General features: G+C 43.0%; 5 protein-coding genes across 5 annotated transcripts; 3 read left to right on the top strand and 2 right to left on the bottom strand.

Moving 5' to 3' along the window:
• Nucleotides 1-2768: 2768 nt before the first annotated feature.
• On the top strand, nt 2769-14329 carry ITFG2 (integrin alpha FG-GAP repeat containing 2; the record flags this gene model as incomplete). Its single annotated transcript, XM_082011013.1, has 12 exons — nt 2769-2911; nt 4466-4561; nt 5012-5053; nt 5911-6088; nt 6412-6551; nt 6970-7118; nt 8234-8328; nt 10842-10895; nt 12556-12647; nt 13154-13271; nt 13844-14017; nt 14181-14329. The coding sequence occupies exons 1-12, from the start codon at nt 2816-2818 to the stop codon at nt 14327-14329; spliced, it is 1383 nt and encodes a 460-aa protein (XP_081867139.1). The 5' UTR covers nt 2769-2815.
• A 9889-nt stretch (nt 14330-24218) lies between these two features.
• On the bottom strand, nt 24219-40468 carry NRIP2 (nuclear receptor interacting protein 2). The gene is made up of 6 exons (XM_082014080.1): nt 40042-40468; nt 34839-35015; nt 28693-28775; nt 28105-28232; nt 25211-25263; nt 24219-24376 (listed from the first exon to the last, which is right to left on the bottom strand). Exons 1-6 carry the CDS (start codon nt 40270-40272, stop codon nt 24284-24286), a joined length of 765 nt encoding a protein of 254 aa, XP_081870206.1. The 5' UTR covers nt 40273-40468; the 3' UTR covers nt 24219-24283.
• Nucleotides 40469-58489: 18021 nt separating this feature from the next.
• On the bottom strand, nt 58490-65729 carry FOXM1 (forkhead box M1; the record flags this gene model as incomplete). Its single annotated transcript, XM_082003479.1, has 8 exons — nt 58490-59533; nt 60642-60823; nt 61275-61353; nt 62308-62352; nt 62943-63071; nt 63497-63709; nt 63923-64071; nt 65183-65729. 8 exons carry the CDS (start codon nt 65727-65729, stop codon nt 58490-58492), a joined length of 2388 nt encoding a protein of 795 aa, XP_081859605.1.
• Nucleotides 65730-68963: 3234 nt separating this feature from the next.
• Nucleotides 68964-72005, top strand: RHNO1 (RAD9-HUS1-RAD1 interacting nuclear orphan 1; the record flags this gene model as incomplete). Its single annotated transcript, XM_081998239.1, has 2 exons — nt 68964-69131; nt 71346-72005. The coding sequence occupies 2 exons, from the start codon at nt 68964-68966 to the stop codon at nt 72003-72005; spliced, it is 828 nt and encodes a 275-aa protein (XP_081854365.1).
• Nucleotides 72006-72566: 561 nt separating this feature from the next.
• Nucleotides 72567-103754, top strand: TULP3 (TUB like protein 3; the record flags this gene model as incomplete). Its single annotated transcript, XM_082014155.1, has 11 exons — nt 72567-72607; nt 86166-86217; nt 91520-91682; nt 93647-93823; nt 95691-95821; nt 97589-97786; nt 98031-98143; nt 98544-98658; nt 100564-100662; nt 102843-103014; nt 103531-103754. The coding sequence occupies 11 exons, from the start codon at nt 72567-72569 to the stop codon at nt 103662-103664; spliced, it is 1395 nt and encodes a 464-aa protein (XP_081870281.1). The 3' UTR covers nt 103665-103754.
• Between the last annotated feature and the right edge of the window lie 39774 nt (nt 103755-143528).

Below are 143528 nucleotides of genomic sequence, written 5' to 3' on the forward strand. Positions count from 1 at the left end.
TTTATTGGAATTTGCACAGAATTAAGAGAAGTTACTGTCTTTTGGTCATTCAGTGTTTTCTCATCCACATAGCTGTACAGTAGCCACAGTATCTGATGATTTTTCTATGTTGTTCATTCATTGCCATAGAAAATTCCCACAATAATCAATACAGTATTTACCCATGTATTTGCAAAAGGAAAATATATGTTGCTGAAAATGGTAAAAACCCCAAGTCTGTAACCTATGCATACAGCTTATTTTCTGTTCATATTGCTACCTTCCTCTTCACCCTCCACATTGTAAAACTGGACCAGAAAAAAACCCCATTTATTTATGCCTGAGAGTGGCTGGCTTTGAAGAGAGAATAAGTGATAATGGTTCAACACATTACAAATACTTCTAAGCTTCTGAATGATTCTAATGTCTGCTTATCCCCGTCTCACAAGAAAGCTATTACTTGATACTGTGCTTTTTTCTGCAGTATGTTGCATGTCTTGTTTGGGGGTGGGTGTGCTTTTGGGTTTTGTGTGGGCTTTTTGTTGGGGTGTGTTTGTCTGCAGGCATGGAACACAGTACTCAGACTCACTTTCTTGGTTTATCCTGTTACATAGTGTTAAACTCAGCATTTCCACAGTCCTGTTCTGAGACCCTCTAGCAGCAGGGACACTTCTTTGCCTGCTCTACAGGAAGAAGGTAGATAATCCGTTCCTTTCAGACACAAAAATAGGGTTTTTTTTCAGTGAGAAAGATGTCTTTGCATGGGATGGGCTGGGATTATGTGTATATTGCAGAGGATTTCTGTGTTTTAACATGAATAACATCTGAAATCTTAATTTGAATTCCTGGTCTCCTTTGCTGAGACAGAAGTACTGTATAAGCACTTATTCATGAGGTTCTTATCATCTAGGAGGTTGCCAGTACCTGCCCCTGTAGGAGCACTGGCTTGGGCGTGGCAGCTGTAGAACCAAACTGTCAACCAAAGTGGTAATGCCTGCTTGACATGCTGTCCTGCTCCCAGGCCCAATACAAGAAGTTCACCTGCTGCTGGATTGGAGTGAGCCTGGGGAGCTGTGAGCTGCGTTGCTCCCTGCATGGTGTAGCTATGCGCTACACTTCAGTCGGGTTGGGGAAGGATAGGGGAAGAGTCAGGATAAAGTGCTCGATGTGATTTGCTTAGCAAAATCTTAGCATTACCAGGTAATGCAGGTGCTTTTCATGAGTTCTGACTCTGAATAGTGTCAGCCCTGCATATGTGAAAACTGTTTCACCTTGTACCAAAGCACGACTACCTCTAAGGTGAATGTTACAGACAGGTTACAACAAGGTGTGAAGAATGTCTGTCAACTGAAGTTACAAGAGGGAATTTCCAGACAAAGAACAGTAAGGGGAGCATGAATGCCAAGTTTTTTCTCCAGGAAGGAAATACCTTGATTTGTTGGTAATTATTACTGGAAATAATGAGCCCCTGTGGCTGAAACTGTTGGTGCCTGAAAAGTAAGCATAGGGCCAAGTCCTAATGATAAGTTTCTAATTCTTGAACAGCAATTTTCAAAAATCTCCCATGGGGATGACAGTTCTTCAACATGTTTTTTAAAGCAAAAAGTGAGATTATTTCTATAGCGCATCTAAAAAAATTCCTAGAGTCAATGGTGGACATATGAAGTGTGGGCAATCTTGGAAGTACCATTTTGCCTTCATTTTTACTACATAATGAACTATTAAATGTTTTAAGAATGTACATCTACTAAGGACACTAAACATGCCCTATTCAGGCACCTAAAAGGAGGTTCCATGCTGTTTTTAAGAAATGGGTCTAGTTGCCAGCAGAAGGCGGCATGCTGGTGTTTGTAAGTGAGGTCATGCATGCAAACCTCAAATACAAACTACTTGTTATGTCCTTAAAAGAAAAAAGCTTAAACAGTTAAAATACTGACTTTGTAAACCACACATATCTGTCTCTCAATTTACAAATCCTTCATCCCGTGTGGTGGTCTTCTAACAGTCATACAGTACCTCTGAAGTAGCAGAAGTGTCCTGGTTCAGTGTCGTCTGTGAAAGTGGGAACAATCTTTGCCCTACCTGCAGCAGAAACCGCTCAGAGCTGTGGGATGCACGGCTGTGCGCTTGGCTCTGACCAGGAGTTAAACAGCTCGTTGGCAGAAGGCGGTACGGAAGTGGTTTTGCTCTTAGGGACCAGCTGAATCACGTAAAACGGCAGCCAGGCTCCCGGCCGCGGGGCAGGCACGAAGCCTGCGGCCTGGCAGGCCACGGCTCTACCCTCTACTCCCGCTTGGCAAGCGGCGACCGGGGCGCCGAGACGGCGGCGCCACCTGGGCACGGGCGCTGCCGAGGGACGCGCGCCACGCCGCGGCGGGTGGGGGCAGGGCGGCCGCGGGCCCGGCTGCCCGGAGCGCAAAGGCATAAGGCGCGTTTCCAAGCCCGGGGCGTGGGGCTGAGCCGGCCCTTCCCCTCGCCCCTGCCTTCCCGGCTGCCCGAGGGCTCCGCGGGGCCGGGCTCCGGGACGCTTCAGCGCTGAATGCCCGCGTTTGCCGCTGGGCGGCGGGGCGGGGCGCCCCACGCCCGAGGAATGATCACGCTGAGGGGGCTTGACAGGCGCGCGGCGCCGCGAGACGGGCCTGCCGGGAGCCTCCTGCCCCACCCCGTCCTCACGTGATCCCGCCCTCACATGATCCCCTCCAGCGGTCTCGCGCGCGCGCTCTGCGCCTCGGTTGGATTTGTACCTGCAGAGCCGCCGTCGTCCCCCACTCCGCCAGTGGCGGCCTGCCCGGCGGCCTGCGGCGGGAGCTCCCCCTCTGCGGGTGGCGGCGGCGGGATGCGGTCCGTCAGCTATGTGCAGTGCGTGGCGCTCGACTTCGGCGGCAGCCTCTTCCCGCACGCCATCTGCCTGGGGGACGCCGACAACGACACGGTCCGGAGGCGGGGGGTGGTGGCTGTGGGCCTGCGCGGGCGGGGTCTGACCACGCGTGGCGGCGGCGACCCCTGCCCAGACCCGTGGCCGCAGGCCGCGGGAGGCGGCGCTGTCGCAGGCGCGGGGCGGGGCCTGCCGCGAGTGGCGAGCTGGTGCGACCTCAGCAGCGGGCCGTTACGCTGCCCGAGGGGCTGCGGTGCATGCGGGCGCGGGGGCGCCCCAGGGCTGCCCACAGCCGCCGCCCGGCCGCACTCGGATATGAGCAGCGGCAGGGCACGGGACAGCGGTCGCAGCTTGTAGCGAACGAAGCTCAAATGGGGCGGGAGGGAAGCACCGAGAGGATGGAGCAGTACCAGACCAGGTGCCTGGAGGAGGTGGTGGGGCTTCCACTCTTGGGAAGACTCGGAGCTTGACGGGCGCGTGAGCGATGTCAGAGGCGCAGGGGTTAGGTCGGATGGCCCCCACACGTCTCTTGCAAACAACGTTCCTGTGATTCTGGGCTGCCGGTGGTCAGTGCTGCCATCACTGTTGGACATGCTAGGCACCCTTGGCATCAGCCCTGGTTGATGTTTCCCCCACACCTCTACATCCCCACCTCTCCTGTAGCAGTACTGAGGACGTAGAGGTGTGGGGAAATGCCTTGCTGGGGCACGGTGGATCACAGACAGGGTAGAACCAAATTGCAATGTTGCTTGACCTGTACAATAGGTGGATGTGCATTGGGAATGTTTCCGTCAGCCTCACAAATGGTTGTTTCTGATGGGTCTGATTTGTCTGTAGCTAGGAAGGGGTTAGCTTAACCAGCTATATGTAAACTGTCCCTTCTCCTCAAATTTTCAGTCAAATTTATTACAGCCCTATCCTGCTATCTTGAAAAGTGTCATGGCTAGCCCTGCAGTAGATGATAAAAGAAATTTTCCCATAAGAAGTTGTGTTATGTGGGGTAATGTGTGCAGTGAATTATGAAATGTGCACTATCTAAATGCACAAAGGCATGATGCACAAGATGGGAGCAGGCATGGTTGGTGATTTTTCAGTCTTCTTTAAAGAAATAATCACCATTCTGAAAGACCTTTATGCCTTCTTCCATGAGATTGAACATCCAGTATAAATCTATTGTAAGTGTTCTTGCAGCCTGTTTCTAGATGATTATATTTTCCTCATTGCCATTGTCTTCCTCAGGTGATTCAAGAAAGATCAAGTCAATCTAGATTGAAGGATGGAAGATGGGGTAGTGATGATGATAATTAGCAGAGCAGGGTGTTAAAACAGTCCATGAGGCAACTCTGGAAGCAATGGCTAGAGAAGCAGGATAATGGGATGTTGCTCTAAGGAGCCGCTCTCCAGCTCTTATTGGAGAGAGTAAAATTAAGTAGAATTTTTTCCCAGCCCTTCTCTATTGATTCGAGGCTGTCCCTTTAACTCTTGTTTTGTTTCACTGCTTCTTCCCATAGAGTGATTTTTAGATAGATTTAGATTCTGTAATTATTGCTGTATGGTGTACTGTTACTGTAATTGTGAATTTTTTCTTGCTAACCCAACTCTCTTGTACAGCTGAATGAGCTAGTGGTGGGAGACACCAACGGGAAACTCTATGTTTACAAGAATGATGACAGCAAACCGTGGACTGTGCGATCTTGCCAAGGAATGGTCAGTTCTTGACAAAGTTTTTAAATGGTTGGGCCTTTTGGTGTATGTGCAGCCAGCTATCTTTGACCACTGCCTAGGAATATGTAGACCAGAGGGGAATGGCAGCCAGAACTGGCTCTGATGCCTTTCATGTAGTTATGCAAGACCCTGCTTTTGCCCACAGCTAGCCCCATGGGCTGGAAGTGATGAGCAAAGTGCTGAACAAACACAGGAACTGGGCTTCTGTCCCACCTTGACCCTGCTCCTGTGCACTGTGGATTTTGCCCCAGGGCTCTGTGCAGTTGTGTGTCAGATGTGTTTCTGTCCCTGACTCTGCTCTCTTTCACCTTGAAAAGGTTGTTTAGAGTTCAAGAGACGGTGTATGAGAGAGGAGGGGGTAGGGCAGAGGCTTATCCCAAAGTGCTGTTTTGGGTTACCTTCTCTCATGTATGGCCTTCTTTTCTCTTGCAGCTCACATGTGTTGGCGTGGGAGATGTATGCAATAAAGGAAAGGTGAGAGCGGTCAACCTCTTGCCAGCTGTGTCTGTAGGCCACACGGGAGGTGCTTAGGAGATTAGGGTCATGTCATATTCTGACTGTGGAGGAGGACAGGTTGCAGGTGCCTTCTCTCCACAATCTGTCCTTGCTCATAGAGTTTTAGCACTACTGTTTTAAAACTCTTCTTCTGTTTACGTATGAACTGTATCTTTCTGTGAGCCATTTGCAGGTTTTAGTGAGCAAAGAAATCCACCCTATCTTCATAAAGCACTGTTCATATCCATGTCCCCCTGTGTAAGTGCCACAAGGCTTTGGTGGTTGTGAGTGTGGCTCCTTTTCCTCGGTGGCTTTTGCCCTGCTCTGTGCTGGTCCCTGCTGTGGGCCATGGCCCATCTGCCACTTGGCTGTGTGCGTTTAAGGTCGTCTAAACAAGACTGAGCCACAGAATAGTCTAGACTCTCAAACAAATTCCACTGGGTCTAATATGACTCCTTTTGCTGGATTGCTATTTCAGGGGGTTAAGCCAGACCGCTGAGTCCCAAAGTCCCAGTTTAGGCACACTGCCTAAAATACTGTAGCCATATGTGCTCCAGTGCTGAAGTGAGCATTGAGAAAGCACACATTGTTAGGGGACACATTGTTAGGGGATTGCATGTACGTATCAGCTTGATATCCTAGTCTGACAAGGATGAACGAGAAGTTTGGACCCTGCAGTACCCAAGTAGTTTGTATGCTGGCCAAAAACCCTCTCCTGTTCCCTTTGTAGCAGTCATTGATCTTGATGGATCCACCCCCATATCTTCCCTTGCCCTGCTGTGGGACAGTTTCTGCAGTTTCTAAAAGAGGAAAAATCAAAATGTTTTTCCTCTTAGAATCTCGTGGTGGCGGTGAGTGCAGAAGGCTGGTTTCATCTTTTTGACCTGACTTCTCCAACTTCAAAACACCAAGATGCTTCAGGCCACCATGAGTTGGCAGCAGCAGAAGAGCAGAAGCCAGTGTTCAAGCAGCACATTCCTGCCAACACCAAGGTCATGCTGATCAGTGACATTGGTGAGCTGGGAAACTGGTGTAGGAGTGCAGGGTGAGGGAGTTTGTGGTTATGAGGTGGTGGGGGAGAGAGAGAGAAAGTGTGTGGGAGTCACAGAAGGAAATTACTATCTTGCTCAAACAGGTTCTCTAACAAACCACAGCCAGGTCATGGAGGAGAGAAGCAAGAACTTCAGGAATTTTCCTGAAGTGCAAGTTCTCATTACAGGATTGGGATCCTTAGGGATGCTACCTGATGGAAACCAGTGCAGTGGTTTCTGAATGTTGGGGCTCTTGGGGCTGTGGAAGCCTGAGAGAGCCCATCTATCTCCTTGTATTCCCTGCAGATGGAGATGGGAAGTGTGAGTTGGTGGTGGGTTACACTGACAGGGTGGTACGTGCCTTCCGCTGGGAGGACTTGTCGGAGAATTCAGACCACATCTCTGGGCAGCTGCTCCTGTTGAAGAAATGGCTGCTAGAAGGTCAGGTAAGGAAATGGAATGTTCAGAACAGAATTTGTCATACAGTCTTCAAAGAGGTGTCTCTCCCAAGGGAAGAAGCACAAAATGTCGTATTGATGGCTTGAAAGGAGATTTGCGCAGTGGTTGTCCTGTACGTGTGGAGCAGCTGGTGGACTGGGCTGCAAAACAGTCAGTTGCTCTCACCGAACTAGAGAGCATTAGTGGAAAATACTAGTGTTGTTCTTAAGTGGCGTTTGCTAGGAGAAACGTAACCTTTTACAGTAATTTGGACATTTTGCTTCTAGCTGAATTTGTTCAGCTCCTGCTCAGATCTGTCAAAGGATATGCAATATTCAAGTTTAGGTACAAGGAGCCAGTGAACCCTTCTGAGGTGTTTAAAGTTCTCGGTTCGACTCTGTCCATGTCTTTCCTCTGCCAGTATAGGTGGACAGCCTCTCTGTGAACCCAGGCCCTGATGGATCACCAGAGATGATGGTGTCTCAGCCAGGCTGCGGTTATGCCATTCTGCTGTGCACCTGGGACTCTCAGCAGCAAGCCACGACAGAGGGAAGAGACAACTCTCCCCCAAGCAGGTGAAGAGCATTACTGCATGGGTTAGATGAGGAGATTCTGCTGTAGATGCCCATCACAAGGGGGCACCACCACACCACCTTTCTAAGGGTGTGTGCTGTCATTTGTCCTTGTTTCAGTGACCTGCTGTACTGCTGGGAGTTCATGACTTAAGTTCACCTGCACCCATGAACACTCTTCGTGTCTCTATCACAAAGATGAATGCTACTGCTTTCCTTGTACCTCACTCACTTATCCTTGGGTTGAGCAAGGAGAGTGGCAAAACCAGCTCACTAAGGGGGACAGTACTGGGGGCTAAGGCAGGGAAATTAATGCCCTAGATCTCCAGAGACAAAGTGGTAGGCAATCTGGTGACCTATCTAATTGTGGTAAGGATAGCAACTGAAAGGCTGGACCTAGTCCAGTTAGTCTGAAGCCCAGGATGACACTTTGGGTTCAGTCAGTCATTTCTTCCAGGTGAGATAATGGGAGGTTTTCCCTGGCAGCTAGTGCTGTAAGTCACAACCAGAGCAATCGGGATGAGCAGTGAGGTTATTGTCCTTGGTGCTGGAGGGACCCTTGTAAGGTCCCTTGCAGGGAATTTAGGTGCTTCTGTGGTGTTCTGTGAGACTTTAAGGCAGAGCTGGAAAAGTGCAGCAGGATGGGAGCTAGGCAAGTCTCTTTGATGTTTTAAAGACCTTAGTGGAATGGTACCCTCATAGCCAGAAGCCAGGCACGGGCATGATCTCTGACCAACCTGTTAAACCCCAGGCTGACAATTCCTAAGTGAAAAGCAGCCAGGCTTACATGACAGTAATGATAAAAATTGTCCTTTTCAGCTTGATTGGAATACATGTTTTACTGGCTTTTTTCGTTTGCTGTTTTGAGCTCTTTCCAGTTTTCTTATGCATCAAATTATTCTATTTTTGTTTTTTAAACATCAGGAGGTTCCTTTTATACCTGGGGTGGCATGCATTCTTTTCCTTGGCCTTTACCATTAAAGGGCAAACCTATGCACAAACTCTATCAATCTCAGGATTTGTAGAGCTTTGGAGTACACTGCTCTTGAGATTGTTCTGGCACAGTCCCAGGCACGGTTCCCTAACCTTTCCCTGATGCCTGTCTCTCTTTTCCCTAGTGAGGCCCCTATTCGAGATGTTATTCTACACCAAACATCTGGACGGATTCACAACAAGAATGTTTCCACTCATCTAATTGGTAGCATTGGCCGAGGTGAGAGGTTAGGAGCTTGGGGTCTATAGCCCAACAGTTGCCCCGATCATTTTTCAATATGTCTGTCCAGCATGAAATCGGATTTCCCATGGTTGAAAATTAACAGTGGGAGACAGCTGCGAGAACAGAGAGAACTTGGCTTCTGTTAGTCAGCTCCCACAGATGGACAGTAGGATATTTGCATTTGAACTGTCCCTCCCCAGGTAGCTCTTACTCTTCACCTGGGACAGCAGTTTTGCTGCAGGCTCCAGTGGCCTGCCTTTAGCCATCCTGAATGGCTCCATGCCTTGCTCCTACAGATGTCCTTGATCTTTGCTTTTGCTTGGCTGCAGTTTATGCCCTCTTCTTATTCCCTAGATGCATCTCTTCCTTTCCACAGCCTCATCTTTATTCTTGCTTTTGTACTTTTCAGCATTTGATTACTGATATAGACTATCCTAATAGCTATATCCTGCTCTTCCTTCATCTATGCAGTCCTGACCCCTCCAGGGCTGCTTCCGTATTTCATTTGTATCACTGTTCTCTGTCTCCTTTGAATGTATTTTGTTCAGCTGTTGTATCTAAACTCTCTACAGCTGCTGGCGCCTCTCAGCCCTGACACGCTGCTGTTGTGTCCAGACTTTATACATACTGCCACTGCTTCTTTGTGTAGCTGCCTTGTGCTCTGACCTGTGCTTGGTGCACCTGATGAACCCTGTTTTGGTACCTGTGGAAGTACGCAGCTTTTGCGCCCCCTTGGAGAATGTGGGCATAATACAAGAAGGCAAAAAATTCCCAATGCAGATCACTTTCTCTTGTCTGCAGCTGATGCTGCATTTGCTCTGTCAAAGTATTACCCCCTGCAGTGCTGTCTGAGAATGATTTGGGCTGTCCAATGTAATTAGAGCTGGGGGAAAAGAGCAATCAAACTGCTCCTCTTCCCCATCCCCAGATTACCTTTCCTCCCCGGTGTACTCTTTCCTCCCCAGTTCCTAAACTTGTCATGTTTTCAGCATCTTGGATGCTGCGATGAGCAACATGGTCAAGAGAGCATGAAATCAATTATTTCACAGCATACGAAGCCTTGTATCTAATGAGAGGTGTCTGTCAAAAATGAAGGCACCCAGAATAAGGGATGAAGAGAAGGTTGTGAAAAGCCCACTTACATTGGCCCATCAGTAATGAAACAGTTGAAGAGTGCCATGCTGATCAGTTTTTAAGGGGGACACAGCAGACTTTTTGGATCAGAGCCTGTCTGGATGAATGTCAGCTAGGGGCAACAGAGCACTCAACCAGCTGACTGCTTTAAGCTGATCTGCAGAAATAGGGTAGTCTGTGTCCTGGGAGTGTGCAGGATGTTGTAGCTTGGAGCTGTCTATGGGCAGTGGATGTGTACTTGTAGTATTACATCATTCTGGGGAAGCTGCTTTCAGCTCTGCTGGCTTGTCCCTGACTGCCAGAATTCCTTGGTTCCTGCAGACCTCGGGGAGCCAGTGTGTCTCCTACATTGTCACTGAAAGGATTAAATGCAGCTTTAGTTGAATACAGCTCCAGTCCTCTCACACCAAGTGTGATTTCACTTTCAAAACCTGACCTTGCATGTTTTTTCTGACTGGTAGTTCAGTAGAGAGTGTACTGAATGGCTGAAGCAGCCCAGTGGTCAGGGGAGTCTCTTCAGATTTAACTAATTGCATTTGTCAGTGCTGTCCTGCACACAGCTGTGATATACAGGCTTTGGAGGGGATACTGTTGCAGGAAGTTCACAGCTGTATAAGCATAGCCCAGGAAAGCCAGGGCTGAGTGTGTAGATGAGCATGAAGGGACATGTCCAATCTGCTCATAAAGCAAGGGCTCTCTAGCATCTGAGCAGTGTTTGCTGGGAGAGGATCACAGCTTCTGTGCAGTTTTGCTGTAGCAAAAACAATAGAGTGGGTAGCATGATCTCCACAGACTCTTTCAGGAGTTGCCATAGAGGTGCTTTTGTGCTAATGTGACTGATGCTTTGTCTGGGACCTCTCTTTTTAATCCTGCACCTTCCTAGAATAGCTGAAGGCCATGTTCCTGTCCTTGAAAGAAACAGTGAGGGTACAGTTGTAATACTCTTGTTGGGTTTCAGCTGTTCTTTACGTTGTCCCTTGTGATGGTCCTGCCTGTGTTTGTGCATTTCTGGAGCCTGGAGAGAATGCGATGCAATCCGCTAAAATCGGAAATGCCATGGGCCTGCAAGTGTATATGTGGTACAGAAAAACTCCTAGGAGCAGCCAGCAGAGCCAGACATGCCTGTATCAGTGCAAACCAAAGGTTTTGGGTTTTGAGATGATGGTGCCCTACAAATAAAAGCCAGAACAAAGTACGTTTGGTTGCAAGAATCTATAGATACCTGCTAAACAAAGTGTCGAGGCTGGATAAAAAAGGAGGCAGGATGGATCAGCTTGTTTTAGATTTTTTTTTTTTTCTTTTTTTTTTCCAGGAGAGGGAGGGGACAATGCTCATAAAATGACATCAACTCCTGTAATTCTCTTCTACACTTACAGGCTGCTCCAGTGACAATCGTGGCTCAGGTCTCTTTGCGCTCTGTACTCTGGATGGTAAGTCCTACCACTCTCCTGGAAGAAAGGCCTGTGGGGTGGCCAAGGCCTGTGACTAATTCAAAGTAGGGAACGAGGGGCTCAGTGCTTTTGGTTTTGAAAGAACGGGGAGCTGGTCTTCAGAAACATTTCATGGGTCAGGTAAGAGAATTTGACTCAAAGACTCCTTCTGCTGACATACTTTATATGAAGGCATGAAAGCTAAGACAGGAGCCAAGGTAAGAGTTGTCACTGTGACCAAGTCCCCCATAAACCACATGTGATATAATGCCTGTATCTGAGGATATGACGAAACATATTAAAGCTGAGCCTGTCTTTCTGTTTCTTACCAAATTGGGTCTGATATTGCACAGGCTTGCTCTCTCCAGGAGACTGGTTGTGTTTTCTATCTGTTACTAATATCTGCCTTTCTCTCTCTCCTGGTACAGTCTATTCATTTGTGGATTTCAAAGCATTTTACAAACTAATTACTTGTATGGTCCTATGGCCTATGGGGGTAGCAGTATTAAAGCCATGCTGCAGCGAGCAGCCAGGAAAATGAAGAGACTAGGTCATTGGCCCAAAGGCACACTGAAAGCTTGAGATGAGAGTGAGGCTACAACTTTAATCTGCTGACTCCTAAGTTGCGTGCTTAACCAATGGTCAAACAACTGTTTGAGATGTCACTTCAACAGTGCCATTCATGTAGACAGGAGCCTCTTAACCACAGTAGAAATGTATGCTTGTACTTGAAGAGACTTGGGTTGTTTCCAAAAGCAGTAAAGGAAATGAGTGTTGGAACTCAAGTACTGGTAGAGAGGAGCTGGCCTGGCCTCACCTGGTCTGGAGCCAGGTTCTTCCACTGTACTCCTGACTGAGAATTGATTGGACAGGCTGCAACAGGACTGAATCTAATGACCTGAACACAGGGTTTCTGTCCAAAAACCAACAGTGTGGAGACAAGATGCTGTGCTTCTCTCTTCCCAGACAGGCAGCCTGGTCTGTTTGGGCCAGATGTCCACCTGCCCAATGGCATCTTGCTAGGGAATTTCTGATTATTCTTTGAGCCTGAACTTGAAGCTTCTGCACCCCATTCAGTCATGGGCTTTACCAAGGCTGGAGGGTACTGTGAGGATAGATTCATGTTCCACTCTCTCACGGCCACCCCTCAACCCCAAGACTATCACAGTATCTCTGGATGATAGAAAAATGGTGTGTGAGGTAAGTGTCCAGTGTGGTTTTAGCAGCCAAGAGGCGATGCCCATGCTATTAGCCAGGCAGCTCTTGGCTGATACCTGTCAACGTGTTGTCCTGAGATCACACCATCTGTGGGACATGGTGACAAGCTTCTCATTTATGCATTGTCTCATGAGATCTGTTGACGTACTATACTTCGGGAGCCTCTTTTGGGTTGTTTTCTTATCTTGGAGCACAATCCAGTGAGTAGGGCTGCTGCCATTTTTCCTCTATTTTCATTTACTGATGACAAGATAATGGACTGCTGTCCTTCCCAGAACTGAGGTTGTGTTATCTTATTATCAGCCTGTACCATGGGTCCAACCCTCTGCCTGCAGACCTGAAGTGTTGAAGGAGTGTGCAGGGCCCAGTGTTAGCAAGCATCTTGCTCCCTTTTAATATTTTCAAGACAATCTTTTTTTTTTTTCTTCTTTTTTTCCTTCAGGGACATTGAAACTCATGGAGGGAGCCGACAAGCTGCTCTGGTCTGTGCAGGTTGATCACCAGCTGTTTGCTCTGGAAAAGCTGGATGTTACTGTGAGTTTCTGTTAATAGGGCTGGGAGGGATAAAGACAAAAACTTGATATGGCTGTGTGTATATGAATTTAGGAAGGGCAGAGCTGGGATTATCTCAGGATGGCACACGGAGTGCACTAACTGCTGGTGCATTCTGCACTTCATCAGTTTTTCACCTGCAAGAGGCTGAGCTGTGTCTGCCTGTTTGACGTAGTAAGCCCAGCATCCTGCTATGAACTCTTTTATCCCCCAGCTGCTCTTTTATCTTATTGCAAGGTTGAATGGTTTTACACAGTGCTAATTCCCCAATTATCTACAAGCTCTTACGATATTACAACAGAGGAGAGAGAGAGATGGTCTCCAAGTGCAAAAAGACTGGACAAGTGCAAAATGTCTGGATAAGACGTCCAAAGGTGTCATCTTGTTCAGACATTAGTGTTCTGTTTCTGAACAAGCAGCAAAGATTCTTGATTGCCTCTGTGAATAGTTGATGTCCATGTTAATATGCGATCTTATGATCCCTACAGGGCAATGGGCATGAAGAGGTGATTGCCTGTGCATGGGATGGTCAGACATACATCATCGACCACAATCGGACTGTTGCCAGATTTCAAGCAGATGAGAATGTCAGTGCATTCTGTGCAGGTGGGGAGCCTGACTGCAAAGCCAGTCCTCACAGCATTTCTCCCTCAAAGCTACTACTCCCCTCTAGGAGACCTGAAATCCTTTGTCAGTCTGTGGTCAGGAATAATTTCCCTGTGTGTATACTGCAGAAGGCCCAGCTCGTCTTTCCTCTGGTGGCGTCTGGGAAAATTAGAGGTGAGAGGAGGTGATGCTGAGGTCTGTGATGGTTTTGGGTTTTTTTCCTGTCCTTTTTGGGAGTGCTACAGTGGTCTCTTGTCTTCCCCACTGCTTTTTTAATTTGCAGACTTCTAAGCTGTTCTCAAGTGGAGATAAGGAGCCCCGCAGAACAAGCCTGAGCCTTAGCTTTGCTCAGTCCCCTCTCTCAGACCTGCAAGAAGCAGCTTGCAAATCCCCAAGCTCCATGCATTAATAACAGTTTAAAGACACTTTCTTGGATTGTCTCAAAGGCACTTCATATACCCATATGGTTGCTGCTTTCTGCTAACAGCTTTGGTACCTCATCATGAGAAGTTACCTATTTGCTTTCTCTGTCTTTTTGGAAGTAGTCAGATCTCCACACTTGCTTTCTGCAGGACTCTATGCATGCAAAGGAGGAAGCAACAGCCCCTGCCTGGTTTATGTCAGCTTCAATCAGAAGATCTACATCTACTGGGATGTGCAGCTGGAGAGAATGGAGTCCACCAACCTGTTGAAAATCCTGGACTGTGACCCAGAGTTTGGAAGTCTCCTGCAGCAGCTGGGTGTGGGTGAGTGCAGAAAGGATCAAAGATATACAGGAAAAAAAAGAGAGGAAGGGCTGCTGGCAGGTGATGTGCTGGGAACTAGAGTTCCAGGTACTTCTTCAGGAAGAGGGGCTTTCATGCTGCCTGTGGAGAATCCCTAACAACTGTCTTTCTCTCTTTTCCATAGATAGAGATGATGTTTCTGCCGTCAAAGATCTGATTCACAAAACACTGTATTTTCCAGAGAAACAGGAGCAGAGCAGCCCCTCACAGTGTCAGGACCCTGCTGGGAGAGACTCCTCTGCCCATTATACTGTCATCCAGGATCCCTTATAACAAGTCATGGAGGTTGACATCTTTAATACCAGCACAAACTCTTCTCTGGCTGGAATCGAGCACCTAATGAAGATGTAACTGTTCTTTTCTCATCTCTATCAAAGCTTCCAGGCAGCAAAAGGGTGTACAGGCTGGGTTCTGTGGAGGGATGTGCTTGGCTGTAGGCTTGAGTGAAGGTGATGGGTTGATTTGCTTTTAGTTGAGGAAGCTACCAGAACTGCAAGAATCCAGAGTCCTGCTCATTGACTTTCCATTGCCAATTTCCATGTTCTCTGCTAGCTTAAGTGCTTTATGGGTGACTGTGAAGGAGCACTGAGCACATAGATAGAATAGCTGAGCTCAGTCTTGGTTTTGGCCTGTTCTTACAACTGCTTTAGTGATTACTTCTGAGTTCTTAGCAGGATCACAGTGCAGGAACTGCAGATGAAGGACTTGAGTTAGGGAGGAGGCGAGGGCCTTCTTTCGCATTTAGGTGTATTTTTAAAGTAGACCCAGGCATTGTTTGCCTTTGCTCTGCTGCTGCTCTTCTACCAAGCAGTTTCTCACAAACCACTTCCTGTTCTGAGGAAGAAGAACCAGAACTTGCACTAATAAGGTGTCAGGAGGTAATAGCTCCAGTGAACCCCAGCTGTACTTGAGAGGCATTGTTTGCCTTCATCTTGGGCAGACTGATCCCAGAGATGGCTATCACTTAGCAAAGCAGCTGTGAACTGGGCAATAAGAGGAATCTGTCTTAACCATGGATCTGTGGTGCTGTGAGAGCGTGGCCATTCCATAATAACCAGAGGAAATGCCACACTTCCCTCTTGTTGTGGAGAGTGCCATGCTATCCTGAGTCCTGCACAACTGAAAGTTGTGGACTGGAGATGACATTTCACTTGCTCAATATGCAGAATCTGGAAAAGGCCGTTGCTCACCCAGGCTGCCCATATGCAAAGGCCCAGGCAGGAACCTTTCCACATGCTGCTGGTGTTCTGCTTTTCCCAATCTCAGCTTGCCCCTTGCCTAACTCTGCTTACTAGGATAGGAGCAGCAGGCTCACCTGCTGTTTTGCATCTATTATCATCTCTCACTTGTGTGATGTTTTATTGGATATGCATAAAGGATAGAGCTGTCCTTTCACCGTTATGGCAGCCTGAGTCAGAGCAAATATAATTTTGTGATCTCTCTTTAGCAAATGGTAATATTTCAAGGTCCTGCAGGCTGTTGAAAACCTGCTGTTCTATACTCTGCAAAACAACCAAGGGCAGCCCTATCTGGGAGAATGATAGGAATAGGTACAGAGGAAAGGGGTGTCTTGCCCTTGGGTCAAAAGGACTGTTGTTGAAGTAGCCCTATGTGGTAGAAGGGCAGGATCTTTACATAATAAGCCCTAGCTTTTCTTTGCAATTTCCATCCATAGATTTATATCAGCTTTATAGAGGACAGCTTGTCCTCTGTGTTTGATAGTTGTGAAAGTTGAAGCATGGAGCAGTGAAATGGTATGACCTGCTCTGTACTTGCTAGCTTGCTTCTTGGACCACTTTATCTTCTGACTCTGTAACTACAGTGGAAGTTTCTCTCCATTTTAATGACCTCACTGAGAAGCAGTTCCCCTGTCATACTAAGTGCTTGTGTACAACTGGACCCTTCAGGCAGGAGCTCGCAAGTCATAATAGTGCTTTAGTAACAGTGGTGTTCAGAGCAGCAGAGCTTGAGTTTGTCAGCTATGGAGAACTGGTAGGGTAGGGACCACCTACTGATGGGCTAAAGCAAAGAGTTGTCCAGAAGCTTGTCAGCTCTGGACTCTAACCTCAGGAAATTGTCAGCTTCCATGATGCTGAGATGTACAGCCACCCATCCCAGTGGGAAAACACCGTTGCTTCTGGAAAATTAGTCAATGTGACCCCTTGAGCTCTCATCAGCCACATAGTTCTTTCCTAATGAGGATGAGTCTTGTTGGGGCTATTAACTAGATCACTATATATTTGTTCTTGCTACTTCCAGGTTTCTGTTTCCCAAAACCTAAAGCTGCTCTTTCTGATCACCAAAACAAGTAAAGATTCTCCCCTCAGGTGAATTAATAGCAGTTGCTACTCTTATCTCTTCCCTTTGGGGCCCAGCTCAGTTGGGAAGAAGCAGATGTCCCTGCAGGTGGGATGAACAGTTTGGTTTCACTGTATTCTGAGATACTGTCCACCTAGCCCTGTTGCTACCTGATTTTAATCTTGCACTTCAAAATTGGTGGAACTGGCACAAAGAGGGACCACCACGGAGCAGGACTTTGCAGAGCAGTTTCCAGAAGCATACAACAGAAACAACATTGTAGTAATGACCCTGGACAGGCCTGTGTCTTGGCATATGCTGTTCTTCCTCTACTTAAGGCTTTGTATTTTCTTGTCCTGCTGTCCTCTCGCCCTACCCCCTAATTCTGTGGTCTCTCTCCCCCCACCAGGGGCAGAAACAGGATGGTTACAAGTGACAGAAAATAGTAATACCTGAGTTTTCAGTCATGGCTTGCATGCTCGTATCGCATGTGTACTGCTGCACAGATGGTGAGCTCTTCTTCTGTGTGTGCTTTGACAAAACAGATGGAGTCCCAGCACAACTTGTGCCTGCCATGGCCCCACTCAGCATTGTTTGGCTTTAGTGGGACAGGTGTTCTCCACAGAAGTAGCTCTCCCTCTTGATCCACTGCTGGGACCCCAGAGGTTCCTGCAGCAATTGCCTGGAGCATTTTATTTGCCTTAGAGTTGGTCCAGGCTGAGCTAATCTGGTAGCTGGGTCTTACAGGCTATTGCAGTGCTGCTGTATATTGTAATTCCTTCTTGAGGCCTAACAGGAAAACAGGTTTGTCTACACTTATAATAGAGAACAACTCAATGCTGTCTGTCCATGCCAAATATAAACCTTTATTAGCAACACAATCACAAGGGGAATACGCAATGGTCGTATGACTGAAACTGTTTTATGCAAAACAAACTTTGCCATACAGGTCAAATGATTTCCAAGAAAGGAAGACCAAACTGATCCACTATTGGGCTGCTAATTGTTGAGAAAAAACAGGAAAGGGTTAATGGGGGAAAGATGACATATTTTCCTAGGAACTGTGTTTAAAAGAAAATGGGGCAAAAACAATGCAAATGTTGGACAGGGCAAGTGGTGCAACCTAGCCCTCTTCTCTTGTTGGCTTGAGGATAACTGCTGTGTTGCTGTACAAGACCAGGTATGCTGCATTGTAGAAAGCAGAAGTAAGAAGATAGATACAAACACTACAGATAATCCATTCTCCAAAACTCTTCAGCTCTTAAAACCATTTGAGGGTTTCCCCTGACAGTTTTATATTGCTTACAACACATAATAACTTGCAGGTGGATTTTGCTCCTGTGACAGTTGTGCACAAAGGAAAATGAAAACTGTCTCCAGAAGAATTAACTGGAACTTCCGTACTGTTCCTTGGCCAAAAGATGACTTTCCTTCTTCCTTCACGCCCTGAACTCCAAAGTGACAGTTAATAAACTAGCTACAGCTAATGCTGTAGTCAATGAAGTCAATGCTTCAGGCTACTTCCACTGGCAACAATTTTCTGTGAAGTGTACATCTGCTCAGAGAAGGAGCCACGTAGGCTCTGTCTCTGGACTGATGGAGTTACGTTATACTTTCATTGTAACTCAGTGTCTGTTTGTCCTTGCCAGGCAATGCAAGCCACAGAGTTGGAATTGGAAGTTGTTCCTTCCCACACAGCAGAAAATGTTGTCTGCTGCATCCTACTCAGTAGCAGATTGGCATACCCACTGAAGCTTTTTGACAGGGCAAGATTTGCAAGACACATTTGTATGCCCTAGTGCCAACATGTGAGGAGTCCAACAGCATTCTCAGACACTGGGGGCATTTGCAGATAAATGATTCATGGTTTTGGTTGTGACGCTGTATTTACTAGGAAGAAAATAAAGGGAGGGGGTTGCTTTATATTCCTGAGACATAATAAACCTGCTGTCTGTCCCTGCTCTCATTTTTATGGTCTCTTTGATGATTGCAGTTATTTCTATAACTCTTCAGGTATATCCTGGCATTTGCCAGTGCAGTCTTTTGAAAGGAGGACTTACTGCAAACATACGGGACATGGTTTAGTGAGCATGATGGTGTTGGGTTAACAGTTGGACTTGATGATCTTAAAGGTCTTTTCCAACCTTAATGATTCTGTGATATGTAGGTGTCTCAGTGGTCTTCAGTTCCATAACTCACCTGCTAGTAGTGAAAGAAGGAGCAGGCCTCTGGGACTATGGATGGCTGGAGCTCCCATTCTGTTCAAAACCAAGTGACTCCAAGCTTCTGGAAGTGGTCCTGATTATGGCTTCGGCAGAGTGTATGTTCTTAGGATAGGTTTACTTCTTGCACGTAGGCCTTGGAAAGGGCCTTAGAAGTCCATCTCCCCATCCCCAGACATTCAGCCATACATATCTCACACCTGCCATGTAGCACTTGCTTCTTTGTTCCAAAGGCTTGCTGTGACAGACACTTCCCGGCAGACTGTTTCACTACTGTTGTGTCCACTCTACTAGAAAGTAGCCCTAGTAGGAGCTGACCGCCAAGGTGGTTCAGAGAGAGAATAACATTCCATTGTCTATATTGAAAGGGTGGGCCTCATCATGAGGAAGCCAGTGTTGGACACATACAGGATGTGCCTATGTCCTGCTCTGAGGTGCCAGTTTGTACTAAATTTCTACTTTCCATATGAAAGTATTAGCATTTTTGATCTCTAGTGGAAGGACCTTTAGATAGCTCCTTTTTTCCCCTTGTCCCCCAAATGCAATAGAGATGACTGGAATCGGGGATAGGGAAGTGTATCTGTATAATAGCCTTTTCCAAAAGAAACTACAATTGAGACAAGTCTTCAGCCTTGCCAACCCACTTAAAAATTATTGGACTCCCTAACATAGGAAGACTTTCAAAAATTACCATGTTTGTAGATGGGGTTGAGTTTGCTTCTTTGAGATGATGTAAGTCCTGTTTTGTAATCACATCTTTTAAAGCCAAAATTTCTGTCTTTCACAATGGATGCTGGGATTCCCAGGTAATGACACAAAAATCCTGGTCTTTGGCAAAAACACTACTTTGTGCAAAAATTCAGAAAACCTGTGTTAAGGTCAATAACAACATGTCATTTAATGCCAGGGAACTTTGGGGTATGGAAACCCACCAGGAATTCCGTTTGATGAGGATGTAAACCAGGTACTGACACCATAGGATTAGCCAGTGATTTAGGGGAATGAATTGAAGTGAGGTGTCAGCCATGGTGTTATGACCTGCAGTTCTATTTAGTCATATAAATGTTTTTTTTTTTCTGTAAGCTCTGCCTGTAACAAAGCTTGATGGGAAGGTTCCACGATAACTGTTGGCAACAGATTCCTCAATGTCCAGAGACCTTTACGGTGTGGACCTGCATGTTTAACTGACATGGACAGGAGGAAGGTGAAAAGCATGTCTTCTCCTCTGGAGCTGATTTTACAGCTGAAAAGAAGAGCTCTCACATGCTAATTGAGCACTTGGTCAGAAATACCCTCTCTGTAACTGACAAGTGGCACAGTCCATTTATGCATGCAATTGTTAAACAGCAAAGAGGAGAGGCTGGCAAGATAGTGGTACAATGTGAGAGAGTATATTAGCAACTAGGGTACAGGAGAGTGTTAGGTTTATCTAAAAAGGAAAGGATTCCTTTTGGAAGAAGCAAATTTGTCACTTACCAGTGTGGAATAATTTGCTTTGGGGAAGGTAAGGCTGATACAAAGGAGGATTCATTATGCAGAGAAGGGGGGGACACATAGGACTGGCGATTTTTACCTACTGTAGCACATTCATTCGCAGAGGAAACTGAACTATTACTAATTTGAGAAATGAAGCATATGAATCACAGAAAGACTTCAAAAGGACTGGAGGGTGTTCTGAAGGAGAGCAAAAGCAGAGTTACCCCAAGACTGACGGGTAGGAACAGTCCCTGGTGAATTCTAACAGAAGCTAGTGTGCAAGTGTCTGCAGGGCTATAAGTGACAGGCACTAGTCAGAATCATCAACTCAAAGTCATGCCAATTTTCTGTAGGATTCCATCCAGCAACCTTTAAATAATTTGAAAGATTCCTGGTGGCTCCAGTCTGAGTTCAAGAAGACGACTTACTTACCTACACCTTCACCCTATCCAAAGTCGATCTCCAAAACTGACACCCACCAGGCATGGCTTTCACACACAAGTGGTCAGGACTGAAAGCTGCCCTCCCCTTCCCTTCCAGCCCCTTCACAGCCCCACCAACATTGGGGCTCTGCGCTTGCTCTAGCACCTAACCCTCGCCTACCCCCTCACCAGAGCCCATCTCCAAAATGCACACCCACCACCTAAGGCTCCCACACAGAAGTGACCAGGACTGAAAGTGGCCCTTACCTTCCCTTGGCAGCTGCTTGCGGGCACCTGCAAAGCCCAGCAAAAGCTGTCAGACACTCTGGAAGGCAGTGGTGACCTGCCTGGACATAACCGAAGTCCAGCAAAAGCCCTAGGGCACTCTGGAGGGAAGCAGGGCCCCTTGTGGGCACTGGCAGAAGCCATCAGATAGGGTTAGGGTTAGGTGGTTGGGGTTACGGTTAGGTTTAGGGTTAAGGATATGTTTAGAGTTAGGGTTAGGGATTAGGTTTAGTTATGCGGTTAGGGGTTTAGAGTTAGGGTTAGAGGTTATCATTAGGGATAGTGTTAGGGTTAGAGGTTAGGGTTAGGTTTAGGATTGGGGTTGGGGTACGGATAGGGTTACGATTAGGTGGCTGGGATTACAGTTAGGTTTAGGGTTCGCTGTAGTTTTAGTGATATGCTTAGAGTTAGGGATTAGGGTTATGGTCAGGAGTTAGAAATAGGGTTAGGGATAGGGTTAGGGGATTACAGGTTAGGGATAGGGTAAGAGACGTTAGGGATTAGCGTTAGCATTAGTTTTAGGACTAGGGTTAAGTTTGGGCTTAGGGTTATGGGTTAGAGTTAGGTGGTTAAATTTAAGGAGTTAGGGTTAATGGTTAGGTACCATGGTTTAGGATTAGTGGTTATGGTCAGATTTAGGGGCTAGGGTTACTATTAAGGTTTAGTGTTAGTGTTAGGTTTTGTGGTTAGGTTTTATGTTGGGAGTTAGGGTTAGATTTAGTTTAGGGCAGGGTTAAGTGTTAGGGTTAGGGGTTACATTAAAGGTTAGGGGTGAGGGATAGGGTTAGTGGGTAAAGTTATGGTGAGGGATAGGGTTAGGTTTAAGGGTTTGAGATAGGATTATGGTTAGTGGGTTTGGGTTGGGATTAGGGTTTCTGGGTTACAGTTACAGTCAGGCGATTAAGGTTAGGGTTAGGGGTTAGGGTGAGCCTTAGGGTTTAGGGTTAGGTTTAGGGTTTAGGCTCAGTGGTAAGGTTAGGGTTAGTGATAGGGTTAGCGTTAGGGTTAGGGGGTTATGGTTATTGTTAGGTTTACGTTTTGGGATTGGGGTTATGGTTACGAGGTTAGAGTTTGTGAGTTAGTGAGTTAGATTTAGATTTGGGTTTAGGGAGAGTCAGGGTTAGTGGTTAGAGTTGAGGGTTAGGGTTGGAGATTAGGGTTAGGGTTTGGGATTAGGGTTTATAGTTAGCATTATGTTTAGGATTAAGTTTACATTTTCGGGTTAGGGCTAGGTGGTTAGAATTAGGGGTTAGACGGTTAGATTTAGGGGGTTATGTTTAGGATTAGGGTTTATGGTTTGGGACTAGACTTTAGGATTAGGAGTTAGAGTCAGGATTAGTTTTAGCATTAAGTGTTAGGTTTAGGGGTTAAATTTAGGGTTAGAATTTAGCCTTAGGGGTTAGATTTAGGTTCAAGGTTTAGAGTTTGGGTTAGGGTAAATTAGCTTTAATGTTTAGGGTTAAGTTTTAGGGCTTGTCTTTTTTTTTTACTAGATCATAAAAGTTAACGAATAATAAGAGATGTAATGGACATAGTATCAGTCAGCTTTAGCTGATTATTTGCTGTCATTCCACATGCCATTTTTAGAGGGCAATGAGAGTTGGAAACTAGGTGAGTTGCTGCACATAGGAACAGGTGTTTCATCTATCCCAAACAAGATTTTTTCAGCAGAGTTGACTCATGTACCATGTAGATGCCAGCTGACACACAGGATGGTTTAGTACAAGTCTGAACTGTCATTAAAGACCCCTGGATTTGAGAAGCCAGTCAGACATGCAAGCGATACAAATACAGGAGAAATTACTGGTACTTTGGAAGACAGGCTCATCAAGTAGACATGAGTCCTGACATAAATGAGAGAACTGTTGGTGTCATTCAGGAGATTCATGGAAAGCAGTGCATGCAGCCAGAAATAATCAGATGCACAAGTAGGAGAATGGCAAAGAAGCCAAGGAACAGGTTAGAAGTTGCAGGATATGATGACTAACAATAAAAATCACTAGCCTGATGCTGTTTGCAGGAGGAGCAGATGCCAGTCACACCAGCTAACACTGGTAGGTGCATCCCAAATCGTATCAGCCAGGCTGTACTCTGCTGTCCTTAGCATGTGTCCTTAGCATGTCCTACAGCATACAGCATCTGGTTTAGGAAAGAACTAACAGAAAAAAGCAAAAATGCATACACAAGTTCTTTGAGAAGCACAACAGAAACAATGACTTGTTTGAGAGAAAAAGAGACTCAGTGGTGTTTATCCAGGAAAATAGGCAAAATGGGAATGTCATGACATTCTAAGAGTAGACAAAGGGGCATTGTGCAGAGTTTGGATAGTGAATCAGTAGTCATGAGGGATAGAACAAGCCCTGATCCGGTGCATCTTTCCTAGAGTTAGTAAAGAATAGACTACGTATTTATCACACAGTTATGCTCTAGGATGCAAATAGAAAAAATTTTAAAAATCCCAACAATTAAGTGACTTAATAATCACTCTGGTCATCCCAGATGAGTTCAAAGTTCTCTGACCTGAGCTGATACTGCAAGGAAGTCTAGTTCTTGTTTCATGCACAAGCAGCAAAGTTGATCGGTTGTGAGATGCCAGGACTTGACAGTGATCATGAATCTGTGTCCAATCACTGAGTTCAAGTTGAAAGAAAGGAGCTGATAGAGCAGAAGACTCTGGGTGATGTAATTCATGGCAGCATTTAAACTGAGTGGCAGGATCTTTGATGATGCAGCAGAGGTGATTGGTAGGAATGTAGCTCTAGGAGCTGGAGTGCAGAGAGGAGAGGCCTGGTCAGAAGAACAGGGTGTGCAAGTCTGGTTACTATGTATAACACCAAGAGATGATAAGCATTGCCATTCATATAATATAGCTTAGTGGCCAAGGATGCAGTGGCAAAGCCCAGGCCCCTGTGAGCGTCCACCGTGCTCTTTCTGCAAAGGTTTCTTAGAATTAAGAACTCTAATAGTGTTCTTGCTGCAAAATACTTCTGCTCTGAGCCAGCAAAAAGTAAAAAAATCCAGATTTCCAGACTACAGGTGAGGGGACTGGCCACAGAGCCTTGCCACAAACAAACGAGAGTGGAGTCTGCTCACGTCGAGGCAAAGAGAAGGGAAACATTCATTGCAATCTTTGGAGGCTTTTGGAGAAAGCGCTGTCCTCCTATCCACAGAACAACTGGAAATTGTTCATGGACACTCTCTTGTCTTATGAACAGAGGATATTGTAAAAATGTCAGAGTGAATTTAGTACAGAAGCAGAAATTGGAGTGACTCGGTATAAATAGAAAAACAAAACAAGAACAAAATGCCCACTCGGCACATGGGAACAAGCAAGAGGGTCCACTAAGAGGAGGGCTATCTCTCAAGATGAGGCACTCCCAGCAACAACAGCTTCCAGCACCCATTTGCCTTTTTCTCACTCCCCACTGAATGTCTGAGCCTAGAACTCAGCATGTAAGCCTCACCCTCATCTCTCTCTCATAGCAGCAAGTCTCCTCACCCCCAGGCATGGGGAATGCAGCCAGTCACTGACCAGGCTCTTCAGAGGCATGTAGAAAAGGCAGCTCTTGACTCAGTGCTTTAAATCTCAGGACTCCTTCCTCCAGGTCAATGCAACACTAAAGAATGGGAGAGTCAGTTACTTGCTGAACATTTCAGATGATAGTAAATCTCATGATGTCTATGACTGGGGAAAACCTATATAACCACCAAACCACCCCACTTTGGGCTTGTAGAGACTTTACAGTTCCCCCTCCTGTCCCCCTTGCTGCTTATTTGCTCCTATTCAATTGATTCCTCTCCAAATCCTTCACAGGGCCATTCCCCTCCCTTCTTCCTATGACTCCATCTGAGGTGATGTCCTCACATCACTCAGCCCAATGCTTTACCTGCTTCATGTGTTTGGTAAGTTGCTACAAATATTTGACAGGCAGGAACAAGCTTGCTGCAGCCATATGCTGAGCCACCCAGGAGCCACCCTCAGCAGAGCACTAACCATGAGCTGAGCTGACAAAAGGAGAGGACTCTTTCCACTCATGTCCAGCTAGTGTTGGACACTGAACATGATTATTTGGCACAAAGAAAGGGCAGAGCTTGTTCACATCCACCTTCAAAAGGCAACACAGATATAACTTGTGACACAGTGTCCCTTGCCTTTGCTTGTCTCCTCTTCAGTTTCCTCTTCCCATTTGCAACTTTATATTGTCCGGAATACAAAGAATGGGAGATGTGATAGTATCTAATTGGGTGATTCCTTTATTAAAACCTTTAAGAAGGACTGGAAAGGAATCAGTGACTCAGAGATTACCGCAGTTAGACAGGCAGCTGTGCAACAAGCATTGCAAGTGGCACCCTGGAAGACTTGGATGTAAGTATTTCTGATGCTTACAGCAACCAAATCTTGGAGAACTTCTTGAGAGGAGCCCTGCAATAAGCAAGAAGCTGTTTCTTACCTTGAGAGACAACAGGGTCTGGAGACCAATGCAAAACTCCAGCATTTCATCATCTGAGAAGAGAGAAAAGACTGATCAGGCTTAAGACTATATATACTCCTCCTTTAAAGAAAGTGTGTCTCTCCTGTAAGAGGATGTGGAATATGAGAGCATCTGGTTCATAAAGTTGTATGGTTATGGCCTATTCAGTATAAAGTAAATAACAAGTAACAAGAAGTGATGAATTAAACACACAAACATTAACAAGCAGGTGGTAACTGTGACAATAACAAAGACCAGCACTCTTCTGCCACTGACTGATGAGCGATCAAAGGAGCTACTTAGGCACAGCCCTGAAGAGGGTCACAATGAACTTTGATAAGAGGAAGGAACCATGATTATCATGAGTATTATGAGATATTTGAGGGAGTTTGTGGGATTGTTTGAAACTTACTATGAGATGTCAGAAGGGGCTTGTGGGATCATGTAAAACTTACTATGGGCTGTGTAGGGGAAAGGCCAAAGGCAGGAGAAGGCAAGCAGCAGGGTGGATCAGGGAAGAACAAGCATGGAAAAATGGAGAGGAGAGGGGATAAGGGGGCCAGTCACATGCAAGCAGGCTGTTGGTCTGTTCACTTGTCTGACTGAACCCTGCACTTGATGGATGCAAACTGTCTGATCTTAAATAATTTTTTTTTTTTTCTGTATAACTCCTTTAGCCTTACATGTGACTTCTGCAAGTCTTAGGTGTCAGCAAGTGTAGAAGATGCCACGGGTTAAAAGGCAAATAGCTCTAGATGTCAGCAACCAGAGTGACTGGCATGCAAGAGAGGTGCCAGTAACTGAATGGACCATAGGCCACAGGGCTATGTCTGTGTCAGCAACTGGAGAAGGGGACGTAGCTCACAGGTGCCAGCAACTAGAGAGACCAGTGTGCAAGTCTGGGTGCCAGTAACTGGGAAAGGGAGCGCAGGCCATAGGGCTTATGTGCCTAGGTGCCAGCAACTGCAGGGATTGCAATGTGTGCTGCAAGGTTTAAGTTCCAGTAAATGAAGAAGGACTATGGGTCACAGAGCTTGTAGGTCTAGGTGCCAGCAACTGGAGAGATCAGCATGCAAGGGAGCTCTGGGTACCAACTCTAACCAGGGTCACATGGGCCTAAGCCAGCAACTGAAGAGGACAGGGCATATGTGTGAGAGGTCTAAATGCCACTAACTAGAAAGACTTGGGTGTGTTTATATTTCCCCAGTGAATTTAATCCTATATGCTTGTGGTTTTGTATACATAATTAGTTAGCAAACTTCAATATGGTCTAGCCAGTGAGTAGGAGGAAACCTGCATCTAGAAAGACTCAAGGTCTGAGTCAGTGGCTAGGTAAGGTGCCCAAGGTCCAGACGTATATAAGACAGACCTAGAAGCAGTGCTGTTATGTGAAGGCTCTGTGAATATGAGTGTGCTTGTGAATCTAGAGATTGAGGATGTATGATCTTCTGCTTAGTGAATGTCAATCCTGGTCAGCCAGAGAGGAGGACCAGGACTGGGCTGTCTGTGCTGGTGTTTATGTGAGTGATGGGAAAGGCGCTGCTCTGTGTGTGGTAATCTGAGTGGCTGTGCTTGTCTTTGTCTTCTCTGTATGTGCCTCTCTAGAATATATGTTCAGCCTTACTACTGTCTGAACCTGCCGCTAAGAACATGCATTGGACTTGGTGAGAGCAACCTCCTGGGTCTAAGAGTCATCTATGTGGACTTCAGTGGCAGGGAAGGAGGAATCCCCAGCTCCTGGAGTCAGCAGGATTCAGCAACCACCAGTAACATCATTAACACTTCCCATGTCTCCTGGATGCCTGCCTTCCCTGCAACCAGTGGCTGTATTTTATAATTTATTTATAACCACATAAGCAAGAGCACTGCATGCACAAGGAGATGTAAGGGACAGACATAGCAATTCTGCTCCTTTCAGGCAGCCATTTCCACATCCCAGCAAAATGGATAGGTGCTACTGGGCTAAATTCACCTGTGCTGGTACTAATACAGGCTCCCCATGAAGGACAAGAACAAGTAGAGGGGGAACCAGGAAAGAAGAGAGAGCTAGAGTGTGAAAGAGGAGGAAGCTCTTTCTAGATGACTAGGAAAGTGGGAACAATGGACATGAAAAGAGGGAGCAAGGGAGAATAGTACTCATCAAAGATGAGGAGACAGATAAAGGCAAGAGGGTGAAGCTGGAAGACTAACAGGGAGAAAGAACAGGAGGAAAAAAGACAACTAAACTGTTTTCAGCATATGCACAGCTTGATGTAAGTGCAGAACATGCAGCCTTTCTACTGTTTTCTGGGCATGGTCCAGTGTCTGCTGATTTGACCTTTTCTCCTACAGCTCCTCCCTTCAAAGGGTCCTGCCTCAGGGCACTGAGGGAGACTCAGCACTCTCGGGCTACCAGGTTCTTCCACGGTGCTCCCTGCAGCAGAGGCAGATGAGTACACAGAGAAACAGTCTAGGGAATAAGCTGTACCCTCTGTCAGTTTCTCCAATGACTTCCATCCAGCCAAAGACACAAGTGCCCATTCAATAGAAGATCATAGGGCACCAGAGGACTAATCAAGCAGTCTGGATAATTTTAAGAAAGGTCCATTTTAGAAGGAAATGAGAATTTTCCACATCCTGTGTTAAGACCAGAAAACACCTAATTTCTCCCCACTTTCAAAATCTTCTGTCTTCTCTGTACTCTTCCTACGCCCTTTGCCTTTGGCTACATTGAGGGTATTGACAGTGCATAATGATCTTGGCCAGTAGTGGAGGTGACCACATCACCAGCCTCCCATTATGTTACACTTTTCCCAGAGATCCTTTTTAAATGCCCTTTGCAGGGCAAGAGGGACACAGGAAAACTGGGGGAGAGGAGGGGCTGGCACTCTCACCTACAACCAGTGCTGAACACAGCACTGTCTTGTGCCCAAATTGCAACTCCATATGTTCTACTCGGCCAACAACGCTGGAGATGGGAAGAGAGAGGTCTCCACAGTCCATGGCAGACATTTCTTCCAGCCTGTGGGACACAAGAGGTGTTATTGCCTCAAGTGGAGGAAGAGAAGGAAAAACAGGACTTCTCACTGGTGGCAGTACTTCTTGGTCTCATTCAAAACAGGCCCACGAGAGGAGGAATCTCTTTCATACAGCATGTCTGGAGGCAGATTCCACAAGCAAAACCATAAGGCACTGCCCATTTGGGTTCCTCACTGCTGAGGCTAACCATCAGCTGGGCAGCTTTGCCCTGCAGTACACACAGACAGAATGACATAGCTCTGCCTCCTAGTCCGGGGCCTGCACACAACTTTGCCAGTGCTCCTGATGTCTCTCACCCACCCTTTGCATCTTCTCCTAAAACAGGCATGTGCACATGCAAAGCTGCTAGTAATTATCACTGGGGCTGGGAATCAAGAGTGCCTAGGTTCTTGCCTTAGGTTTTCTTTTAGCCACCCCTCTTTTTCTACTGTGCAAAGACTTACCCCAGCTGGTTTAAACAGCTCTTGGAGATGAGATTTGGTAGACACCCAGTGTTAACAGTCGCTTTCAATACCTGACCTTGGCACTAGAAAAAACAACAACAGATAATTACTGTGGGCTCAAAATAGGCATACCCACTCCTCCAACAGTGTGACAATCCCTTAGACCTTCTTTAGCAACACAGCCAAAGATGCAGTGTTTTAGGCAGTAGTCAGAAGGCAGGAGACTCATCTGAGACAATGGTGGTCTCCCCAGTGCTCTGCAAATCTGTGCTAAAGGCTTCCTTTTTAATTTGTCTTCTTTAATTTGACACTTATTAGCGACTTCAGCTTAGGAGTATTCCAGTCAAGAGATGCATAACTAGTGAATTTGTACAGAAAACCCACATGGACTTCATTAGCAGAGCAATAATTGATATGGCAAAAGCTTCTAAAGGAATATAAGCATGTGCTTCAGCCTTTGTAGGTTCCCTTTCTCCATTTCTTCCGTTGTCACAGGGAACAATGTTCCAGGGCTAAACATCTGTTCTCAGTTGAACAGCTTCCAGAAGTCTGTGGGAGAAGCAGGAGCAGCCAGGACCATCCCTGAGAAGACCTTGAATTTAAGGCAGTTCCCAGGATAACTGACACATCCATACCTAATCAAGAGGTGTGTGGGGCTTACATTAACTTCCTAGACAGCTCTATAAGGAAATATGACATGAACACTACAATGACAACATTCACAGCTGCTGTCATCTAGTAAAGGGAGAGACTGGATGCCCTGCACCCAAGTCACTTTTGCATGATCTTACTGGAATAATCCCCAGTGCCTTGCCCACTTCATTCTTCACCCTTTTGCACTTGAAAGGGAACAGGAGATGTGATTCCCATCTGTTTTCTGTCCCCTCTGCACAGAAGTCCTTAATGGCAGGCTGAAGTAACAGCAGGTCTCATATATGGTAGAGGTCTGAAAAAATACGGTCATCAAGGATATCAATAAGAGTTAGGTTCTGAAAAAAAAGGAGGAGCAGGACTTAGTAAAGGAACTGAAAAAGATGGAGTAACTGCCATCTACAAAATATGACTTGCAGCTACCTATAGTGCCTACTGATACCCATTCTTGATGGCCTAGTCCTTCAAGGTTCTGTCTTGCACCAACACCCAAAAAAACCACAACCACAAAGTTTCCATCTTAGGAGGCTCATTTTCTTCCTGCTATTATTTGTATCATTCCTGTGATTCCTTCTTTTCCATCCACTATGGGACGCAGTGCCATGAGCCACTCAGAAGCAGCAACAGACCCCCCACAGCTCTTCTACCCTTATGCTAATTTCTGACAAGCTTAAATGCTTTGAACATCTTATGCAGATCAGCATGACCATCAGGGAATCTCTGCAACACCAGTAGGGTCAAGGAAGATGTCTCAGTTTCCTGATTTCTTAACTAAATATTTTTATGATTATTACATGGGTTAATCATCACAGAGAGCTACATCCAGCATTTCCAAGATTTCTTTTTCAAAAATGTGCTATTTGTGAGTGTAAAGGGAAAGGAGAAAATACCTCCTGTGAGAAATACTGGAATGCTGCAAACCGACACAACATCAATAGTAGCTTGAGTGCTAATTGCACTCAAGGCAACTTCCGGGAGTGCATGCTGGAAAATTCAATTCTGTTTTGTCTTGGAGCTCTTCCTCTGGTCTAAACCGCATCTGCAGTACATCAGTGTAGAAAATTTTATCATTCTGAACATTTAGATACACCATGTTCTCAGAATGGCCACTTAATTGAGAAATTTTCAAGAACTGCAAGACCACTGGAGCTAGAGATCTCAATCTATATTGTTTTACAGGGTTCACCAAGAATCCTGTAAGACATATATGTATTATATGATGTATATTTAAATAACATCAGTGGTTTTAGAAGAAGAACATTCATCATATGTGGCCTTATGCAGGAGCAAAGAAAGCAGTGCTCAAGCAGTATCTACACAGAAAATAAGCACAGATGCATATTTTCAACGGCTCCTGATTTGGTTATTACACTTTTTTCTTCTTTAATGTAAAACAGCATGTCTTATTCATAAAGAATTATGTCCAATTAAAACAGTCCCAGTGTGCCTTCCCCATTATATCATGTGCTTCTCACAGTCTCAGCCACACTGGCACATACATTCAATCCAAGGCTTCTCTTTGGCACACAGTATGGAAATTGCCACAGAACTACGGTCACAGATTGGGAGAACACAAAGCTTAACTGACCTGATACCAGCTGGAAGATTCATGAAACAGAGTCAGACCACAGAGAAACCAGCCCCCAGAAGCCCTCTCTGCAGTTCTTTGCATATTCATACAGGAATATTCCCCCAGCTCCTTCACAAATGAGCAGTCGTGTTTCACTGTGGAGCACCTTGAACTGCCATCCCATGATAGTACAGATTACACATGACAGAGCTGGTAGGAGACCCAGCTGAGCTGCTGTCTGTTCCCAGAATGTGTACCCATTCTCTTGGTTTTTGTTCATGCATACCTCCTGCCTCTTGGCACAGATCTGCTTTAAGTAAGTGGAGAAGCATGCTAGAGCCTCACAGAAGGGGAAGAGCTGCAAAGCACCCTATTTAGAAGCTCCTGACTTTGTCAATACTTCTGCTTGTTCAAGAAAAAACATTGCCACCATGGCTCCAAGCTGCCTGGCACGTCAGGTCTAAACATTCAGGACTAGGAGTAGTGCCCATAGAGGTCCCCAAGGCCAACCAGAAAGATCCTGCCTTACTTCATGACAACAGCTATTTGTGGCAAAAGTTGGTATTACAAAGTCCAGGCTTCTAGAGAAAAATCAGCCTGGAAATTGACTGGACCCAGAGGATAGTCCCTTATCCCCGCCCATGGCAGGGAGGTTGGAACTACGTGATCTTTAAGGTCCCTTCCAACACAAACCATTCTATGATTCTATGACAAAATGCCTCCCCTTCTGCTTTTAGAGCTCTGTAATGTCTGTGCTGTCTAGTCCTCACTGACACATCAGCTCTGCCTGGAAGGATTGTGGTCAGACTAAGCAGAGAGGCAAGATAAAGCACAAAGTGCAGATACATGCTAAGCATCTGCCTCCTCATCCTCTGTACTGTGCTTTATAGTAGAGGCTTCCTTGTGCCTCCTCACTACCTAAGCAAGTATATTAGCCATGAGTGTCAGGTCAGGTATACTGCCACATCTGCTCAGACTGCAACCTGACTACAGTGTCCAGCTGAATCAGCTCTTCCTCATTAACAGACATGGATTCTACTGGGAAAGAGTTAACCATCCCTGCGTCTCACAGAAGCCAACTGTTCATTGCCCAGCTACAAAGAAGGCATTGTATAAGCTCTTCAGAAACAGAAGACCTGGAGTATGGATAGCAATTGCTAAGGAGTAGGCAGATCTGAGATGCACGAGCTGTTAGCATTGTTGTGATAACAAACCTAAACTGTATCACTAGGCAGATTCTTGAGTTTTCTTTCAGAGCAGGTTGGGACAGTTGCAAGTTAGAAACTTGCTAAGATATAACAGGACAGTGATTATTCTATAGAAAATGACTTTTCATCTCAGTCAGTGGTAAACAACCCTGCACAGTTATCAGCTCCAGCAGCCTCAAAAAAGCTATCCACCTTCCAGTTAGACCACTAACCATTTGCCCAGAGAACTCACCAGGAGCCTGAGGAGAGTCCTTGGTCCAGCATACCACAAATACAATGCAGATTAGGTAAGGAGTACACAGGCAGCTGATGAGTACTGAAAGACTTCTTGGACTAAGAGGACTTTTCATCATGCTACCCACCGTCATCTCTGCCCCAGAATTTTCAGTCTGTTACTACCAGTCCCTATTAGTCTTTATCTAAAGGTCAATTATGGCGATTTCTAAGAAGAAGAAAGAGGGGAGGGGAATCAGTAAGGATCACCATTTATAAAGAGCAAGCTTTGTTTTCTGAAATAATGTCAGTTCCAAAGTCAAGAAGCTGCTTTAACCAACCAGGTTGATTAATCCCAGGTTGCTTTGGCACAGAAGAAAAACAACCTTGGGTAGCAGTGGAATCTTTCAGCACCTATTTCCAACTCAATGAAAGACAAGCCCCACCACAAAAAATAACAGCTTGATTTTATGATACAGATGCCAGTCATGACAAGCTTTCCAAAGTGCTTTGCAAAAACTGCCACAAAAAGGGGCAATTCTGCTAACCATGTTAATTCTTGCTACCATGTGAGCAACCCACCTAAGTACATAGGAGGGTGAGTGACTCTGCAGTACAACTATTATAGACTGGGTCTCTCTGTGACCTCTGAAACTTAAAAAGGCCTTAGGCACAGGGCAACTGTAAGCTGTTAGAGTGAAAAAACTTATTGCCTGAATCTCCCTGTAGCTCTTAAGTCTACATATATTCAGCTTTATTTCCTATTCAAGTTCAGTTACTAGTCAGGTGATGCATTTGTTACCTCTCTGAAATTTTCAGCATATTTGCCTGAGGGTAAATGGAAGCTTTACGCTGGTAGATGGTCCTTTCAAGATCTTGATCTTTCTGCTGTCAGAGACAAAAGACTTCACTGGGGTCATGTTTCATTTCTAATAAAAACTACACCATAGTCAAGCAGTTCTCCAAAAGGTACCAGCTCACCTCTCTGGTTAAAATTAACTGGCAGCCTGAGTGCTATTTCATGCCGTAGATCTGTTACAGGTTTTTTTGAGGCTTTTTGACGTTCAAAAATGTGAACGTGAAAAGCAGCAAGACTAAAAAGAAGGAGAGGAGAGCTTCCCTTCCTTCAATGTAAGAAGATTAAGTGTGGCAAACGGTGACTGGCTTTTAAGAAGGGCAGAAAAAGAGAGAAATGCATGTGCGGAAGATACTGGGTTCAGGGAGAATTAAGCGCAGTGTTAAACCTATTTCCTTGACTGTGATATTCATTAACCTTCCTCCATGAAGGAAAGTATAATGCATGTGACACCTGGGTTAGAGTCCATTAGAAACACAAAAGGGGAATGAGTAGTGGACTCTGACCTACTGCCCCTGGGATATGCACAGCTGTCCTTGTTTGATGTACATGCCTGGCAAAAAACCACCCTTTATCACTTAACTTCCTCTTACAGAACAATAGAGTGGTGATTAAAGAAAAAGAAACACCTTCATTTGCTCAAAAAAAAAAAGACCTCAGCAATTTGGAGAAATTACACTGAGAGCTATTCATCCTACTGATCGGTTTTCCCAAGTATGGTTATGTCAACCTAGCTGCATCAGAGTCTAAAACCCAGGGTAAGCAAGGCCTAACTGCAACAGTAAAGGCTAGAAAACAAGCCAGAGTGTGGCTTTGCATGGTACAGAGGCACCTGAGCTGAACAATTCAGAAAACTTGCTACCAGGCTGTATTCATATGATAATTAATTGTGCCAACTGAATTTTCAAAAGTATACGTGTTTTTCCTGGAAATGTAGACTCTATACTCTAACATGTGATATGTTCTTTAGGACAGGTGACTGAAATAAACACAGCTTTAAAATGGATTTTGTACACTAGGTCTATATCTTGGTGAGTCTCATATCTGCATATTACTGAACAGCTCTAACCATGCAAGACTTCTTTCATGGGGCACAGCTTTTGGATGTGCTTTCTTACCTAAAGGGGCCAGAGAGGAGTGTGTTCTGCTGTACATGAGGATGTAAGAAGAAAAGGGAGCTAAAAATACAGGTTCCATCAAGAAGTGTAACAACGCTAATTCAGAGCACAGTTAGCCACTTTCTTAGGAGGTCCTTTGACACCTGAGAGAATCAGACCAGACTGGATCCAGCAAGTATAAATCAACTAGGGGCAGCTGTCTTAAAGTGATAAGGAGACCCTCCTTGCTTCTGTAGGCAGTTATGAAATACCTCTTATCATGGGAAAGCTGGCCTTCAAAAGAAGGAGATGTGATTAAGGTAATTTATCTTTAAATATGGACAACTAGAATGCATGTGGCAGAAAGGCTTTCGTCTGCCTGTTGGAAGAACTGAATCCAAACTCTAGGAGAGGCCATGCAGGAAATCTCTCTCTGGCTGCAGCTGGCTTTGCAATTAATAACTCAGTATGGCCCTTGGGAGTGGAGCAGCTGGAACGCACTGAGCATTTGCCATCACTGTGAAATCAGCAGCACCATGTTGTTGCCTTACCTGGCACTGTATTAGCAGGGATGAAGTCTCTTTTCTCCTGTCCTCTCCCTTTTCCATCTTTTCATCCTGGTCTTTTGCCAGTGGAGATTGAACCCATGCAGACTGAACCCTGGTCTCGCCCCGGAGCTTGTTCAGATTGCCTTCCAAGAGGCGCCGCTGGACCACACTATGTGGCTGCTGTCTCCGTCACAAAGAAAGAGAAATCCCAGCTAAGTATGGAGCTAAGGACAAGGACATTTGCTAGCCCAGGGAAGCAGATTGCAAATGATTGACCCAGCTGATCATCCTGATGAAAGACAGGCTTATAGCAAAAAACATTCTTTAAATCCCAAGGTTTTTTTTGTAGCTACTAAGGTGATGTTAAATTGTTGGAGTGTCTGTGACAGGCAGGTCTATGGGATGCAATTATTGGAGGAGAAGAACATGCCTGATGCATGCTCTCCCTGTATGTTCCTTCAGCTAAACATGTACTCGGCAGTCTTGCACCTCTTCAGGTACTGCAGTACACTACCTGGTGGGTGTGTGCTGATATCCAGCCAGGCACATTCACACCTTCTAATGAGGAATGCAGCATATGTGTGATGTTCATGTGGGTAGGGAGGCAGGACTCCAGAAATTTTAGGTGTACAAGCAATTATTTGTAGTGAAGCAGGTAGCTTCCCTTGCATAGGAAACTAAAACTAGCTTCTAATGTTCTATGGAGTCTGTCTCTGCACTCCTCCATCAGAAGTGATACTATTTTGACTCCCTTCCTTGCTGGGGGAGCATCTATGAAGCCCTATGTTGTTCACAGATAGAAGGGAGCACCATCAGCCAGATCAACAGCTGAAGGAGCTTTATTCCTATCATCTCATGTGTCTCATTCATATCTCATGTATCACATATTCCTATTTCATTCTTATCTCCTTCTGGGCAGAAGAAGGGGAGGGTGCACCAAAAGGGAAGAAAAATTGTGAAAAAATTCTCATCCTGATATTGCATACACGCACAGGAATGTGTTGCTTTGGAAAGAAAGCTCCCTTTGTCACCAGCTTGATGCTCTAGCTTTGCCCAGTGTTGATCCAGTGCCTCCAGTCCCTGCACAGCTACTGAATCAACAATGGGCAGCATCAGTGAAGTAGGCCTGTTTGAGATAGCTTTGTCCCTTCTCCATGTACTTGGCTCCATGGCCCTCCTCCAGGAGAGCAGCTGCTCAGAGCTGACAATAGCGTTCTCAGCAACAACTGCCTATGTGAAGAAAGGCAGTGACTCTAAAGGGGATTATGTGCTACAGCATAAACCGTTGCTTTTATCTTTCTGAAAAAAATTTAAAAATCAGCTTCCAGATGGTGCAGCAGTTTGATGTAGGATCTTATCAATGTGAAGGCCAAACATCTGAATTAGACCAGACCTCCCAATGAGCTGGGCTGTATTAATTCTAGAGGGTGTGTGTGCTTCAGACTTAGCTTTATGCTTCATCAGAGGGCTGAGGCTGGGGAAGTGTCTAAATTGCAAGTCGAAGCACACTGACTTGTCAGTTTTGCTCAATGCTTGGGGCAACAGAGCTGTTACTGGCTCTTTGGCTGCACTCAGCATTGCTCTTTGCAAGGTGTGGAGTCTCTCATGCCTCCATTTCCCCATCATTCAAGGGGCAGGAGTCAGATCACTCATACGCTGCATAAAAGACATTGCAGTAGCTGAAAAAGTGAGGTAAAAATATCCCTCTGTTCCTGGTATTTTCCCAGCCTACTGTGCAGGTCTACAGCACAGCTGCCGTTATACTTCATTCCCTAAATACTCTGAGCACAGTGCCAGTTTGGCTGCCAGCTAACGTCTGGGCCATGGGAAAAGGGCAGGGAACCAACAGCAAGTCTTCAAATTCCCATCTTCCCTCCTTGTCTCCTCTCACAATCTGGCATGCAAAGGACCTTTCCCTCTCCCCGCAACCTTTCCCACAGAAAAAGCAGGCCCTTTGCAGCTGCCACCTCTGTCCCTTTCTTATCATTCAGACTGGGAAGAGGCTAAGCACTGATGGGGAGTAGCTGAGCTTTGGGACTGTGGAGGCACCTGATTCAAGAGCAGACTCCTGGGGCCATCCCTGTCTTCTGTCTCACCAGTGAGATGGAGAAGTACAGACCATTGTCTCTTGGTCTGGTAAGAATGAGATGAAGAGGATGGTGAGGGAGGACCTGAAGGGAATTGTGACCAGCAGCTGGAATGGAAGTCCTCTCAAGGCTCTTAGAAGGGTCAGAGCAGGTTCCCAGTGCAACTCATCATGTTCAGGCTCTCCAATGTGAAATCTCAAGGCCTTGCTATGATTAGTGAAGTGGTATGAGCTGGGGATCTTGATTTTAGGGAGGAGAGAAGCCAGATCTTCAGACCTTCTTGGTACTTTCAGAATATTTTACTTCATGCAGCTATTTTTATTGTTTTGGCCATTTAAAAAAAAAAAAAAAAGTCATGCTTGTAGTTGTTTTAAAGCTGGAAATGTGATGTCTCCATTGAAATGTATAATTACTTATTGTTGGAGATGTCATGGGCCCATCAAATCCCAGACACTGCTGGATACATTGCATAAGCCAAATGCACACCCAGAATATACAGAAAAGAGTGGGAAAAAGTAACAGCCTGACTTTGACTGTATAAGAAAACATGTAGGTTTTTTAAATGTCATGAGGCCTTGCTCTAATTTTAGGACATGCAGAGCTGCCACAGCTGGAGTTTCTGGCACTGTCAATGGAGTTCTGGGGAATTAATTAAACTCTTCTCCCAGTGTAAGTGCTATAGGACTTGGGTGTTTTGCACTCTCTCCAAGATCAACCTCTCTAGGATTTTGTTTTCAGCCCTGCATTCCTGTCCTCCAGGAATACAATTTAGGAAACATAGATGGAGTTTTCCATGAGGCTGGAAGAGTGCCTGAAAGCATAATTTTTACTCTAATTTGCAGCCCCCAAAAACTTCACAGTGGTATCACAGTGGCCCGTCAGGTTGCAGGGACTGCTGAATTGCTCTTGGAAATCTAAGGCCTGGTTCTTTTCTTGCTCCAAGGTAAACCAGAAAGGTGGGTACCACAGCTACCACATTGACCCCAGGTATGGCACTATGTATGTGAATTTTGCACAGGTGCCACTTTATTTTGTGCCTTCTAACACCAGTACAAAATTTCCATGGCAGAAAAGATGTTATGCTTTATTCACTGCTCCCTAGCTCCATGGTAAAAATGTTTCAGCCATTTTGTTATGGACCAAACATGAACTATGCAGTGGTTTTCAGTGACCAAATGCCAACTGCATGCAAGGAAGTCTCCTGCCTAAAACGGTTAATTTCACCAGGAGAGCCGCTTGTGGCAAGCAGTTTCGACAAGGCCTGTCTTGCTGGAGCAAGCATTTGGGGTTTCAGAGTGTCAGCCTCTGGAGGCCAAGACTGCCACCCGTGCTGTGCAGGACTCTCACAGAGGCCTCTGGCTGTGGCCACAGTTGTCTATTTGGGGCATGGTGTGACAGAAGTCAATTCCAAAGCAAAGCAGGTAGACATGTTTCTCTCTGCCTTTGTGGCTGGGCTCAGCAAACATGCATTAAAAAACTCAAAAGTATCTCCTCCCCTTTCCCTGCTGAAAGCTGTACAAGGAAGAGCCCAGGTTTATGTCCTGAGGAGATGTTTCAGCTGCAGTCCTGCAGGGCGTGAAGGGCCAGTGCTAGCCTGCCTGTGCTGCCAGCCTGAACTGGGCCCTCCAGGCTCAGGTGTGGCCAGACCTCCTTCCCACGGGGAGGAGAGGCCTTGTTCCTTGCCCACACGACACATATGTGACTCTCCTCTTGTACTTCAGACAGCAACTGTGTTCAGGGCCAGAGGGGTGCTCAAGAGGGATGCTCAAGACCAGTCCCTGCTGACAGCCATGTGTGCAGTTGCAGAAGGGCTGGCAGACCATGAGGCAACAGCTCAGGGTGACTTTGAGGAGCCACCCTTGACCCTGCCAAGCCAGGGACTCTCAGCAGCAGCCGAGGCAGCTGCAGTGAGGGTGGTGGGAGCAGGAGGGTGTGCCAGCATGGGAATGTGGCACTGACCCCTCGTCTGCGCACAGCGGGGCTGCTCCACCAGAAGGTCTCAGCGAGGAGAATAGCTTTTATTCAGGCCGAGTGCCTGGGACCCTGCCTGTCGGGCACGTGTGCCCCTGAATGCAGCAGCACCTTGCTGCTGACAGCCGTGGGGCCTGCTCACAGGAGCTGGGAAACGACCGGGGGAGATGATACACACGCACGAGCAACCGTGGTGTTGCTGCAACAGTCTGAGGATACATAGCAAAGCAGAGGCTGCAGGGAGAGGCAAGATCTTCTATGACATCCACTGGCACAGCTGGAATAAGAACCACTTATCTGCCCCCATCACTGGCCAGACCCAGGCTCTCTTTTGGGAAAATGGTTTAGACCTCTGCATCCTTCAGCAGTTAAACTCCACAGCAGAGAGAAGTTAGACAGCAAAACTGCCAGAACAAGGGGGAGATGCGTGCAGTTAAGCCAGCAAGAGATCCTATGGGAAACTGCTCCCAGCCTTGGGGAAATCCCTCCAGACCACAGACTGCCCAGGCTCCTGGAACAGATTCCCTCCCTGATGCCTCCTGCTCCATCTCCACAAGGAGACACCCACAGGCCTCACTCCTGTGCCTCCTCCCCAAAGGTGTCATCCATGGGTGCCAGCTATTGCAGCTGCCTGCACACCTTGGGTAGCAGTCTTGCCTGTGCTTGCTCCTCCAGAAATACAAAGAGTGTGGGGAAGGAGAATAATGCAAAAAGGTGACAAGGTCAAACTTAAGCCTCTCAGGGTTTCATGAACTTCCCTCCCTGCTGAGTCCAGGAAGGAGTCTGCTTTTGAGCTGGATCATGCAGGAATACACGGGAGCTTTCAGACATGTCCCACATTGAAGCATACATGTCAGATGAACACATGTGTACCAGGTGAGTGGAAAGTTGGATTCTGAAGAGTCCTTCCAGTCCATGCCTCCTGCCTCTGCGAGGAGTTTGATCCCTATGGGGATGCATGGGAAGATGGATGAAAAAAATGAGTGATTCATTCTTTCCCCTTACCCTGACCTGTTCCTAGATGATGCTGAAGGGAAGTTTCATCTTTGCTGAACCCATAACCCTTTCACAAAGCTTGACAGCATTTCCTAACTGAGATGAAGGCTATTAGGAGGACCCCCTCCCAAATGGGGTACCACTGGACTCACCAGGTCCTTGGAGGTGCCAAGCCTTGTCAAGCCGTCCAGGGGCAGCAGGTCAGCAGAGTCCTTGTGCACAAACTGGGTGGCCTGTTTAAGGCGCCTCTTCTGTTGCAGAATAGCTTTGTTCCTCAGCTCCACCTCACACACGGGTCGCTCCAGGTCAGGACTACCCTCATTCTGCTTTTCCTCATGGTCTCCTTGCCCCAGTGGCAGGGGGCAGCTCTTCCTTGTGCTCATGGTGAAGATTCAGACAGAACAGGTCCTTCTTGGTATACTGGAGTGTTACTGAACTTGTCTCCTGGTGTTTGCCCTCCTGAGGCTGACTCAGTCTCTGAGCTTCTTTCCCTTCCCCAACAGCTCTCCTTCTCTCCCTTTCTCTGCCTTTCTTCCTGCTCTCTTAGTTATAACTCACCCATCTCTGAAATGTCTCTGTGTCTTTTTCTCCCTCTGTCCTCTCCACTCCCCTGGTGTCCCTCTGCTCCCCACCTCTTCCTCTCCCTCTCTTCTCCTGCCCTGACTGCAGCTCTGCCTCCTCCAGTCGGTGGGTCCCTGTCGTAACAGAAAAAGCCCCACGTCAGAAACCAATTTCCATAAATTGCAGCAGAGCCGGCAAGATGCTCCGGCTGGAAAAATCCAGCAGCAGAAGGATGGCCCTGCTGTTGGGGGCTGGACTTACCTCCCTTGGGCTGTGTTGCGCGCATGCGCGCGTGTGTGTGAGAGTGTGTGTGTGTATGTACGTACACTGCCTGTTCCTCCCCGATATGCTGAAGAGACAATAGATCTCTTGGTGGCAGGCTGTGCAGTTCAGTGTCTCTGCTGGGAGTGCTTTGATACATCTCAGCGAATCTGTAAATACTGGCAACAACATGGTTCAGTCTAGGAGATGATGCAGTGCCTTGGTAAATGGAAGAGAGCATCCGCCTCAAGGCTCCTGGCAGCCATGCCCGGTCTTATTACTGCAGAGAGTGTCATGCATTTAGAATAAGATGCACTGAAGGATTTTACTGCGTATCAACTTGAACAAAATGCTAAAGGGCTGGTTGCTCCTTCCAGTCAGGGCAAATGTATTGGGCCTGACTCTGCCCTCATTTTCGCCCGTCTCTATCTAGAGCAATTTCCCCAAAGTTGCAGAAGCCTAAAATCACTGGCTTGTTGATATCAGTGGACTTGACTCCCTGGTTACACTAAGAGTATGCTGACATTGCTGCAGTGTGGGATGTCTGGACCATTACAGACATCTCTCCTCTCAGGGGAAAGAGGATATGGCAGAGCTCACTTTTTCAACTTTCTGCCTCCACATTGTCCTGCTTGAAACTATAAGTTTCAACTTGAACCAAAGCTGCTTTATTTTGATCACTTTTCACTGGTGAATGCACTGTCCCAGTAAGCACCATCATGTACAGAGGAAACTAAGTTTTACTCAGCTGTGAAGCTGAGAACAGCATTACCTTTCCATGAATGTAAGCTGGGGGTGAAACAGCTTTCACGTACAACATAGAAGGAAGATCAGCAATACACTAGGAAAGTTAGAGCAAAAGGACGCTTTCTGTTGCTCCCTTTCTTTTTTCCAGCTTAGTAGTATATAGCATTCCAATAATAATGATGCCAATTATTTCTATGTTCTAGATTGTATATAAAAATATAACACTGAGTTTGCAATGATAGGAAGTAAATCCAATGGTCCATGTACAAAGATGAGTCCAGTCAGCCACTGTGAGACCTCAGTGTGGTCTCAGAAACTACAAAAAAGTTGGCCTCAGTGCAAAGCAAACCGTGGTGTTTACCTTTTACTCCCTGCTAATGATCACAGTGTTAGCATTTATATTGGGATCTTTGATCCTAAATGTTAGAAAGGAGGCTGGTCATTTTTAGAGTCATTCTAAAATTTGAATAGGTTAACTTTTCTGTTCCCAGTATGCTAACTGCTTTACACAAGGTATCATAGTTCCCACAGCACCAACTTGCAGAACAAGATTTGGCAGGAATGGGAGTAGTATATATACTAACTGTAGTATATATCCTAACTGCTTTACACTACAAGGCCAAACTCCAACATCATAATGCAGGCAGAGTCCCATCAAGAGCTCAGCAGAACTGTTTTCAACTATCCTTGTCTCTCTGCAAGCCGAATTAAGAGAGTTTAAATAATGGCTATACCCAGGGAAGCTGTGTTCCCACAGTCTTGTTTTCTTTTCTCTAGGTTATCATGATTCCTGATTTACACACACTTTTGACCTCTTGTGGCCTCACTGAGCATCCTCTGAGTCTTGTTTTCAAGTCCTTTATTAACCATTCCCATAAACCAGTACTGAATCATGCACCTCTACTCTCACACAGGGCCAAGAGGTGTTTCCCCTTGTGCTGACTGTGAATCCCTCAGCAGGCCAGCCTTGACAAGGCAGCTCTGCTTCTGCTGGTAGCAATGGCAGTGCCAATTTTCTTAAAACCTCAGAACAGACCTTAAAACTATAAAGTAGAACAGAACATCTTGGGACCAGATCCCCTACAGTCTCTGCCTTGAAACCTCCATGCAAAGTTACACAATTTCTGATGAGATCATCTCCCACCTTGGATGTGCATGTGGACATGAAGAAGAGAAAGTGCTCATAGTTCCCAGTCCCAGTTCCTCCTTGCAGCTAGGCACTCTTTATTATTTGTTCTTGCACCGCACTTCGGCAAAGCCCAATCAAAATTGGTTTGCTTTGCAGCTGTGCTGGAGCATTGCTTGAGTAGTCCTGCTTTAGAGTCTGACCAGCTAATCCTGGCCCCTAACTCACAAAATATTTCTCTCCTAGTGCCCCAAAGGGGAGAATTCTTCAAACCTTGTTTAAAGCTTTCTCCTCTCCTTCATGCCTTCGGCTCCAAAGAGCAGGTCACTTAACTCTTTATATCCTATGATGTGTTAGTTCCCAGATCTGGCAAAAAACCATAGCATTTTGATGTAGGTGGAGTCAGCTAAGATATTATCTTCTCCCTTCAGAGGTATGCTGGGTTCAACATCACTGTTTGTTTCTATTCAGCTATTACTTTTTCCATTCTGTTTTTCTTAAACAGAGCCCATTTACTAAGTAGGTTAGGTGCTTTCAGGTTTTTTTCAGAATGGACACTTAAAGATTTTCTAATGGAGAGACAGACCACAGTGCAGCAAATTTAAGTGTATTCCCAGTAGCTATGCCTTTCCCAGTCATCTTTTGTAGGCCCTGGAAAATAGCATACGGCTATTATAACACAGCCTGTGTTAGAAAAATAAAATTGATTTAGATAAAAACATTCATACACTATCCTATACACACTGAGAAATTATTTTCCTTCTTTGATTCAGTCACATACAATAATCATAACTTGTTATACCTCACTATTCTCCACCTTTCATACAGAAATTCTTACAGGATATGTAAAAGTGCTATTCAGACAACAGAAGAACCATTCCACCTCCACAGAAGAAAAAAGCCCTTCTCCCTGCTCCTCCTAGCAGCTTGGCCTTATAAGTTCAAGCAGTTACAGGTCAGTGAGAGCTCTGGAGCAAAAGATTCCAGCTTCTAACCACAAAGCCACAGCACTCTATCTGTGTTTGTGGCTGTTGGTCCCTGGTCTTGACACCTTTCACATCTAAGAAATACTGAAGAATTCAGAACTAGTGCCCATACTTCTGAGGAAAGGCACTGAAAAACAGCATTTCCCAGTAACCAGTTTTCCCAGCCAAGAAACAAGAGAGGGTCAATATTCCAGCTTGCTATTCCCTTGTTGAAGAAATTCATGAACAGTACCAGGAGTAGTGAAAAAAGTAACTCCCAGATTAAAGAACATGAGACAAAGTAAAGATTTTACAGGTTCTTTCACCACAAATTTTCCTTGTATCTCACTTCTGGGAAGCTTAACCTAATCATTCCTCTTTAAAATATTCTCCTGCTACCTCTGCAAGTTCTAATACTTGTTCTCTTCTTAGAGAATTCTCTTCAGCTTTGAGTTTTTCTCTCTTTCAACAATTTGGAAACTATTATTTTGTCCTCTTGTAGACCCAACACAGTGCAGGTGGGAGGATGGATTGTAAACAGCTTTACATTTCTTTTGTGTCAAGCTGGACTGTTAAAGAGCTCAACAGTAGCCTCCACATAATGTAACCAGCCCAGAGGGGTTTCTACACTACACTAGCGTTGTGGTTTAACCCCAGCTGGCAACTAAGCCCCACACAGCTGCTCGCTCACTCCCCCCACTGTGGGATGAGGGAGAGAATCGGCAGAGTAGAAGTGAGAAAACTCGTGGGTTGAGATAAAGACAGTTTAATAGCTAAGGCAAAAGCCACACATACAAGCAAAGCAAAATAAGGATTTCATTCACCACTTCCCATCGACAGGTGGGTGCTCAGCCATCTTCAGGAAAACAGGGCTCCATCATGCATAATGGTTTCTTGGGAAGACAAACGCTATCATTCTGAATGCCCCCACTTTCCTTCTTCTTCCCCCAGCTTTTTATTGTTGAGCATGATGTCATGTGGTATGGGATATCCCTTTGGGCAGTTGGGGTCAGCTGTCCTGGCTGTGTCCCCACCCAGTGCACCCCCAGCCTCCTCACTCGTGGGGCGATGTGAGAAGCAGCAAAGGCCTTTATTCTGTGTAAGCTCTGCTCAGCAATAACTAAAACATCCCTGTATTATCAACACTGTTTTCGGCACAAATCCAAAACACAACCCCCTACTAGCTATGACGAAAATCAACTCTACCCCAGTCAAAAGCAGCACCAGTTTCCAAGGCACTGTCTCAGTTTGGTAGAGCAAGCTTCAAGTGTCTCTAAAAGTGCAGTAACTGTCAAGCCCAGGAGATTCCTTGTAGTAGCCCAGTGCAGGATCACTATGAGACGACTTTCTGCTCATCCTCTTGCATTCTTACAGCCTGTGCACAGTCTGTGGATGCACAGATGGTACAGAAGAGGGATGAGAGGACAAACCTTACTTAGGCAAACTATGCACGCTTCTCTCTCCCCTTCTGCCTCTGAAAAAAATTCTTTGGAAAAAAAAAGCTTAATTTGCTTTGAATTCCCTCCAATTTGTCTATTTGGATAATAAAATATTTTCCTTTTCTTCAAATAAGAAGTAACAGGTTACAGTATTTATATCTGTGAATATGTCTGGCAAGTTTTCTTGAGATAAATGTCATCCCAGATGTATATAACATTTTAGGTCAGCTGCTGGACAGTGAAGTGTGTCCTGCTAGTAAAGTCAGTCAGGAAGTAGAATAGTTTGCTTAGTTAGGTAATTTAGGATCAAGTCTCTGTAGTTACCTGCCATAGGGGCTAGATTTATGAAAACACTGTGGCAGACTAGGAACAATATTGTTCAATATGAATTCCCGCTGCTGTATAAATATTGCTTGTAATGATTTGCGTCTTGCCTGTCACTGCTTGAGCTAAGCTGCATATAAAGGGGCCTTTTCTGTTTGTTTAGAATAGTTAGCATAGGCACAGAACAGTTGCTGATCATGCAGCAGCCAATACAAAATTCCCCCTTCCATGATATGGCTGCATTACTTACTTACACTAGATAACTTTGGGTTTGTTATCACAAGGGGAAAGAATATCCACTTTTATTACAGTGTGCTAATGCACATAGCAACAGCAACTATCTTACTCATGCTAGAGCTTCTCTGTGCTCATGAAGATGTTTAAAGTAGAGAATAATTTCTGGTAGGAATATGCTTACCAGTAAAAGTATGCAAGAGTCTGAGATGAAGGCCAGCTGTGTATTTAAGGCCAATAGCACAGTACTTGGAAATGTGCAGTCTCAAAGATGTCTCCTGTGCGTGTCTCTGGGTAGTTGCTTTCCTTTCACTGTCCCTCCACTTCCTATCCATAGGGAGAACAGAATTTCCGTTATCCACTTAGTTTGAGGCTAAGAATGCACTTGTCCCTAACACAGACAATTTTTTTTAAGTCTCTATATCCTGCCATAATAATAATTAAAATTTTACACCATTAAGGCTCCTTTCAGAGGATGTCCTCAAAGCTGAATATTCAAACAGTAAAACACAACACTGTTAGACTTGCCTCAAAAAGCTTAATTTGGTATGCATGTGTGTGGGCTTATTACTAAAAGCACTTACAGAGTTTTGTCAAGGTGCTTTGAGTGGCTGTCTATTCGCTTCTGTCAAAACTTTTTATTTTTTCATATAAAACAACAACAACAGAAGCAAAGAAATAAAACAACCACCTATACACTTTTTGCCTGTACCTAGCTAGCTGTAAAATCAGAGAAGATCTCATCTTGCTCTAAATGAAGCCCAGATGTAGTCCTCAGAATGTAAAGAATCTCTCTGTTGGCTCTCCTTGCCTCCAATCTCCTTTCCTTCAGGGACAGTTTTTACTTTTAGAGTCCTCCAACAGACGCTGTGGAAAACTTTCCTATGAGCACTTGCTAGGTGTACTGCAGTGTTTCCTGTCATGTTTGTTTGTAAATGGTTTGCTTTGTATCTTAAAGCAGCTGAAATCAGTCAAATTCTTCATCAGTCAGCAGTATAACTTGCTGAAATTAACTATAATCACTTCAACCAGGTATATTTGTCAGTATACATAGACTAAGAAGCCATATATATTTGTGCCTGTAACATTTTTCTGGTTGCTGCAATGTGATGCTCTGTGAGCAGGTCTACTGTGGCAGGGCTACTCAGACACTCACACTAAGTTCTGGAGAGAGTCAGCCACTCTAAAAGGTGTTGCAACCCACCTATGCTCTCTTGTTTACGCAGACTTTTACTTAGAAATACAGCAATTCGAGCTTCAGTGCTCCCTGGCTAAATCTTGGAACCTGGATGGTTCTTCAGGAACAACACCTCAGTCCTGCTTAGTGAATCAGCACCTTTTCCACATTGTTTTCTCCTTGTTGGTAGGTGCAAGGCACTGGGGTCATCCCTTGTAAAACAGTCAAACCCAAGCCCTGAAAACAGTATTTCACATCTCTCATGCTTTTCTGTGATACCTGATCATTTTGCCCCAGCCTTAAACCTGAGGACTGTTGAATCTGTGACTGTGATAGTTCTTATTGAACCTTCTCCTGTTCTTTATTCTCTCCAACAGCCTCAAGTTGCACCAAGGTAGGTTTAAATTGAACATTACAAACAACTTCTTCACTGAAAGGATTCTCAAGCATTGGAACAAGTTGACCACGGAAGTGGTTGAGGCACCATCCCTGGAGGTATTTAAAATATGTGTAGATGTGGCACTTAGGGACATGGTTAAGTGGTGGACTTGGCAGTGTTAGGTTTATGGTTGGACTTAACATTAAAGGTCTTTTCCAACCTGAACAATTCTATGATTGTATGATTCTATGTCTTCTGACCACTGTCTCTATTCAGCTCTTTGAGACATCTTCTTCTCTTCAAGGTCTTCCTTCCTATCATCCACTCCCTGAAGCCCAGTAGAAGTCCCTAGGACACAAGAAAGCTCATGTTCCCATGCTCAGTTGCTAGCAGTTGTGAAGAGCAAGTTCAGAAAGAAATCTTCATACAGTGCAGGAAGTCTGTGCTGGAGCACATTCTGTACTGAACAAATCTCTTCTCAGGTTTTACTTGCCAACTATGTCGCTGCTAAGGATGTGAAATAGATTTTTTTAAAGAAGGCTTATAACAACCAAAATTTGGAAATTTTTTCATTCAGCTCATAAAAAGGGATACATCAAAGCCAAGAAGGTCACCCTGACAAAATTCCTCCACAGCAGGGAGGCACTAGGTCTTTTCAATAAATGGTTTGCTATAAAATGTTTTTTTTTAACCTGAGCAAAACATGCTCGTGCTGTCATTTGTTGAAGTAATTGTGCTGTTCGAACTGAATTCCTTGTGTTCCCTGCTCCTTCCTTCCCCAGGAGAATAAGAATAACTCTACCTGAGACTGATATTCAGTATGTATATTTTCTACTCAAACAATTCAAGATTTTATGATGGAATCACCAGCACAGTAGTACTGCTAGTACAGAAGCAGCTTTGTGTACACAATGCACATACAGTGACAGGAAGACAGCGAGATGTGTTATCACCCAAAGGATTTGATGAATAACAATGATGGTTTAACAATGTAATTTTATTTGAAATGATAAATACTGGGTTAATTTGGTTTCTTAGCCTTTAGGCTGCATTTGTACATGGAATCACCCAGATGTTCTTTGCATTCTTGGTGGCTGGGCCTTGGCATGATTTGAATGACAAATGAGATGATTGTTTCATAATCTCCTGACTTCAGAAATCAAGATTTTAATAAAATGGCTCTTATCATTGTAGTATGCCAGTCCCATGGGTATGCATAACAGAGTGCAGACTGGCAAGCACTAATTAGCTACAGGATGGAGCTCCTGAGATCAGACCATTCTGTAGCATTGATGTCATTATTTGCAAATACTTGGAAAAGCATATTGACACTGAAAGCATGTTCAGTGATCCCACAAGTTGCAAGCAATGTGCTTTATGGTGTCAGTCCTGCTGCATTCCTGACCTTTCTCCCCCTCCTATCATTGGGAGCTAAATACATCAAACACTGTCAATTGTCCAAAATTTTAAGGCTACATTGTGACTTGAATTCATAAAGGAATGACAAGGTTCCCAAGTGGCCTTTGAAGCAGAAGAAGAGAGAGATTAAGATCTCTGGTGGGAGATGTGGTGGTCGGAGGCCATCTTGGGCTTAGCGACCATGACATGATAGAATTCTCAGTTGTGAGCGAAGTAAGGAGAGGGATCAGCAAAACTGCTACCACGGACTTCCAGAGTGCAGACTTTGGCCTGTTCAGGACACAGGTTGAGAGAGTCCCTTGGGAGACAGTCCTGAGGGACAAAGCGGTCCAGGAAGGCTGGACAGTCTTCAAGAAGGAAATCTTAAAAGCACAGGAACAGGCGATCCCCATGTGCCATAAGAAGAGCTGTCAGGGAAGGCGACCAGCCTGGCTGAACCAGGAGATTTTGCTGGGACTCAGGGAAAAGAGGAAAGTTTATCACCTCTGGAAGAAGGGGAAGGCAACTCACGAAGAGTACAAGGATCTCATTAGGTCATGCAGAGAAAAATTAGAAAGGCAAAAGACCAGCTAGAGCTCAGTCTGGCCACAGTCACAAAGGATAATAAAAAATGCTTCAACAAATATAATAACAACAAAAAAAGAGGGGCAAAGAGAATCTCCATCCCTTACTGGATATGGTGGGGAACATTGTCTCCAAGGATGAGGACAACACTGAGGTACTTAATGCCTTCGTTGTCTCAGTCTTTAATAGCCAGTCCAGGTATCTGCAGGGTATTCAGCCCCCTGAGCTGGAAGATGGGGATGGAGAGCACAATAACCCGCCCATAATGCAGGAGGAAGCAGTTAAGGACCTGTTAAGCCACCTGGACACCCACAAGTCTATGGGACCTGATGGGATCCACCCGAGAGTACTGAGAGAGCTGGTGGAGGACCGTGCCAAGCCACTCTCCATCATTTATCAGCAGTCCTGGTTAACAGGGGAGGTCCCAGATGACTGGAGACTTGCCAATGTGACACCCATCTACAAGAAAGGCTGGAAGGAGGAACCTGGGAACTACAGGCCTGTCAGCCTGAACTCCGTACCTGGGAAGATCATGGAGCAGTTGGTCTTGAGAGTGCTCACAGGGCATGTGCAGGACAACCAAGGGATCAAGCCCAGCCAGCATGGGTTCATGAAAGGCAGGTCCTGCTTGACCAACCTGATCTCCTTCTATGACCAGGTGACCCACCTAGTGGATGAAGGAAAGGCTGTGGATGTTGTCTACCTGGACTTCAGTAAAGCCTTTGACAGCGTCTCCCACAGCATTCTCCTGGAGAAACTGGTGGCTCGTGGCTTAGACAGGTTTACTCTTTGCTGAATAAAGAACTGGCTGGATGGCCGAGCCCAGAGAGTTGTGGTGAATGGTGTTAAATCCGGCTGGTGACCGGTCACAAGTGGTGTTCCTCAGGGCTCGGTTCTGGGGCCGGTCTTGTTCAATATCTTTATTGATGATCTGGATGAGGAGATTGAGTGCTCCCTCGGTAGGTTTGCAGATGACACCAAGTTGGGTGGGAGCGTTGATCTACTTGAGGGTAGGAGGGCCCTACAGAGGGATCTGGACAGGCTGGATCGATGGGCAGAGGTCAACTGTATGAGGTTTAATAAGGCCAAGTTCCGGGTCCCGCACTTGGGTCACAACAACCCCATGCAACGCTACAGGCTTGGGGAGGAGTGGCTGGAGAGCTGCACAGTGGAAAAGGACCTGGGGATGCTGGTTGACAGCCGGCTGAATATGAGCCAGCAGTGTGCCCAGGTGGCCAAGAAGGCCAACAATGTCCTGGCCTGTATCAGAAATAGTGTGGCCAGCAGGAGTAGGGAAGCGATTGTGCCCCTGTACTCAGCACTGGTGAGGTCGCACCTCGAATACTGTGTTCAGTTTTGGGCCCCTCACTACAAGAAGGATGCTGAGGTGCTGGAGCGTGTCCAAAGAAGGGCAATGAAGCTGGTGAGGAGTCTGGAGCACAAGTCTTATGAGGAGCGGCTGAGGGAACTGGTGTTTAGTCTGGAGAAAAGGAGGCTGAGGGGAGACCTTATCACTCTCTACAACTACCTGAAAGGGGGTTGTAGTGATGTGGATGTTGGTCTCTTCTCCCAAAAAACTAGTGATAGAACAAGAGGAAATGGCCTCAAGTTGCACCAGGGGAAGTTTAGATTGGATATTAGGAAAAATTTCTTCACCGAAAGGGTGGTCAAGCATTGGAGCAGGCTGCCCTGGGAGGTGGTGGAGTCACCATCTCTGGAAGTGTTCAAAAAACGTGTGGATGTGGCACTTCAGGACATGGTTTAGAGGACATGGTGGCACTGGTTTAATGGTTGGACTTGATGATCTTGAAGGTCCTTTCCAACCTTAGTGATTCTGTGATTCTGTGAAAGATGTGTAGAAAATGAGAGGAGGGGCTGAAAGGGCGTGGTTGAACATCTACAAAGAGCAAGCATATGTGCACCAAAATTATATAGCAGACAGGGTTGGGGTTTTTAGGCTGGGGATCATCCTGGTCTGCATGTAAAGACTTGGGGTTGTGGAAGGAAATGTAGAGACACCTGCTCTCCTGGGAGTCTATTTCCAACAGAAACTTTGCAAACATGAAAGTCCTATTCAGAGGCCTGGCAGGACTATTGACAGGCTGACATATGGAGCACCATGGTTTCTCCGAGCATCCGAATCCTAAACTGTAACATGCCCCCTGTCAAGAGAGGGAGAAGTAAGGAGAAGACAGACACTGCATATGGAGCAAAGGTGAAATAGGGTGCGGTCATGGGGAACCTGAGAAAGAGAGAGAACTGAGAGTATCTAAATGGAGAGACAGCAGTAGCACAGTTTACATATGGGCACTTTCAGGCTACAAGAAGTAGCCCTAAGAGGATGGCTGTTGACTTGACAATGCCTGAAGCAATTCCTCCTCTAGTTATCCCTCTGCGGGTAACAACAGCTAAGCAGGCAAAACTTTAACTGCCCCAAACAAAAGCTTTTCTGAAGTGAAGCTTAAAGTGGTAAATGCATGTTGATAATTCAGGACAGATTATACCACAAGAGTCATATATACTACTAAGAGTCAAGTGTTGCAGGGCTTAACAACATACACGCATTGTCCAGAACAGAAATTGCAGCTGGAATTTCATACCATTCCATGATCCAAAATAACTTTGTGCGTAGACAAACATGTAATGTCGGAATTCAGAATTTAAAAACTGTAAGTAATCTAAACTTGTTACTCCATGAGAAAAGCGTAGAGTTGAGATGGGATGCTCCGGCCTGTTGTGTAATGATATCATCCAAAACGTTGACTTTATTAGAATTTATACAAAAATACATAAAATGTGAAAGAATACACTACATCAAGAAAAGATACCGTATTTGTAGTGGGGAAAAAAGGTATTCTATAGAAAATGTCAGCAATATTAAGAGATTCCTCTGAAGTCCAGTGAAGATGAGGGGTTTTTTGCCCTGTTGGAAAATTGGTCTAATCCATTTTTCAGATGGTTCTGGTTCTAATGAGCCTGTCTCTTGTTTGTAACCACAGATGAGTATAAGAAATTCTACAAATTACATTACTAAATAAACAAAGGCCCTATTGGCAGCAACCTCCTATTTGTCCATGAGAAGGTTATAGAGACCAACAGCAGGGAACATAAGCCATCCATGTCTGACTAGTTTCATAATCATTTGTACTGGCTGTTTTGCTTGACTTTCTTAAATGATGTCATTAAATGTTTCTGGTTTTAAATAGGGTACATCAAAAAAGGAAGCAAACATGGAAGATAAATATGATACATCTTCTACACAAACAGTTTACCAGTGTGCTCTATATAATGACTTCCCACAGATTTTGAGGTGTGGAACAGAATCTCCTTTGCATAATCTTTTGCCTGTATTCGTAAACTCTGTATCAGGGTATTTATCACCTTTATTTTTCCAAGAAAAGTTGTAACTGAAGCTCAAGGACAAATGTGTCATTTGAACTGCATCAGCAATTTGCATTCATGGCCTTTATGTTCTAAAACTCTGCTTGTACCAAAGCAAGAGACCAGTCTGAGCTGACTACTGAGGCAGGACACTTTCTTCTTAATCTCGGGCAGCTAACACTTTGTTACACCCTGAATATCTTTTTATCCAGTTGTAGCTCACCTCTGCTGGAAAAAGGAGGGGGGGAAGGGAGGCTATTTCTGTTCAGGAGCAAGCTCACATTTTTCAAGCCTGTCATTTTGCTCTCTGAATCCACAATGCATTTTAAAGGGGAAGCCAGGCATTTTACTAAAAAAGAAATTTTCACCTTTGTTTAGAGCTAGACTGCCCTCTGGTAGAAATGAAGGACTGACAGCCTTACAAAAAGATTGCTGGGTTGTAAAACAGGGTCTCTTTCTTCCATATGGGGAAGGTCTCCAGTTCTTCCTCCACCAGCCAAGTTGCAAAAGCAAAAAGGTGGTAAACATCTTTACTCACCTCATGTCAGGGGGCATCCAGTCCTTTTCAGCTGATAAAATGGAGCAGGAGGAACCTCACTCAACTGATGAAGGGGAATTACCTTCCCCTTTGCATCTGTGCACTTCTTGCCAGGTATAGAGCAGAGTTTTCAGAGGAGCAGAGCATCTGCAGCACTTGCTGGATCCCTGTAGATTTGTGTGTCCCAGATCCTTTGAAAATTATATCTTAAATTAATGTTTTCTTTCACTGGCTAGAAAGTGTTAAACAGCCTGCTCTGTTATCAGAACTCAAAGGACAGTCTTGGGATGTTCCTGCACATTACTCAGAGAAGACCTGGGGAATGCTACACAAAGGGTGTGGAGAACTGTGCCTATCTGCTCTTGAGCTACAAGGTTCGTGAGAAGACAAGAAATATAGCTCTGCTCTTACTGAAGAAGGATGGAGAGAAGCATCCACCATCTCACAAGATCACACCTCTACACTATAATCCAAATACTGAGCCTGCAGAGAGACAGGTGATGCCTGCCTTCTGGCCTCTTTTCTCCCTCTGTATACATCTGCTCTCTTCTGAGCCTAATTCATTGCTCTGCTCTCGAACATACAACTTTTCAATTCTTTGCCTGGTTACAAGTCCCCATGCTACACAGAACTCCTGTTTCCTGTGAACTGCCAACTTGACACTGCCCTGACACCCCTACCCTAATTACCTGAAGTAAGATCTTTATTCACAAAGCCTTAACCACATTCCTCATTCTTCCTTACAAAATACTTCTTTTCCTCTTCTGCTATTACTGTCATGTGGTGGCCAAGTCTTGTACCTGGTTACAACCATAGATCTCTTTTGAGAGACACTTTTGACAACACTGTCAAACTGCTTCATTTCTGTCACTTGCTGAGCAAGTGTGACTTGATATGTCCCATCTTATTCCCAAACTAGACTAAAGCTTCAAGTGAGCATCCCAGATCAGTAGTAGGGATGGAGGTATGTGATGGAGCTACTGCATGGAGGACATCGGAATTCTTTTGATTGGGGCTGGTTGTAAGCCCTGCACCTCTGCCTGCTCACAAGGAGGAAAAGTGGGTAGATGGTCCTGTACCATCTCCAGACAACCTCTGATTTGAAAATATACAGTTACTCACTGAAAAGGGTTGCAAAGGGAGACACTGGCAAAAAGCATGTCTTTTTCCTATGGAAATGCTGCTGCTATTGTAGTGTTGCCCAAGAGCTATGCTGTTTTAAAGCAGAGGAGGCATAACAGGAGCATGTCTTTTCTGGGAGAGGATATCAATAATATCAATTATTGGATGCTGCTTGTGTGTTACCTGTTCTGTCTGTGCCAAGAGCTGGGGGGGACAACTTTCTATCCCGTGATGCAATTATCTATATGCTTCCACCTGTCTGAGTCCCTTGTATACACTACCCCAAACTCCCTAAACTTCAGCATATGCTCTACTCCTATACAGGGTGCTGTTGCTGCACCTTATTGTGGTGCCCTGTTGTCTTCTGGTCTGTGTCTGGTGTGGTCTCTTAGTATTTTTTCAACAGCTCCCTGACGGAAGGTGACTGTTCTTCCTCAAGATAAGTCTCAATGCTGTCTCCTGATAATGGGGATGAGGACTGGGGCGAGACCAGGTCTGGCAGTCCTTCAGTGCAGGTTCAGCTGGGTTGAGCTGAACACAGGGTGGTTGCAGGCTGATTCTTGCTGTTTGGAGGCTATATCTGTCCAAAGGGAAAGACAGTTCAGTGTTCTGTTCTTGGACATGTGTATTTCTCTTTCTTTGACTCAGCTCATTCTTGCAGAACAGAGCCTGACAGTGATACCAGTGGTCAGCTCTGAGCACTGAATGTATGCTTGTGCATAATGGAGAGGCTGATGGGCTTGTGCTCAAGAAGTTTGCTACTACACATCCAGCCTGACTGCAAAAGAATTTCTGTCCTGATCAATGAACTCCTGCTCTGCCCATGTACCTAAACTTCAATAATTGGCTCCCCCGGTCCAAAATAATGCCTTTGGTTTTGTTTCTCACACAATGTTTTACTTCTGCCTAGCAGCTCCATCATCTTGTTGTTCTAGCTTTTGGTTCATGACAAACATTTTCAAAACATAATAATCTTACCCTGCAGCCCCACTTCCACTGTTCCCACCATGACCACACTGCATATGCCTCAAGCACTTGCCCGAAAGTACAAAGTGCTTGAGTTCAGCTGTCTTACTTGTCTGTCACTTCACTCCTGAGCAATGGCACCCTTGAATGGTCCAGTTGCTTAAATATGGGATACCTAAGCAATGACCTCCAACAGCAAACTGCCAATTTAATCTGACATCCTCCAAATAGCTGCTTTGCTGAATGATTAGAAGCAGAGCTCCCTGCTTCTCTGCCTCATGCCATGCTTATCTGCCTTCCAACACCTGATCACATTTAATCTTACAGATCTTCTGTTGCCTAGCCCTGGGATATTAAGAGCAATGTCCTTCTCCCTCTGTGACAACAGAGATGTGAAACTTCTTACTGCTAAAGATACAAATATCCGTGACTTCCACACTTGAACAACTTCTCTTCATAGTAGTTCACATGTTGCAACAACTCATTCCCATAAATAGTGACATGTAAATACCATCAGGGAAAGAACAGAAGGAGAATTCAAGACGTACAATTTTCAACAAGCTGGTGGTAGTCATTCAGACACTGGTGTGATGGCTTTATAGCTTTTTGTACAACTTTACAGAGATTAATATAACAGGATGAAATTAAGGAAAGGATCCAGGCGGACTATCAGGCAAACACTTACAGAGGAAGAGAAATAAAGTAGTCTTCCTGAGGGCTGTGATGAAATTGTCACCAAGTAGGGCTTTGAATTAGGTTGGGCAAAACACTGGGATATCTGCTGTGGGAGCAATAGGTAGGCCTGCTTAACGGGATTTCTCCTGTTGTTCCCCCCACCTTTTTTGATGTAACTGCCCTTTAGCGGGTCTTCCACTGGAATACTTAGCAGGAGACAAAACCAGTCTTTGGCACCACTATGTTCAAAATATAATGTGAGGTGGCCATCAAAGCCCTCAGCTGACAGGGACAGCAAGGGATCACCCACTTGGAATTGACATCATCCCAAGGGCAAAAGCATTTCATAATTTGCTGGATACATGAACTTTAGTTAGCTGGCTCTTGGATGTCAGTTGTGTGCACACATTCTCTCAGGAGCAAGAAGTGTGGTGAAAGGGAGATAGGATGTCTTGAGAAACCCAAGTAGAGTCCTGACAGCTGTGTAACATGTACTAGCAGAAAGTGTGCCACAAACCACAAAGGGCTTCTTCTGTAGCCTCATGACTACAATCTTGCCTTCTGTCTGCATCTCTTCTTCCCCCTGGGCCTAAGCCTGGGTTCATGGCTTTCCCCTCAGCTCTCCTCCCTGAAGACGTATGTGCTGTGTAGCGTTAATCAATTTTCACAGCAGTCTGTTACAATTTCCTGGTCAGAGAATGAGGATTTCAATCCAGGCTGGAGGACATGTCCTCTAGTAAGGAGTTCATTTGAAGCAAAGAAGGAATCAAGACCTCCTGCCCTCACAGGCAGTATTGGCAAATCAATCCTAAACAAAATACACTTAAGACACTACTGGCACCCAACAGGTCTTAGTTCTAAAGCTTTCTGAAATCCTTTCTTATTTCCTGCATAGGTGCAAGGAAACTGAGACTCAGTCAGAAGTGATGGAACTTCAACTTCTAATCACTGACAACAATCTTCTGGTCTGAAATCCACGTGGCAACCTAGCAAAACATTTTTCACTGTTGGCCTCAAGCTGAGCAATCATTTCTGCTTAGGCAGACAGAAAAGCAGATCAGGGAGTCCAATATTCCTCTGCAGAAAAACAGAAATAATAATCATCAACACAAAGTGCTTGAAACACCTTCTGAGGGCAAATAACCTCTAACAAGCACATGAGAGAACTGCAGTTATGAAAACCACATACATCTAAACCTGGTTTTGTGTTTATAGGGGAAGGCAGAAATACAGGTTTTTCAGTGAGACTTGTTTTGCATTTACAAAATACAGAAACTAGCCTGCTGGTGGTGTTCTGATGTTTTAGACTAAGTTAGTATGTTTCTGGCTTGTAAAGTCAGGATTTATCCATGAACAGCAGGAAAAAGTATATTATATAAAGCAAGGGGTTGAGTAACAAAATCTAATGTGGTATGGCCAACATGTCCTGAGAAATACTTAAAATGTCCTGATGGTCACTTACTCAGTGATCACAGAAAACACACACATTAGACAGACAAAAATTGGTTGTTCAGGCTATGACCCAGCCTGAGCCCACTGCTAAGAGTGAAAACAGTAAAGACAATACTAAGCTGTGTTCCCACAGAAGTTTTATTGAGTATGTAGGTACAAGAGCCATCATTTGTCTGTAAGCAGAAGGATTAGGTCTTTCCCATGGCCATTTCCTCTTTTGATGTGAGTTCTAGAGAATTGGGATGAGTTGTCCGATTGCACCAAGAGAAACATACCTTATGATTCCAGAGGTCACTTTTCAGTGGAAATATCGGCATTTGCTGTATAGGTTCTTTTATACATTTTCAACTGATGTTTGTAATGAGGGCAGCTTTAACCATTCAATAGAAGTCCATCTTACTGCAACAATGACTCTGCCTAGTCCTCTAGGTACATAATAATAGGACTCTGGAACCAGAAAAGCTATACAGCTTGATCCAAGCTCTCCTCCATTCCAGCCTGGGAAAAAGAAGCCAAACCAAGATTTTATGCTGCAATCCAGATAACAACCTGTTTCAGTTTGACTTCAGTCACTTCTAAGTGGTTTTTTAGATCTTTGCCCCAGCAACCTTCAGAACAGCCTAGACCACTGTGTTTCTCAAGTCAAAGAAGGAAAAAAAAAAAAAAGTATTTTGGGCTCTCATCTAGGGTAGAAGAATATCGGAGATGTCGAATATATGGACAACACTGTAAGTCAAACCCTTTACAAGCCCAAATAGTCCCATAACCCTAAAAGAATAAAATTATTATTATAATTAAGGGCTAATTTAAATAATGTACAGTATTTACAGCCATAAAACTACACAGAAGATACTAAGTAATAGGAGAACAAAGTAAAAGGAAGTAAGGACAGAGAAGTTCCTAAGCTCTTTCCTATTGTACATAACTGAGGAGTGCATCCATTTCCTCTGATACCTTGAGTAACAAATGCCATTCAGAGCCTACTTCGAATGTTCTCTTGATAACGTCTCCCCAGGGACTCTCATCTCTAGCACAAGGTTAGAGAGGTTCTATCTTGTTACACATAAAGTCTACTGCAGCTTATAAAGGGAGCTTATAGCAGCCAATAGGCCTGTCTCCCAGCTTAGCAGGAGTCTAATGCCCTCTGTTCTCATGGATGTGGGAATTAAATCAAAAGCAGACAGTCTTCTTAGACTACATGAACAGAGCTCAGATGAGAAGAGTGCTTTCTGTAATATCAGAACAAGCCAAATTCAGTCCTCAGGCCAATTTACTTCAGTTCAGGTATGAGCTGAGACCAACTAATGTCCGTTCCTAAGTTTTCATCCTCAAGACCAGGAAAGCTGATATCTAGAAGGATTTTGCTCAGACTGTCATTCATGGTGTCCAGGATAAGGCCCTCCATGAGTGACCGATTTTCAGTAAAGCCAGAGGCTGGCAGTTCAACAGATGATTGCCTAGTAGGCTCATGGATAAAAGCCGGAGAGCTTGTGAGGGGGGCATGCACCATGTCACTGGATTCTGTATTGAGCAGTTCCCGAGGGGACTCAAAGAGGGGATTTTTAAGGGGTGTGCTGTTAAAACCCAGCAAGTCCTGGTTCTCCTGGAGGGGTATGAATGGCAACTGAATGGTTCTCACTGGGCTGAAGTCCAGCTCGTGACTTCCTTTGGCTAAGGATACAGACTTCCCGGGGTCAAGGCCCCCTAGTGGGGGGGTAGTAGTTGCTGAGACTTTACTGGGAGTGGAAGAAACAGGCAATTTGCTGAATATCTCCTTGACTGGTGTTTTAAAGGGCCCCTCCTCCCCCTGTGAGCAGCTGAGCTGTGATACATTCTCAAGAGGCTGGCTTTCCTGCAGGAAGGGGCGGTCTGCCCCTAACCGGAAAGGGTCAAAGCCATTGTTTTCTGGCAAAACAAGGACAGGTTCTTCTGAGCATGGCAGTGCTAGGCGTTGTTTCCTTCTGGATCTGCCCATTTCCCGCCTCTTTATAACTAATGTGTCAGAAACACCCTTAGATGGCGACTTCAGTATGGTGAATTGTTTCTTCTCCTTTGTGGATGAGACTGGGAGGAACAAGCCTGGCTCTTCCTTTACTGTTACGGTTGAGGCAAATGGGGACAGCCAGTCATCCAGTCGAGAGCCTTCCTCCTCCTTTATACAGATGCTCTCAGGGAAAGACGCTGATTCTTCACCAGGCTGGGAGCTGCTCTCCTTTAGGGAATGAGTTGGGGAAAATAAACCTTCATCACAATGACTCTCCTCTTTGACAGTAGCCATGGGTAAAGAGGATGACTCTTCTGTAGAGGGTGACATCTACAAAGAAACACAAGTGATATGCAGTCAGTAAGCAAGGATCAAACCCACACAAAATCTGGATGATTGTGGAAGGAAGAGAGACTGGCACTTAAGTACAGGAGAACAGGTAAGAGGAGGATCTTCAGAAAGCAGTAACTATAACAACAGATAGAGATTGATATCTGTGTGAAGTTGATACCAAGAAGCCTACAGATCACGTGGGAAAGTTTTTAGCCCACTGTCTGGAAGCGATGCCCTTCAGGGCACTTCTGCTATAAGGAACTTCTAGGAGTACCAACAGAAGGAGAGCTGAATACTCCTGGAGAAGTGTAACCCTTTTGATTCCTCCTTACACTATCTAGATGTGAAATAACAAAATGAATGAGGACAGCTTTCCCAGAAACCAAGGAAAAAGAAAAGAAAAAAAAATTATTGAGGTTATCAAAAGAAAAAGAGCACAGGGGAAAGACAAATCATAGCAGGAGAGAACATAAAGCAGCAGGCACACAAAGGAAAACAGGATTATGGTTAGACAGGATGGAAAAAGTTAAAGCTTTACAATGTCTAAGCATCCCAGAGCAGTCAGTGAGATGCCAAGATAAAGACTTGTTTAATAGCTGTTTTGTTTGTGCCCAGAATAACTGGGAACTCCACAGAATTAGCAACCATCAGGTACTGAAAACCTCTTGGAAGAGACTGCATGCAAATCAAAGGTCTTTCAGAAGAAGTTCCCTATGTTATGTGTCTCTTCAGAGCTATCAAAAAAATGAATGTTTTAGGGGCAGAACAAAGCTGTTTCTCCAATCCTTATTTCTTCACACCCAAACAGTAGAGAAAAAATTTTCTTGACCAATCCATAGAGCCCCTTCCTCTAGTGCATTATAGTAACATCCTTATAGCGAGTCAACCAGCAGGTAGTAGTCACCCTAGAGACAGAAAAGGACAGCAAGGGTTGTCACTGTTCCTTAGTATGAGCTTAGAGTTTCAGAGCACTTAGCAAAGATGCACAAAGGAACCAGATGAAGAACAGGGGCTATAGAAAAGGAAAAAACAACCAACCAACCAACCAAAAAAAACCCCAAACAAACAACAACGCCCCCTGCCCCTCAGAAATCAAGAAACCAACCTTTGGGGCAATGCGCACACGCTTATTGCTCCGGAAAGTCTCTGAGCTGTTGAGGGATGCTCCCTGTGCCATGGCTAGAGGAACCTTCATAGAAGGCTGCAAGACAAGAGGCTGACTCAAAGGAAACTGGATCGGAACCAGGTAGGAGTTGATACGAGGAAGCAAAGGCTTCATCTTTCGGCCTGGAAGGAAAAAGAATGGACTCGCTAGCCTCTTGCCCTTCCTCTACTACCTCTTGGAACCCAAGCATCTAACAGGAAGTCTTTCTAAATACCCCAGAATAAACATCCTATCAGAGATAGGCTCACCTGCCTTCTCTGCTAATTTTGAGGATACAAATTGCAAGCCAGAAGACCCAATGAACAAGAAAACAGTCCTTCATACAGATCCTAGCCCTCAAGTTGGGGCAAGCTCTGCTCTCACTCCATTTGAGTACCCAATCTCCTCCATCTCCCCATTGCATCTTCTCTCAGACATAGCAGTACTGCCCTCAGCTCCAAACCTGACAGTAGGAAGCCTAAAAGCTGACAAACCTGGATAATGATTTCTACTTCTATTCCTAATGGAATCTGGGAGAGTGTCCCAAATTTATGGGGCTAATTCTCTTTGGCATAGGCTGATGTAGACACTCACGTGCATTCTGGGGTTCAGTTTTGCTGCTGCTGTTGCTTCCCACGTTCTTCTGGGGATCTGGAAGATGTCTCTTTTGTTGCTGCACTCATTGTGAAATAAGAAAGAGGAAAAGGAGAAAAGAAAAAGAGATTTAAACAGAAGAACCTATCTTGATTCTGCTGCCTCATTCAGAACTGAGAATCCAGAAGCCTGTGCTGCACTAATACTGAGAGAGCAGGTGTTAGCACCCAGCACTCTGTCTGTGTACCACTTGCTCTTTTGCAGCCATGCCATCTCAAAGCCAGCTGCCAACCAAAAGCTGTGTAGAAAAAAAGAGACAGCATGACAGAGCTGCTCCAGCTGCAGACTCTACTGTAGAACTGACCTGTTTTCAGTGTCCTCAGTGCCTGAGGAAAGGTGAACAGGATAGCTTTATTGCATATTGGATCTATATACAAACCATAGACCAGATAGATGTTCAAGTGAAATACCAGAGGCAACAGAGGAATCAGAAGTCTAAGCAGATGGAAAGAAGGCCAGGGCTGTAGCTGTGACAGAAAAGTGTTTGACTGGCTGCTTGCAGATCTGTCATTGTTAAAAATGCTGAATGCAAGAGAGACAACAAACAGCTTCATCCTTCTAAGAGTCACAATGCAGCTGGTTTCCAAAATGAAAAAGGAGCACAGAGAGAGATCCTATTCTCTCTGGATCTGAGCCCCAGAATAGATTGGGACTGCTGCCACAGAGATGAGGATTTTACCAGAAATCTCTGTCTGGGCTTATTCTCTGAAGCTGTTGGTGCCCATTGCAGCCTACTTCAGCAGTAGATTTCTAGTTGCTCAAAGCTGTACAGCTCTACCAGCTGTACAGAGAGCATATCATCTGAAGGCAATTAACCTTTGGCTTTACTCCTTTCCCCAAAAAAGAGTGTGTACGGAGCTGTATGAGTAGGTGCAGCAGTGACCCAGTCCCCCTCCCTGAGCCTCTTGTGCTTTCCTTCAGTGACTGGCAGGAGAATGGAAGCCCAAGCCCCGAGCCAGCGGGTAAGTCTTACTGATTCAGAGTGCTCAGGCGATGTTGGTGACCCCAAGTCCAGTGGCTGGTGGCAGCAAGGCATTGAGAGGGAGAAAAATAAAATGACGTTATCAACCAAAGGGGAAACAAATGGGACATTTTAAACTTTTATAATCTGAGAAAACAGTCGATCTGCCCACCCACTGCAGAAAACAAAGAAGAGAATCTAAACACACCTATATCAGAATCACAAGCTGCATTTATCCCATAAAATGGTACTTCCTAAAATACCTAGCTGGGATAAGGGCAATTCCAACCTATGACTGCCTAATCAAACAGCATAGGAACTCCTGGTTGACTTCAGCAGAAAGCTTCTCACTAGGAATTTGAATCAGGCCCACAGAAAGAAGTTGAACAAGCTCACTATTACATTTGGCACACCATCTGAAGAATAAACGCATCTCACAGAAGCTCCAGTTCATACACACAGCCACAGCACCTTTTCTTTCAAATACAGAGCTCATCTATATGTCAAGAGAAGTGACTGAATCCAGCTTCTACAAAAAGGCTGATGTCAAAGCAGCTTAACTTTCCTGTTAAAATAAGGTGCATCTGACTAGCATGGCATTTAGGAACTGTATAGCCTGTCTCATTTTCTTTGCATGAGGCACTCACCTTAAATACCTGGTCCAATGTTAGGCAACGGTTTGCATCAGGGTGAATAGTCCAGAATGAGATTTTACCATTAGCAGATGTCTCACGAACAAACATATCATGAAGAGACAGGTTGTGCCGAATGGAGTTCTGGGGAGAAATGGGTGAGGGGGAGGTTGAAAAGCAGTAGTTTTGTTATCAACACAGTAAGGCCTACCTCAGACATGACTGCCCTGGCAGAGGGATTACATTCCAAATGTAATCAAGGTCCAACATGGACCTTTATATTCACTGCATACCCAGCCAAACCTGTCATCAATCTCTTATTCTATTTACTCTTGAGATGCCTATTTTTACTCCAGTGATCAAACATCCTATCCTCTTACCTCAGTGGAATGATAAAAGGGGTACAAGAAGTGGAACAGGGAACATCTGGAATGAGAGGGTATTTGGGGTGGGGTGTTTAAATTCATTTCTATCTTGCTCTGCAGGCTGGGGAACAACTTTTCATTTTCATCCAGAAGGCTTATAATATCACCCTGTGTCCCACAGCAACTTGAGGGCCTGCTTGTTACCTTCCAACCTGGCTTAGCCACATGTTTAAAATATGGGAAATGATCCTCAATCCAGGTATAGATGTCCTTCAGAGTCATACGCTTCTTCTCAGTGCTGTTGATGGCAAACTGGATCATGGCCATATACGAGTAAGGAGGTCGTTCTGATACTGAATCCTGCCATGAGGAGGAGGCGGCAGCAGTAGGAATAGCAGCAGCAGAATCTTCTTCAGCCTGAGAGACAGAAGGAATGATACATGAGTGCTCACAAAGTTGACAAGAAAGGCCATGGAACATCCCTGGATCCTCCAAGTTCTGCTATTCAAATCAGTAAAGGCCAAACTCAGGTTATTTAGAAATGGTAATGCCTAGTTCTTGCAAGTCTTCTGATCCATATGGATTACTTCCCTATCAAAAGCATACACTCTGTTGTCTTCTCCTGCTTACCTTGATTCTTTCCTGCGGAGGTATCTGGTTCTCTTTCTCTGTGTCTTGCTTCACAGAACAGGGACTTAGCCCATCAGATCTCATCTTCCCAAGCCACTGGATGTTAGTGAGACTATTGTCCAACACAGAGCTCATTGTCTCGCCACTGCCTGTTGGGATAACAAGCCCATAGCCCCGCTTACTCGTGAGTAAGTAACCCTCTTTCCCCTTCATCTCAAGTGCTAAAAGGAAGGCACTAGTCACAGTTCTAGAAGAGGCATCCCTGTCTCAAGATAGGGACAAGATGGTATTACAATGCTAACATTTCTTGTGGAAAGAATTCAACCTCGAATTCCTGATTTCATGGGATTCTGCCCGATTTCTGAAAAAAGTTGCAGCCTTAAAAACAAACATTCAAACCAGACTATTGCTCTCAAACAAAACAGGACAATGTTGATCCAGTACTTCAGGAATTGAAGTATTTTTAGCTAAGGGATGAATCTAGTAAGCAGAAGCCAAGGAAGGTGGTGACAAACTCCAACTGAAAGACCTAGCACATGACCCAAGTCAGAAGCTCAGATGTCTCCAGGTTTTTGTACTGCAGCAATGAAAATTAACACAGTTTTGTTATTTCTGGTGAGGTTGGTTGTAGCAATGCAGCTATTGCAGCTGTCTATGGGTTCCTGTCAGTACTATACTGTGGGATAAGATTTACTACAGCCCAAAAGCTACATAAGCTACAAAAGCTTAAAATAGCTGAGCTGAGCAGCGCTTCGAAGTAAAATCCATCCCACTTCTAACATGTATTCAGCAGCTTCATGAGACAGCCAAGGAGGAAACAGACTTGCCACTTAGTTATCAAATGATGGGGATCATCCCTTTTTCAAAGCTCTAGGCCCGTATGTTTTGTCACCGACTAGGGTACTCTGTATTAGTCTTGAATTCAGCCATAACCCTTTTGCTAAATGAAATTTTGTCTTTTGTTCTTCTAGACTTGATTTCCTCAAGCCAGCCCTTCTTTTTCCCCCTGCACTAAAATTTTGCTTTGCTATACACCTTTATATACCATCTCTTCCACCAAAAATATATCCACTAAGATCCTTCAGATTTCACCACATATGCATAGGTATGTAGATTATTAAAATCAAATCCATAGCTATTTTGTAATTAACAAAATAGTTTTCATTTGTGCATACTGAGATCCAAGCACTACACTCATTGGCCCACTTCACATCTCTTTGTCTATGTATTGGGACAAAAAATAGTGTAAAGATTACATACTGTTGCTCTCCTGTTCCTGTCCAACCACAGAATCAATTCCTGAATGCCAGAGCGTTGTCCCTCTTGCAAGACCAGCTGTCTGTGTAACATTCTTCTCTCTTTCTTCATCTGCAGCCTTGGTTGCTGCACTGGGTTTCTTCTCTGATGGGAGATGCTGTGATGGCATTGGACCTGCTGAACGGGATGTGCCTCCACTGCTAATGAGAATGAACTTGTTGGGCCCATTGTTGCCACATTCTTTTCCTTTTGCTGTCAGTGCCTCTATGATGCTCTGGATATCAGCATTTGTAGGGATGGCCACTACTTGAGTGTTGGGCATGGTAGGATGGTCAATTATCTTTATTCCTGCTGGGAATTTCTGCAGGCCACAGTCCATTTTGTCTCTGGGTTGGCTGTTGTGTTGGTTCTCATGGCTGTGCTCCTGCTTAAGAGTCTTTTCATCCTGACCACTGTTCTCACCTCTTGCTGAAGTACTGGATGCATCCTTCTGTGGGAGGGTCAGTTTCCGTCTTTTCAGAATTAAGGGCCTGCGAGGGCTGGTCCTCATTATTGATCTATACAGTCACTCTCCATTGAGAGAAACAAGAACAAACCCTGGAAAACAAAAGATACAACATAAGAGTGCAGAGGGCAGGAACAGCTAGAAAAGGTGCAGCAAATTACCACAGGCCTCCCACAGTGCATACGTTCTCAGCAATTGCTACAAAGCTAGAAATAAGGAAGGCTATTGGAAAACAGTACTGTACCTCTTTTATCCACACGTTGTGTAAGCAGGACAGGAGAGATATTTACAGAGTAGATAATTTGCATCAGAAATTAGGAGCCACAGAGTACATAATAATGTACATATACATACCTTCCCAGTATATGTGCTTTACAGAAACAGGGACTAAGACTTAGCTGTAAAGTGACTTGACCAGCATCAGTCAGCAAGCTTGAGGGGAGAAAAGCTAGAACATAGAAATAGCAGTCCCGATTCTTATATCTCATTGCTGTAACCAGCAGATCATACAACCTGAGAGAAAAGGGAATTTAACAGTTGGTTTAAGATCAGGGAAGGAGAGATTGTCCTGAACATTACAAAAGAACACAATAAATGTAGCAGAAGCTAGATGCTTTAAAATAAATATTAAATAAATGCTTTAGTCATTCGTTCTGTAGATTTGTCAAGAACCAGATAAATAAATCACTGGGCAACATACAATTTAAATGTCAAACTTTTGGACAGCAGACAATTTAGATTATAAAGCAGAAAGTGGAGGAGATAAAATTCAGAGATACTGCTTTTGGGTAAGATGCAGTGTGTCACTTCTGAGAACACCACTTATAAATATTATGTCATTCAAGAATTAGGTGACTGCTGTCTCTTGCAGCAAACTATACCAGAACAAGAATACACAAATTGTACTTATTGTTTATCATTAGGGATGGCAGGCAGAATAGAAACAAATAACAAAGAGGCTTTTTGCATTGGTGGATTTGACCAGGCCAGCAGACAAACAAGAAAATTCTTAGTAGGAATCACCTACAACAGATACAAACCGGAAAGTCTGGCAGATAAAAAACTGAGCTGATGCCCTATGTGCAGGGAGCAGACAGCCCTGTGATCAGGGGCTGCCCAGCAGCCAGACACCACCGATAGAAACGTTCAGCATTACACACGGGTTGTAGCACCCAGGCACACACATGGCCCTTTGCAATCTGCTCCACTCCCTTAAAGAGAAATCCCCGTAAGGCAACGACAAAAGAGTAACCTCCAGCTAGCCTCCAAAAGGTTGCGTTCCCGACAGGAACAAGCTGCTTCCTAAGAAGGCCTCGAGCTGCTACCACCAGTGTAAGCCCACGGCCTACACACTGTGTACTCTCGGCCCCAGAGGTGGTAAGAGGGGAGAGCTAAAGAGCTCCTGGCTCCTTCTTTACCGACTCCAATCCCAGCTCTGCCGCGCTCGACAGTAAGTCCGTCTAGGCCCGGGCCTAGACGTTTTCCTCTCTCAGAGGCCCTACGCTCTTAGCGCTGCTCTCGCGGGGTTAACAGCCCCTACTTCCAGCCCCCGCGGGGAGTCACCGGGGAGATGGAGGCTGCGGTGGGGGCGGGTGCCGGGCGCAGGTCGCGACTCACCACCTCCCCGGCCAGGCAGGGGTACGGAGGGAGGCGACAACTCCAGCGCTTCCGGGCTCTGCCGTCGCTCGCAGCAGAAATCGTTTCCCGGTTTGAATTTGGCGCCCGGCGACTCGTTAGCATCACGTGCCGGCCTGGACCAATGAGATGTAGCAGGGGCGGGGCGGATCGGGCCAATCGGCTTTGGCAGCGGGGTATACGGATGTGCCGGTAGCCCGCGAAGGGTTGGGGTTGTTTAGGCTGTTTGTACAGTTTTTGGTTGCAGGGATTGTGTTGCTTTTTTTTTTTTTTTTGGGGGTGGGGGGTGGTTTGCTCAGTTGGCGCTTAAGCCGCGGGCCCTGTCTTGGGAGAGCCACCCCCACCCCGGCAGGGGCAGCTTCGGGACCTTCCTTCAGCCGCGCCGCCCCGGGCACCGGCCGCGGGACAGGCAGCCGGTCGCTGGCCACGAGGGGTTCCTCGTGAAGAGCCGCGGAGTTTCACCGTTTAACGGGTGTTACGGCTGTATCTGGCTAGGGAAGCTCGCGGGACTCCCTGAGGAGGCTGCGCGTTTGGTAAGCAGTCAGGCTGTTGCAGTCTTATGCGTTTGATTAAAGAATGCATTTCTCAAAATGTTACGTTTAAATATTCCTCGTCTGTGCTAATCTGTTTTTGAATGGAAAATTAAACTCAATGTAATTTCAATTAAAGCTTATTTAACAGGTAAGAAAAAGTCATGCAAGATATGTAGAATACAGGAGGCACATGTCAAGTATGTTATGTATTTTAAAATTCCTGAAATTAAAAAGTAGAGGTAGTTAGTAACTAGAAATGGGAAGACTTCTCGTTTTCTCAGCCCTACAATATACTTCAGCATTGCAAACCAGTTTTATGGATTAAACTGAAAATGAAAACAAGTTTTTCTTTCAGTTCTTAAACCATTCTTTGCTTGTGACTAGATTAGGTATTGAGCTAATGTGAAGAAATTATTTCTTTAAATTTTTGGATAGCTGACTTGACATAGCCAGTTCAGTAGGTCAACTACTCCCAATTTATTTTTTTTCTTCTCTCCCAGCAGTTTGAATTTCCTTAAAATTTCAATGACCAAGACTATTTGAAATATAGTTGGTTCTGTATTTCGGTATTTCAGTCAGGCTTTATCATAGATGGATGTCTTTCAAATTACTCCTTAAATATTTTAATGAAAAAAATGCCCATGTGAGTTTGCCTGTCTTATGTATTTAAAATATGTATTTTCATAAGAAACTGATTTTTCCAGTAATGTTGAGTCTTGCTCAAAGGCCAGTTCCAAACTCCTTTTGCAGCGCTGGGACACTTGTTTTGTTTGCATCTCTGTCTACTCCAGTGTATTTGGCTATCAGCTTTCATGAAGTTTTGGAGCACTTATCTCTCTGCATTTCTAAGTCTACCTATTCTACAGAAAGTTCAAAAACGACTGGTGGGCAAAAGTCTGCATAGAGATGTGTGTGCTGTACTGTTGCATTAAGTGTTGTACTTTTGATAAAAACTAGAGCCAAGGTGTCCAAATAAGTTTGTCTTCAAGTCCATTTATTTGCCTTCTACAGATTTGGGAGCACTTAGCATCTCCTTGGGGTGCTTACCTCTTTCTCCAATTGGCTCTAGCAAGCATCATGAGGTTTCTAAGTGGTATTACCATATCTTTTGATGCCTCCGAAGAAGAAATGTACCCACAAGGCCAGGAAGGCAGAGCTGGTATTCCTTGAGAGGCCGCGAGAGGGACCCGTCCATTGCTATGAAACGCCACTACCTTCGGCCGAGAATCCAAGACGTGTTCCTACAAAACCTGTAGACCAGAACACCTCTGATGCCTGGGTTGGTATAGATTATTCTTCCCCCTGCGTCTTACAGCAATGGTTTTCAAGTTTCTCCCGTATGTCTCAACGGCAAGCTATCTGTTCTGGATATTGAAGATTAGTAGTACAGACCTGAATTCATTGTAGCTGCTTAAAGCATAAATAAGTGCTTTTGAGTTGCTTCACATTTTAACTACAACCACTACAGTCTTGGTTATATGAAGGCATAAAACTGTGTGCAGTGTGTACTGATTAATATGACTATTGGTCTTCTGAAAGAATAATTCTCATCATGAAAATGCTGTCTTCTATGGAAACAGAAAACCCTGCACATAATAAACATTAAGGGGAATTTTTTTTTTATTGGCTTGCTGCTTGAAGTAACTGCTGAAGTCTAAATGTTACATGTTAAAGTACTAGGTGTTTTGTTTAAATCTGACACTGCTAAATTTAAAGAACACAGGCTTTCACTTCAGGATTACTTGTTGTAACCTGCCCTCTTTTCCGTTCTGTGTGTTTTGAATAGTTTCTCTCTACTCTTCTGATGGGCTCCTTTTCTGGTCTGAAAAGATATTCCAGGGACTGTTTGCAGTGTCCTAAGATACTCCTTATATAATGTAATGATTTTTTTTTTAAGCAAACAGGTGCTGCAAGTACAGACTGTTCCTACACACAATAGTCATCACCTACAGGAGCTCTGTTTATGCATTATTGCTGCTTGACTCTGCTCTTCACAAAGCAGGCTCAGGAAGCATAGTTTCAAACCTGCATGAAACATTCCTTTGTTGCTGGTGACCTGGAGCTATTTCTGTGGTGCCTTAACCTTGAAGTAGAACATGTTCAATTTATTCCTCTTTAATTTTTTTATATGTTTGAGGCAGTTAGCTCTATGGCTTCTGAAACACTAAGTCAAATAACTGCTGTGAATAAGTATTCTTTTTCTTTGGAAGAGGTGGAAATACCCATACTGATACTTAGGTCTTTGATTACAAACATTGACTGATTCTAAAATTTGGGTGAAGATATCAGCACTGATACTGTTGGATTTTTCCGTTTGAAAATCCTGGGAGGTTTGTAACTTCTTGAAGCATCCTCTGCAGAGTTTCTGTCAACTTGTTTAAGTGGCAACTGATTTTCTGCTCTTCTCTTCTTGATGTTTTCTAAGGTTTTTTTTATACCTTTTTTGACTGCTAGGCTCCTGCATTGGTAAAGACTACCCTACATTTTCTCTGAAGCCAGGAAGTCATAGCCTCAAAGTCAGCGGTTCACCTGTGTTGAGTATGTGCCAGGATACAATTATCAGGGAATCATTTCCCTTTTCCTGCACAAAGGCTTTGCACTCAAACAGTTCAGTTGTATAGCAGACAATCACTATCCTTAATTAAATTGCACTTAGTTTTTTGAGGGACTATGTAGTAACTTAGGAATGATGAAAGGGGTCTGTAGTTAATCATAGCTAGAATGCAGTTTGATGTGCTCTAGGGAAAAGCAAATTGCAAGAAATGGAACCTGACTCTCTTTGTTGATACCCAGAAAGATAAAGAATACTGAAATAGAAGGACTTTCAGATTTTGAGTAAGAGTCCAGAATCCTTCAAAGAAATATAGATTTTTGAACTCTGACCATCTTCTATAGAAAGACAATTTTAGAAGTGGCTTTTGCGTGATCTGTTACTCCAGAATACAGAGATTAACTATGTTTTGACATAAAGACGTTTTGGGGGAATATTGTGAAAGCCATATTAACATAATCTAAGGTGATGGAGCTAAGCAGGCATCCTTTAAATCATACTGTAGAGGTTGAACTGAGAGCAATACCTGTTTAGGGATACTGAGGGTGTAGTTCATTGAATCTATTCAGAGTTCTGCAAAGACACAGAAAGAAAAAGGATCGAGCTCTGAACTGTTGTAAATCTGCAGAGGTTACAGGAGCGGACACCAGTTACGCTGTTCTTTAAAACTCAAATCTTGAGTTCTTTTTAAGTTGCTAGAGAATAGCTCACTTTGGGCCCCAATCACTTTTCAGAGAAGAGTGGCAGGAAATGATGTTGAAGTTCAGAGGTATCTCCTGCTTAGTAGCTTGGTTAGTGACTGATTTGCTTTGCTGCAGGTGGCATTACCCACTTAATGAATGCACTGAAAAAAGATGGGATAGGTGGGGGAGTAGAATCAGGTTGGCATTCCTTTGTCTGGAGAAAATTGTTGGTTTTTTCTTATTATGTCTTTTACTTCAGGTGTGCCCACAATTTGAAACAGCTGAGTCAGTGGTGTTGAAAGCATGCCAGAAGCAGCATTGTGGTGCTCACAGACCCCAGAATCAGGATGCCAACCACAGTTCACTTCACGCAGGAGGAACTTGTCGAAGAGCTATAGCCTGCAAATTTCCTTCTTTAACTTTTGAGAATCCAGAAGGATATGACCCCTCAGATCATCCAAATTGCTTGAGGAATAGCACACAGCAATCTCACAGACAGCCCAAGAAAGGGACGTCAGCAAAAGCCAATGTCCAGGTGAACAGTCCAGAGAACTGTAGAGAAATACCTTTGTTAGCTGCTCCCCAGCCTGTGGAGCCAGAATTCTTTAGTCCACCAGATGTAGAGACTCCACAGGTGCCTTCCATAAGGAACTGGAGATGCAGCAGCACTCTGCCACAGAGAAGTAGCCATGCCTGGCATCTAGAAAAAGAGCTGGCATTTGGTATTGATTCCTGTGGGAAAGGGGAGTCAGCAGCAGTACTGGTCACAGATACTCCTGAGCATGAGTATGGAGTAAAGGTTACTTGGAGACAGCGGCCTCATATAATGAAATACCTGCAGGAGAGAGGGAAGCTGAGTGCTGCTGACATACTGGTGAAGATTAACCCTGAGCTCCCAAGGAGGCAGAGCAATGTCTGACTTGGCAGGAGCAGTAATTTTGTTATGTGCAAAGACATATCCAAATAGACAATGTTACTTTCAAAGATGAAGAGGGGAGATCATTTAAGCCAAGCCTTGTGCTACTGCTGGCCGATCCTCCGGAGAAATGCTGCAAAGGCACGGGGAGGTGCTTTCTTGGGGATGAGGGTGTGTTGGGCCGGGCCTCCTTGGGGAACGGGGTGACTCTGGAATGAGCTTTCTAAGCTACGTGGCTGCTTGTAGGGGCTGTTACTCCAACCCCTGAGGAGGTGCAGGGCACGGAGCAGCAGGGCCGGGCCCCAGCCGTCCCACCAGGGTCCGGCGGCGCGCGCGTGAAGGGGGCGGGACTGGGATCGTGCCAGGCGCAGGCAGCTCCCATCTCGCGCATGTGCAGGACACGCCCCTCCCCATTGAGGGCTGCCGGTGGCCAATCGGCGGGCTGCGTGCTGCGCCTTCGGCCAATGGTGCGGCGCTTCAGTACCGAGTTCCGTTGCCAAGGGTAGCGGCGAGACCGGAGCTGGGCGCGGCGGCCGGTGCCCCATAGCAACGGCGGGGCTGAGGATGGAGGGTGCGAGGGGCCGAGGTGGCCCCGCCGGCGGCAGGTAAGAGGGGCCCAGCCTGGGACCGCACCTCAGTGAGGGCGGCCCGGTGCGGCGCCTCCCGCTCTGGTTCCACTTTCCGACGGGTGGGCGCGGTTTCGGGGAGGCGGGTGTCTCTGGAAGCAAAACGACCTGGGCCGGTGCTGCGCGCAGCTCTGCCTCGCATCGCACCAGAAGCAGTGGCCGCGGAGCGCCCGGTGCCGGGTTGAGCGGCCGCAGCGGGGCCTGGGAGGGCAGAGCTGCACGCGTCTGTGTGCTGTCACGGCAGCTGCTAACGGCCACGCGCGCATGGGGCCGCACGCCACGGGGCGAGTACCCGCCTGGTAACGTCGCGCCGCTCGGCTGGGTGTTGTGGCGACGCTGCCCTGATAACATCCGCCTCCAGCGGGCGCGCAACAGCTGTATAAAACCTGGCTGTGTTTTATGTGCTTAACTCTTCAACGTTATATATTACGCATCATCTAAATACTTGTAGATTAAACTGGTTTTGTGGGTGTCGGTCCACTCTGCTTGTTTCGAAGTGTTGCTGTGAAGCGGTTTTGCAGTGTTATTCTGATCCTCTGTTCCTAATGAAGCTCTTGGGGTATATGGTAACATACTCTGTATGCTATAGCAAGTAAAAGAGAGGAATAACTGAAAGGAATATAACTGATGTAATAGGAAAAACAACTGTGAACTTCGGAGAAGAGATTTTGGAAAGAGATTATGCTTCTTGAGTAGCTCAAAACTGAATTTATTTGAAATTAGATGTGAGGATACAGGCAGGCAGTGAAGATGGATTTTGACAGAATCTGTGATTTTAAAAACACAAAGAAAAATCTCTTGGGTCTCTGATGTTTGGATGGGGAAAGGAAAAGCAAGTAAAGAGAGAAAACTAAACTTCTAGTAGTTGAATTATAATGAGCACAGTGTAGAAAAGAAACAGTATTTATTTATTTATGACATACACTTGGTAATTTTAGTTGAGGGTGAAAAGAGGCAGTAGAGTTAGAGAGGGTCCTGTAGTCGCTTGGGTCCACCAAATATGCTGTGAAACATTAGAAGATGGCTTCTTTATGCAGACTTTAAAGGCTGAGGTTTGTATACCAAATCTGGAAGCAATTTTTGAAGAACTGATGACCAGATGCACATAAATTTGCTTGCATAGATATTGGATGTTAATTGACAGTTTAAGCTGCAGGAAATGATGCTGCTTTTCTGATAACAATTGTACTAGTATAATTTTCTTCTGCTGAGAAACTTGTTTTGCATACTTTTATGGATGCTTCATAGAAATCGCCTAACAATAATGTCAGTTCATGTGATAGCTGTTTCCCTCCTACCCCCAGTTTATTAAAGAAACTGTCCATTTCCTTAACTTTCTTAGTCTCCATGGTTAAAGTAAAAAAACTAGAATACATGAAGCTAAATAAAAGTACATAATTTTTAAACAGATCCTTAAGGCCTATTATTTTTAGGGGTCTGACTCTGAACTTAGAATGTTCAGCAGCACTAAAATTGCAAGAAGACAAAAGACTGTATTCTTAAGAAGAATCTTCTTTTTCTGAGAAGAGAATAGTAAAATTATCCATTAATCACTAATTTAGTCATTAGAACTCTTGTTTGGTAAAATAATTGTTAGCTGTCCAACCAGTGGTTTGCATAGAAAAGTAAATGTGAATCATAGTAACAGGCAGTTCAGAGCAATGAAGATACTACCTATAAAGTTTAAAAAAGCTGTACCTGAGAACCAGTTGGCAGATATTTTTTTTTTTCTATTTTTTCCCCCCCTCAGGTGGAATACCTTCACTATTGAGCAATATGTCAAGCACACATTAAGATATAAAAAGTATTTTACTTCTAGTGGACAGAGGTAAAGGGAGCAAGTCAAAAATAAATGCCTACAGTTTTGTAAATGTGCTGTGGGGTACTTGATGATGGATAGACACCTGAGATCTTGGCTTTAGGCCATCTCTGAAACAGACTGTCCCTTGAAACTATGGTGTTGTGTTAACCTATCTTCCATTTGAGGTGGCTGCAACTGAAGTTGCTCACGTTCCTGGAAGTCAATCAAACTTTAAAATGTAGATCTGGCACAACTGTCTTAATGCTTTAGAAAATTACAAGGTTGATAGTGCTATTTCATAGTTTTGATAAGTGTTGTACCTTCTTTCTTCATTTGGAAAGGTCCATTTTGAGACTTAATATGAAATTAATAATGTTGAATACAGTAGAAACATTCAGATAAAAGTAATTCTAAATCATTGTAAGCTTTTAAAATACTGAAAAGGGAATTTGGTTCTTACAGTAATATGTATTTTAGAATCTTGGAGACTGAGGAACTTCACTTTTTTGCACCCTAATTATACAATATACAGGCATACTTGAAGCTTCACACATGCTGCCTTCCAGATGTGCTTTAGTTTTTGACTTGCAGATGTCATGTATGAAGAACAAAATTTTCAAGGTGCAAAAATCTTGAATGAGTCTACAGAGACTACAAAACTGGGTGTCAACTACAGCAGTTGCTCCCATAATTTGAATGCTTCTTGGATGACTAGGCATGCTTGAGTTAGTGGTTTTCAGTTTGTGAACTCAGGATCTCTGGGGTGCTTCCTCAGTGTCTTCTAAAGTTAATGAAGAACAAGGGCTTAATGTCAATAAACTCAATTTTCAAAAGATTATGAACCCATGGATTGAAAAACATTCAAAAGTAATTTCATATTTGAAAAACCTTAGTGTGGTTGAGTTTGTCAGGAATCTTGGTGGCTGCTGGGCTCGACTGTTTTGTATAGATTATATTATAATTTTTGGGAAAAAAAGACAAAATACTTTGCTAATGATTTTAGCTATACTTCTAACCCAGAGAAGACAATGAAGTTTAAATTTACTTTTAAAGGCCTATCAGCATCTCTGTTAGTCCTTGGGTATTTTTATTTGGCCACGGCTGACCTTCTTGAAATTAACAAGCACTGTTTTGTAAATTCCGGCATTTATAATTCTGCAAGTCTTATTCTTAGATAAGAGAATTGGCTTAATACCTTGTTTGCTTCATCATGCTATCTCTTTCAAGTCTGAACATTATAAGCCATAAATCTGTCCAAAATGAGATAAATCTGTAAATATTTTATAAATGTGGTTGAGGTGTACTACTAGGAGTACAATTTTGAAAGAAAAAACCTTTTGCAACTGCCATTTGATGCTGCTGCTGTCAGTGTGGATGAAGAAGGAATCGCCTCACTTCCTGTGATGGAGACAGCAGTAATAAGAGAGAAAAAGTAGCAACACTCTTACACTTGTCACTAAAATTTTCAAATACAACTTGAAACGCATTTGGTAGCTGCAATTATTAGAACAATGAAAGAGTTGTCTTAAAGTTGAACCTTGTTTGAATTGTCTCTTCAGTTTCTAATAAGTTTTTCTTCCGTCACTTACAATTTAGATTTTAGGTTACTGATGACCCATGTTTAGAGACACAACCATTATTTTTCTTCCCTCCTGCTTTTCTTTTTTTTTACCCACTGTTGATATGGCATCTATAGGAGGAACAAGTGCCCGGATTTCACACATGCAATTATGTTGAAAACTTTATGCAACTAGACTTGCACTGGGATAGCTCCAGGCTCTTGTTTTGTCACTGAGGCACAGTTGAGTGATCTCGAAAGTAAAACTTGATTGTGTTTGTAATTGGGTCATGGGATGAATTCTCTTCTAAGTGGATTTGCTGATATGCCTAGAGCTGTTTTCTTAGGCTACTTGCAAGAACATTTACCTACCTACTAGTGTTGTTTAATACAAGTATTCTGTGGGATGTTAGAAGTCTAACTACCTGTGTTATTGTTACAGAAGTCTGTGGTCACTTCTGCACTCCTCTCCCATTTAGCATTCTTACGTGAAATCTGAAGAAAAAAAAAAACAAGAATCTAAATCTAGGAGCAGTATCTTGCTGATTCACCTAGTTTGGGAATGAAATTAATTTTTGCTGGTTTTATCTCTTTAATGGCTTCCCCTTTCAGTCTTTTTAAAGTAAAAAAAAAAACCAAAAGTGGACTGGGACTAAAAGTTCGCAATCAGTTCTAGAGTGTCAGCTCAGAAAATTTCATTTATGTTCCTTCCCCCGGTTTGTAAGACTATAGAACGAGTGAAATTTGTGGCATGAAGTGCAATAAGCTTATTTTCAGGAAAATACGAATTTTGTTATGTTGTCTGGGTTAAGCATACTGTGTACTATTTAACTTCTGACTTTTGTTGCTAGGAGAGAATAGCAACTGCTTTACAATTCGCTGGTTTCATGTTGTAATGGGGTACGACGTCAACAAAAGTGACAGGCAAGGTTTAATAATTCCCAAACAGAAGATCATAGGAGTCAGAATTCTAAGCCCCTGTGGATCTTGCTTTGCTCTTTCTTTGGGTAGAGCAAGTTCTAGAAATTAAATGACTCTGTGTATTTGGGGTGTGTAGTTGAGAGGGCATTAAATAGAAAGCTGGTGTTCTGCTTATGGAATTTTCCATAGCAGAAATCTAAGTTTCACTAAATTCACTTGAATAAACATGATTTTGGAAGCATAGCATTCTGCAGTTGTATTGGTGGTTAAGAGCTGAAAAATCCTTACTCAAGCATCAGCTGTGAACCCTCGAAGGAATGTGCCTGGCAGGAGATTTCTTGTCTCTCTTTTACAAATACTGTAATAAAAGCCCAGTTTAAAACCCCCCGTTTGGGTACACACTTAAAGATAACTTTATGTGCATTCTTACGGTTGTCTTCCTCTGTGCTACCCTTCCAGCATCCATGATGGCTTTAATGGTTAATGGCCTGTGTGGATTTCTGGTTCTCTTGGCCTGCCTTCCACATATAAGAATGTAAAAGAATTCCACTTCCAAGAAAATAATACTCTTTTCACTGTAGGTATGCTGTAACGAGTTACTTGAGACTTTTCTGGCTAAGGAAAACAAGAATCTACTTTCTGATGTCTCAGTATAGTAGAGAATGATACAGGCTTTTGTTTGCACTCTTCTTTCTAGTCCAGATAGAAGATCTACTAGCTTCTGTCCAGAGAGTGCTGCTTTATTTTCATTGCTCTGTTCCCTTGCTCCAAGTAGGAGGAGCTAATCTTTGGTACTGGGTGAGCCAGTTTTTGAATGGTGTATAAAACACTAAGCAATACAGCAGTCAGAATAGTTCTGAGCTCAGAATTTAACCTTTTCATGATGCTTGTGTTCCTGTTGCATTTTCTTCTAACAGCCTGTATTCTTTTATTGTCACCTAGTTGTCACAGACTCAGGCTCTAAACTATCTCCATTTATCATGTGATCTCCAGAATGCAGACAGAATCACAGAATTATGGAGGTTGGAAGGAGCTTCTTGAGATCACCTGGTCCAACCCCAACAGCTGGAGCATGATGCCCAGTCAGGTTTTGAATATCTCCAAAGATGGGGACTCCACAACCTCCCTGGGCAACCTGTTCCAGTGTTTGACCACTCTCTCAGTAAAAGTTTTTTCTTGCATTTGGTTTGAATTTCATGTGTTTTAGTTTGTGTCCATTGCCTCTTGCCCTGTCAGTAGGCACTAATGGCTTCATCTCCTTTACAGCCTCACATCAGGTATTTATACACATGGATAAAATCCTTCCCTGAGCCTTGCCTTCTCCTGGCTGAATTATCCCAGTTCTGTCAACCTCACCTCATGTGAAAGATACTCCAGTCCCTTAATCATCTTTGTGGCACTTTGATGGAGTTGGCTCAGTATGTCCATATCTTTCTTGTGCCAAGGAGCCCAGAACTGGACACAGTGCTTCATGTGTGGCTTTACCAGTGCTGAGCAGAGGGGTAGGGTCACCTTCCTCAACCTACTGGCAATGCTTTTCCTAATGCAGCCCAGGATGCTGTTGGCCACCTTTGCCTTAAGGGTGCATTGCTGGCTTATGGTCGACTTTTCCACCAAGACAATATCAATCCATTTCTTAAAAAGGAATCTCATCAGGCAGCATATGCTTTATTATTTGTTTCACCACAATTCAACTTTTCTTCCACAGACCCTTCATTTCTCCATGTTCTGTTACTTTACTAACAGGTTCCTGTTTAGTTCATCTGACAATCTCTTGCCACATTAGTTTTTCCTATTTCAGTGTTTGCTTGTGTAGGTATACAGTAGTGCAGAGCATATCCCATTGCATTTGTGGATGATAATTTTATACTAGGGTTTTGTGCTTCCACAGATAGAATTTTCGAACTGAAGACAGGTGTGATTCTTTTGAGTGGTTGTTTCAACTTGCTTACACCATTTCATTACAAAATCACTGGAACGACTACTGTAAAGAAAAGAAAAGTTTGTGTCTCCTGTACTGATAAATACTCTTTTTCGGCATTAACTTAGCTGCAGTCAGTCAGTACTATACTGCATCATTATTTTCCTAGCTACATTTGACATGTGAACAGTCACTCCAAAATGGATGCAGTTTCAAAGGAACTCCTTTAGGCCAAATGTACTGTGTTCTTGCTGAGCTGTTTTAACCCGAACAGCCTGTTACTTTCAGGTACGCTTCACTTACTATTAGGGCATTGTCCACTTAATGACATTATTGCATTATGTAAGTATGGAGAACATGGTGCTGCAAGGATAGGTTTGGATTAAATTCACTGCTTTCTTGGTTTTAGGGGGGAGAAAAAATTAACTCGTTCATGTTTTCTAACAAAAGATTTTTCTGTAGCATGTGTGTATCTCAGGTTGTTTTTTCTTGAATTCCTTTCTTCAACATGGTATTCCTATTGCTCTGAGTTGTTGTGGCAGCTGTTTAGGCACAATAAAGGCAAAACATATCCATATATGTATATATTCTTCAGAGCTCCAGCCTTCTAGGTTTTTGGGGGGGGATGTCTTTTGGTTTGAGTGTGTTTGGCACATTTCTAGTCCGTGTGACTTTAAAGAAGAATACCTGATAATTCCACAGTGAAGTTCTATTTTTAAACTCAGAGGTGGATGGAAGCAGAAGTTTTAAAGGACTAACTTGCCTTTGTGTTTCTTCAGGATCTTCTTTAGTAAGCTGTAAATAGTTCAGATGGTTGCTGCAAGTTCTTGGCTGGAACATGCAGTGCCTAGAGGGTTCTGGTGTATTTTGAAGTTGGGTAGGACCTACTGATCTACGTACTTGCCTTTCTGCTCCCCTACCCGCCCCAATCTTTTGACTTTATTGTTCTTATTAGTTCATTTCATACTTATTTTCAAATATTCTGAGATGTCTTGTTCAATCTGTATCATGTGGGGCACAATTTCTGTATTAAAGCATATCCAAGACAGTCTTTATTAATAATATATCCACTCATTCAGAGTTGCTTCCAAAATTGTTTTCACTGTTGCTATGATACTGTTTCCATAACGTGTTCAGTAGGTGAAAAACTTGTCAAACAAATTTTGTGAAACCTTTCTCAAAACAGTATGCTATTGGCATTAGAAATCTTTGCATGTTGGGGGGGGGGGGCGGTGGGTGGATTAAAGGTAAAACTGATTTCACTGTAGAAAGGATTCTTTTGGAAAAAAAGCCAGACAGAGTCTAAAACTTGCCCTTGTTGAAATATCATCTGCTTGAAAATAACTTATAACTGAAATGTCGATGCAGACTGGTCTGTGTCACTTAGAAACGGCTGTGGCACTTAGAAAGGGCTGATTTGCAGCAGATACAGTTCACCTTAGAAGACTTACTGGTAGTTAATTAAATTATGAAGGAAAGAATATCCCACGTCTGCCAAAAAACCCACTCCTTTGCCTTGGGGAAGGCAGAAAAAATTTATAATCCTCACTCCTATGGATGCTATGCTATGCATTTTCCCAGAAATGAACAATTACAGTTGTGTCACTTGCAAGGAAAGCAGATAGGACTCTTCCCTCTTGTGTACTGGAAAGTGCAATTACAGGTAAAATTTGTTCCTCAACCAGTTTCCAGAGGCTGTATTGCAATTTTTGTTTGGAATATATCTTTTAAAAGATAAGAATCCTTCTTCAAATGATCTCTGTTCTACAGCTTCTGTTTTCCTTCATAGCTATAGTTCAAATGACAAGAACAATTCCCAGGACAACTCTTTGGAGACTTAGGAGTGAAAACCCTTTCATACCAGCTGACTCCACATTTCTTACTGAAGTTGCTTTTACTTGTGCATCTAGAGATAAAAATAAAATCTAGTGGACAAAGATAGGTTCCACAAGCCACATTCTTTTCATTCCCTGATTCTTAAGTTCTGGGAGTATTGCTTAGAGACATAGCTGCTGCTACCACATTAGTAAACTGTGCTGCAAAGGAAAAAGGAGTTACGTGAGCTTTGTTAGATGCCTGGTGGAAGCAGCCATCTGTAGAGTGAGAAATGGAACATAAGATATTCGGAAGTTTGGGACATTTGTGGATGAAAATGGTGTTTGTTTATTGTGCCTTGGAGTTCATTTAAAGGAAGTAGAGCAACGGAAACAGCTAAAAATTTAAGGATCTTGATTGATAATGTATAGGTTTGTATTCCTATCAATATTGAAAGATTGTGTTTGTTAAAAGAAGGATTTATGTGTCAGACTGATATAAAATATCAAGCTTGTTTGTACCAAGCACAGTAAACTCAAAATCTAGTCCACTTTAAAATGAGCTAAAAGTTTCTGCTGGACACTTTCCCTGAATCTCTCTGCCAAACTATGGAGTATTCAAATTTTTAGTACCTTCCCTAGAACTGTGCACAAACAGGTGATACTTCCTGATACTTACTTCACCAAGTATTCAGTGCATATACAGTGCTAATATATGCTCTAAAGAAGCTTAAAACAGTTAAAAAGCAAAACAAGCTATATTTCCTTTTCTTGGGTCAGATTTTCTTCTAAGGTTGGGGTGAGGTCATTTCTGTCAGCTAGTCTGACCTGCTTAAAAGAGGCCAGAGAACCTTACTCTTTATTTATCAAATCTGTAACTACTTGAATTGCAGAACAGCTTTAGCTATCTGGGAAACTTTTAAATCTGCAAGGCCTTGCTACATTGCTTGTTCAGTAGGAAAAACTGAGTAGGGTATTTCTTTAGCAGACATATGAGGAATGTACCTATTTCGTTGAATGCAGGAAAAACTGTCATAATAAGGTTTTCCTTTGAACATATTTCAAATCTCTCTTTCCAGTGAATTCTGGATCATGTAGAACACTTTCTGTCTACAGGCTGCTCTTCCTGTGGCCTTTCTTGCTTCCTGTGCTTGTTAGCTCTCACTCACAGCTGCATCAAGTCAATTTCTTGCAAAATTAGTCCATAATAAAGGCAGCCTTTTATTTGCCTCTTTACAGCTTCAACAGCCAGTATATAAAAGGAGATTTAATTGGTCCCTTGATGTAACTTGAAAGAAGAATGCTTAGCTCTCCTGCCTGGGATAACCACACCTACAATCTGAGGTAGACATAGACTTACTTCATGACATCAGTTTTTAGCATAATAAGATTCAACCTTGATTAAACCCCATTGTTTTCTGTTGAAAATCCACAGCTCCAGGATGTATCCCAATGGTTAGTTAATTAGTCACAGTGTTAAATAAAAATTTTATTTGCAGTCTGAATTTGTTTAGCTTCAGTTATGTCTGACTGGATTTTGTTGTTGTCTCCTCTCTCATCAATAGTCATTTGTGACCTCAAATCTATGGAATACAGTGGAATGTATTGAATAAGCTGTAGGATGCATTAAAATCTTTCTAAGAGGTACATTTTTCCAGTCCTTGGTCAATTTATTCAGCTTTCTGATGAATCTTCTTCAGCTCTTCAGAATCCTTTCCGTTGTGTGGACATCAGACAGAATGGGAAAATCTTTTTCAGACTGGTGGATTGCTTTCTAGCCCTGTTTTCTATGTTCTCTGCTTTAATATCAGGGTTTTTCATTATTCTCAGAGTTGCATTATCCTGTGAGTTTGTATTTGGCCAATTCAATGGTAATTATTGCCAAGCGCTTAGAACATAACTATTTGGGTTTTTAAAGTATATTATATTCAGGAACACATAGAAGTTGCAATGCAAACAAGAGTGCTAACTCTGCCTAACCATATAGTATGCTTTACAACATAGTTTGTAATTCCAAGATTGCAATGTGTTACTGAAAAATATGATGTTCATTCTGAAAGGACTGTCATTAGATGTAGTGTGCCTTTTTTACAGAAATTAAAATAAACTGCATAAAAATGAAGCCTTAATTGCATATATGAACATCTGTTAAATAACTTGTGAGTTCTCTCTACATTGTGGTTAGTCTCGCTGTCTTCTCCCACATTCAGACATGCTGTTGTATCTTCTCAATTGAATGTTTTTGTTAAATAGTTGCTTTCCTGCTGTATCCTAGATAATCATTAGTCTTCACATCTATGTTACATTCTGGGTCATTTTTCCTTTCTCTGTGGCATGTGTCTGTTGCCTGTTGTGCAGCTTTAGTAGGAGAGCTAGTGGATTCTGGTAAATGTAGCAGAGGAGTCAGTGCGCAGGATCTCGTAGTCTGCTCTTCGTCAGCTGCTGGGAAGAGGATGATCTTGTCGGGCTAGTTGAATATTTTCAGTTCTTATTTATCAAAGTTAGATGGGTGACTGGTTTGGTGGTTGTGGGTGTTTTTCCTGTTTTGAACTGTGTTGTAGCTATGGAAATGCTGCTTATTTTTCCTGTTCCTACTGGATATTTAATTCCTCTTATTGCATGTAAACCCTTCAAATAGAAAACCAGAGTGAAGAGCATAGTGGTTTTGCGTGGGCATGTCTGAAGAGCACTTAGATATACTGGTCTATGTAATCAGTCTATCTGAAGGAGGATTCGTGTTTGAAGCCTGCAGCTGTATTAGCACACTGGTTGCATTCCTTAGTGGTGAGCTGTGGGAGTGACTCTGGCACAGCCTATTCTCATAAGGTCTGTAACAACGCCAACCCTGCTGTGATGTGTAGAAAAAAGCTTGAAATGTGTGTATGTGTGGGAAGCACTTTTGTCTGGTTGTTATATCATGCTTTCATGATGACCAAGTGCTGCAAGGAAGGTTGCAGGAGGAGTAAATGAAAATAGTGTCTTTTTTTTAAGCTAGTATTTATGGCACCACAGTGCTCATGGCTTCAATTGTTTACTTTTATTTTGCTCCTTGTGTGAATCCTTGCACTTTATAATGGGAAATGATGCTTCTGATGGCTGCTTTCATTTTGTGGCCTGCTACAAGGTGATTTTGGTCTGTGTTTAACAGTAAACTGTAAAAGAGAACACTCTTGTTACCTTTTTGCTTTATCAAACTGTGTGGCCTGTTAGAATTTATGTATTTCAATCATGTTTGAGTCACAGTTGGAAGTGAGGCATTGTGTAGTCTGTGTTATGGTCCCGTTACAAAAGAATTCAGACCTGTCTTTAATGTTACATAACTTTATTCCAGTGTGGGCAGAAAATAATTTAAAAATACAAAGTAAATAATTCTCATTGAGGATTTCCGCAAGGCGCATATGCAGGTCCTAATATTACAGCATTTTGCCATCTTCCAGGTATAACGGAAAACCTGGAAACTTATTTCCAAAAGTGGTAGTGTTTTTATTTATTTTTATTTTCTGAAGAAGAGACTCAAATTGTTGGAAATGCATTTTCTATTAGGAAAGGCAACAAAGCCACAGATAGTAGCTTTTATGTACACACCTTTGTAGTTCTTCATTATATAAGAATGTGTCCAAAAATCTAATGTTGATCAGAGCTATATAGATTGCTTTATAACAAACTCTTGATTGCAGTTAACAAATGTCATCTTCAGTCAGTAGGCATGTGAAAAGAAAAGGAATATTCTCCCCCCGCTTTTTTTTTAGTCATGAATATTTTAACTGGGGCTTTCAAGCATTTTTTGGACTCTGCCTTTTCCATCACCTATGCTTAAACAAAAAGCACATTACATTTTAACTTTATATTGAAGTTTCATGTGGCAACTCATGTATATCTTGCTGCATTCAATAGCTATGTCTCTGCATGTTTGTTTCTTAAACTGTGGATGTTTTTAGGTAGAGATGACTGTATTACTGTAACTCTTGCTGTGGGGACATGCAGTAGCTCTCCATCCCACTTCAGGAAAGACGTTAGTTCTTCTAGGCCCTCCATTGCCTTTGAATTCAAGGTGCTCCGTACTACTGGTCTATGTGAGGAGTAATGTCAGTTTTTAGAAGCAAGGTGTTTTCAAGATCCTAGACCTGTTATGTGATGATACTTGAAATACATTAGAAAAAAAATTCTAGAAATAAGGAAAACTGCAAAGTAAAAAACAATGACAGTGGCAACTTGCTTTAAAATACCATTAGCTGGGCAGTAAGCATCAATTTTAGAGTATATAAACTGTTATATATGATGTGCATATAACAAAACTTTTTTTCTGCACATTTCAGCCTTCCAGAACAGGGCCTGTGTTGACTGGGGTAGCCTGTCTGTAAGGACCTCTGATTTGTCGTCTGCTTTCCTGGAGTTGAGTCAAATGTGGATTTACTAGCGGTTAAGGGGACTCTGAGCCCTTTCTCTTGTTAGCTCTATGTGTTGTGATCCAATTTCCATGGCATGTGTTTTGCAGGAACGCCACCCCACCTCTCTCCCTGTCTCTCTCCATCTCCCCAGTTTTCCATGTTAGGATTATGTTCAGAATTGTCTGCCTGCTTGTGACTTCACGTCATTGGACATTTCTGCATACCTAGACCAGACAGAGAATTTCCTGTTTAAATTGAAGTTTTGGCTAGCCCCGCTTTTCTGCATGTCATCAATAAAATATATAATGTTTGCCTGTTTCTCATATTAAGTATCTTCCTGATACTTTCTCACTTCCAGAGAGGTCTTTGTCAAAGCAGTGTAGGAGGAAAGTGCACAACTGTGGTAGGCAGAATGTGCTTACTTGTCAATTAACCTTTCCCCTTTGTAGACTTAACTGCCCTAAACTGCACTTTATGTAATAATTCATTATTGTACAAAAGGAAATGGGAATTCTGTATGGAACACAACTTAGAACAAAAAACTAGAGCTCTTATGAAAGTTATCTGAAAAACTTAAATAGTGAAATATTTTTTTTTTATCTCTAGGAATTAATATCAGGTATTGCAAATACTGATTCTCTCAGGTATTAACAGTAGTTCTGGAAAGTCTAGCAAGAGAAGAAAATGGTATAGGTTTGACTTCAAGACAAAACCTAAAATTCTGAGTTAATTTGGAATTGAGTATTTTAGGAAGAAGCACGGACTTTACTGAATTGGTTTGAACTGTGTTAAGCCTTCAGATATAAGTTGTCTCCTAGCCCACCTCAATAGTGGCTCATAATTCATCCATCAATAATTAAACCTTTTTTGCTTACAAAATGTTTTCAGAACAGTTAGTAAACTGGTTCTGAAAACATTTGGTGATTAAATTACAGTTTGGTCCTCTTTATGATAGAATATGAAGTATGTTTTATTTTTTAATGCCTTGTAACTTGGTCTTCTCTTGGGACAGCAGTTATGTCTTACAGTTGTTTTAAAGTCTAGATGGTGAAGTTGTAGTGTGTGAATATCCTGTGCTCTTATAATGCAAATGATTTACTAGCAATAATTAATCTGCTTCTTTCTCTTTCCCAGCATCTTTGAGGATGAAAGCATGAAACTACGACAGCTGAAACTAGAGAATCAGGTAAATGTCAATGCTGAAGCTGGTAAAAATAAGTATAGGAAAACAAACATTAGCCATCTAAGACTTGAGAAATGAGACTGAAGTGCTAAAAATCGTTGGTCTAAGGAATACAAACAAGAATTCATTGCTAACATTTTTCTTTATAGATTTTCATGGCTTTCGTTACTTTTAAGTCAAGCTTGTAGGCTTGATTTCTTCAATACATTTATTTTTCATACATTTTCTCATTTTGTTGGGATTGATTCACCACAATGCAGGAATGAATCAAAAAAGAGGAAGACTGCAGGGAATTACCCATTTTAAGCATCAAAGGAAAAGTTTCCCTGAGCTGTAGAGAGGTCTCCTTAACACTGCTGTTGATAAAGATTTCCAGCATCTTTTGACTTTTTTTTTGTTTCGTACAGAAACATTTACAGACAAGCATTTGTCAGATATCAGGTTATAGGTCTCAGTTTTTAAAGCACTGAATGCTTACATCACCATATTCTTCAAAGCAATAAAGTATCCATCCTTAATATTCTTTCTCTGTGAAATTTTAAATGTTTATAAATAGATTAGAAGATCTGAGACTATTTTGATTATCTAGCTGGCCATTTCACATGGACCACAAATCACTGTCTTGCATTAAATTAATCTGTGTTCAAATTAAAGTATGTTTTTTAGAAAAGCACGCTCTCAGCTGTGGATCTTTAAATCCAGACATAACAGTTTTCAGGGAACTGTTGCAGTGGAGGATAACCTTCTTTACCAGAACTTGTTCATTATTTCTAGTCTGTGTTTGCTTAGCTTTGACGTCAGACAGTGGATATATTACCAACTTTATCTATGTGTAGACAGGCACTTATATATATATGAAACACTTTGGAGTCAAGGAGTAAGATTTATCTTTGGTCATATTTGTGGAAGCTAGCATAATCCTTTTACATGTAAAGCTATCCAGAAACACTTGTTTTAGTAAATAAGTAACTAAATAAACAAACAGAAAGCATTCATTCAAGTAATCAGTAAAAGAACGTTTAATGCCAAATGCCACTCAGTAAGAAGTTCCAGAAATAAGGATGGTCTGACCGCTTGGTGACGAACCTCGGTGTCTGTTTCAGAACTGTTGTCTTGGGTCATAAGTTGGTAGTAATCACTGGCTTCTAGTGCTAGGCACTGTGGTCAACATACACCTACTTTCAGACCTTGCCATGGGGATGCATTGCTGCTCTACCAAAACAAAGCTGCTGGGCTGGGTGGAATTCCCTCAGAGCAGTTGTCAGCTGAATCATGAAGAGGCAAGTTTAAAGAATTCATTTTTACAATTTTGTTTCAGGCTTTCTTGGATTTGGTTGAGATTGCAATCATCTGCAAAACCAACAGCTAGAAAATTCCATTAAAATATATTAACACCACCCCCTCTCCTTGTAAATGAGGTTTGTTGAGAAATGCTAACAGTCTCTAATTTAGGATTGTATATTTAGGTCTAAATATTAACTTTTAAAGTCTACTTTTAACTTTTACATTAATAGTACCATGTGCTCTGTAGAAATAGAGGTCAATAGGAGATCACTACCAAACGTGATGGACTCATTTCTGTTTGTAGCTGATGCTCCGCTTGATTAATTTGTCCTAAACATTTATAGGAATTGGAATAAAAAATGCACCAGCAGGATTGTGTTTAGAACCTTTGGCCATACAGAAAATCTGGAATAAGCATTTGCCACGGTAAAGACATATGCCTGTCATACATCTTTATGATGGGTTTGGAAACCCTGTAATTGCAGTAAAATATTATTTATAATAATGCATGACATCGAGTTCCATCTGTGAGTCAGCTCTGCCTGCCAGGATGCTTTTATGTAGACTACTGTCATTTCCTTGAGAAGAGAGTGTGTGGCTGCTCAGGCAGTGCTTACTTCCCCAGCAGTAGAAGGTGTTTCCGTGTCTTTTGATGCACCCGCAGCTCAAAGTGCAATGCTGCCATCTCCCTGTGGGTGGGAAGCGTGAAGCTGAAGGCATATTTCTGAATGCACCTGCTATGGTACTTACTCTCGATACAAAGTTTCATTAATGCCATCATCACTAGCGTTGTCACTGCTGCCAACAGCATGAACTAAGGAGGAGGTGGAAGAGTGGAGAGGATGTTTCAGATCCATCCTGCATGGCCTACTAAGGTAGGACCATGCCAAATAATAAATAGTATGGTATTGCACCTTTAAAGGTGGAGTGGTTAGAACCTTCCTGTAAACCCATCTTCCTGTTCATCACAGTTATAGAAAGAATACTAAATTAGTTGTCTTATTAGTCTGCTATCGTGTATTCATCTGAGGCATCTGACTTCTTACCTTGTTGGAAACTCACTAGAACCAGAGTTGGTGGTTTGTGATCCTGTAATCATCCTGTATTCTGATGCTATGCTTTTCTGTGGTGCAAATAAAATGTTTCTGGAAGTATTTAATACATGGAGTTCACAAAATCCTGAACAAATCATGATAATCTATTTCTGTTATTTATTTAATGGGTTATGTGTTCTGGTATCCTGCTCATGAACTATCTAAATTTTTTGTTATAATATTGTAAGAATTTTTATTGTAACACAGAGCTGGAGGAAAAGGCCAGTTGGTAGACAACGTGAAACAAAATACAGTTTCCTTTATTCTACTTCATCTTAGTGGAAGTAAGTCTGAGAGGTAAGCCTTACTGAAGGTAGGGCTGCTCTGCCACCTTATGTAGAGAAAATGAACTGCTACTATCTGTCCTGTCAGTGGGCTTTGTAGCTTTTTTTTTCTTATCTCAGTAAGCAAAGTAGTAGAGAGAAGCCTTTTTAAAACAAATTAAATTACTATCAAGTTTTGTCACTTTGATCATCCTGAAGTTCTTACAAGAAGAAGGTAGGTCACATCTACCAGCAGTAAAGTTTATTTTTCAGTATAGACCAGTATGATCCCATTAGATTGGTGAGTCCTAGAAACTCTTTGATGAAACAGAATGTACTCTAGTAAGAAAAAAAAATTTTTTAGACTCGTGAGCTTTGAAATGTTTAAAAAAGCTAATCTAATAGAATAATCAGTTAAGTAGCTCTGAAAGTTATTATATCCTATATTGATCCCAAATTCAATTTCCCTTTTGTCATGGTTTAGCAGTAGCTGTGTACTTTCTTACTGCCTTTAGGATGTGTCTGTTTTATTTTTTTCTTGTCTGTCTATTTATCAGGTAGAGAAGCCTTGGCAACAATTTTTCTCATATCCTTATTCTGAGAATAATGTTTTGATTCCTTTTTTCCCCTCTCTCCTTTTATTTCAACTGCTAGAGATATATAACCTATCACTTTTTTTTTTTTACTTTTCCTCAGCATTAATTTAAAAAACAAACAAACAACACAAACCAATGTAAATTCTTCTGGAGGGCTGACTACCTTTCTAGAAAATAAATTTTATCTGTACTTAGCATTTTCTAAGAATTTGACTTCTACTGCTTATTTTTCTTCTTCTAGGCCAGTGTCTTTGGAATTCAATGTAATTTTTGAACAATCCTTGCAAATAATTCTGCAGTAAAAAACACTACCTGTATTGCAGTCCAGCCTTCAAAGTATAATTATGAGTTTAAATATAAAAGGTCATTTTGGTTTGGTATTTTGTTGGCTTTTTTTTAATCTTTGTTTTTGTCTTCTGGTGTTGTGGGTTTTGGTTTGTGGTGGGGATTTTTGTTTGGGGGGGTTGGGCTTTTTGGGGATTTGGTTTTGGGTTTTTTGGTGGTTTTTTTTTTTTTTAGATAAGGGTTTGAAAAGCAGAAAGAATAAAGGGCAGGGGCTGCGTTGTGTTGGAACTCGTCAGGGCGAGGTTGCCTGAGAAACTAACCTCACTTGAGATAAAAGCCTAATAGGATATGAAAGAACCAACATGAGAGAAAAAGCATAACAGGAGAGGAAAGGGTTCCAAAGATACCTGTCTCTAGTGGACTGAATTGTTGATACTGACTATTTGATGTATCCTTGGAGATTGAAAATAATTTGATGGAGAAAGGATTTCTATCATAAAGAACAATTTTCAGGGAGTGTTCGGGTACCTAAGAACCAGGCATGGATAAACTGCACCTATGGCAAGGGTCTTGCACCTTGTTTGCACAGTGGTGCATTACAGAATATTAGAAGATGATTTTTTTCCTTTCTTCTTCATGCATCACCTTAACTTCTAAGGATTGAGTGTGGCTGTCTTTAAAATGGTGCAATGTCCCCATTTGCCTTGATTTAAGTCTAGAAGTTGTTTCTCTTTTAGTGGGAAATCATAAGCATCAAATGTATATGTATCTTTGAAAAGTAATGTTTTATTTTTTAACATTTGCATTTCCCATTCTTTCCTTTCAACCTGAATTACATGGAAATATTTTGCAAGGTAGATCAATTTTCCTTTTACTGGATCAGTCCTATTTTAATGACTGCCCTGCCCAGTCTTATCTCTCAACATTGGTTTCTGAGAACTATTTGTTTTGAGTTCTCCCTAGAAGATGATAGCTTTTGAGACAAATACATTTTCCTTTGCAAGTCCTGACTTGTTTTTACTGCATTTTGACAGCATTTGTAACTGCAATGACAGAGTGAGCCTGGTTAAGGATTTTTAGAAATGTTATGCTAATACTTACTGTATTAGACTTAATTGCCATATAATGCATAGGGCAAGGGCTCTCATCTTTATTCTGGCATTTTCAGATAGTCTTGGAGATAGTTCTCTTAATACAAAGTTAGCTTAATTGTACAAAAGAAGGAGGAAAAATTCTACATTCCCTGTATGCCCAGGAAATTGTTGTCCTAAACCATTGAATGTTTAGTCCAATCATAACTGCAGCAGAAAGAGCGGAGAGTCCTTGTGAGCTGTTTTGTCTACTCTATCAGCTTAAGTAGGATGCATGATAATAAAATTGCATGAATGTATACATTTTATGAATATACATTATAACATTTACTTTGTGAAATATTTCATATTGGATTATAAATGACTGATTAATTTGTCTATTTATATTAAGGATTGCTGCAGTTTAGACTGGATGAAAGGAATTAAAATTATCTGCTGATGGTCTCAGGATAGATCAGAAAATAAGCAGGTGTCCATATCACCCATCAACCACTGATGGAGAATCAAAGGCGATGTCTCACTCCAAAGACAGTGATATCTGTTTCTAGGTTTTTTTGTAAGAGATTACAAGAGTATTTCAGGTTTATTGGAGATCCTGATCAGTGACGTGTCATTGCCAATGGCTGAGGCATGTTTTCTGCCCCTCTGTATGTGGTTACTCATCCTTATTTCACACTTTTTCTTTATTTCAGAGAGCTCTTCTAGAGAAGAAGCAGAGGAAGAAACGTCTTGATCCCTTGATGGTACAGCCAAATCCTGAGGCAAAGCTGCGTAGGTCAAAGCCCAAAGGGTGTGAAGAGCAGACTCCTTTAGTAGAAACTCCTACCCCTTTCCACAGTGATGTTATGTTACATGGTGAGTAATCAACCTGATTGCAACAATGTTCCCCAAAATGCCAGTGCATGCATTTTGTCACAGATGGGCACCTGTGTTGCTGTGACAGTGGTCAAGTGATGAACAAGGTTGATTACATACCTTTCTATGTACCAAAGTAGAATTCTAGTACAGTATGGTTGAGCAATACTGAACTGTAAAATCAAACAAAAACCTTACTTTGAGTTTTGTGACAGCTGAGAATCTTCATGTGCCTTTGAGTAATCTCTCCTTTGTGTTAGGCTAAGAAGAACTGTAGAAATGGGTTAGGAACTTCTATAAAAGTAGGGAGATACAAATCCAAAGCAAGAGAGTCTTATGAAGCTGTAGGGTAAAGAAAAGGGAATAATCCAGTAGTGACTGCCAGTACTTTTCTTAATGGTATCATGGTATACTCCATCTCAAGACTGCGTATGACTGAATGATAAAGTAGACACGAGCAAAACGAAAGTCTTATGAATATTGATTAGGTTCTTGCTGGTTTTTACCTCATCTATTGTTTTCTGTGGGCTTCAGGGAGACCACTGAAACATGAAAAACAAGTCACTATAGTGGTCCGAAAAGTCACAAGCACAAAGTAATATTGGAGCCAAAGGCAATAACTCAGTGGTCTCAAAACATTACAGTAAAATAGTGACCATTGTTAGAAGTGAAAAGAAACACAGTAGTGAGAGCCTGAAGATTTCCATGTCACAGAGAGGAAAAAAGAATAGCAATGAAATCCGTACATTCCAGTGGAAGTGTCAAGAAGTAGTTTGAGCGCCAGGATCCCATCAGCCTATCAAGAAAGTAACAGGAAACATCCTAAGGCTTTGAGCTACATGCTATTGCAGGATATTATAATACCACCATTATTATAATAATAGGGAATTAATGTGTAGAGCTGAATTTTAAAAACCCAAACAAAACAGTGTTACCTAGTTTGAAGATCACATTTGGAACTATGTTATCCCCTGTCTTTTGAATGTTTTACTTGTTCTCCAGATGTCTTTCAGGATCATAGGATGGGGAGGAAAGTGGTGATGTGGTGATTTAAACACATTTATGTGTTTAAAATTGGGTGGGAGAAAGCTTCTGTTAAAAGACACTTTTAAGTCAGAAAGAGAGTGGGAGAAAAGATTGATATAACTTCTAAGTTAGGAGACTTCAGTAGTGCTGAAACTACAAGGAAGGAAAATGAAAACTAGCTGCTCCCTCACTAGCTTCTGTAGTTCTCAAGCTTCCTCAGTACAAATGAATCCTGTTAAGAAGTGGTAACAGCAGCAAACATGTCAGAAATATGATGACTAGATAAAGCAGTGAAGTTTGAAAAAGGAAAACAGTGGGAAAGCAAGAAAGCCAAAGCTGGAGCTACACTTCTATACTGTGTGCTACACAAACATGTATTAAGTATTATGCCAGAACATGACATCAAGATGTCTCCGCCAATTATGAAGTGCAGTGCAAAGCTGTGTTGCATGTGGAAATTTCATTTCTACCAAAAAAATAGAGGGCATCCATTTACAGTTTTTTCTGCCTGTGGCTGTAGATATTTTTATCAAATTGATTTGTGATGTTCACTGTAGAGCATTCACTTATTGGCATGGGAGCAAACAAGGAACCTGAAGGAGAAGGAAATAGAGTAGTTGCCTATAAATAAATTGAAAGATATCAATATGCATGACAAATACAACTCATTTTAATTGCTTAAGCCCTTATAAAAAAGTAGACGCAATCACTATATTTATAAATGGAGAAACTGATACCTGATATGTTAAAAGTAATAGGCAGTCTGTACCAGAGTCAGGCCTGACTCCTCCCAAGTCTTCTCACAAAAGTTGAACAAGTATACATCAGTACTTTAAAGGGATGCTTCAGCAAGGGAAGGTGAAAAGAAAAACCATCCTGGGATGTGTCTTTAGCCATGAAAAATAGACTTTAGCATTCTGTTTCATTTTGGCCTGCAGGCATTGATGGACCAGCTGCTTTCCTGAAATCAGAAGTGCAAGATTTGGGGACCAAGCTCCAAACTCTCTCTGCTGGATCTTCCAAAACAGAAGACAATGCAGATCAGGAAAATGATGGAGAGACTCAAACAGACACAGAAGGCAAGCCAGATCTGCAAGAAATCTTGCAGAAACGAGGTAAGAGTTGATAATGGGCAAAGGTCTTTTTCAAGGCCCTTCTACTTCTTATAATTTTTTTTCAGTAGCATTAAAAAACCTAAAAAATACAAGGAATCATGAAACAAGTGTCTATAGGATATTACTTCTAAATGCAGAACTAATAGATTCTACAGCATGTAGAAGTACAGAACTGCAGTTCCTTCTTCTGATATTAATTGGAGCATACCAGTTATGTTTTAAAGGTTTATCAATGTGCTGTATAATTTATGGCCTTTCCAAGGAAGTTGGTGACAAAATTCTATACTTCACATTTTGCTAAAGTTCAGGGTATTTTTATTCCAGACTTATTATACCTGGGTATAATGCTTGAATATTTTCACAACAGCAGAACCCTCTATAGCCAGTAAGTGCTATAATTTAACTGTTTAGGAGACTAACAGGAAAGGTGTTCTTCCTGAGTCAGAGACTGTCACAATCAACAGCTTTAGAGTTTTTTATTCAATAGTTATAGCCCATTGAGTAGTTTCTCAGCGGAGTGTCCATCTCTGTCTGCCAAGTATCTTATGTCACTGCCAGTACCACAGGAAACCTTTTTTGTGGCATGCAGCTTAAGCACTTTGCAGCATAATAATGGCTAGTGTTTAATATGGTACATGGCTTGTTTTCATTCTGCAGAGCATGTCTCCCAAAATGTTTCCAGCACATTAATATATTAAGGTACCACCATATGTAGAAATACTTCCATTCAGTTGGCACATGCAACAGCTGCTTACTTATAGAGAGCAACATTACACAAGAGTCAGGAAAGGAAGCAGGAGATCATCCAGAAACTTCAGGGGAAATTAGTGGAGATAGAATATAAACAGTAAATTTTGAAATTGGCTGGAGTACTAGGGTTAACGCCTTTCCTCTTTCCAAATGTGCTTTGTGAAGTTTACTGACAGGTTGTTAAGACTATGTTTTTCTGTTTCATCTGAGACAAAGAACTTCCAGCAGTGCCTCTTCTATGCAGTGCCATGTTGGAGCACTGTTATCATACTGATGCTCAGATAATAATTCAGCTTAGCAGGCTGTGTGTGTTCATTTTCTATAGCACTTTATGTGCTTTTTCCATTCTAAAGCCAAATTAAAGAATGGAATCACAGAACAAAATGATGCTATTCCAAGTGGAAGGAAACACTAAAGTCATGTATACAGAAGCTATAAATATAAATATCTTTATAAATGTCTTTATCCAGAGTTATTTTAGCTATATACCCACAGTCATCTCTACATAACTCTGCTTAGGTTAGTAAGTCCTGGAACTACACAATCTGTGCTTCTGTTTTAAAAATCAAATCATTAGTAGTATTCATGAGACCTGAATTATTGCTACTGATCTAAGAATAGGAGGGGGTCTTACTGAAAAATTATTATACTTCATTTCAGTGTGTATAAAACTAAGGGGAAATGGTAAAGGATGTAAACTGTACAGACAGAGTCCAACTTACAGGATAGCTGTCAGCATATTAATCTGGATTTCCTTTTTTTGTTCTTAAGACATGGAGGGCTTTTTTGCATGAAAATAGGCAAAATTAATTCAATGACAGCATATACTAAGGAATATGTTACATCATGTAATATCATGTAAAATATGTATTAAAAAAAGCCTGACAGCTGCTTAATCATCTGCACAGTTGACAGCTGCAAACAGTCACTAGGGGTTTGAATTACAAGGCTCAGGAAGCCATACAGCATGTGAAGAAAATCAGCAGTTGAAACAACTGAAATCAATTAAACGAGTAAAAGCAGAATAGCCATGCAAGAGTCTTCTATGAATTAGTGATGCCATGAACTCATGACACCTTCTTTCAGAGGTTACCTACTTGATCCTGTATTCTGACAGGAATTTCAGGCAGTTTGAATTTTGATGAGGAGGACACAGAAGAGGAAGAAACTAGTAAGAGACCAGCATCTCATTCACAGTATCCTGAATCTGAGAGGCCTAGTTCTGCAACCAGCGAGAAATCTTCTGCAGTAAGTGTCTTGAAATCCATTTCTGATGAGAACTGGGCACATGCTTGATTTTAGTACCCCTTGAGCACTAGGTTAAAATATAGTAGTTGCAACTACAGTAGCTAGCATCCCTGAAGGCAGAGGAGGGTCATGATTGTCAGGTTGTCTGACTGAAGGGCCATCAAGTTAAACACAAAGATCTAGTAATGATCAAAGGAACAATGGTGGGCAGAGGAACCCAAGTAGCCTAATCAGTGAAGATGGGAACACAATGAATCAGCTACTCCTAAGACCCTCAAAGGAGACAGATTAGGCCATTATCTGTGGTGTACAATCCACCAAGATGACTCAGAGAAACTCTGAAATGCTGTACAAACTTAGAGGGATCACTGCCTGAAGGTTTATAGCATGTATTGTGGGATGCAAGGGAGAACAGAATTTTGGGATGGAATAGAGGATTCTGGGATTGGACAAAACCTCAGATGGGGTGTTTAGGGGAAGGGACTCATGAGGGAAAAGAAAGAGGTCAAGGTGGGTCAGGAAGTAATAAGCATGGGAAAACAGGGAGCAAAGGAGGTAAGAAGCAGCAGATGCATGTGAACAGCTGCAAGACAGTATGCCTGTCTGGCCAAGCCTTGTGCCTGATTACTGCAGCATGTCCTACCATCTTCTAAAATTCCGTTTCTAACTATTTCCTATGTGAATGTGTTCTTGCGTACATCTGTGTGTGTGTGAGAGAAATACATACGTACGCTGGCAGACTGTATGATGGACTAACCAGTGAGTTGGAAGAGACTACCGTCAGGAAAACCTAGGGTCTGAGCTAGTGGCCTGATAAAGGGCATAGGGATTGGGCATGAACGCTGGACAGCCTTAAAAGTCCATGCTACTATTCAAAAGTCCCATGTGAGTATATTTGTCAGGTGACTGTGTGTATGTTGTGCTGCAGTAGTGGGTGAGTCGTACAAGAGGACTGGGTGCTACTTGAGAGACTGGGCTATGGGTGCCAACTGCTAGAGATAAGGGGTGAGAGTGCTGGAGAGGGGAAGGGGGGAGATTCACTAGTGAATTTCAAGTTTGTGTGTTTTCGCTCAGATTTCTTACTGGCTATACCTGGGAATGGGGATAAACCAGCAATTTCATCTCCAAGGCCCAGTAAGGGAGGAATTTCCTGGGTTCTACAATCCACAGGATTCAGCTACCTCTAAGAAAAATTTACTTTAATGACCTATACCAGATTTCCATTAGAATTCCAGTTCCTTTGGTGACCATAACTTGCATCCTGACGGTACATATTGTTCTAAGGTTCTTCCAGCATTTAGTTGAGGTGGTTCCACTGCCAGCTTACTCCGTTTCTGCTACTGTTTTGAACCAACATCATCTCAGTGCTCATTTTGGTCACAAAAATACCAGCCTGTCTTACTGCAGCATCCATCAGTCCAGCTTATCAAGCTGCCTTATTTCCCATAGAGTGTTTGAAGCTCTAAAAGCAGAGAGGCTCTTTGCTTAGAATATTTACAGTTTCTCATCCTATTTTCCCCTTCCTAGCAATTCACTTATCTCTGGTTAATGGGTACTTTTTCTCCCCTTCCCTTGGAGGGCTAGTCTTTCCTCAGAGTAAAAGTCTTCAACCACTTTTTTCAGAGAAACACAGGTGGTCTCTCTTAACTTCCCTTTCCCAAGTATGTTCTTTAGACATGATACCTTCTCTTTCAACAGGCCTTTCTTTTCTTGGGGAATACCAGAGCCTCTGATATTAATTTGCTAATATGATGGTTCTTCCCACAGGAAACAGGTGCTTCCTGTAGTACATCCCCTCAGGCAGATGCACAGCTGGGAGAAGTAGAGAACTTGGAGGATTTTGCATTACGCCCTGCACCCCGTGGTGTTACAGTCAAGTGTCGAATCACTAGAGATAAGAAGGGGATGGGCCGGGGCCTCTTCCCTACTTATTACATGCATCTGGAAAGGGATGACAACAGAAAGGTATTGGAAGCAGCACACATTATCTTGAGTATTATACCACAGAATATTTTGGTGTAAGGGAGAGCTTGGAGGAATAGGCTTTCAGGGTGTGCACCTGTGGAAGAGATCAAAATTGTAGAGACAGTATTAACAGCACAGAACAAAAAGGGGAATGGATGTGGGAAATTAAGAGAGAACAGTTTGGATAGCAATGCCTCTGCATTCTTACAAAGCTCCAGTCTTGATCAAAGTTTTGTATTTCCAGACATTCCTTCTTGCAGGGAGAAAACGAAAAAAGAGCAAAACGTCCAATTACCTCATATCAGTTGACCCAACTGATTTATCTCGAGAAGGGGAAGGTTTCATTGGAAAACTCAGGTGAGAACCACAGATGAAAACTACAGACAGGAGAGAGTGGATTTTCATTTTAGTTGAGTTGGGATTATGAACAGCAATCTGGTATCAATTCAGAGAGAATGAACTTGCATCGTCCTGCTTGATGTAATCTGTATTCACCTGAGTTGGCAACCTTTCTCCAGCATTACCGTTCACCGTGGCAATCCAGAGAAGAAATTCTGGTTTGATACTTTTCCAGGATAAGTTACAGGCTCAGTTCACTATGGGCACTTCATGGAAGCTCCTTACTGAGCTGGCAACAGGAAGATACAGATGGCAGGAGATGTGTATTTTCACTGTGCTGTACAAATACCTTCAGAAGATGACAAAACTTTCCGCTGATGCTTCTCTCTTTCTCTGTCTTTCCATAACCTGACATTAGGTCAAACCTCATGGGAACTAAATTTACAGTCTATGACAATGGAGTTAGCCCAGTTAAGGCACGAAGTCTAGTGGAAAAGGCTCATACAAGACAGGAGCTTGCAGCTATTTGTTATGTAAGTAGTGCCTCTCCCCTTTTGCCCCTTTCTTTTTTGGTTACTGAGGAAACAGGGCTTACAAAATCATGCTGCCTGGAAGCCTCCTCCCCTTAACTTTGGAACAAACTGACCAATCTCAACCAGATACAACAAAGGGCAGAGGCCTCAAAGACAAGTTCTTACAAGTTTAATGGGCCGGGGCTGGGAGGGGAGTAATCAATGCCAGAGGAGGGAGAGAGACCCAAGCTAACATACTGATAACTTTCTTATCTGGCCTCATTCAGTGTGTGGCCAATCAGCATATCCTTTACATGGAGCCAGCCATAATATGAACTGCCTCTTGCCCAGCTGGTATCTGGTGGACACTAAGAAGGAACTGGGAGTAGTACGCTGTGAAGTAGAGTTACTCCTTTGCAGAGCCAAAGACTTTTTGGTGGATAGGAAGGAGCTGGTATTATTTCAGTAGCAGCTTGTTGTTGGTAAGGATATGGTTCCAGGGGAAATCATGATTTGCTAGCTCTGTCCTAGAGGTGTTCTTTTGGTCTTCTGGATCACCTCAATCTAGGCTTCAGAGTGAGGAGGCACTTCTGGACACTCCAGAATTATGTGAGGGTTCTCATGTCACATTGTTTCATATTCCAGCCCTGAAGTTTGAGTAAAATTTGAGGTTCTTTACAAAATGATGGCCAGTCAAGTGGAAGGACTTTTATTTTTATCACAGGCAGAAAGTTAAAGGCACGTTAACCTATTAGAGCATGATCTTGATTTTTTTTGCTGTTGATCTTAATGGCCCTTGGGAAAAAAATTGGTGTGATAATTCCAGTACTAGCCTGTTTACAGAAGTATCACTGGATATTTTCTTTGTATACAGTGTTCTTCAGTTCCCTACCCAATTGTACATAGCAGGGTGTTAAAATGAGTGTGCAGCAGACAATATAAAGTCAGCTTTTCAGATTTATGAACTTTTATATACAAGAAGCTCATAAAGTTTATGTATGAATAAAATCAGTATCCTCATTCTCATATGTGCCCCTAGATTTTCTGAAGTGAAATAATAGAGGTTGCAACTCCAACTCCAGGTTCTGTATCTGCAAAATGCACTAGCATGGGAGGAGAAGCAGTATCACTTCTATCAAACAATTTAGTACTTCTGAAATATTCTGGCCTTTTAATTTGCCTTTGGCATTTTTAAAGGTTATCACTGACATTGTTACAGAACACTTTAAATGGACCCTTGGATTTTGGTTGACATTAAATGGATGGTTTGAGAATGCTAAGACTTTTTTTCCTTTGCTTTTTGTACCAAATTTATACCAAATCCACTTGGAGCAGTACAGTGCAGTGCATCCATCCTGGAAAAATCTGCTTGTCCTAAGACTGAAGCTTGGACAGATGCTGAATACTTTGCCTTCTGGATCTGTCCTTATTCATTTATAAAAGAGCATGATTTGAGAGAAGATTGTAGGTATGCTCTTAAACACAAATAACACCTAAAGAAGAATGTCATTTGTTCTTCAGGAACATTTTAGCCTGAATGGTGATATATATATAACAGACTCAGGTCAAAGATATTTGCCTTTTACCATACTTGAGGCTTGTTCACTAGCAAGATTTTAGCAGTTTTGCCTCTGATGCAAAAACTTACGCCTGGAAATTGCACTTGTCTCATTTTGTTATAAATGTTTCATTAGGTTAACAGGTGCACTCTAAATTAGGTAATACTATGTATGTCTTTTAATGCAGTTCTCAGAATGGGAGAGAAAGCTGTTCTCAGTGATTAAACACAGTTGCAGTTAGATAACTGCTACTACAGATGTAGCTAGCAAACCTCTAAAATAGAAATGTGGATTCAAATCCAGTTTTTCTGTCTTTCCTTCTTTGAGATCTCATTTACTGAAAATAATGTCTTCCCTTGTCTTTCAGGAAACCAATGTGTTAGGATTCAAGGGTCCCAGAAAAATGTCTGTGATCATTCCAGGAATGAATATGAATCATAAGCGAATTCCAATCCGTCCACGAAATGTGAGTTATGAAGTTTGGTCGTATCTCAGATTGGAGGAAGAGATCAAAACTTTCTCATAGAGGTCTGGGTGTTACTGACAGTCATGTTTTTTAGAGCAAGGTTGTTAATACCCAGGGCTTTAGCAAGTCTCATGGAGAGTAAATACAATGTAGCCTAAAGGTGTTAATTTATTTATTCTTGCCTTTTACCTAAATATTAGCCTTATGATTTATGTTTGTATCCTTACTTGTCTTTTGGTCAGCCTATTTTCTTAGCTATTGCAATGGCTAGTGTATGTTGTTGCTGTTGCACCTACAACCCCTCCTCCTTGGTGGGACCCTGTTATGCTGAGAGTTGGATGAACACAGAACAAACTTGCTTCTCCCAGGAGCTTACATTCTTAGCCAGTATATGAATTACAACACATATATAATAAATAGATAAGGTGATATTCTGGTGTAGTAGCAAGAGAGTAAATAGATTTTTGATCAGAATGTTGGTCAGTCTCTTTGTAGGAATTGTAGAAAAGGAGGATTATTTAAGGAGGTAGTGGGATGAGGAGAAGGATGGAGTTTTGTGGTGACTGGTGAGGATTTCTCATACATATGGGGGATAGTATAGCTAAAAGCTTACTGAACTGTATCTGAAGACATATTAAGGTGTATGATGAAAATAGTTCCATTCCCTTAATGTGGGTTTTATGTTTGGTGTGATAGAAGACCAAAAGGCAGAAAGGACAGGTGCCAACTGAAAGACATGGTTAGTGTTTTAAGCTAGAAAATGATATTTGCAGCCATGTTGTGATTAGGTATGAGTAGGACAAGAGTGTATTTGTTGAGGTCAGAGAAGAAAGGCTTTGAGTGAACATTCGGAGTCATGAGAGCCTGGAAAAGAGTTTTAATTTTTGTGAATGGGCAGGAAAATTGTATCTGGAGGTGGTCATTTATTCATCATCTTTCAATTGGTATTGCCAGCTCCGCTGTCAGTACAGTAAAGATTCCATGGCTCTACCTTTAATTTTTGCTCCTATTTTCACAACTGTTTTGCTAGCAAGCAGGTGTGCTGACAGTGGACAAGGCTGAAACACAAACCTGTTCTGAAAAGTTGGCAAAGCTTTCACTGTGGGGGTTTGACTCTGTCTTCCTTCTCTGTAGTGTGATGCCTCCCATTAAGCAATACTGCCCCCACTTCAAAGGAGGAAAAATTGCATCTAAATGCAGTTGGTGCCAATTCTTAAAGTTCTTTTTGCATCTTTAAAAAAGTAAATAAAGATAAAATAAAGATATAAAGTAGCTATTTTAAACTGAACAGTAAGTTTTATTTAAGTTATCCTCAAAAATCCACTATCATATCTGTATATAATACTAAAACAGTTACTATAGCTGTATCAATCAGACCTCCACAACAGGTTGTTTTCTGATAATTGTTTCCCATTAAATAACTTCAGTTTTGATTCTTTTTCTTGGGAGTTTTAGCATATATTATTTCAGTTTGGATTTCATTTGCTGCCCAACTTTTAAAATTAAACCATATGTCATGTTGTTTCACTCACTACTATTTGCAACTCCTTGTAATTAATTCTGTTTGTCAAATTTAATGTGCTATTTTACCTTCTTTTTATATCTTTTTGGTTTTATTTCTCTCTGTTTTTCATATTGTGCATCACTTATTAGACCCAATAGGATGACATTTAACCTACTTAAGGCATATTTACAGCCCACTGCAGCCTTTGGACTTTCTACTGAAGCACCTCAGGGCCTGGCATTTTGCAGTTAATTGTAGATTATTTTCTTTTGTTTCAAAGTTTAGAATGTTAGAAATGGAAGTTGGATCCAACTGGATCAGAGAAGGCTTGAGACTTAGAAAGATTTCCTGCCAGCAGGATGGCAGTCATCTGTGGCCTGTGAATTGCTTCCTTTCCTACGTGCACACTTCCTTCTCTCTCACTCTTTTTCCTTGTTTAGGTGGAAATATGGCAATAGCTTATTGAATGGAAAGTAATGCTTGGACTGGGAATCCATGAAAATATCTTCCTGGTACTTACAGGAAATTTTTAGTGGGACTGACTTTAAGTGCTGTCATTGTGTTTTGTTAAACAGGGATTGACATTCAAGTGACAGACTGCACACACATGAGAAAGGCAGTACTCAAAAGCAGAGCCATTACAAATCTGATAAATGTATTTCTTTCTTCTGAACAGAAACGTGAGAGTCTGCTGTCAAAATGGCAAAACAGAAATTTAGAGAACCTCATTGAGTTGCACAACAAGGCTCCAGTCTGGAACGATGATACTCAGTCCTATGTTTTGAATTTCCATGGGAGAGTCACTCAGGCCTCAGTGAAGAACTTCCAGATTGTCCATGACAATGACCGTAAGCGCCTGGTGGAGAGTGTGTGGGGCTTATTTGAGCAGGGAAAACCCAATTTATTTCATGAGGTTTGGGAGGAATAGGACATGCTTCCTGGAGAAGAGAGCATGGGTGGAAGAATTCAGCTCAGGGTTACTGGGGACTTCTCAGCTGTCAAGAAAATTATATAAGGCCTCCCTTTTTCTGGGGTGGGTGCAGAGACTGGTGTCCATAGCTGCAGCAAAAGAGGGGGCAAATGCAAACTTCCCGAAGGGAAAGAGAAGAATTAATACAGCACCTTCAGCCCAGCAAAAGAGTGGTTTGAGCTTTGGTTCTGAAAAGAAAGATAATCTCTAGAATAACACAGTCACTCTAGAGAACAGATTTCAAGGCCACTCCGGTGAGAAAGGATGGATACACCAACCACATACATTTGAGACTGCCAGATGTGTGGGTTTTTGTTTGTGGTTGGTTTGGGGTTTTTTTTTTCTTTGCTTCACTGTGAAATTGTTGGTCTCTGAATCTTTCTTTTCTCCCCAGCTGACTACATTGTGATGCAGTTTGGTCGTGTAGCAGAAGATGTGTTCACTCTGGACTATAATTATCCTCTCTCTGCTCTTCAGGCCTTTGCTATTGCACTCTCCAGCTTTGATAGTAAATTGGCCTGTGAATGAGAGACAACAGACTTGAAACATGGAACTCACTCCCATCCCTGCATCTTGTTGTAAGAGTTCCAGGTGGAGTAATGAAAAGCACATTGGGGATGGAAAGGACTGGAGGACAGACTTCTGCAAGTTGATTAGAAAGCAAATATTAGGCTTCAGAGCATTATGGTAGTTGACAGTAGACCATTTTAGGAGATTGTCCCAAGACTGAGCAGTCTCTGTATGCATTGTGGAAGAACAAGAAATATGGGTGATGTTTTTGTCATTGGTGTTGATTCTGCTTTCCAAATCCTTGTAACAGATGCTGCATGAGAGCAGGCTAAGGAATTTAGGCCACTAATTGCAACCCTTTGCAGCTAGGATTAGAAAAATAATAGTTTAGTGTTACCTTGGGAATTCCACAGTGCCCCTGAAGATGATGATATTGATCTGATCAGGAACTCGTAAGTTCCTGATCAGATGAATTCAGAAAAAAGGAGGACAGTAATTGGCATGTGTTCTCTTTTGCCCTATGTAGCATTTTGCTGTCTGTTACAAGAGTCAGATACAGAAGGATTCAAGTTATGTCTCTGTGCAACCATAGGTAATGTTCAACAAACACAGAGCTGGAATGGGACATTAGCTCTAATAAAACACTTTTCTCTTACTCTGTGGGATGATTCTTTGTTAAGGCTGATAGTCCAGTTCACTTTCCATTAATTTCTAATTGCTCAATATTCCTTGACAGTTTTTTTACCAAATAAAGAACTATCAAATCTCAAATGCTCCCTTTTTAGTTGGTGATACTGTATCCATTGCTGTTTCTGTTATTCTTGACCATGTGAAAAAATTAGACTGAAGAGATGATAGAATCTGACTGAATTTGGCAAAAGGCAATATTGTAACAATATATAGTACTATTCCTGAAAAGCACTGTTCTGATTGATTTAATCTAGACTGTAAGGTGGTCAGAAATATTTTTTAATTTATCCATTGTTTGAAAAATTTGCTACATTTTTAGGAATAATTTTTTTAACGTAAGATTATCTCAAATCATGACATATTAAAGTAGATTTTATATTAATAATTTTAACATGACTATAAGGAATTACCTCAAAAGGACATTATAGATGTTTTCAAAGGCATTAGTAAGTTTAAAAAAATTAAGAAATACATCACGGGGCTTTGCAATGTGTCCTTCCGGTGTTCCATTTTTAATGCTGGATGTACAATATGGAAACTGTAGGTCACAGCATAGAATGCTTCTTGATTCATACGGCCTTGATTCATCAGAGTGAATTGCTGCACACTGTGACACATAAGCCTCATAGCGCACACATCTGCTGTGTACTAAAGCAGAGAACAGTTACTGTCTTGCCTATTTCATGCCTGTTATGCATATTCATGATGATCCTGGAAAACTGTCCCTCTATGGAGAAAAGAATAGGTGTTCTCCAGCTTTGGACGTTGTCATTGTCAGCAGACTAACTCTGTTTCAAGCTCCGAAGAGAGAGATTTATTGCTTGTGGTCTCTGAAGTCTTTGCAGTGGTAGATATCACTTGCTCTTTCAGAATAATAAAACTTTGTGAAGACATTTTCTGATGCTGCCAGGAAAAAAAATTATGGTAATCATGTGTAAACTCTGTATTTAACTGTAAATTATGAATTGATGCTGAGAACTACAGCTCGCTTATCTCAAAGATGCCCATTCTACATTAGCTGGTGAGCCATTGTCTTGAGATGATCTCATGAGCAGACCAGTCTTGAAGAGAACTTGAATCGTGGGTCTCTGTTGTGCCTTCATATACTTCCTGCTTATCAGGCTGAAGACAATACCTGGCAGTGTTTTCCAGTTGTGCTCTTCTGAGCTCTTGGCTGATGGCTCTGCATTCCCTCTACCCATCCAGAAAAACAAAGTCAGTTTGTTACCTGTCTGATTATTTTTCTGACTAGGACTGTGTGAAAGAAACTGCCTTATGTTAGTTTGGAGTGACCTGAGGGTAGAATGCTAATTTTCAATTCAAGATTATTTTCTCTGTGCTCAGAAAGCCACAGTAACATCCCTTTACTCACCCTTTCAGCTAGGCTTGTCAGCAGTGGCTTTTCAAGCTATTAGTTGACATCAGGTGATCCTAGCAGAGTCAGGGCCTCTGGGTCTCAGTCAAATTATGCAGACAGATGAACTGATTCAGTGCTCTTTTATCAGATACTGTTCTACATTAATTGTATTTATAACTTTTATATCTAACTGAAAATAAACTAATTTATATATTGAAAAAATCCTTAATTCTAAATGAGGTTTTTTGGGGTTTTTTTAGGATTTTGCTGTCACTTCTGGGTGTTCTTTGTTACTCCTGTACTAGATACTACCTCAGTTTCTTGTTGTCTTATATCTCATCTCTCTTCTTACTCACCCTTTCCTTTGAAATTCTGAGTTCTCTTTCTTCGTGGTGTTTTTTCTTTCATACACTTAGAAGTCTGGGAATAAATGTAAGGTTAGTCTCTCTAATACTTTTTTCCCCCCTCCATCAGCAGGTCTTCCTGTATAGTTCTTGGTTTCCATTTGATTATCTTGTTACGCTTGTTGCACTTCTCTGCCCCATGTTTTTTATGTTTCTCCCAGCATCCAGTTAGGGCTTTTGAGGTGGTTCTTTATGCATTTTCCTACCCTCCATCTGAACCTGTCCTCCTGTTGAAGTACAATACCACATATTTCTGAATCAAGAACTGAAATAATACAAGGCTAGGAGAAACACTAAGTTGAAGTGGTTATTTTTTCCCCTCTTTCCACTGGGAGAAATATGAACTTCAGTAAGAGGAGATACAGTGGTTCTGATAATCAGAAACTGACACAGCTCTCAATGTGTAGGCCCTATTCTTCATGCACCTTTTTTCCCCACTATTTCTATCTGAGCCAAATTAAGTCTAGTTGGGAGAGAAAACTAAGCAAGCAGTACTACTGGTATTTGTTCTTAGTACAGTAATATTAGTTGCATACATGCAAATGTAACATTCTTGAAATCTCAGAGATATCTTAAAACAAAGAAGGAAGTATATTAAACTATTAAATATGAATCCTAAAGGCAGGCCTAGTAGACTAAAACAGCTCCTAGGCTGCTTGTAAGTTAGTATATAGCTAGTAAGCTACTTGGCTCACAAACATAAAAGTGAATAATTTCTTGCTCTTCTCAGGGTCAGTCCCACTCTCACTGAAGTTTTGCTGCTGAATTTGGTAGCAATAGGACAGGGGGTTTTGTTACTGTTGGCCTAATAATTATATTATACTTGGTGTGCTCCTCTACTTGCTGGTATTAACCACTCTGTAGATATCAGTTGACATTGAATTAGGTTTCCTGGTACAGAAGACAAACGAAGCCTTCCCCTTAACCCACATTCCCCCCAGATTTACAGGTCAAGAGCTAAGATTTTGTGCGAAGTCTTGTGAAACTGAACTATGGACAGATTCCTTCCTTGACAGAGTAAAGCGTCTCATCTTCTCTGCCACAGTGTCAAACTGTTGTACATAACTGCAATTTGGAACTACTACAGCTGAAACCCAGAACTAAGACAGACATTAAAGGTATCCTCCAGCAAAGAGATTTTGGCCCAGGATATGAAGATGAGTAGAAAAGGAACACTGGTGTAAGGACCTCCCTGTTAACAGAGAAAACAGCCTGCTTCAGCTGTGAAGTGGTAAGAATTGAAAGCCCTGCTATGAAGGAAGGCAGAGACCTTGTATCCACTGTTAACTCTTGTATCTTTTGAAATGCACAGAGTTTTTTGCATTCTCATTCCACCCCTTAACATGTTCTATAGGGAATTATTCTTTTCCTCCTGGAAGCTGGATGTCACTTCTTTGGTCCCAAAATGGGATAAAGATCCAGAAGTAAACTAATTTCAACAAAACACATTAAAGTAAAGGCTATTATAATTGTAACCTGCTTTGGTAATTTAACATTTAATTAAGAGAATAACATAAACATGGGTGAATGTATTCTAGATGATGGAATTTGTGATCATTTACTTTGATTACTGCTCTCTACAACTACCTAAAAGGGGGTTGTGGCAACGTGGGTGTTGGTCTCTTCTCCCAAGTAACTAACGATAGGATGAGAGGAAATGGCCTCAAGTTGTGCCAGGGGAGGTTTAGATTGGATATTAGGAAAAATTTCTTCACCGAGAGGGTGGTCAAGCATTGGAACAGGCTGCCCAGGGAGGTGGTGGAGTCAACATCACTGGAAGTATTCAAAAAACATGTGGACATGGCACTTCCAGACATGGTTTAGGGGGCTTGGTGGCGTTGGGTTAATGGTTGGACTTGATGATCTTGAAGGTTCTTTCCAACCTTAGTGATTCTGTGATTAAATTAACATTTTCAAACAAGGCGAACCATTGCATTGTCTGCAACAAAACAGCTTAAAATTATGATGAAAACAAAGGATTGATTTTTTAAATTGTTAATTTAATAGAGGCCTTTATTTATTAAAGGGAAAGTAATACTGTTTTACTGTGAAAAGTTACTTTATTTTAAAAGCTGCATATCAAAATCATTCCGATAGAGTACAGATAGGGTTGGGGAATTAAGTCTGATCAGCTTCCCCAACTCCCTCTGCTTTCTGTTTTAAGCAGAATAGTTTGCTTCCACATTAACCACCAGTAAAGAAAAAAAAAAAAAAACCCAAACCACCAAAACCCCTCTATTCTCTTGAGTGGGTTTCCACATGCAATTAACTAGAGTACTGCAAACAATTTGTGTGATGATTCACAGGAAGGAATAGGTTTCAATTCCTTCTCTTTAAGCTATGTTGATTCTGCAGGGAAATGGGAGCAAAACAATACGTTAGTCACATAATCATGAGACCTGGGCTAGAATTCACAGTGAACAGATGTGATGAGAAGTGAGCTACCTTTAATATATATTTATTTTTCATAAAATTACATGTTTTAAAATATGGCTTAGTAGAAATAGTGGCTAAATGAGATCATTACAGGGCTTTATATAACAAACAAAACCCCACAAAATCATGTCATTGAATTTTGTAACTTCATCCTATTTATACTGTATATACTCTCGATTCCTACAGTTGTATTGGAACACTTTTTTTCTTATGTATTCATAAAATAAAATTATTGCTGCATTGCCTTACAAAGAAAAGCAATTGTAAATGTACTAAAAGGAATTACCAATATCACTTATCTTCAGCACTGCCAAACTAAAAAAAAAAAACAAAAACCCAACCCAACCCCACCCCCCCAAACCCCCCAAAACAGTGAAGTTAGCCTTCCACAGCCCAAGGCTAAGTTTATGAAGTTCATGGGCTTTGCCATCTGGTTTCTGAGGCCTTGGGCCACATTTAGGTCCTGTTTTCAGTCTTTTCTCTGCAACTTGAAAGCGTTATGAACTTTTTTAGCTTTAGGTTCTTACCAAAACCTGAGATTTTTCTTAATCCATTTCTTCAATACATTTAAGTTTTAAACGAAGCTAACTGTGTCATAGCTCTGCCAGAGGTAGTTCTGTGCACACCAGGCACATGTGACAAAGTCACCAGCTGGAAACATGAAAAAGTTTATTTGCTGATGTAGCTGCACTGCCCCAAGCTGCTAATAGGATGGTTACTTTTACTAAACTTGGTGTTTTACCACTGCTTTTGTTTTGGGGATGTGGTTTTCCAACCCTAGTGCAACTCTCAGTCTTGTATCGGCGTTTTCTAGTGCTGCACGTTGACATTCCTGTCTGAACGGATAGGAAAAGAGCAGCTTCGTCGTGAGACTAAGAAAAGCCCCAGAAGACATCCCTCTCCTGTTAGGCGAGTAGTTTATTTTCCGGGATGCTTGCGGGACGATTAAACCGTTATAACTGCTGCTGCGGCGTTGGGCCTGGTTTGTTTTGCAATGGCTCGGCTACACTGGGTGGAAATCGCAACACGTCCCTAAGGGGCTTCGAAGAAGTGTTGCCCGCGGGCCGCGCCTGGCTCGAAGGGTCCAGCCCCTGCGCCGGGTGGGGGCTGGGGGTGCCGCCGGGAGGGGAGCCCCCTCACCCGGCGCTCGGCCCCGGCGGGCGGCTGCTGGGCCGCCGCATCTCCGCCCCTGGGAAAGCACCAGGCACGCGGCGGCGGCTCCAGGGCTTTTCCCCCGGCCGAGGCCGGCCCGTCCCGGAGGCGGACTCCAACTTCACCGCGCCCGCCCTCGCTGCCGCGCCGATTCCTGGAGGCGGCAGCGCCTCAGCCGCTGCCGGCGCTCCGGCCCCCCCCCCCCCCCCCTTCCTCCGCTCCCCCCTCGCTGCTGCCCGGGGTTTCCTTCCTCCGCCGGCCCCCTCTTCCGGCCATTGCCCGCGTTCCCTCCACCCCGGGAGGGAACACGGCCCCCGGCTGGGGAGCTTCGGCCCCGCTGGGTTTTGTTCCCAACTCCGCCTCGGCCCGTCTCTCGCCTCCCCCCGGCCACAGTCCCCTCCCCAGCCCGGCGTTAGCCGGCAGTCCCCTCCCTCGGCCGCGTTCATTTCATACCAACTCTCATTCCTCGCATTCCTCACTTCCTCCTTTCAAACTCCAGGGGAAATAAAAACCCTCCCTTTTCCTCCCAAACTCCTGCCCGGCCGCGGCCGCCGCCGCCCCCTCCCTGCCGCTGCCCGGGCTCGCCCTTCCGCCGGTCGCGCCGCGCCCCGCAGGTGAGTGAGTGAGTGAGCGCGCGCGTCGTGCCCCGCGCCCGTCGGGCCTGGCTGCCCCCCGCCCCGCTCCCCGGCCCAGCATTGTTGGCGCCGTCCCCGCCGCTGCGGGACCAGGGGAAGCGGTCGCCCTGAGGGCAGCCGCGGCTCCCCGGCAACTTTTTCCCTTCTCTCCGGCTTCGTGGTGGCGATGTGAGCGAGAAGCTGACGCGCCCGCTCCCCCTGTCCAAGCACCCGCTCCCACCCCTGTGGGCTCGGGGGTGGGGATCGGGCGGGAGCGAGGGGCAGGCGAGCAGTAACAGCCCTCGTCTGCTCTTTTGGCAGAAAGTCCTGGAGCAGAAGGAGAATTTGAAGCCGGTCCCCGCTGCGCCTGCGGAGCAGCAGCCGCTCTTGCCTCGCGCAGGTCAGGACACGCGATTTGGCGATCGCTTTCGCGCGGGTTGAAGGGGCGCGGGTGCCTGCAGGAGAGAGGGTGAAAAGCGGGGTTTGGAGGCGGTCATGTGCGACGGAGGAGGCACAAGCGTACAAAGGGAGCGATGAGAACATCCTCAATGGAGGCTCCGGCGGCTTCCCCCGTCGGGAAGGGGCTGCCGGCGCTGGGACTTGGAGAACTCGTCGCTTGCCGCATCGGCAGAAAACTGCTAGCACTTCTAACGGGAAAAAATAGGTTTCTGTACCGTTTGTAGAGATGCTCTTGGGGGAGGGTGGAGGGGAGGATTAGTACTTTCTGTAATAAATTTCAAAGTAAGTTATGGAAGATTTTCTTGGGAAAAACGAAACAAAAATCGTAAGCAAACCCATCCGTGAGAAGGCATGTGGGTTGTTACAGAGTATTTACCAAAAGATGAGGGAACGCTGTTTTCCCAGATTAGTTATTCTGAAGTTAGACTTGAGTTTTGGTGGCATGCCCCTCGGAAGGATTTAAATTAAAAACAAACAAAAAAACCCCCCAAAAACCCCAAACCCCCAAAACCAAAGAAAAAGCTTCTCCAAGTAATCTTTTATCTTATGTAGATAATTCCGCTTAAACAATTCCGTGCATGGAAGATGGGGCTTTTTCTGTAGAAGGAGCAAGGAGTGTAATTCAGCGTATTTTTAAGGACTTCTGTAAAGTACTTTATGGTGAATGGTCATATATAAGCAAAAAAAAAAAAACAAAACCCACCAAAACCAAGCCAACCAACAACTAATTACCAATTTTTTTTTTTGTTTAACCTGAAGTGACACTCATGTTACTTTCTAATCTTAAGAGTTGAGTTCTGCAAATCCTCTACAAATAAACAACACAAAATTATTTTCAAATGCAGGGAACTGGGTGGGATGGAAGGAAATTTGGTGTTGGGGTTTTGTTTTTGTTTTTTTCTTGTTTCCTGTCACTCAGAACAGATCGGCTTCCCCTAGACTTGATTGCACTGTCTGTGTGCAAAGTGAGCAGAGCACTTGGTCACCTGTCTGTTCATCTGTCTGTGCAGATGTAAGAATTTTTATTGTTCTTCTCCTACAGAAGGAAGTGGGCAGTAGGACAATGCATAGAGTAATGGGGAGGAGTGAGAGGAACAGAATAAGGGGGAAAGCAGACTGGCTATATAACAAGTGGCCGGGTTGAAGCTGCTGTACTATCACCTGTGAAATTAAAACGTTTTGGTCTTGATAGCTTTTTCTCATGACAGAGAAGAGCCTGGATCGTGCTGTAATGAATACAGTGGGGCTTCTTTATTAGCGCTCTTGGATGCTGAGGGACTCTGGTTTTCTTTGGAAGTTGGGGTGACAGAGCGAAGTGCAGCCAGACAGCAGGTGCAGCCACCTTATGGGGTTTTCCTAAATCCAGGTCTGGATGGCTCCCTCAAACTTGAGCATGCGAAAAAGTCTATCCTCTAGACTGAAGCATCAGCTTATTGTTCGTATCCTCTCGGAGGTCATCTTGGGAGTAATTAGTGCATGAGAATGGGTGATAGGAATTTCTCCACTGTCTTGGTTCCTGCTACATCTTTTTGATTTTTAATTAATCTTACTGATGGCTTTGAAGTATTTTAGGTTATTGCTGTGATAAGTGTTTTAATGTTAGTGTATTACAGAACATCTGTGGGAAAACGGTATGAAAATAGTACAGCCAAGCTCTGAAGAGAAAAAGGGCTCCATCGCACCAGTCTTGCTTGTGGTTTAAAATAAAATCACGGTTGCTGCTGGTTTTGTTACTCAGGTATTTTCTTCACAGAACTCAAATACAGTAAGTAGAGTTTTGAGAAAGTTGCTGAAAAGTACAGTTTCCAACAGATGCTGCTCATCTGTCTGTTTGGTGTGAGATTATGCTCATTCACAGCTTTCCTTCCTTTTTCTGATTGTATCTTTTAGCTCTTGGTTCTGTCACAACATAACTCAAAGGATGGGCCCACAAAGGCTTTAGGTAGGCAATGCTGTAATCAGAACCTGTCCACACAGCCTCAAACTGTCCATTTCGGTACTTGTCACACCTCTTTCCTTTGTTGCTGGCATGGTATTGGCACTGCTCTTTACTGACCTCGGCCAGGGGGCTGATCCAGATGAAAAGTAACACTCCCTTGTAGCAAGTTAGTTTCCAGCCACATCTGTTCTCTAGTCCAGTTAATCATAAATGTTCGTCACATAAATGCTGGTGTGTCTGGAGAAGGGGGGGCAATGACTAGGGGGTGGGCAGTGGGGGAAGAATGGGCATATTTCCTTAGAAATGTTGCCATCTTTCCCCACCTTAAGTAGTTCCTTGGACCATGTCTACAGTTGCTCTTGTGATAGTGAAATGATTTTCTATCTTATCTGGCCATGACTTTATCATAAGAAAGCAAAAATGCAGTGTTACTTTTTTTTAAAGATCTGTTATACTTTACCTATAGCTCAGATTTGTCCTTTGTTCATATGTTTTCTGTGGGGTTTTTTTCTGTAAATGCTATGCAATGAATCTTCCAGTAATTTTCTTGGGCAACTTTTCCATCGCCCAATATACATTAACATCAGGAAAGTTCTCTTACTCTACCACAATAGTTTTTGCCTTGGTGTGTAATTCTGTGAAATGATTGCGTATTCTCTCTCTGCATTTGCACCTTCTAAGTTCTTAGAAGCTACTAATGAGACTAAACTTCTAATATTTTTCAACATCTGTTACTCTAGGTCTAATGACTGTCTTTTATACTCTTCGCTTTCTTCAAGTTATCTGTGTTCCTTTTGCAGAATGAGATCCGATATTCCATGAGTTGGAGGTGATTCACCTCTTTTGCTTGCCTGAGCACAGGCAGACAAAAGTTACATTGGTCATTTGTAAAAGCATTTGCTTTGCAGACAATTGATTTGTTCAGTATTCTCACTCTTGCATGGCTTTAGCCCCTGCTTCTGGCAGGGCTTTTGCTTTGATTTATCTCTGTTTTTTCATTGTTGTTTCTTCGGTTTCTTTGTATTAGTTTTCCCACGTAGCCTTATTTGTCCCCATTGCTTCTCTTGTTTGTTTTTGAGCTGTCTGAATCCCTTTGAGTTTTTTCTATCCACTGGTGTTTGTAAACTTCATTCTATATCACCTGCTAGTTTCATTAACATTCCCTTTATTCAGTCTTAGATCTCTAATTAAGATGACAAAACTGGACAGGCAAAGATCCCTGCAGCAGCCCAGTAGATGCCCCCTGTACCTGTTGGTTCCACTGGTATATATCATTACACTTGGATTTGAAGCCATTAGTTAAATTTCTAATAATATAAGCAATACTTTCCAAAGCCAATTTGAAGTAATTTTTCAACTATGATTTCCTTGGAGAGTAGCAAATGCTATTCTAAATCTAAACCTATTACATCATGCACTGTGTTCTTTTCATTCGCTAACTTCATGGCAATTCTCTCCTCTTTCCGAAGAGCAATCAAGTTTATCAAGATTTACAGTAGTGTATGCTCCTTTCTCTCCTTTGTGGAGCCTTGTAAAAAGTCAGGAATTTGCATGTGTGGAGCTCATTACAGGATCTGAGACTAGATGATTAGAAGGAGTTCTTTGGGGTTTGGAGGTGATGTTTTGGGTTCTTGGAGGCTTTTTTTTTCCCATGGGTTTTTGTTGTTGCTGCTCCTGCCCCTTGGGTCCTCCTTTTTCTGGAGATGATGCAGTCACTCCCCTTTGTTTTTAACATCATATGAATTAGACGTTTTCCTGCTAGGGAGGGGCAGGTTTTCCAGTTCCCGGTGCCACTGGCTGAGTCACTGGCTCTGTTTTTCTGTTCCGTTGTAGGTTTATAATTACCTTATTTTTACCTTCGTTACAATTTGATTGCCAAAGGATAGGTGTTTTGCTGTACTTCAGAGACGTGAGTGGCAGTGGCTTTCAGAGCCTGGATACAAGTCTTGGAAGCACCTGCTTTGCTGTTGCCAAAGAGAACATAAACTAGCATACTCCTTACAGTGTCTCCCTTCAAACAGTATGGTAACCATTAATGACAGATGTCCAGGCAAAGTCTAATCTCTTGTAACTAGGACTGCTTTAACTGAAGGAGGAAAAGTCAAGAGAGCACTGAGCTTTGGTATACTGAAATGGAAAGGGAGGATTTGCTGATGTATTTTAAGTTCATTTTACCTGATCATACTTCTCCATAGCTGGTCCTTGAAATAAAGCTTACTGATACCAGACTAGCAGGATTTAGAGAGGTTCTTGGGTTTGAAAATCTTGTCAGCTTAGGGGAAAAAAAAGAGAGGTGTAAAAGAGAGGTTTGCCTAAGAAATTTTTCTTCAAGTACCCTTACTGTTCTTTGATTTACCTTTCTAAAAATAGATAAATCCTATTTACTTCCCTGCCCACATTTGTTTATGAAGGATCTACGTGAACAGGAGAAAATAACCATGCAGGGGAAACGATCTATCTACCCAGTAAGATAAATGAAAAATAGAGAAGCAGCATCTTTTTTCACTGTTTTTGGTCACAGGTTTTATTTGTAGAACATGTTTTAAAAACTGGAGTCAAGTATGTGGTTGGCTGTGGCTGTGTTCCTTTAAGAATCCAGTTTTGCTTGGCTAGCTGCCCTTGTTCTCCTGTAGATTAATCCAGCAGAAGGTATATAACCTGTTGACCTTCCTGGCGAGAAGGGTCTGGAAGGGCAAAGAGATAAATCAGAAGGTTTGTGCTTTCCTGTAATTTCTGTGGCAAGTTTAACCTGTGTTGTTCAGTTTTTGGAATTTCTTTTTCTTCTCTTTTTTTTTTCCTTTTTTTTTTTGGCTTAGTGATTCCTGTTTGAGGATTGGGGTTGTACTTCCAGATTCTCATGATTTTCACTTGCTTTCTGTGAAATCTCTGTATGTTCAACAGTTTGGAAATGACAGTGTGTTTGTGCCACAATTGAGGGGGAAGAGCTCTGAGCTCAAAATTACAGTAATCTTAGTTGAGGATGGCTTTACTGTCTCTTGTATCAAACTGGTAGAACTGGAATTTGGCTAAAATGGCTGGCATCTGTTTGTCTGCTAGGAGATTTCAGACTCTCTTACAGAAGAACAAATCTGGTGGACTTTCCTCAGTGTCAGCCCTCAAGAAGTGATCATCTTAGCTGTAAGCAGCGACGTTTCACCTGCTGCATGTTTCAGATGGTGTGTGTACTACAAAACTGAGCTGGGGTGATTTCTGAATAACCTAAGAGAGTGCAGCTTGATTGGTAGCCATGAGTAGGGTTCATTCATATGATGCAGATGTTTCATGGTTGTTCTTTACTTAGGCATTGGTTTACCAAAAGTATCAAACACCTTTAAGGTCCTGTCTGTCTACCACTAAAATCAAGGCACATGCTTAACTGGTTGACTGAATTGAGGTCCCATTTTATATACCTGTTCTGCCTGTTTGTGGTTTGCTTTTTGTCTTAGGTCTTTAGTAAAGGGCTTAGCCCTGGCTGGACAGGTCATGCCTGCAACACAGACCACCTGCAAGCACTGTAGATGCAGAAATCTGGCTGCGTTCATGGGCTGTGTGGTCAGTGCTTCTGTCTATTCTGTTGTAAGTCTCTTAGCCCAGGTTCAGCTATTTCTTTTCTTGGAGACGGGCTATAGTTTTGGAGCTAAATGTTTTCACTGCTTTGGATGAGACTTGCAAATATCTGTCTGCTGTCTGAGTTAAAGTGAAATTTTGCTGTTAGTCTCATGGGAAGCTAAGTTGTGACATCTATTCTTGAGTCCTGAACAAGAGATAGATATCATGATCAGGAGACAGGATTAGGAAATAAGAATTTGATTTAGATATCATAAAATGGGCATTATGAGTCTTTCAATTTCATGTTACTTGTCAGGAAAGACTCAAAAGACACCCTATTTCCAGCCAGTGTTAAACGTGAGCCCCTCTGAAGTTACACCACTTGCAGTCGCAAATCACTTTTAAAGTTCACCTTTTCTTGTCTTGAAATTCTTGTCTGGATTTTGCCCCCTTGCCTGATTTTTTCATTAGGTGGTTCACATAAGTCTTTGTGCTATAGTTTTTTCCATAGGTAAAATGAGAGCTTTTGAGTCGTCTGGTGAGATTTTCAGAACAACTGACTTTCAGTGGGTTTAGGAGCAAGGCTTTTTTAGGTTGCTATTAAAGGTTTCCTATCCTTTAATAATTAAGTGAATAATACTTTTTGGGAAAATGCTAAGCATGATTTATTTCTGTCTCTAGCTTGGTTTGGTAAGACCCAAGTCATTTTAATTGGTCAGTGTCAATACTTGTCTATACTTGAAGTAACGGTTGTGATTTAAACATGTTAGCTAGCACTACTGGTGATTATACTATTATTGGACTTCCTCCTGGTTCATTGCTTTCTAACCAGCTTCATGCTTGTTGGGAGAATGACTCCTGGTGACCTCTGCTGCTAGGATGAGGGTGGCTAACCATTTTCACCCTGCCACAACCTTCATCTGTTTGGGAAGCTGTGAAACACATGCCACATGTCTTGGAAAGTCAGGAAGAATGGGAGCTCTGGGAATAGTTCCCACATGAGAGATAACGGTGACTCCCCAGGAATTGCACTGTTCCTTTGGGGGCTGAGGCTAGCCCAGTGTGTGGCTCAATCCCAGGGCAACCTGGCAGTGTCAATCTCTGCTGCCCTTGCAGTCTCATTTTTCTCTCCCGGCTGAGATGTAAATCACGCAGTAGTCATTTTGTCAGTCCAAGGCTGGTAGCCTTGTGATGTAGCCTGTACCTGAGAGCTGTGCATGAGTTGCCTGTGGCTCCGGATCGATCCTCAAGTTGGCCACTCTTAGACTAGTGGGAGCAGAACCAGCCTTTGGGTTTTGTTGTTGTTGTGTTGTGGGTGGTTGTGTTTTCTTTTTTTTTTCTCTCCCCTCCTTAGGGGTGGCAAGGCTCTGTGTTCTGTTTCCTTATCACAAATGTAACTGATTGGATGGTGTGCAAGGCCACACACAGCCTTATCTCATCACATCCTGTTTGACTGCATTATCCAGGGCTCCACTGATAGAAGTTCTCCTCTCCTTGTTTTGATTTATATCACTGTGCTGGACACTACATCCTCTCTCTGTTTCAGCCAGAGCTCAGCTACTGCAATAATTTAAGAGTGTTGTTTTGCTTTGCTCAGGAAGTCAGGTGCCTTTTGAACAGCAGCTGCTGCAGGCAGTTTCAGTGTAGCAAGCAAACCAAGCTTGATTTTGTGCTAGTCAGTGTGATGAGCCTTCAGCTGGAGCCCAGGCTTATGTTGGATATGATCTGAGGTTAGTAGTGCTTATTCCTTTGTAAACCTTAGTGGTGAGATGGGGACAAAAATCTCACAATACCACCGGTGGATGTAATGATTTTATGATTAATGATTCTTCCTTGCCTGGTGCTGCTGCCTGTTAAGAGCTTTTGCTTCACCTACAGCAAGTAACATTTGCCTGAACTGGTTTTATTCAGGCAGTATTACTCTGGTGTCCTAGGTGGATAGGATTATTCGCTGGGAATAGCCAGCATTGCTCAGGAATTGCTGGAGGCCCAGGGCAAAAGGTGAGATTGTAACCAGACTCACCACTTGGCTAAGTTATGGAGTGCCTCGGTGGAGCCCCCTCAAAAGGCTCCGTGAACTGCACCCACCCATCTCCACTGTTGCTGGATCTTCTGCTGAAACTCGGAATGGCTCTGACTCCCAGGCTGATATAATTACTGGAGGGCAGCTCCTGAGGAGTCTGAGTAACTGTTAGCTTCCTAGATGTAGTTCAGTGCTAGTTGGTCTTGCTACAGTTGCATCTCTGGTTTGCTCCGTAGAGATCTTGCAAACATGTTCATGATATTTGTTCTCTTTTGCCTGCAAGCTTTAACAGACCTTAGTTATTGTTGAATAGCTGTTTTCCCACCTTTTCCCTTTCCAGTAATTTTTTTTCCTGCAGTCTTTGAGTTGCATCTTCTTGGAGCTACTCATCTGCTGATTGCACTCATTCTGCTTTTCCAGAGGAACTGAGCTATTATTATAGTGTCCTGTAGAATTTCCCAGCCATTTTCTTCCGGTAAGTTTGAATGCTATCTTCCACTGTACCGTGCTCAATAGATTTCATAGTATTCCAAACTATTGCTTTCCTAAACCCAAATCTCCTTGTATGACTGCATTGTGTAAGCTTATTTGTTAGCGTGTTCTGGATGGAAGTAACTGACTGGTTGTTGCTGTTTCCGGGTTTTCTCATTGTTATAAACTACTACAAAGTTATAGTTTGAGCAGCAGGACTATTTCTCTTCTGGCTGAACTGATTCTGTTTTGAAATTCTCTGTTTAATTGCTGATCAGATAGAAAAATGTTGTGGTTCAGATACTCTATAGTAGCAGTATTTGGCTCATGTTACCAAGGTAGTGAATACGGGAATTGTTTGGTTTTGTTTGCATTACAATGACATCAAGGAATACCTGTAATGGGAAGCAGTCCCTGCCCCCACAGCTTGCAGTTCCATTAAATGAGACCAAGGATGAAGGGCTGTCCTTGATAAAATGAAGCGACTCGCTCACAGTGCCGCCAGCTCAGAAGCAGGAGTGCAACTGCACTGTCAGACTCCACACGGCTGTGCTGGCAAGCGTTCCTGCCTGGGAGGGGGGATGTCTCTGGTTAGTGTGTCATGCTCGATACAGATTTCAGCAGGGAAAAGGGGTGGCCATGGAGTGGGGGAGTCTTTTGGACAGAGCAGCTCTAAGAAAACTGAACAACTGGAGACAGCTGGCTGCAATTTTTCAGATCCTCAGGAAAGTATGATTTTGTGTGGAGCAGCTGCCACAAACACTTAAGATGGAGCTGTTACCAACAGTAATGACTAAGGGATTGATATTAGAAAGCAGATGTGTCAGACTACAGAGTCTGTTAAAGATGTGCTCCCTGTCAGTCAGACATCGCTGAAGGGCTCTTGGCAGCTGTCTAGCCCTGCAGGATGTCTGAATCTCAATGAAATACCATGTGTGAAAGGAAGGAGAGTTAGCGTTGAAATTACCAGCATCAGAACAATTAAACCAAAGGTGCTGGAGCTGAAAGATTTTTGTGCTTTCTCTATGGCTTTGCTTTCCTCTGTTCCAAAAGTTTGCCTTTATGAGTGACTCATTAAGAGATGGACCATGGCAGAAAGACTAATAGGGACCAAGAGTGAATAGAAACGGTATTTGGACAGAGGGAAACATAAGAAGGAAGTAGAGATACTGTGGTGAGGAGATGGAGGTGCTGTGAGGGGCTTGTGTCTGATATCCTGGGAGAGAATCCATGAGTGGGTCCCACAAAGAAAGGCAGTTAATCATCTCCCAATAAAATAAGAGTGGGATCAGAATAAGAACAACTGTAAGGTACAATACCAGAAATATGAGTGCCAAGAAGCAGAGCATAAGTTCAAACTGAGGCAGTCTGAAAAGAACAAACACCAAGCCTGGGACCTCTGGCAAAACTTCCTGTTATGAGAATGGGACATCCTCTGACTCCTCTGATCCCAAGAACTGTGCCTGGCAAAGGGGATGCAGATGGGGAAGGAATTGTCTGAGCATGCCTGGGAACTGGGATGTCTGTGATTTCGGAATCAAATTCCCTCCACAGCAGAAGAAAGCTTTGTGATTACAAGCTTACACAGGCAGAACTTTAAAAAAATAAAAATTAAATGGAAAGATAATTTACAAGTACGAAAATATTTAGTGATGTTAGAACACTCAGTAATACAAATTGTCATTAAAGTCACCAAGTCACCAAGCTGTATGTGTATAGTCAGTATTGATTGAATGGGAAAACAGAAGTAAACAAAGATAGATGCTAACTGAAACATTTGTATTTTGTTAAAGAAATGAATATTATTCAAACCATTCTCATAAATAACGCATTCAAATGCTCTGTTTTTGACCAATTTGCTTTTTCAACAGAAAGTGATTCCACTCACAGTTTTTCAACTTGCCATACTAATAAAGTCATCTACCATAGAGTTTAGCCCCCAGCTTCTCTACAGTTTGCTTTCCTTAGTTTAATAAATGGTCACTTTGGCCACCAGTGAATTCAGAGTTCAGATCAACTGTGCAGGAAACAGAAGGCCTGAAGTGTTCAGTCAAAGAAGATACTCACAGACCAGATAGCACCTGATCAGGACTCCCTGTATTACTGTTCATTGCCTTTGAGCAGAGTATTCCCTGGGATTGCAGATGGAGCTTACTATTTAAGCAACATGATTTCAGAAAACTTTGCAGGCCCTTTAAGCCCTTGGCATCTTACTGAACTACAGACATAGAGTTATAAGGATTTTCATGGTCGTTTCAGTCTACGGAATTTCTTTGGAAGTTATCAAAAAGAAGGCCAATTTGTGTTAGTGTCTGAGGTTTCAGGTGGATGTGGCAAAACGTCCTTGATTTTACAGTCTGTACAATTCCATTTTTCTCACCATCCATCAAGAACAGCTTTAGTGTCAAGAAGGGAAAGCAGAATCAGGCCCCAAGGTGTAGAAAAGCTGGCATTGGCCACGATAGCACATTTCAGTGCCTGCTGACCTAGCTGTAGGTTGAGATAGGACTAACATTGCTGGTCAAGGCATAAAAAGTAAGAAGCATTAAAAAAACCCCAACAAAACAAAAAGTATCTAGTCACTTCAAGTTTTATATAATTTTTTCTCTCATTGCTCTTATGTTCCACAACTCTCTTGATTTAGACCAATGTGAGATAAGGCTCACATTCTGTCTCTTGCTTTGTGGACTACCCTGAGCATGCAAGTGACATCTGCTCAACTTGGCGCAACTTTTCTTTCATGTTTGGAGAAGAGAGTCTTGGCAGTTGACACTGAACTGAATACAGCATGTTTACTCTTCCACTTATTCTGGAGGATCTTGGATCACAAGGAGCCATAGTTTCCTTTGTCACCAAAGTCGCTTGGTGCAGATATGAAACCTGTAAAACATGAAATGATCAGACAATTCCTACAGTTTGGATGCGGGAGGGGCGGGGAAAGTTATGCTTCAGATAAGTTGCTTAATTTCCAATGTAAGAGTGTACCATGCTGAAATCATCTGCTAGGTAATTATCTGTGCATGGACATTAAGGAGATGAAAATAACTAGATTGAAAGTAGGTGCTTTTTATGGTTTGATGACCATACATTCCCTAGGGAGATGACTTTGCTTGTATGTGTTGCTAGGGGATTTGGCTTGATAGCAGAGGTTGTAGGTTCCAGTGACCATGGCTTTTGGGAGGCATACAGTTGAGTAGTTAGTGTATGTTTTCACTTGGTGTGGAGCATGCTGGCTGTTATGAGACTTGCAGGTGGTGTTATGAATACGCTTGCTGTCACACCTTAGGCTTCTTTCTGAACCCCTTCATTTCTCAGTCTCTCAGCCTAAGTTAAAACTAGTCTGTGCCTTGTGTTTGGGGAGATTTTAATGTGCATTAAATATGGAGGGTCTTGACAGCCCCCAGGGACTATGGGTGGTTGGGGAAATATCAAAAGTAGAACAGCTGGAACAGATAGCTTCTGTTTCTCTGTCAGAGTTCCCCTATGGAAAGCTTACTCCTCTATGCTGGAGTAGCATCCTCTGTGTCCAAGCAGGACAATCTCTTGAATACTTGTAAATTTTTTTATTGAGCATCTGCCAGTGAAAGGGGTGTATTGGTGATAGATGCTAGGTGACAGAAGCAATGGTTACTGTTCATTTCAGGGTCTCTTAAAGTCACACTGCCCTGCATTTGGTGCCATTCACAGTGTGCTTGGGATGTCTGTGCCAGTGATAAAGGCCAAGTGTAAGTTCCCCTTTCCGCCTCCCTCACTTCCCATTTTATTCTTTCTTCCCATGTTCATTAGAGCTCTGAAAATGTATAGCATGGGTCAAAAGGATTGAAATAATTTAATGTAGGGGCTGAAATGGATGGATGGACAGTGGTAGGCCATTACAGTGTTTCATGTGTTCCAAATATTCTCACAGGAAATAAGTTGTATACTGGATTTTCCAAATGTCTGTGTGAACCACTTGTTAAAATGCTACACCGTGGTATAAGAAGTATACTGTGTCTAGAAATTATTTAAATGCCCGGTATTATCTTACTTGTTTCCTGAGCTTTTGGTGGGATATGGAGATGTAAAGTAGGTGTCTGCTGCTGTCTAAAGTCAGCAAGGAGTAGTGAAACCTTCTGAGAACCAGTGTTGTCAACTCTTTTTCCAACTTCAGCTTCTGAAATGATAAAATTCTTAAGAATTTCAGGTGTTTTTTAAAAAAAAATCATGTAGTTGTTATGGTCTTGGAGATGATTTTGTAAACATGAAATCCAAAGAGGTAAGGAATCAGAGAGAGACTTAAAAAGGAGTGTATGATGTACTGTTTTTTTAAGTTGATGTCAGAAAAGTTTCTGGAGCCATGAGCCCTGTATTTTTGAACTTCTGAAGTTAATGAATGGACCTGCTTTTCCTATTTACCAACTAGGGCATGGCATAACTGCACAAATGTTGTTCTAGCTAGTTTTTGACATAGACTGAGCCCAAATTTCTCCTCTGTCTTCCTTTATATTCATGTGATATTTCTAAGCTGGTCTGACTTGTCATGTCAGAGCTCTCTCCTTACTTTCTGGTTCAGTACATGTTTGATAATTCTGTGGCTCTTACAAAAAAAAAAAAAATCTGATTTTCTTGGCACCCAGCTCAACGTGGTCATATGCAGGGAAGTTCTGAACTCTCATTTAACTGGATTCTCGAATAGTGGCTTGTGAGCATTCTTTGTAGCTCAGATAAGGAAAACTATTGAAAAGGGAAAAGAACAGCTTTGGGATTAAGGCAGGACAATGATCTGTGTCTTTAGAAGCCATTTGTCTTCTGTATGGTTGACTGGAAGTGTCTGTATGGTTTGAAGTTGCTTTCTGCATGTTTTAGCAACTCCACTCAATGACTTCAGCCGCTACTGTAGGTGTTTATAAGTAGACTATAATTTATTGTAGTTTTCAAGAGCAAGCGGCTGCCTGATAGGTTCAATGAGAAACCAATTTCTGCTCCTGCCCAGTGGCAAAGCCTATTAAGCCTGAGACTGGTAAAGGATGAGGGGGCAAAGAGGCACAGAGAACTGAAGGAATTTGCCCAAGGTCATTCTGAAAATGAGCAGTAGAAACAGTCTTAAGTGCCTAGGATTCTTGACCTGCAACCTAGTGCCTTTATCCTTTTACTCATGGTGCCTTCTGCTGCTGCCAGGATGTAGTGCTGAGATTTGGGAGACACTGCATTAAACTGTCTGGCTCCAGGAATTGCTTTTTAGAAGTGCAGCTGATCCTTGAAGAAGAAATGTCAGTGTTAAAAATGACACAGACTACTAACTCTAATCCAGTGAAACATTATCTTAAGAAAATTTCAACCCCAGTGCTCTGTGATGACTAGATAATTCATCACTGCTCTACTTTGTATAGTCTTTCACATGGACTGAATCCCTGTATGCATGCTTCAGAATGTTAAATAACATTCTGAAGATAATGACAGCGGAGGGAGAAAGAAATTAGGAGACAAAGACACAGGCAAGAAGACATAGCATTTGAAGGGAATTGGGAAGTGATAGAGCTAAAGAGATAGGGGAACAGCCGGATTTATCAGAAGGATTTGTATAAAAGGATTTCATCTCAATATAAATAGAAATCACGCATGTGGCTGAGCTGCCATTTAAGGTAAACTTGAAGTAAAAAACCTCCTCGCTGAGGTTTTTAAACTTTTTCTTTAGTATCTCCTCATTTTCCTAGAGAGGAGGAGTTCTGACTGACAAATGGGATGTGTTTGTCATCACAGGTTCTGAGTCTCCTTCTCCACTTGGCACCTTGGAGTTTCTAGCTGGCACCATTACCTCCAACGAGTGGAGTTCTCCCACCTCCCCTGAGGGGAGCAACGACTCAGGGGGCAGCGAGGCCTTGGACAAACCCATTGACAATGACGCTGAGGGTGTGTGGAGTCCGGACATTGAGCAGAGCTTCCAGGAAGCGCTAGCCATCTACCCACCATGTGGACGGCGGAAGATTATCTTGTCAGACGAAGGCAAGATGTATGGTAAGGCAAAAGAAAGGGCACACCACAACACTCCAGGCAGCCTGCCCTGTGCAGGCCACTTGCCTTGTACCAAATGATGTTCTGAATGAACTCTTTTCTCTCAGGTGTTCCCAGGTTGATGCAGTTGGTAGCTTCAAGCTGTATTTAGGAAAATCAGTGAAGATTATAATATTCACAAATCAGAAAGAATTATAGATGTCTTTTTCAGGGGAGTATCCATAAGGTATATCCCAGAGTTGGGCATGCTACTGAACTTATCTTTGGATAGATATCATATAATGGCTTCACGGTGTGACTAAGTCTATCTTTTATGGTATCTCTTGCTGCTGTCTCCAACATTCTTGTTATCCTAACAGGCAAAATGCATAGCTAGTGCTAAAGGACAGACATTCAGCCCCTGAATGGCTCTGCTGGTGGTGTGCAAACACCTACAGTTTGTTAATTATCTACACTTTTCAGTTCTTAAGAAGGGCAGAAAACAGACCTCTCTGGCTGCTCCTTTCATTGTAGTTTGCCTTCTTATAGCCCTGCCATGAATGTCTTTCACCTGTGGCTGGTTCTCAGCTAGCTAGCTAGATACCCAGCCCTGAATGCAGGGAAGTCCTGACTTGCAGCTGCAAGCAGAAGTCAACTTTTTAGGTGGTAGACATGATTTTGAATTGGATTTTTGACTTATTCTACAGTTAAAATTTCTCTCTTGATTTTCTCCACAAAAATGCTGGTCTGGTCTGGATTCTCTACTTCAGTATTGGAAGAAGCCACCTGGTACTTCTGTGACTAAAAAGCAAAGTAAAGGCTGAGAGTGCACAATATTTGGTTAAAAGTCTCAAGGTGTTAAAACTGTTTCTCAAAGCACTAGCAAGGATCTTGTGGAGGGCAGCCCTCTTCCTACCCGGTCAGTGCTTGCTTTTTTTTCCTTTTACATTGGAATCTGTGTGTCTTTGCAGACCCCATCATGGGAGCACCATGCCCTGACGCTTTACATGGAGCACTTCACAAGTCATTCTGCAGGTTTCTGTCCGCCCATGGGGCCATTGTTCCCTGAGCTAGGGAACAGATTGCTTTTCACTATGGGAGCATGGGTGGGGTCTTGTTTACACAGCCTTATCTTCAGTGTATGGTTTTACTGGGTACATACATCATTATATCTGTATAGAGCAATATATGTTGAGCAAGGTTGATCACCCTGAAGCTCAGCCAGTGTCAGTATTCTTATGTTGACATCAATTCCTGCTCTCTGCTGGCACAAACATTTTTGTGTTTGTGCTGTGGAACCGATCGGGGGGAACTGGTCCAACTTAAAATAACAGAAAGGGCTAAAAAATGAACTTTAATTTGGATATGCCCCCTGATTTTGTTTCACTGCACAGCTGCTTGTTCTGGTACTTACAGAAGGGATGATGAGAGCAGGAATGAGCAGCCATGATTGAGGTGAGGGTAGGACTGCTTCTTTCAGAAGCAATGCTTGCTTAAAATGTTATTCAAACTAAAATATTACTTGCAAACCCACCCCATGGTTATTAGGCATAGATTAGTGACATGCTCCTTGCTGCTGTAAGTCTGCATTGGTTTTCATGACAGATGACTTTTAAAATTACTGGTGAAAAATTACAGCTCTGTTTTAAGATTGTCTTCATTTACTAATTGTTCTGCACAGTCCCTGAAATACTTCAGCCTTGGAGTGAACGTGTCAAAGCAGAGAGTGAAATGGACCAGATGAGAAATAAGAGTGAGAGCAAAAGTAAAAGTGAAGTAGAATGGACTACAGAAACTGAAGAGACTTAGCTGGGGCCTGAGCTAACACGGGCTGGTGTTTAGTGGAAAGTCTGTAGCTGACTGCACTGGTGAGCAGCAGAAGGTAAATAACCCACTTGCAGGGTCAAAAGTTTAGACTAGGCTCTGGGAGAAGAAATGAGCAGCTTTTCTGCAAGCCCTCCCCCACTACTCCAAAAGAGACAGTGTCCCTGCTTGCCTTCAGCGCACCTGTTCCCAGCATGGATGGTTGGTTTGATGTGCTCCTGACAGAACCTGAGGCACTGATTTATGCCCTCCTTTGCTTACTAGTCTCCAGGATCCATGCCAAGGAAGTGGGGCCCAGCCTGGGATCTATAGAAAGATATGACCGAGCAGGGAGAACAAATATAGTCCCTGATTTCATCTTCACTGCTTACAAACCAGCTCATGGAACAGGACAAGTTCTATGTGGAGCTGGCCCTGCCTCTGAGGGATGGTTGTTTAGCTGTCCAGTGACTAACTTGCACAGAGTTCATTGATCCAAGGGATGGGGTGTTAGAGAACTGTGTATGCCCCTTTCCCTTGTCAAAGTGGAACTATTTCACTGTTTCTCACTAAGGAGTGGCTCATGGGAATTAGCCCAAAACTACTCTTTTGGGCATGATGTTCCAGGTCCCAGGATCTCTTCTATGTTGTTCTCACCTGTTGTGAGGCAACCTGTTATCAGTTAAAAGTTAGTAGCTTTTACCAGCAGACACGTTGAACAAGCTGAAGTGCACCAAGCCAATATGAAGAACTTGCACTGTTTTTTTTGAATAAATTTAAAATTGCACAGCAAGTTGTGTTTCAGCCTATACACAGGCCTCATGTTCATGTTCCCTAGTGTCTTCAGAGTCGGCTTGCTGCTTACAGCTCTTTAGATCTGTATGGACATGCTCGCTGTGTGGACATGATTCCTACTTCACCCAAAAGTCAGCCAAGCTCTTCTCTGTACCTTGACAATCGGGTGTCTTAATGAAAGAAAAGAAGATAGCAAAGGCGTCATCTTTTTCCCTCCTAGATGTGGTTCTATTACTAGAGGCACCATCCTGATTGACTAAGCTCTGTACAACAGCACTGCTCTGGGTACAAGCCCTCACTGTCTTCTTGGGCAGTCTCTGCTTACCACCTGCTTAAGGCATGAAAAGCTGTCTTACCTGATACGGGATGGTATCTTTTCTCCTAATCATTGTGTTGACATTAGAAGCAGTACCATTAACTTGCTGATCTGGTGCCTTCTGGTACCACTAAGGTCCTGCAGCATAATTTTATAAGTGTTGCCTGCTAGAATACTACGGGGGTACAGTATTACAGGTATGCCTTTTACATTTTCCAATCATGTTTTTCCATGGAAGAAATTATATCTGTAGCATTTGTACCAATTAGGCTTGCCAATGTGACACCCGTCTACAAGAAAGGCCGGAAGGAGGATCCTGGGAACTACAGGCCTGTCAGCCTGACCTCTGTTCCAGGGAAGATTATGGAGCGGTTGGTTTTGAGAGTGCTCACAGGGCATCTGCAGAACAGCCAAAGGATCAGGCCCAGCCAGCATGGGTTCATGAAAGGCAGGTCCTGCTTGACCAACCTGATCTCCTTCTATGACCAGGTGACCCGCCTAGTGGATGAGGGAAAGGCTGTGGACGTTGTCTACCTAGACTTTAGTAAAGCCTTTGACAGCGTCTCCCACAGCATTCTCCTGGAGAAACTGGTGGCTCGAGGCTTAGACGGGTTTACTCTTCGCTGGGTGAGGAACTGGCTGGATGGCCGAGCCCAGAGACTTGTGGTGAATGGCGTTAAATCCGGCTGGCGGCCGGTCACGAGTGGTGTTCCCCAGGGCTCGGTTCTGGGACCAGTCTTGTTCAATATCTTTATAGATGATCTGGATGAGGAGATCGAGTGCTCCCTCAGTAAGTTTGCAGATGACACCAAGCTGGGTGGGAGTGTTGATCTGCTGGAGGGTAGGAGGGCTCTGCAGAGGGATCTGGACAGGCTGGATCAATGGGCAGAGGCCAACTGTATGAGGTTTAATAAGGCCAAGTGCAGGGTCCTGCACTTTGGCCACAACAACCCCATGCAATGCTACAGGCTTGGGGAGGAGTGGCTGGAGAGCAGCCCGGCGGAAAGGGACCTGGGGATGCTGGTTGACAGCCGGCTGAATATGAGCCAGCAGTGTGCCCAGGTGGCCAAGAAGGCCAACAGCGTCCTGGCCTGTATCAGGAATAGTGTGGCCAGCAGGAGTAGGGAAGTGATTGTGCCCCTGTACTCGGCACTGGTGAGGCCGCACCTTGAATACTGTGTTCAGTTTTGGGCCCCTCACTACAAGAAGGATGCTGAGGTGCTGGAGCGTGTCCAGAGAAGGGCAACGAAGCTGGTGAGGGGTCTGGAGCACATGTCTTATGAGGAGCGGCTGAGGGAACTGGGGTTGTTTAGTCTGGAGAAGAGGAGGCTGAGGGGAGACCTTATCGCTCTCTACAACTACCTGAAAGGGGGTTGTGGTGATGAGGGTGTTGGTCTCTTCTCCCAAGTAACTAGTGATAGGACAAGAGGAAATGGCCTCAAGTTGCGCCAGGGGAGGTTTAGATTGGATATTAGGAAAAATTTCTTCACTGAGAGGGTGGTCAGGCATTGGAACAGGCTGCCCAGGGAGGTGGTGGAGTCGCCATCCCTGGAAGTGTTCAAAAAACGTTTGGATGTGGCACTTCAGGACATGGTTTAGGGGACATGGTGGTTCTGGATTAATGGTTGGACTTGATGATCTTAAAGGTCCTTTCCAACCTAGTGATTCTGTGATTCTGTGAAATAAGCAATCAGAGAATTCAGTGTTAAGAGTCAGTATCTCCTGGCATCTTCAGTACAGAAAGGGGGGCGGGGGAAGCTTCGTACCTTTGTGTGATTTGCACAGGGATGCTAAATAAAGCAGGTCTTCCAACACTACTGGGGAGAGTAGTATTTCTTTCTGGGAAGAGAAATAAAAAATAGTAACTAGCAAAGTGATACATTTTGACAAAACACTGCAGGGGCCTTGATTTACAAGTGAGGAAGTAAGAGCTTGGAAGAAATGAGCTACTGCCTTAGCTGTCCTGTGTTCCTTTCCACTGCACAAACATCTGGCTTGGAGCACCTCTTTTGCTAGATTGCTCCTCTGTAGGAGGCAATAGTTTAGCAGCTGGTTTACAAACAGCTCAGCCATTTCTGTGCTGAGCAGGGTAGGGCAGACAGCTGTGGGCACTCTCTCCCAGGCTGCTGCCATCTGTTTGTGAGTCAAAACCCTGATATGGCTGATAGGAAATACTTAAAGATATCCAAAGCTCAGAGACTGAGTGATACAAGAAAGATAGTTGACCATGTTGCTAGTTAAAACCTGGAACAGGCAGTGAACTGCAAAGACTTGAGCTTGCAACATGAATTAAGTTGGCATAAAAAGTCAGTCTGATGCCGAAAACTACTGTGTCACAGGTGGTCCCTCCCACCCCTGTTCTGAAGTGACTAGGTGAATTTGCAGGATACTGACTTCATCTCAAATGGATATGTTATCAGTTAATGTTTTTCCCGACCTCAAAAAGCCACTAAAAGTAAAACTGAAAAGCAAACAAATAAACCACTAGAGGCACAAAACATACACTGCCTGTCCCAGTTTATATACACTTCTCCATGAGGGGAGGGAGGAGCATGGCAGTTACTACAAACATGAAAACCTACAAGGTGTCAGTCTTCAAATGCTTTCTTCTATATGTGGTTTGGCATCTCACCTGATGATCAGTTAAAGCAATTGGAACATGCTAAGAATGTGCTTAGTTGACACTGAACTGCCTGGCCCAAGTAATTGCAAAATTTGGATTTCAGCTGTGGTATCCCTCAGAGAGATACTTCTGCAGTTCTATCCCTTCCATTATTGTGACCTAATGAACAATAGAACAGCCCTTTATCCCACAGTTTTGGTAATAAAATTGAATTTCCCATTTTGAACGCTACAAGACAGATGAAACTTAGATTTGCAGACAATTGGTCAGGATGCAGACTTTTCCCTCCTTTCTTTTCCTGACGGTAGGTGTGATGTTTTTGGAGTTGCTCAGTAACAAGGTTTTGCTTCACTGAGCCAGCTTTCAACTTTGTTTCTGTGTGGTTCTAGTTCTTTGCTAGCGACTAGATGAAGCCAGATTTCTGCAGGCATTTGCAGTGGGTTAAACTTATGTTGGAGTTTGTCAAGTGTTCCCCTGTACTCGGCACTGGTGAGGCCGCACCTGGAATACTGTGTTCAGTTTTGGGCCCCTCACTACAAGAAGGATGCTGAGGTGCTCGAGCATGTCCAGAGAAGGGCAACGAAGCTGGTGAGGGGTCTGGAGCACAGGTCTTATGAGGAGCGGCTGAGGGAACTGGGGTTGTTCAGTCTGGAGAAGAGGAAGCTGAGGGGAGACCTTATCGCTCTCTACAACTACCTGAAAGGGGGTTGTGGTGATGTGGGTGTTGGTCTCTTCTCCCAACTAACTAGTGATAGGATGAGAGGAAATGGCCTCAAGTTGCACCAGGGGAGGTTTAGATTGGATATTAGGAAAAATTTCTTCACCGAGAGAGTAGTCAAACATTGGAACGGACTGCCCAGGGAGGTGGTGGAGTCACCATCTCTGGAAGTGTTCAAAAAACGTGTGGGTGTGGCACTTCAGGACATGGTTATGGGGACATGGTGGCATTGGGTTAACAGTTGGACTTGATCTTGAAGGTCCTTTCCAACCTTAGTGATTCTGTGATTCTGAAGTTTTTCCTTCTATCTCCTTTGTAAACCAAGTTTATTGTTCTTCATATTAAACTGTATGTCAGTTTAACTGGTATTTTTTCCATGCAAACATAGAAATAAATATTTTTCCATGAGTTCCAAGCATTTCCTGAATATTGAAGAATTTACCACCTTTGAAATGCATGCAACCAGGAAAATGCATGCTGTTGCAGTTAATAGAGTTAAGGAAAGATGCCACAGCCGATACTATTAACATGCTTAGTACTGAATAGAAATATATTAGCAGTTTTATTGTGTATTACATGTTCTCAAAATTATTATGACTACTTTTGGGGGGGCTTTATTCTGTTGTTTCAACAAAGGGCACATACTTTTTCCTGTCCCTTTTGATTTTAACAGCTTTATAGACCTATTTTTTTAATCTGTCAGGCTTAAAACCAAGCATGTTGTGTAGGATTATGTTTTTCTCACTGTATATGTCTGCAGACATAGAGCTTTCATCATGTTGAAGTAACTTCCTTCATTAACAACATCACATTACCCTTTTGGCTCTTCCTTTGACTTTTTAATTTCTAAATTTCAAATGTTTAGTCATTCTCCAAGGTAGAGTTGATCTGTAGTGGTATATTGTCAGCAAGGTACTTGTTCTTATTTTTTTGTATTGTAAATAACACAGCCAATTTAACTGATTTCTAGTTTAGTAAGCCAGCTTTATGCTTTGTAGCTGCGTCCACTCATCTGCCTTGAAACTGAAACAGTCTCTCAGGTACATTTGTCAGCCTTTTCCCTTCTTGCAAGTCACTGTTTTGTTTCTGTTGTGCTTCTGGATAACTTTACACATTTCCTTTTTTTTTTTTCTGAAAAGTTTAGTAAAAAAGCCTTGGTGGTTTTTTGCATTTCTAAAAAAGCTGCATTCTTTCACAGTTGGATCCAAATATTTCCAGTTTGTTAATCTGCTCTTAAAATATACAAAACATTTATTTATGTCTAAAATTTCAGATTAAATTCAAAATCTGGGAACAAAATCAGACCTGGAAAATGAAAATTAACAACGCCTACTGGCTTGGTTTTCTTTCTTCTTTAAAACAGGCGCATGTAAAGCTCTCTTCTGGACAGGTTTTTGCGAACACATTACCAGAAAGATCTCAAAAACATGGACTGAGTTCTGAGAAGAGCAACAAGCATACCGGACTTAACATTGAGCTCTGGAAGTTGAAGGGACTGATTTAGGAGGAAAGATTAAAGTAGCTAAATATACATAGCTTGGCTAAGCAATGACTGAAAGGTGGAGGGTGGGGGGGACGACATATAATAACAGTCTAAAAATATTTGAAGGGTGTTAACATTTAGGAGGGAGAAGGATTTTATGTGGAACATGTGAGCATGACTAGGATTAATGGGAGAGAAAGACGAATATAGGATGGATATCAGCAAAAGCTTCGTGACAGCATGGTGCTCAGTGCTGAGGAATCTGTCTTCTATAAGGAGTTAGAATGGAAAAGCTGTTGTTGGGACTTTTAAAATTGTATCAGACAAAACTATAAGGAATGTATTTGTAAAACTAGTCCCAAGGAATGGTGTATGTGTGTGCATGTGTATGTATGTTTTGTATGAATGAGAGGTGGATTCTAGATTAGGTGTACTTTGATTTTATGCAGGAAACAGAGAACAGTGGGCATTAGGTGATGGCTAAATATGGCCTTCCCCTGTAAATACCTGCAGTTTTTTTCAAAATTGTTGGTATTATGCTTTATATTATCTGTGTTTTTTTGACATGAATAAGTTTATTATACTGATGGACACAGAGGCCCCTTCTCAGGTCTGAAACAGGAAGAGCAAACTTCAAGGTAAATATTAGGAGTGCCTGCTCAGAATTTGTTTTCTGTTGATTACTCAGACATTGGGTAGAGAAAGGTGGTAGCATTTCTCAAGCAAGTGGGTGAACACGCATAGAGGGAGCTGGTAAGTGTCAATACACAGATTGCATGGAGGCATAGGAAAAAAGGAACTTTCTTATTTCTACTTGAAAGTAAACTAAACCTATGACATGAACTCTCTTTTAAAGTTTCTTTCAAAGGCATGCCGTATTGGTGGAGGGCATGTGTGAAATATAACTTAACAAAACTTTATTAAAGTATCCCTAAAACAGTATGAGAGAACATAACCCTTCCAGGTTCTAGTGCCTTAAGGGGTGCCCCGAAGTGAAGGAAAGCTGCTTGATCAGAAAAAGACAATACAGCTAAAAGAGGCAGTATTCTCATTTATGTAGGATCCAGGTAATGAGCACAGGAGAACTAGGACTATCTATTGGGTTAAACAGTTGCTCATTAGCTAATCCATAACAAGTCCTGTATTGTCTGTGTATGGTGAAGATCTGGGCAGCAAAGCTGGGAAGGCTGTGTGCAGTTTGTGCCCAGACAGATGGTCTTGTAAGTCTGTTGGTCACTGGCAGAGCTGACTGAAACCTCTGGGGCCTGGGTACACCTGCTGCTGAAGGGTGCATAGCCAGCAGCTGTTCCTCATTGCTGTCACCTTGAACTTGTGACCCATCTTCTGCGTACTCCTTCAAATTTTCTGAGGCTTACTGCACATGCATATACAGGCATAGTCTTGCTCTGTCTTCAGCTTCTTTAACAGGAAATGACACTGTTCTCATTGAAACTTTTTAATGTAAAATGTCTTTAGAATCACTCTTCTTTCCTTGTGAGTGTGATTTGTACAGTAATTGCAAATCCCTTTTCAGGAGCTTAGATTGGAGTCTCGACTGGAATGCCAGGAGCTTGATGTGAAAATCCAATATGAAAGACCCAAGTTGTTGACTGCAAGTGCTGTAAACATAGGCCTATTTCTAAGTGTGACAGTGTTACAGTGAAGGCACATGCACATGTGTTTCCACCTGGACTGGGGATTAATGAGCATTCCTGCATATGAACACTGCATCATCATCTTGAGTTGTAGAATCATAGAAAATGGTGCCAGGAGGGTCCTTCAAAGGTCATCTCACCTGTTCCTCTGCCTGGAGGCATAGCCAGCTCTGCTTTAAGCTGTTCATGTCTAGTCTGATCTTTTATGGCTAAGATTGGAGGAAAGTGATTTGACAATTCTAGATACAGCAGCTTTCATCTAGAAGATAGTTGAAGCACCTAGATATTTGCAAATTTCCTTCTGGATCCCTATGCGTTTTTAGGTATCCCTGCAGCTTAAATAGTTTTGTCATCCTCTTGTTCCTGCTATCCTGTCATGGTTGCCAGCTATCTATCAGACTTACGCTGCAAGCTCAGTCAGGGAACAGGTGTTTAAAGAATGTAGAACAGAATTGCTCCAGTGTTAGGAGCAGAAAGAGAATGGGGGGAAATATCACAAGCTAGTATAAGGAAACTTTGAGCTGGGCAGAATTCAGCTATTATCCAGACCAGTTCCTTGTTAGTTACCCAGTTATGAAGCCTGTGTTTCGCTGGGCTTTTCTGTCCACATTCTTTTTTCACCTGTTACAGAATATGACATCTTTAACAACTACTTTTGCTAGTGCTGGAATAGTGTAGAACTGTTCTGTGTTGAGACCAAGAGTATATTTCCTTCAGAAACAGTGAGATGACCTAGAAGTTCACTGCAGGAGAAAAGAGGGATTTGCCACTCTTGTTTCCTTTCTCCCCTGATCTGCTCCCAGTTTTGTGCTCCCACTCTTTAGGCTAACTTCAGTTTCCAGCAGACTCCTTGCTCATCCAATTTAGGTTGCTAAACTGATAGCAAAACTACTCTGCAAAATGAGCTGGACAGATTTCTGCCAGATTAGAGTGTTGAACTGACCTGTGGAATGATCTGGTGAGAGGGAGTTAGGGGAAAAAGGCAAATACATTTTTAGCAGTAGCCAGCCATTTGTTTAAGCTGAAGCTATAATTTGATGGTTTAAAGTAATCATGGACAATAACTGCACTCTAAATTTTCAGTCAGTTGGCAGGGACTAGGTCCTGGTGTAGTCTTATGTGCCAAGTGAAGCAGTCACAACTCCTCCCAGGACTAAGCCAGACAAGGCCAGATGCCTCAAGAACTGCATGGTTCTGTGCTGGTCATGGATCTCGCTGACCCCTTTTAGCTCTGATTTCTGTGATAGCTGAAGCTTTGAGTACTTGCTCAGCCTGTCATCTGGGCACATGCACATGATTAGCACTTGGGTGGAAGTCTGCAAGAAATGGTGTACTCTTGGTGCCAGCAGAGGCAGCTGACCGCAAAATGAGGAGGAGAGACGATAAAGTTTCTGATATCCTGTAAGGAAACATCACTGAAGCACTATTGAGAGTTGCTTTCAGATACCCTGCAGCTATTGGAAATTATTGAAACAAGCAGACAAGAGGTTTATTGATCTAAGCAAGAATTTAGCAGATGTCTGAGTCTGTAGTGTAGAACCTGGACTCATGGGAACTGGAGGATGTTGTTGTAGTTAAGCGTTAGTTTCAGTGCTACCCTCAACAGTCATATGTTTCTGAACCTGGGCCTTGGTGAGTTAAGTATGTTTGTGCCTGTATAATGTTGTCATTCTCAGGTGTCCTAAGAGACTAAAACCTGTTAGTTTAACATGTCTTTCCATGTGGGGTTGTTACTGGCTGTTTTGGGTGTTATCTGGTACATTCTGTGGCGTATGAGGGATTCATATTTCTATATGCAGCTGCTTTGGTGAGATTGTGGGATTTCCCAGCCAAACTGAATCTAAACAATTTCTATAAGATTCTCATCAGTCTACTTTGGGAAGCACCAGGACAAGTCCCAGCTCTGTTCCTGTTGCAGCCGTAATGTGTATATAGAGGAGTACTTATTGGATGGATTATCTTACATTTCTATGTCCTGAGGTGATAATGTGGGAAAACACAGCTGATGAGGACATTCAATTTATGTACTGAAAAAGTATTAAAGGCTGAGAGGTGGTGAAGAGCTGCATAGCCTGGAGCTTCCCATTAGGCTGATGGTGAGTGGTTGCTGCATGCATACGTTGTACCTTAGTAAAAGTTCATCTTTACAAGGAATAACTCCACATGCCTTTGGGGCAGCAATTAGGAGGCACTTTAACTCTGTCAAGTGACGAAAGCACAGGAAGAGCCTTGCCCATTTTCTTACCAGTCTGTATGTGTGTGAGGGTTAGGTGGAGTACGGTTCCAGGCTACAGTTTCTCTGGTGGCAAAACTGGTTTAAGAAGTTCTGCCCTGATTCTTTCTCAGTTCTCTCAGCTATGCCAATGCCGTGGTTAATGTGATCACAAAATAAACTAGTTCACCAATCCAACTAAAAATGGCTGACTGTGAAAAACAAAACCAACAACAAAATCCAAATGGGGGGTTGTGAGGCATATTTTTGAATTTTTGGTAATTAGTTTAGAGTAGTGTGTGTCAGTCTTTTCCCTTCCCTCCCCCTTCTTCCAGCAATTTAATTGGTACAGTTGTGCACAGGAGTTGATGGAATATTGCAGGAAGAGGAATGACCAGATGAGGACCAGGGAACCTCTTCAGGTTGTTTTGTTGATGAAGAATTTGTTGCTGTAACTACACCCATGGTGACTGACTTTTCATTTATTTTCACTCCTTGTTTGGAAACAAGAAGCTTCCTAAAGCCTGCGGGGTCTGTAATTATTATCCCCCAGTCATGCACCTTGCATGAAGCATCTTAAACTGGCCATCAAGAAACAGCAGTTTCTAAATGGGCATAGCACTTGTGTTTCTAGCTGTGAATTTAAGTTGTACAGTGGAAGAGGAGAGGAGTAAACACTAACCTTCCCAGCAAAAGGCCTTTTATGCAAGACAGGGTTTCAGTGTTTAGACCAGTTAGTAAATGAGACAACTGAGTTTTATGACCTCAGACAGATTGATCACCTGACTGCTGTTTCACCAAGTGAGGTGCTTGAATGGCACATTCTGCCCAGCAAATAAAGCTTCAACTTCTTTGTCATTTCAGAAGAGGAAGAAGCTCAGTACTTGCACAGTCAAATGATGAAAATAGGTATGTTGGGGAAGAACTGAAGATGTGGTGGTGCTAATCACTTCAATAGCATGTTTTCAGGGATATGATTATTTTGATATTTTTTCAGAAGTCCTGGCTTGGCTTGCTTTGAGTCTTCATCTCAAAATCCCCTTATTGTAGAGACTGCATGAGCTCAGGAAATCTCCTTGTGGGAGGTTAAAAATGAGAAAATTCAAGCATGGAATAAATGATCAGTGATGAAACTTTCTTCTTGCAAATGAATATAAAATTCTCTGGTATGTGTAACTGTGCTATGGGAACTCGAACCTGACTATTTAGCACTGAAGTTCTGCACTGGTATGGGGAGAGATGCCTTCACAGGATAGGCCAGTGCAGAAAAATGCAGTATGGTTTTCTATGGTCTGCTTCATGGCAAGTGATCCCAGTATCATGATCATAGTGGTGTTACTAAGTTCTTTTGTTGCCCCCGAATACAATTCTCTAGATTCAGTGTAGAAGTTAGGAATAAAAATACAGGTTGTTAAAAAAAGCCTCAGAAGGAGCTTGATTGGAGTGAACTTTGTCATTATTAATATATCATTTGAAGAGTTGTCTCCAGCTTGTAACTAAAAATAAACATGCTGCTCTTGAGATTGTTCACTGCTGTTGGGGCTACTTCCCACAGAGACTTGCCACAGTTGCAGCCCAGATAAATGGGGAAAACCAAGACACCATGCTGTGTTACTTGCTCAGTATGTTTAGTTTATAGGTACCAATAAACACTGAAGACCAGTGAAGAGCAAACAACAGAGTTTAGAGATTATTGGTGGGGGAGTGAGGGTGGAGGTTCCCACTGAGAGGTGGAAAGATAGGGATGAATAAGGAGTTGGTTACTGCAGAATTTTTATTGACTTTGGGGATGGCCTCAGCTCTGGTACTGGAATTAATAGTAAAAGTAGGAGCTGACACAGAAAGGGAGGGAAGCATTGAGCCTTTGAAAGAGTTTGAGTCCTGAACATCATCACTGTATTGTATAAGTGGTATACCAAGACAAAGCTCAGAAAGGAGGAGGTGGACCTGTAGGAAAGAAAGAAACCAAAGTCTAAACCTTTATAAAACAAGTTTCCTGAAAAAGATATTTTAAGGTTCAAAGCAAGCATGCTAAGTAATCAAGAAGGATGCAACATTAATGATTGTCAAAAGTGAAGGAAAATAGGAACCAGGCCACAAAAGGAAAGGTCATGTAACTTCATTTTCTCTTGCAATGAAAAAGCTGCGCTAGGAAAATAGGATGCTAGAAGAATCTTCTGACCAAGGCTTTGGTAAGAAAAGATGGCTTGTGATGAAGGGCAAGTCTAATAAAGATAACATTAAAACTAACGTTAAGGATGATATCAGTAAGAGTTGAGTGTCTGTGCATCCTGATGAGAAGATGGGACTAGCCATCAGAAAGATAAAAATGTTGTTTTTGACACATGCAGCCCTGTTTCTGGAAAGGTTGATGCCCAGGAAGGCATTTAGTTTAGCTGGGAGGAGCAAGCAGTGGAATGAGAGGTGGAAGGTAAAGCTGTGCAGAGAGGTATGGATCGGGCAGACCCCAGTGGCATTTAGTTCCATATTGGACATGCACATGTGAACATAACACATGCCGCTTTTGCCTTAAGCGTCATTCTGGTAAGACTTGCTCTGCAGTTAGTTTTGGTTCGTATGCATAGAGAAACATTGACGTTTGGGCAGCTGAGGTGTCCTTAAATTCCATCTTGTGTCTAGATTTATTTGTCATGCTGTCTGATGCATACAGTTCGTTATGTTTACATTGATTGTGATCAACACTTAACTAAACGCTTAGCAAGTTCAGGAGACAGCCATGTCCCAGGAGCTATCATTAAGTGACACAAAGAGATTGAAATGATAGTTGAGGTGGCTTCCTTGACCTTGCTTTGATTAACCTTTTGATGGATACAGGTAGATAGTTGCTTCTGTCGTTCTCTTATTTTTACTGCACTTCATAGGTAGGTGCATATGTTTGCTTTGGGTACAGAAAAAGTATCGCAACCAAGAAGCACATACTTTCATGCAGTTTCCTCCTGGAATGATTTTACAGAATTCCTTGAGTTCTTTTCTCTCACTCATCACAGAAGAGAGGCTTTTGGTTCTTCTACTTTCTCTGGCAACAGGTGTGTGAGGAAGTATAAGGCTTAAAGAGATGCTTTATCTGCCTCTTGTACAAGCAGTAATATACCATTACTAGCAGAAAGCCAGCACAAAGCTTTGTGGTAGGACTGGGAAATGCTTTCTATGGCTGTGTGAATTTCCTTGATTTTCCCGCTCCCTTAGAGGCAGACGCTTCTCTTATATTGAAAGGGGCACAGGTGTAGAATGGAGAATCAAAAAGACTCTTTATCCATTTCTCTTAGCAACACCTTCCTGATAGTCTTACACTGAACCGCAAAATTTTGCGTTCAGTAGTTGAGTGGGAGCTAAATTGATTCTGTTGGAAATTTATCTGTTTGGAGTGAAAGGTAAAGAACATAAAAGAGTATCTCTTTACTTTTTTTTTTTCATGCCAGGCTTCCAAGAGGAAGGCTATAGGGAGGATAAAGAGCTTTTGGGTGCTGCGCTGCAGTTGGTATCTTGGCTAAAGCTTCATGAAACCCAATGCGCAGTTTCGACAGAGGAGGCACAACTGTTCGCAGGTTCTGGTGACCATGGCAGGCCTCAGTGGGAGTTATTCTAGGAACACAACATATGATCAGATTACTGAGGGACACTTTACATGGCTCTAAATAATGAACCATCTGATGGTTTATGACAGCTCTGCCTGTTCCAGCCAAGTGAGGGGTGCTAGTCTTTGCTTACCCTGCAGCCAGGGTTGTGAAACAAAGAAAGTGCTTTCCAGAGACTGTGGACCTACAGGCTTCCAGCAGCATAATACTTGCTCTTACATCTAACTTCTGATAAGGGGGGGGTGGGGTGGTGGAAAAAAGGCATTTAGGACTCGCTTCTCTTGCAGTTTTGATTCATGGTATTTTAATGCATTCTTTGCTGCGGAGTTTACTGGGTTTGGCAACTTGCATAGTTCTATATTTAGTAATCCCTATGATGTTAATGTCTTTGTAGGGTAATCTGGGTGTTTTTGCTACCAGTATCTTTATTAGCTTATCCTGCCACCTTTCTGTTTTTTTTCTGGTTCTGGGGGGACACACTTCTGGAAGAGAAAGGCTGTATGAAAGGTAGTGGCAAGTGGGAAGTGAATTCTAAAACTGGAAGTTTTGAAGATCCACATTCAAATGCTCTTTCTCTAGCAAATTTCTATACCAGCTTCTAAAATGTGCACTTTGAACAATGGTTTCCCCTCCCCCTAGTCTTCTCCAGTGAAGTACATGGCCTGAGAGTGCTTTGCAATTTTTACTGATGTTGTCAAAGACAAACAGTTAAACACACAGTTAGGGAAACACCTTCCATTTCCCCAGGCTCAACTTAAGTTTATTGTCTTTCTTCCTTGCTTCCTAGACTCAGTTTCCCTTGTTTTATTCTATATTACACTCAGTCCCTCCTAATTCCTTTGGAGAGGTGGTGGGTGGTGCAGGAGGTTGGGGTCACTGTGTAAAGGTTTCTTTCTGCCAGTCCTTGCTATGCCCCCCCCCCCCTCCCCCGCCCCGGTGCTCCTTGCTTCTTTCTACTCCTCTGCTCCTACATGTGTTCTTGGTGGGCTGTAGTCCTTTCAGGCTTGTACCTACTGTGGCGTGGGTCCTCTATGGGCTGCAGTTGCATCAAAATGTACTCTTTCTGTCATGGAGCACTTCTTTCCAAGAGTACTTTTCCAGCCACGTCCCCAACAGTGTCCCCTACCACATTTTCTCCTTCTTTTTCTCCAGATGTGTCTTTTTATATATCTTGCATTGCTCCTTCTGTGTATCCTCACATGTCTCTCTTTTGTGGTTCCTTTTGTGTGTCTCTTCTGCCCCTACGGGGCTATTGCCCTGTCCAAAATATGTTTGAGCAAAGGTAGCTTGTGCTCCTCTGACTGGTTGAGGTTTCAATGGATTGTTGTTTTCATCGATTTTGGAGGTGGCTGGAATTGACTGTGACTGGCATAGGGCTGTTCATGGCATCCTCTCACACAGATTCCTCCTGCAGACCTCTACTGCTGAAGCAGAATAGTGCTCTGTTGTTAGACTGCTCAGTCTGTATAATTACTTTTATTGAAACACAGCAAGACTATATTTGCTCCATAACATTTATTGTTTCTGGTTGAGAATCCATTAAAATCAGTTTTGTAAGGATGATCCATGTTTAAGCCAATGTCTGGAGAGTTTCCATGTGTTCAAATTTGTCAGTATAGCCCAATATGCGCCTTTTAAAAGTTTGCCTGAAATTCTCCACGTCTGCTTCCTCTCAAGGCTAGCTTTTCCTCTGTCTTCCATTAACTCATTCCCCTTGCCCTTCAAAGGGTCCTCTTGGTGTATATAAATTTTCCTTCTTGTTTGTTTATAGATAGTGGGGTTGGAGCACCTTGTTTTTTTCTGCACATTTCCCACTTCTGACATGTGTCAAACTGTCCTCCTGAAATTTTGTATATGCTGGCATCTGTGTGAGAAGAATCACTTCTGTTGTTTCTTACCTTTCAACTTGGATCCATGTGCAACAGATGGAGGCTTTGAAAAGCCACGAATATTATTCTTGGCACTAGAAAAAGGTGGTGCAGGTATGTGTCGCTAGTAATTGGTCTCGGCTTTGTAATAAATGGTTACATTGGTTGGAAAAGCAGCCAGGTGGAAGGTAGCATAACAGCATCTGCTCCCATCAAACTCTCCTGGGTATGTCACCATGCTATGCCAAAACTGTGAGAACTGAAGAGGTCAGTGGTTACATGCTGGGCATTGTGTTTCTGGCACAGAAATAGTTCCTAACTTGTATATAGAGGAACTGGAGCTGTTTTCTCAGTTACAGACCCAATTCTTCTCCCAGGGGAGTAAGGAGAGCTTCTGTAATGACACCATTAGGAAAAGATTAAGATCTGTAAATGTAAAGTGCTTTCCCATCCCTGTGTGTGCTTTGGTTATGTTTCATGAACATGGCCTAAATGTAGTCATGGACATTTACATTCTTCTGTTTCAGAAACCAGTGGAATTAGGAGCTTTGCTAGTCCTTCTTAAGGGTTGAGTGGTCAATCTGTAGCACAGAGTCCTTCCTTGCATTCATTTTTTTTCAGGGTTGAGTTAAACAAGGGTTTAAAATAAAACCAGCAACTTTTTCTTTTTTTTACTGCAATAAATATTGCATCTCTTTTCATTGCTTGCTTGGTTGATGTCTGTGATATCCTAATGTACAAGTTACCCACTCAGCCCATAAACTTTCCATAGAAAATACTGGGTTTTTATAATTTTGTTATAAATAAACTTTACAAGAGCTGTGGGTTTGCTTCCCAGTTTTTTTGATTCATTCCTCAAACACTTGCAGTCCTATAAGATGTCTCACAGCCTTGCACTTTCCACTCCCAACTTTTCATCAAGATACTGAATTGCTACTAGTGTGGTCACCACAAAGATATTATTTTGCAGAGCTTTGTCTTTTTGTCATGTTTTCTGCCTTGAATCAGCCTAGAGTTCAGATGTGTAGTTGCTGCTTTTATGTTTGTGCTCTTTATTTTCTTCCTGGAGATGGAGGAATAAAATCTGTGTGTCTACTTAGATTTGATACATGGGAGCCAGTTTATGGAACTTGCATAGTCTGCAAGTGTCTTGGTGTCCACTCTCAAACAGTTCCGTGGTGCTAGCTGTGAATCGGGTGCTGAAGTTGTCAGTAGCTCAGCCTTCTCTGCTTCTCTTCCTGATTTTTAAATCCTGGACTTGAGTCTTCTGCAACTTCCTGCTTTCATCCCAAGCAATTTCAAATTCTGTACCAGTGACCCTGTAGCTTCATGTTTTGTTGCCATTTTATTCATGGTGCTGTTAATACCATTTATCTCATCTATCACCATGACCATTTCTTTTTTTTCATCTCTGCAGTGGCCTCTCCCATTGGATATAAAGCTACTTGTCTTCATTTCCTTTGGCCTTGAAGGGCATAACCTGACAGTGTCATCTCTTACAATCAAGGTGTAAAACCTAACTGTCGTCAGCCTGCAATGTGTGCTTGTTCTATAATCTGACAAGGATTCCTTCACATCTCCCAGTCGGTGCCCCACCTTCCTGTTTATGGGAGATCCCCATAACCTTCCACAAAGCTAAGCTTCCTTCTCTGTATCTCTTCTGAAGAATGCTCCTTTTTGGGATGCCTGAAGGCACTTCTAATTCACTGTATCATGTCACACTGATAAATTTTGTGTAACGATTTTGAT

Source organism: Phaethon aethereus, assembly GCF_964289735.1.
Source record: "Phaethon aethereus genome assembly, chromosome: 1".
NCBI lineage: Eukaryota > Metazoa > Chordata > Aves > Phaethontiformes > Phaethontidae > Phaethon > Phaethon aethereus.

Coding starts and splice junctions, on each gene's coding strand:
- NRIP2 (XM_082014080.1), bottom strand. CDS start 40,272: ATGAGCACAAGGAAGAGCTGCCCCCTGCCACTGGGGCAAGGAGACCAT. Junction 35,016..40,041: donor TTGGCACCTCCAAGGACCTG/GTGAGTCCAGTG, acceptor TGACGGAGACAG/CAGCCACATAGTGTGGTCCA. Junction 28,776..34,838: donor CCCTGCTAATACAGTGCCAG/GTAAGGCAACAA, acceptor TGTTTTTTCTAG/TGCCAAGGTCAGGTATTGAA.